Here is a 126,061-nt window from a genome sequence, read left to right as displayed (position 1 = left end):
TATTTATTTTATAACTGGAGGATTGTACCTTTTGATGCCCTTCACCCATTTCACCCCTACCCTCCCAACTCTGGCAACCACCAATCTATTCTCTATATCTGTGAGTTTGGTTTGTTCTTGTTGTTTTAGAGTCCACATATAAGTGAGATCGTATGGTATTTGTCTTTCTCTGACTTATTTCACTCAGCATAATGTCCTCAAGTTGTTGCAAATGGCAAGATTTCCTTTTTTATGGCTGAACTGTATACACACACACACAACATTTTCTTTATCCATTCATCTATTGATGGACACTTAAGTTGCTTTCATGTGTTGGCTATGGTAAATAATGCTGCAGTGAACAGGGGCGGGAGGGGCATTGCGGACTGGTGCAGATATCTTTTTGAGTTCGTGTTTTTGTTCCCTTTGGTTAAATACCAAGGAATGGAATTGCTGGATCATGTTCTAGTTTTTGAGGAATCTCAATACTGTTTTCCATAGTGGCTGCACCTATTTACATTCCCACCAACAGTGTACAAGCATTCCCTTTTCACCACATCCTTACCAACACTTTCTTCTTGTCTTTTTGATAATTGCCATTCTAACATGTATGAGGTAATATCTCCTTGTGGTTTTAATTTGCATTTCCCTGATGATTGGTGACATAGAGCTCCTTTTCATGTACCTATTGACCATCTGTATGTCTTCTTTGGAAAAATGTCTATGCAGATCCTCTGCCCATTTTTTAATCTTTTTCTTTTTTTTCCTTTTGAGTTGTATAAGTTGTTTATACATCTTGGATATTAACCCTCTATCAGATATGTGATTTTGCAGATATTTTCTCCCATTTGGTAGTTAGGTTGCCTTTTCATTTTGTTGATGGTTTCCTTTGCTGTGCAGAAGCTTTTTAATTTAATGTAGTCTCACTTTTTTTTTTCTTTTGCATTTGTTGCCTCTGCTTTTGGTGTCAAATCCAAAAAATCATCACCAACACCAGTGTCAAGGAGATTACCCCCTATGTTTTTTCTAGGAGTCTTATGGTTTCAGGTGTTATATTCAAGCCTTTAATCCATTTTGACTTAATTTTTGTGTATGGTGTAAGATAGTGGCCCAGTTTCATTCTTTTGCATGTGATGGTCCAGTTTCCTTAACACTATTTATTGAAGGGACTGTCTTTCCCCATTGTATATTCTTGGCTCCTTTGTTGTAACTTAATTGACCATATATGCATGGGTTTATTTTTGGACTCTGTTCTGTCCCATTGATCTGTGTGTCTGTTGTATGCCAGTACTATACTGTTTTGATTATTATAGTTTTGTAATATAGTTTGAAATCAGGAAGTGTGTTGCTTCCAGCTTCATTCTTCTTTCTCAACATTGCTTTCACTATTTGGCGTCTTTTGTGGTTCCATATGAATTTTAGGATTGTTTGTTCTATTTCTGTGAAAAATACCATTGGAATTTTGATAGGGATTGCACTGAATCTGTAGATTGCTCTGGATTGTATGGCACAGTGTCAAAGTTTAAAGTAACTTCTTATAAGGGGTTCTTATCTCAGTGAAAATATTGGTTCCCAGCCTTCAGCACTGGGTTATCAACCAAAACAAGTCCTTTATAAGGCACAGCCTTACCCACAGACAGTAAAATCTTGTAAGGGATTCTGAAGACCCTCAATAAGGACAACTAGTCACTTCCTGAAAATGGAAAGAGGTTTTATTGGGATTCTATTCTTTAACTCTAGGAACATGAGAGCTTTGTATTCTCTTAAAAGTGATGTTAAAGGTAGAATTTCAGGAATGTTTATAATTTCTTTTTAAAATAAGAAATATCCATTTAAAAAATAAGTGTAGGGAAGAAAACAACTGAGTAGTATTGATTCATCAGAGACTGTGGGAAAGTAAGCCTACCATATGACCCAGCAATTCCACTCCTGCGTATATACCTGAAAAAAATTAAAACACTAAATCGAAAGGATACCATGCACCCCAGTGTTCATAGCTGCATTATTTACAGTTGCCAAGATATGGAAGCAACCTAAGTATCCATCAACAGATGAATGGATAAAGAAGATGTGGTATATATATACAATGGAATATTATTCAGCCATAAAAAACAATGAAATAATGCCACTTGCAGCAATATGGATGGACTTGGAAGGGTATTATGCTAAGTGAAATAAATCAGAGAAAGACACTGTATATCACTTATATGTGGAATCTAAAAAATAAACTAGTGAATATAACAAAAGGAACACAGATACAGAGAACAAACTAGTGGTCACCAGTGGGGAGAGTACAGGGAGGAGGGGTAATGTAGGGGTAGAGGATTAAGAGGTACAAACTATCATGTAAAAAAGAAGTTACAATGATATATTGTGCAACACAGGGAATATAGTCAATATTTTATAATAACTATAAATGGAGTATAACCTTTAAAAATTTTGAATCACTATATTGTACCCCTGTAACTTACATAATATTGTACATCAACTATACTTAAATTTAAAAAACAAACAAGTGAGCACTGATTCATCAGAGACTCTGGGAAAGCAATTCCTTCAACTACAGGGAAGGTCTCACTTGGCAGAAAGATAGGGGTCTTAATCTCAAGGTCCAAGCAATACACAGGGAGTGCTCCTGCACTGGACAAATTTCCACGAAGCTCTTCCTGCATCCAGCTCATTAGCATTCCCAGGTAAGAAGACAAGTCAGCCACGCTCCCCACCAGATTTTCCCTATATCTGGTCTCCTGGAAACAGGGAAGGAGGGCAATTTGAAAGAAAGGTCTGTGGTCTTGGGAACCTCCGAAAGCTAGTTGGGTGGATGAATGGCCCTGCTAGGATCCAGATGTTAGCATGGGAAATTGTTGGATCCTTTGCCTGGTCATTATCCACCCTATCGTCCCCTATGTCCCGGCTTTGACTATTTTGAAATTCCAAGATCCTCTATTAACACTTTACGTACAGAAAGAACGGGAGGGATACAGCCAAAGGGAGGGATCGGGCTGCTTTCCTGGGATTTCACAACCTACACTGATTTCAGAAGCTCAAGTGCCTATCCCAGCGGGAGCGAGAAAGGCTGCAATCACGTCACCGCCGCCGAAATTCCCTACAATTGACGTTATCCTCCTTGACTTTTCTTCTCCGTGCGCCTGGGGTCACATACTTCTCGGAGAGGGTGGTCAGTACCTGGTCCCCAGTTCCCTTCAGGATGCAAAGAGGCTCAGTTTTTGAAATATTAGCTAAGATTCTCCTTCAGATGGGAAAGGTTCAGCTCTAGGCAACTGATCTGAATAGAAGTGGGGATTGTGACCAGGGCAAGAAGAGCCAAGCGGAGCGCGTTGTAGAGCTAGTTACAATCACAGCTTTCTCCGTCTAGAGAACCGAAGCCCAGAGCAATATCCTTCAAAAATCTCCAGAAAAATCGAGGGAAGCCTTCACCTCCGCACTGAGCAGATTTTGTCTCCCGGCTTTTGGTTTGTTATTTGACAAATTAAGTCCTAAGAATGGCTTCTGGTTTTCCCAGTGTTCTGTTTCTCTTTAAGACTTTTGACACCACTGGTTTCCCCTTCTCCCTTCCCTCTCAAGCCTAAAACAAACCACTCAATCAAACATGATCGCGTCTCCATTGAATTTTAGGGGAAAATAATTTGACATTTTCGCGTTTGAAATACTGCGTGGTAGTTAACAGCATGGGCTATGGAGACAGACTGCCCCGTTTAAACCGCATCCCGGCAACTCTGCGTGAGGACCTCGGCAGGCACCCACCTTACCAGGACGGTGTTGGGATTGCCTTAAATTTTTTAAATTTATTTTATTGAAGTACAGTTGATTTACAATGTTGTGTTAATTTCTGCTGTACAGCAAAGTGATACAGCTACACACACACACACACACACACACACACACATATACACACTTTTTTTCCATTATGGTTTATCACAGGATATTGAATATAGTTTCTTATGCTATACAGTAGGACCTTGTTGTTTACCCATTCTATATAAAATAGTTTGCGTCTCCTATGGGATTCCCTTAATTAATGCGTGTAAAGCACTTAGGAGTGGACTAGGCAAAGTGGGCTCTGTGTAGGAGTTTGCCATTATTATTATTACCCAGCTATGAAAGACGTTAGAAGACAGAAACCAGGAATTTTGTAAACCTCCAGAGAGGTCCCCACCTCCCCCAACAAGGAGCATGTCCGGTTTAGCAGCGTCGCCACCAGCTTGTGCTCCACAACCGTCTGCGCTTTCCAGGGAATAAAGTAAAAGCTAAAGCTTAGAGCGCGGGGGCGTTGCTGGCGAGGGGTCTTCACCGTCGGGTGGAAAGGTTTGGGGCCTGCGGGCGGGTGAGCACTTCTCATGCAGCTGTCAACCCGTGGACGGCGACGCTCTTCAATTTTGCAGTTTTACCTGCATGCCTTTAGGTTCTCGATAAGGAGTTTCCGACAAATAGGATATTAACCCCTCCCTCACCTTTTCTTGTCAGCAGTTATATATGTCTTTGCTTATTTACTTGTACTCTCCCTGACCACTGCATTAATTCTTCCTTGCAGGGACCATGACATCGGGCATATTTATGCAATAAAGTGAAGTTAAACATATTATAACTTTTATTATGGACATTTAAATACACAAAATAACGAAAATGATATGACGTAGCCTAATATATTCATCACCTAACTGCAAGAATTAGCAATATTTTTGCCAATCTCTCTCCCTATATATATGTATATGTATATATTTTATTTATTTATTTATTCATTTATTTATTTATATTTCCCGACCTTTTTCTCCTGTATTTTAAAGAAAATCCAGGCATCATATAATTTTATCCATAAGGACTTCAGTATGTAAGAGAGAGAGAATTTCTAAATATATGCCCTGCTTATTTAGTGGGGATGGCTAGCAGGAGGGAAATGGCTTCTTCAGATTCCTTTGTTTTGTCCAATTGTATTTTGATCAGTGTGTTAATTTTCTTAGAATGATCTTAAAGGCTCAAGAGAACAATTCCATTGCACAAAGTTGGTGGGGTGAGTTTTGCTTTACATGGTCAGCAAAATAATTTTCCTTCTAAGGATCAATGTTAAATATTTATTTTATCCTTATTAATTTGCACTTAATCAGCAACATTGTTTAAGAACCGAGTCACCTAAATATTCATGTTCTTGGCAGTGTGGCGTATCTTCCCTCACTTCTCAGCTCTCCTTGAATGCCTTGCTATTGTCTCCTAAAAGTCTCCTTTCCTTAGGTTTTATATTTCTCCTTATTTTTAACCTAAGACATTGTTTTAGTCAAAACACACTCTCTTTATAGAAGTTTGCACTTAGGATCTTCAGTTTTCAAGACTGACCTTAAGTCTTTCACTTTTGCTAAGAATTTCACTTTTGCTAAGAAGACATCAACTAAACAATTATTTTTATTCCAATTAATGTGGATTCAAACAAATTGGCTGTCAAAGCTTTTGCAAGATTGGAGGTTTTCTTAAAAGTTTTTTCTCTTCTTTTCTTTTTTTTTAGGGTTTTTTTCTTTTGGAGGAATTTTTTGTTTGTTTGTTTGGAGGCTTCCCTTTTCTTTTGAATAAATTAATCTGTACAAGTTAACCTTGCAGTATTTAAATAAATGGACAGGGCTTCCCTGGTGGTCCAGTGATTAAGACTTCACCTTCCAATGTAGGTGTTGCAGGTTTGATCCCTGATCTGGGAGCTAAGATCCCACAGGCCTCGTGGCCAAAAAACCAAAACATAAAACAGAAGCAATATTGTAACAAAGATTCAATAAAGACTTAAAAAAAATGGTCCACATCAAAAAAAAAATCTTTAAATAAATGGATAAAGGAAAGAATAGAATCATTTAAAAATCGGAAATAAACCAAGGAATCACCAAATAATTTCCTGTGAATTAGTTTTATAGCAAGAAAGAAAAAATTCCAGAATCTTTACCATTTGTAGTTAAAATCTTGAAAGAGGAAAGAAGTTACTCATTATGGATATAAATCCGATTTTTTTTTTTTACAGTCCTTTAAAAATCAAAATTCATCAGCTGACTCTAATATGAAGGAAAAAATATTCTACCTCAGACATCTGGCTTAATGAGGTTATGTCCAGTCTTAACATACAAAAGCTAAATTGTCATTCCCACAATACCTGTTACTCCCCCAATCCTCCCAATTTCAATAAACGCTTTCTCCATTTGCTCCATCACTCAAGTCAGAAGCATGAGAATCATCGTTTGTCCTTCCCTGTTACCAGATGTTTGGGTTTGCTGGGGACTGAGGGTGCTACCAGAGAGGCAGGGCTTTCAGTGATGAAACAAAAAAGTTCCAGAATCCAGCAGTGGTTAGTCACCCTACCTGTCCCTCACAGTGTGTATCCATCCAAATCATCACCAGGTCCCGACAATTTTATCTCCAAAATATATCTTGGATTCATCTACCTCTCTCCATTCCTGTAGTCATTCTTTTAGCCCAAGCCACCAACCATCTTTCATGCTGACTGCTGCCATGGCTGCCCAATGGATCTGCTCAAATCTATTCAACCTGTTCTCTCCAGAGCATCCAGAATGATCTTTCAAAAATATTAAACCGATCACATTCTTTCTCTACTTTTAAGCTCCAATATGTTCCCATTGCAATTTGGGTAAAAATTTCAAATCCTAAACATGGTGTTCAAGGCCTGTATTGATTTGGCCAACTTCTCCAGTGCCATTTCCCCACTGTCTCCTTTGCTCGCTTCTGTTCAGGTCACACTGGGCTTCTCTCAATTTTCCTAATTTTCCCAGTTCTTCCTGTTTTGGGAACTTCACACATGTTTTTCACTCTGCCTGGAATACCCTTTGCTTCACTTTCTGCCTCCTTGTCCCCTACATTTCTCTTGGATTTTATCCTAAATATCACCTATTTATCTAAAGGATATCTATTTAAGAGACACATTTCCTAATTTCCCAGTTAATGTTAATTCTCCCCCCATGGTTTTTCTCATGACACTCTTATGTTTTCATATCCTTTAACAAAATTTGTGATCATATACCTTTTTGTGTTCTTTTTTGTCTAAATATCTGTCTTCCCCCATAGACAGTGCACACTGTGCATGGCACAGTGCCTGGAATAGAAAAGACATTTGTTAAATAATTGTTGAGAGAATGGGTACATAGATGGTGGATGGTGTGATTTTATCATGCTTAAAGTACAAATTTGTTTCCTGGCAGACTTGCTGCTACTATAGATTATTAGAAATGATCTAAACAGAGAGGTTCCAAGCTTCAACAGTAAGTCCCCAGACCACTCAGTGATTTGGCCCCATCTGTACATGTAGGGAAGGAGAGAAAAAATAGAATAACAGGCACAGAGGACAATGAGATCTGAAGGTCCTCAGAGCTGAAGGATCAGGAGGATAAGCAGGTTATGAGGGAAAGGGGCTAATGCAGGGCACCAAGTGGGAATTCTGCTCAGACTCTGCTTCAGAGAGCTTTGTAGTCAAATATATTTTTCTGGAAATTGTATGCTCTACCTGTGGAAATGGAAAGTGAAACCAGATCCCTCTGAGAAAAGGTGGGGACATAAAGCTCCAATCCTCTGTAGTTCGGTGAGAAGTAAGACGTGAGATTATGAAGCTTTGGTAGGAGGAAAGCCCAGGAAGGAGATTGAGGTACAAAAACAGCTATTACAATCACTACGCTATAGAACACAATGAAAAGGATGCTTTCATTGTGCTGTGCTGAAGTAGTCTGTGGAATCAGACCTCTTACAAGTAGTGTAACCTTGACCTGTAAGATATTATGATGACACTCTACCTTATCATATGTAAAAATTGTTGTTGTTAAATCTAGTGGTCATTTCTTTTTTTTTTTTTAATTTATTTATTTATTTTTGGTTGCGTTGTGTCTTCGTTGCTGCACGCGAGCTTTCTCTAGTTGTGGTGAGCGGGGCTACTCTTCGTTACGGTGCGCGGGCTTCTCATCGTGGTGGCTTCTCTTGTTAGGGAGCACGGGCTCTAGGCACGTGGGCTTCAGTAGTTGTGGCACGTGGGCTCTAGTTGTGGCTCACAGGCTCAGAGCGCAGGCTCAGTAGTTGTGGTACACGGGCTTAGTTGCTCCACGGCATGTGGGATCTTCCCGGACCAGGGCTCGAACCCGTGTCCCCTGCACTAGCAGGCGGATTCTTAACCACTGCACCACCAGGGAAGTCCCTAGTGGTCATTTCTTAATTAATATCTCCATTTATGAGTAGGATTTGGCTCTGTTCACCACTCTCCTGTCTTTAAAAAAAAACTTGTTTAAATTTTTCTTTACTTAAAAAAGTAAATTACTAAATAACATGTACTCGTGGTAAAGAAAAAAATCTTGAAAAATGTTTTAACATAGAAAAGTTTAAAGTTTCGATACTAGCTGTTTACAATTTGTATACATCCTTCAAGATATTTTAGTTTTATATCAATCAGAGCCTTCCAGAATTTGCAAAAGGTTCATGTCATCTTCATTACCAGTATATAAAAAATAAAGAAATGCCAAATAAGGTTGGAAGATATCGAGATATGTTTAAGACCCTTCAGTTAACTCAAAAAAGAAACAAACAATTGTTTATATAATATGTGTATAGATATACACATACATACATAATACTCCTTTGAAGACAACATGAAAAGTCTAAGTTGGGGGGCTTCATAAAATTGAGGTTAAAGCTAAATGGCCTTCACTGATATTAAATATCTACTCTCTCAGTCTATCGTCTAAAATAAACAAAAATACTATACATACTGTTCTGCAACTTGCCTTTAAAAAAAAAACCTAACAGTGGGAAAATATTTATTTGTAAGTTACTACATGTAGTTATGTATTAGTCTTATTAATGAACACATACTGCTCTAACGTTTTGCTTAATCATAAGTTATTTAACTCAATATTACATTTGGTGGACATTGGATAGTTTTTAATAGTTTAACTAAAAAGTAGTGCTCCACTGTATATATATAATGTGTGTGTATACATACTTTTCACACTAGTGTTGGCATTTCTCCAGCATAATTCTCTGCTAGTAGGTTGACTATTGGGTTTCAGGAAGGGAGGGAGGGAGGGAGGGAGGAAGGAAGGAAGGAAGGAAGGAAGGAAGGAAGGAAGGAAGGAAGGAAGGGAGGAAGAAAGGAAGGAAGGAAGGAAGGAAGGAAGGGAGGGAGGAAGGGAGGGAAAGAAGAAAGGAAGGATATGAACTTCATAAATTTTAATAGTTCTTATGCAATTGTCCTTCAGTCTGATTGGGCCGATTTACGCTCGCGTGGACAATATTTCAGAAATCTAAAGTGGGAGTAGGAGAAGGAGAATGATATATTATTGCTTTAAATGTCACGTCCTTACATGAGTTAGGTGGAGCATCCTCAGTCACGTTTATTAACCATTTGATTTTCTTTTGTGAATTGACCATAAGTGTTTTGGGTTTTGTTTGTTTGTTTGTTCGTTTGTTTTGCCGCGCCGCGGCTTGCGGGATGGGACCCTGGCCATGGCAGTGAAAGCGCCGAGTCCTAACCACTGGACCGCCACGGAATTCCGACCATACATGGGTTTGTTTGTTTTTTGTTTTGTTTTGTTTTGTTTTTTCCCCCTACTGGGTTTTCTTTTCGTGTTGAATACAATTTCAGGTAATTAATTATTAGTGTCTTATTTATTTTGTTAGTAATAAAAACAACTACCATAATATCAAATGATTTACACAGCAATTACTATTTGCAAGACAATTTTCTTAATCTTTTTTTTGAATTTTTGAATTTTATTTATTTTTTTATACAGCAGGTTCTTATTAGTCATCCATTTTATACACATCACTGTATACATGTCAATCCCAATCTCCCAGTTCATCACACCCCCCGCCCGCCCCCCCCTACCCCCCCCCCCCCCCCCCCCGCCGCTTTCCCCCTTTGGTGTCCATACGTTTGTTCTCTACATCTGTGTCTCTATTTCTGCCCTTCAGACCGGTTCATCTGTACCATTTTTCTAGGTTCCACATATATGCGTTAATATACGATATTTGTTTTTCTCTTTCTGACTTACTTCACTCTGTATGACAGTCTCTAGATCCATCCACGTGCAAGACAATTTTCTAAGCATTTCACTGATGTTAACTAATTTAATACTCATCGTAACCTTATGGTTTTTTAAAAAATAGTATTATTAACCCAAAAGTTTTAATTAATTGAAAATATCCTTTCTAGGAGCCTTAATTCTAAGGCTTAGATTTGGTATTAAATCTGTTAACAATAGTTATCGTTTGCTTACACGGACACTGGTGTATTAAGACCAAAACAAATACATTCCCTGCCCTCTTGCTGTAGCGAGAGTGGTCTAAGTCCAACTTCACCGAAGCTCTTAGTTGACTGCAGAAACCCACCCCCGCCCCCCTCCCCCCCCCCGCCCCCGCTCGAGGCTTCCACTAGGAACAGTTCTGAAGTCACTGGTGTGAAATGAGCTTGCCTTTGAGTCTCTGAAAGGTAAGTGTGAGTGGTAGCGGATGACTCAAAGTGTAACAATACTCAAAGGAACAAATATTGTTTCATTCAGTATTGCGGATGAAGTACCTCTAAAGGTTTTGTGCTGATCGAAGATATTTTGAAATTCGGTGAACTGGGGTGAGAGAGAAGAGTCGCTCCCAACAAAGCTGAGAACAGAGCTAAGAGATTTCGTAGAGAGGAAAAAGGCAACAACATTTTTGTAGAAAAGAACAATTCAACCTCCAAAATTCTGCACTAAATATTTAAAAGTACACAAACTCTCACGAGTGGAAGAGGTTTTTTGTTTTTGTTTTTTTGCCGCGCCGTGCGGCTTGTGGGATCTTATTTCCCCCACCAGGGATCGAACCTGGGCCCCCGGGATTCTTGATGGTTATTTTATCACAGAGGTTGTCAGAGCTGCAGGGGACGTTAGGGGTTACTCAGTCCGGCCTCCCTAGTGGGGCTTAGGAAAGAGCCACAACCAGCACCTGCACCCTGCCTCCTGCATCAGGGATTACCCGCCCCACCGGCCCTTCCCAGCGTTAATAGTAGTCAAGCTAAGCCGCTCTTGCGCTATGATACAAGTATCTTCCCATTGGGGCTCTTTCTCTTGTCTACATTTTTCCAAAACACGTTCTCATGCGTTGCTGATTTTTCATAGACTGATCAATGCCAAGTCCTAAAGTGGATAACAAAAGACAAATGAGGGCGTCTCCAGGCTGGCGGGCGTATCACAAAAGCAAATGGAAAGGAATCGCAGAGCCGGGATTCTTGTACCACTCAGAAAACGGGAATCCGGGGATTTCTGATCAGGAGGTGGGGAAATCAGTCCCTCGAATGCAGAATGCAGCGGCGGAGGGACCCTGTGAACGTCCGGGTGTGTGTCTCCCCGGCACGCAGAGCTGAGTCGGCCAGCCAGGGTTGGCTTGTGTCCAACAACGTGTGTCAGGCCTGGTTCCACCTGTTATCAGGTATTTGCCAAGTAAATTCACCACTCCAAGTGTTGTGCATCAGTTTTGTGGTGGCTGTGAAATATACTTTGACACCTGACTCACACTGTGGTTGTGACGATTAATCCAGGAAAAGAGCGATTAGATGCATTGCTATAAAACGCCTGGAAGTACTGCAGGAAGAAGTTGAATAAAAAAAGTCTCGTGTGTGACGAGGTGGCCGAGTGGTTAAGGCGATGGACTGCTAATCCATTGTGCTCTGCACGCGTGGGTTCGAATCCCATCCTCGTCGGTGTGCTGCGCATATGAAGAGTAAATGTTCTTTTTTGGTGAGTTAATTCTTTACTCATCACTCAGTTGAGTAATTCCTTCTAATCCCCCCTGTTCTCCGCTTCCTCAGTAGCATTTTCCTGGCTGTGAACTTTGTTAACTGATATGCTTGATTCATGTTTCATTCTCCCACAAAATGTTCATTCCATTACAAGTTTTGCTTAGCAGGGATTCCCCACTGAGGAAATAATTGAAGAATTAATTGAGGACCATAGAAAAACAATGCCTAATAAATTTAGAGGAGCTGATAAAATTGTCTATAGAGTAATGTACACAAAATTATGGGTTATTTAAGGCATTATTGGGCTGATTTTATCTCTATGCAATTTTTGTCTATTATCTTTTAACTTTAAAAGCAACCATTCTTGTCTAAGGATCCCAGTCTTTGACAAGGAAGAGTATGTATCTCTTAGAGATATGACAAAACTAAAAGGTACACGCTATACAACATTCTCAGTTAGGGCTAAATATTTCTTCTTGAGAAAAGGTAATAAAAATATAGGACTCCCCTGGTGGTCCAGCGGTTAAGACTGCACTTCCCCTGCAGGGGGCAGGGGTTTGATCCCTGGTAGGGGAAGTAAGATCCCGCCCGCATGCCGCGCGCAATGCACAACCCCGCCCCCCAAAAATGTTAGTAAAGTGTAGTTTCTACATGTGACTTCCATATTAGACCTTGGGAGGAAAAAGAAAAGAATAATGTATTTCTTCATTTTTTAATTTATTTATTGCCATTTTGGAGTAAGTACTACATTCACATGATTCAAAAACTATAAAAATCTACACACCAAAGTTTTGTCACCAATACTGGCCTTCATGTGTCATTCCAGAAACAAAAAATGCACGTATAATATTAAGCTCTCCAAGATATATTATTTTTTAATTGAAGTATAGTTGAGTTACAATATTGTGTTAATTTCTGCTGTACAGCAAAGTGATTCAGATATATAATATATATATATATATATATATATATATATATATATATATATATACACACACACACACATTCTTTATATATGTATGTTCTTTTCCATTGTGATTTATCACGGGATTTGAAATATAGTTCCCTGTGCTATACAGTAGGACCTTGTTGTCATCCATTCTATATATAATAGTTTGCATCTGTTACCCCCAAACTCCCAATCCTTCCCTCCCCAACCACCCCTCCCCTTGGCAACCACAAGTCTGTTCTCTATGTCTGTGAGCCCATTTCTGTTTCATAGATAAGTTCATTTGTGTCATATTTTAGATTCCACGTATAAGGGATATCATATGGTATTTGTCTTTCTCTTTCTGACTTACTTCACTTAGTATGATAATCTCTAGTTCCATCCATGTTGCTGCAAATGGCATTATTTCATTCTTTTTTATGGCTGAGCAATATTCATTGTGTATATGTACCACATCTTCTTTATCTATTCATCTGTCGATGGACATTTAGGTTGTTTCCATGTCTTGGCTATTGTGAATAGTGCTGCTTTGAACATAGGGGTGCATGTAACCAAGATATATTGTTAAATGAAAAAAAGCGTAGTGCAAGACAATGTGTATAATGCTACTTATTAAAAAAACGTAAATATATCTATATCTGAATATATACAACATTTTGCATGTGTGTGTCTATAGCTGTAATATAAATGTCTAGAAGGAGATAAGCTGTGTTCTAGGGTGTATTCATTTGTAAGATGTTGCCACATTTCCTCCATAAGGATTGTACTGATTTGCACCCCCAACCAAGTAAGTAGAAAGGAGACCAGACCACACCTGCTTCTGCAGCCCTGTAAGAGGGATTATTATTTCAACTAGCATCGTCACAGATCATCTAAATGGAAGCACAAGCACCCACAGTGGAAGGAAATAGGAATCCTGATTTCTCATAAGCTTGGTGACTTTGGTTTATTACAGACTTTCTGGATAATCAGTGGCAGTTTATAGACTGAACTGATTAAAGATTCAAGATTTAATGGATTTGGGATATTGGTGAGATTGAGCCTCTGTGTGGTTTTAAGGTAGAACTCATTTGATTGTTTTATTAGAATGAAAATTTTAAATGTCTAAATCAGAGATCTGAAATTGGATCACTGGATTCGAGGCATTAGATCATATGCAACTGATGAGATTACTCTAGTTCAGTCGTTCTCTAAAGTGCAGTTCTCCCAAGCAACAGCATTATCATCACTTGGAAACTTGTTAGAAGTACAAACTCCAGGGCTGGGGCCCAACAATTTGTGCTTGAACAAGCTCTTAGGATAATCCTGATTTATGCTAAAGTTTGAAACTCTAGTTTTGTTTTGTTTTATTTCAAAACATGGTTAACCTAGTTTCTGTCCATCTTGGTAATATCTTTTCTCCCCAGGATGCACATTTCTCCCATCATTCCAACATCAACATGAGTGTCTATCTTGATTTTTCCCTGCTCTGCCAGGATTAATCGTTCTAACCCCTACTCTGCCCACAGAGCTAGGACCCACAGAGCAAGCTAATGTGGTGTAAAGACACCAGCCAGAGACCACCAGGAGCAAACCTGACAAAATCAGTGTAATGAATTAATGCAGCGACAGGATACTCCAAGGTAACCGGGAAATACCTCTCAACAAGAGAAATGAGAGAAACCTCGTTTATTAATAATTGAGTTACTTTAGACGACTCTGAAGAGGCTCTAAGGGGAGCGGGTCTGGATTGGTGGCTATTTCTGAAGCGGGATTATAAGAAGCGCGGATTAGCTAGGGATTGGGTATTGTCATGAAGAGAGGGCTGTTTTAGGTATCCCAGTAATAGGTGGACGTAGCCGACCGGGTCTGGGGCGTCGTAAGAAGGCAGTTATCACTCAAAGAGGGGGCCGTAGTGGCATTTTACAGCTGCTGCATGATCTTGGGGAAAACATTGTTTCCTGTTTACTTTGCAGCTGGCATTACCTGTATCTGTCCTCCCAGCCCGATAACAGCAGCTTCACTTTTTTCTTTTTCAATTGGAGTAGGTTTTCTTCCTTTTCATCTAGACAGGTTCCTGAGCCTCGGCTTCAAGGAACTACTCCCCGGTTGCTTCGACTTTGGTTGTTCAGGAGACTTTGGAGAGGAAGGAGGCCGAGGTTTCCTCCTTTTCACCCCAATCCAAGGGGCCTAAGAGACGAGGCGCGGGAGAACGGCCCGCAGAGGGAACTTGCGCTCTCGCGTTCTCTGCCTGCTGCTGGGTTTTGAGGCCTTTCCAGGCTAGGGTTGGGGTCGGGGTGGGTGGTGAGGAAGGCAGAACAGAAGGCCAACTCGCGTGAATTATCCAGGCGAATTGCCAAGTCTCCTCCCGCGGACGCCCAGCAGCGAAGAAAGCGCCCCCCGCTGGAGGTCGGCGGTAGGGTTGCCGGGTAAAACAACTCCCAGTTAATTTGAATTTCAGATAAAGAACGAACAATTTTTTACATACAAATGTGGCAAACCTAGTTGGTGGCTGCGCGTCCGTGAGCGGCCTTCAGGGCAGGGCGGGCGGCAGGGAGGGTTACGTCCCTCGACGATTCAGAGGCCAGAGGGCGTCTCCATCTCAGGAAATGTCGCTCTCCCGCCCTTCCCACCGGCTCCCGAGGGTTTGTAAACTTCCAAGAGAAAATGCCCATTTCTGACCTCTCCAGGGCTCAGCCCACTTGGGAATCTCAGAAAGAGGCATTAAATGATGGCTTGAGAACTCCTTCGCTTTGAAATATAACTCTCACTCCTTGAAGCTGAACGAATGTATCATTACGTCGGAAAGGAGTGTTATTCAAAAAAAGGGGAGAAATGAGCTCCTTCAAGTCACTTACCCGAGAGGCAAATGCAAAACTAGACCCAAAGGTCGCATCGAGATATGAACTCCGACCATCAGATTCAAAGCCCATAATGCTAACCGTTACAGAGCAGGACAGTTACCGGGCGGTGTTTACGGTGATGTTTAAGTGAAATGAACTAGCGGCCTCGGCTGCGGCGGACCTGGCGGCTCCTGAGCTCCCACTGCCCCGGAGGAATCCCCCGGCCTCCGCCTTCCGCTCTCTCAGTCCACTTTTTTGCTCCAAGTCCAATTCTTTGGTTTCTTCATTCTCTTGCACCTCCAGTTCCCGCGAGTCTTCAAATACCCTGGCTGGAAGAGCGCGCCGGTCGAAATGGTGTGTTATGAGCCAATGCGGTGCCCGCTCCCGCTCCAGTTTCAATCCTGAGGTTCGCGGTTCTCTCTGGCGTGAGTTCCTGAAACGCTCTCGGTCGCCGGGCACAGCCTGTGGTGGCCGGAATGTTCGTAACCGCAAATGCAGGTAAAACTAAAAGGTACTACCCTAATCAACGCTATGCAGAATAGTTTTAAGAACCTGGTTGCAATGTATATGTATTTCTAGAAAATATAATATACCGAAACAACTTTAGAAGAAATAGAAAATCCGAGCAGACCAGTTACAGTTGAAGACATAAAGTTGTCAACAAACTACCCCCGAAAAAATATCAGACATAAGTTTCACAGGTGAATTTTAATAAACTAGTTACAGAACAGATAATTCTAATGCATTTAAAACTGTTCCAGAATATAGATAAAGAAGAGACTTTTCGGTCTTGGAAGGCGGGGGTGGGGGGGGATGTGGGGGGCTGGAGAACAGTCCAAATAATGATCTTGAAACCAAAACTGATTACCAATAAGAAAACCACGTATTCTTATTCTTATTTATGCTGAATCCTAAATAAGATAGGAGCAGAATCCAGCAGCACGTTAGAGTAAATCATTTACTATGGCAAAATGGAGATGAGCATGAACATTGTTTAAAATTTTCAGAGCTTTAAACACAATTCACCATATTAGCATATCTAAGGAGAAACAGCATATATGCATTTAATAGATGTGGGGATGGCATTTTATTATGTTAACATCCATTTTGATATATTAAAAATTTTAAATAAAAAGAATTGATAGTTCCTTACTTAACGTGATAAACATATCTCACTTACATCAACATCATCCTGCTTTTCAGAGGAAACATTTTATGCCTTCTCTTTGAAGCTAGCAACATGTTAGAAAAATGTCCGTTCTCACTACTATTATTTTATATTGTTCTGGAGGAACTAGACAATGCATTTAACAAGAGAAATAAATGAATTTGAAAGAAAGAGTTAAAGTTATATGAAGGTATCCAAGGATTTGTTTATAAAATTAAATATATTTATAAAAATAAATGAGAAATCAATTGCCTTCACACACACACACACACACACAACATGAAAGACCCCCACTTACAATAGCAACAAAAGAGATAAAACGTTGAGAAATAAACTTTCTTCTGTTTTGTTTATTCATTTGTTTTTTTTAAGATTCCACATATAAGTGATAATATTATAAATTTAAATATAATATAATATTCCATTGTGTATATATACCACATCTTCCTTATCCATTCATCTGTTGATTGACACTTAGATTGCTTTCACATCGTGGCTATTATAAATAATGCTGCTATGAACATTGGTGTGCATGTATATTTTTGAATTAGTGTTTTCATTTTCTTTGGACACATACCCAGGAATGGAATTCCTAGATCATATGGTAGTTCTATTTTTATTTTTTTGAGGAACCTCCATACTGTTTTTCATAGTGGCTGCACCAATGTACATTCCCACCAACAGTGCATGAGGGTTCCCCTTTCTCCACGTCCTCTCCAACATTTGTTATTTACAGACTTTTTGATGATTGTCATTCTGACAGGTGTGAGGTGATATTTCATTGTGGTTTTGATTTGCATTTCTCTGATGATTAGAGATGTTGAGCATATTTTCATGTGCCTGTTGGCTATCTGTATGTCTTCTTTGGAAAAATGTCTATTCTGGTCTTCTGCTCATTTTTAAATCAGGTTGTTTGTTTGTTTTTTGATATTGAGTTGTATGAGCTGTTTATACATTTTGGGTATTAACCCATTATCAGTCATATCATTTGCAAATGCTTTCTCTCATTCAGTATGTTGTCTTTTTGTTTTGTTGAGAAATAAATTTAAGAGCAAATTACAAGATCAATAGTAAGAAAACTTTAAATATTGTTGACTGAATCAAGATATGGAGAAGAAGGCATATCAATTTTCTCTACATGTTAGTCTAGGTGTTTAGTGTAATACCAATAAAAATTAACATAGAATTTTGTTTTCAGACTGGATAAACAGCTTCTAAAGTTTATGTGAAAAGTAAACAAGCATTAGTAGTCAGGAAAATTCAGAAAAGAATAGCAAAAAAGACACAGACCTTTTGGGTTTTAAAACATATTACAAGCTATAATGAATAAAACATTGTAGTATAAACAGGGTAGAAAATCCAAGAGTAGGCACAAATATTTAAGAATTTGATAAAAATGGCATTTCAAGTCAGTGGAGAAAAGATAGATTATTCAGTAAATGGTACTGGGACATCTGGGTAGACATCTAAAAAAAGTTAAGTGTAATCCACACCTCACATTTTACAACTGAATAGTTTCTAGGTGGTTCAAAAATTTAAAAAGGAAAAAAATAAAACCATAAAATTCCTAGAAGAAACCACATGAGAATTTTCCTTTATAGTCTTGGCACAAGGGAGGCCTTTCATGAAATCACAGGAAACATAAAGGATTAGTAAATTTACTTAAAAATTTAAAATTTCTGTGTAACTAAAATGACCATAAACTAGAGTGGAAAAATTCCAAATTACCACAACGGGCTAATTTCCCTAATATAAAATGATCATGCAAATCAGTATAAAGACCATCACAAAAGGAAAAAGGGAAAGGGTATGAACAAAAACTTCACAGAAAGAAAATGTACATGAATACTAATTTATTCAATTTTGTTCATATTTAAAGAAATGATAATTAATACTACAATAATATACCATTTTTTCTTATTTTGGCAAAGATCAAAAAGTTTGATGAAGATTGGGGGTGGTATCACTTTCAGATATTATTAGAGAGCTGCAAATTTTCATAACTATTAATACTTTTGAGGGCAATTTAGTAGTCTATATTCATAACTGCATATATTCTTTGACTCAGAAATTCTACATCTCGGAATTTGCCCTAGAGATATATTCATACATGGGTAAGATGATGTATGTATGAAACTATTTAATTTAGTATGGTTTATAAATAGAAAATAATTGGAAATAACCTAGTTGCTCATCCATAGAGGACTGCCTAAAAAAAATCTATATCATGAAATATTATACAACTGTCAAAAATAAAGAGGTAAATCTATGTCTATGGCTATGGGAAAAACTCCAAGATATATTATGAAATTAAACAAGCAAAATAGGGAGCTGTATGCATAATATTCTACTATTTGTGTAAAATAATGGAGATAAATTATAAATAAATATTTGCTTCTATATGTATAAAATATCTCTGAAAACCTACAGAAGAAATCAAAGGTTTTGGCTGTTTCTAGGGGATGAAATTAGGTGATGGGGGGTAGGAGTAGGATGGAAATTTTTATTAAATAGTTCTTAAATTTGAAAATGTTTAAATAGATGGGGGGGGGGGAGGGAAAGAGGGAGACTAGTACATATCCAGGATCCCTTATCCACAGTTCCAAACTCTATAAAATTCTGAAAACTCTTTCTCCCCCCCATGAATTTGGCACTAAAACTCATCTGAGGCAAATCTCGAAGTGAATTGAACTGGGATTTTTTTTTTTTATAGTCTTAAAAAATCTGAATTCTGAAACACAGTTACTCCCAAAGGTTTATGTGTAACGAACACCATATACTCACCTACATTTATAAGTATTCATTTTGCCATATTTGCCCTCTCTCTCACATACTCTCTGCTGAAGTATTTGATAGCAAATTATAGACATCATGACATACCACCCTTGAACACTTCAGTTCCCATCTCTAAAAAATAAGGACATTTTCCGGGACTTCCCTGGTGGTCCAATGGTTAGGACTCTGTGCTCTCAATGCAGGGGGCACAGGTTGAATCCCTGGTTGGGGAAATAAGACCCCGCATGACACACAGTGCAGCCAAAAACAATATCTTAAAAAATAAGGACATTTTCCTACAGAACTGCAATACCATTGTCAAGCTCAACAGAAGAGAAAAGTCAAAGGGAGATGTTTCAGTGTATTCCCTTTTGTACTTTTTGTATTTTGAATCTGTGGCTCTATAACTTATTCAATAGATAATACAATTTTAAATTAGAAACAAATTGGATGAGACCTTTAATACATAAAATTGACCAGAAAGCTATGGGATCTGTCAAGGCATCATTAAAGGACAGGAAAGGATTCACAAGTACCCAATTAATATTAGAGATTGAGGGAAAAATCATTTCATTTTAATGCCCAACTAATTTGGGGCTGGTGTGCGTAGAGCTTTCATAAAGTCAGTACTGACAGAAGCAGGGTAGGCACAGAAAGCCAACCCAAATCCAACACAAGTGTCTATTGCTTTGAAGTAAGATTTTGATCTCTCTGTCATAGAGAGTCCAATGTAGTCAACTTGCCATTAGGTGACTGGCTGTTCCCACTGTGATGTTATACCATATCTAGGGTTTCGGATTGGTTGTATCTCAGCAGTGGTGGTGTCTTGATTAGCTTTAGTGAAAGAAAGCCTTTTTTTTTTTTTTTTTTTGAGGCTATGCACATCCTTTATCATGGTAGTCATGGTCACCATGTTCAAAAGTTCCTTGATCAAACACTGAGCTGAAAAAACAGTTGCTGACATCCATAGGGCAGATCAGCTTGCCCACTTGCTTACTGAAACCTCTTACATGGTGGGTTAGTGAAGATTTGTATGGGACACAAATATTTTTACACTTGAAGCTAACCACATACCAGCTAGTTACCTCAATCTCTGTGTTACCAATCCTCCAGAACATTTTCTCCTCCTTCTCTTTTTGAGCTTACGACATAACACACATTAGAGTCAGTATCCCAATATACCTGTTTCCAGATTCAGGTGACCCTCAATCTTTTTAGTAAGCCATGTAGTCAGCATTTCTTCTTGTCTCTGAGCTAATGGCATTTTAAGTATTTTGAGTAGAAAGTCCCAATTCTAAGTTAAAAATAATCCCTTCTGTACCAAGACACTCATCAAGGCACTGCTATAGGGGAATCTTCCTCCAAACAGACAAGTGGGAGCCAGTCTTTCTCTGGACCACAAGGAAGTCCAATGTGCTGTCCACTTGACCCTAGAGTCTAACCGGCCTGAGTCCTATAGTTGACCTACTTAACAAGCACACATAAACCAGTTAAAGAGCCTAATTAACAGTTAGTGAGATATTTGAGAGCATGAAAACTGTGTTTACTTGTCACAGATAGGCATCAAAAATGGAAGAGAATAACACATTTAAAGCCCAAGTGAAGTTGAGCATTTACTCCCATTTTATAGTTTTTAGGAAAGTTGTACTGAGGGCTTTGCAAGTGAGGTATGCTGGAGAAAGTGATCAGGATTGGGGGCAAGTTTTCTTCATGCTGGTGCTCTTAATACACAGTTATTGGATATTTGGAAGAAGCTGAAGTAAAGGATGAAGCTTGAGTTTATTTAATGACCTCAGATGGCTAGGTTGCGTAAAACAACTAAAGAAATTTACACAGCTACAGTTTTGGAGTTAAAATGCATCATGGAACCTCCATTAACATGCAAGATGCTTTTTTATTACTGTGATAAAATAAATAAACAACGAGGTTCCATTAAGACAAAGCAAAACATAGTTTAATCTATGAAATACCACCATTCTGTTTGGCATAATAAAATTAATGAATGACAAACAGTACTTATAATTATGCTCTTTGGTACTAATAAAGGTAATTTAATAGGTTTTGGACTGATTTTATATTACTACTAAGAATCCAGACAACTTTGTAGCAAACAAACAAACAAATAAAACCCAAACCAAAACAAACAAACAAAAAAACAAAAAACAAATAAAAGGAAGGAGGGAAGAAAGGTAGGAAGGAAAGAAGACATCTATCAATATGTAGGGGCCTGGTCAAATAAATTGCCAGGCATGTACTTGATGTACTATGATTATGCAGCCACTAAATGAGTTAGACCTGCCTGACTGATAAAGATGTCTGGGATACATGACGTGAAAACGTTAAAATAAGTGATGGGGGAAAAGCTAAATGTAAAATAGCTCAATGCCTGTCTATCCATCTATCTATCTAACGTGTGTGAGAGAGAGAGACAGAGACAGAGATGAGAATTATACATGCAAATTCCAAGCTAACGGTGACAGCGGTTATCTCAGGGAAGTGAGGCTTAGGAGGGACAGGATGGGATTTCACCTTTTATTTTATTAATTTTGGCATTGTCTGAGCCTTTTAAAAAGTCATAGGTAATGTATTAATTTTTTAAATGTGTTAAAAATAAGCATTTTCAGTAATTAACGGTTTGTGCTTCATCTGTGTTTTCAGTTTAAAACCTATCTGGGGCCCACACACGTAACGAATTTTAATTACGTGATTCACCGTTGAAATCGAACCGGACGCCCAGGAAATTGGCGGCTGGTTCCAGGTGAGGCACGCGCAGGAGGTAGGAAACGAGACACTGAATCCTAGACCGGCCGGAAGTGCCCGTGCGCGGTGGGCCCCGCGGTGGGCTGGCGTCTTCCCCGCAGGGCCATTGTTCCCGGCGCGCTCCTCCCAATGTCGGGGCGGGAGCCCCCAACCTCCTCACCTTTTCCAGGTCCGGTGAGTCGGCCCGGGAACCGGGGTGGGGTGGGTGTGGCTGAGAAAGGGGTGTGGAAAGTGAGCCTCGGCCCCGGGGAGGGCGGAGTGGGGGGAGGGGGCGGTGGTCGTGCCCCGCGATCCTGGAGCCGATCCGTCACCCGGGCTGGGGGGACGTTACGCGGGAGAGGTCTCGGGGAGGGTCACCGCGGTGAATAACGGCAGCAGGATTAGGACTCAGGGCAGGAAACGCCTGGAGTCTGGGGAAATATCCTCGGGGACAAGGAAGTTAAGGACAAATTTTGTAAAGACTTTTTGCAGCCTTCCTCGTGGAGAGCCAGTGTCTATACACTCTCACTCTTTGGTTCTAAAAGCAGATGAAGGGGCGTTGAATGGACTGCTTGTCAAGTGCAGAATGTGACATTTTCCGATTCCCTTTCCCTTAGTTCATTGATTCTCAAACCTTGGAGTGCATACAAATCCCTGGGGAGCCTAGAAATTAAAGGTACATAATCAGGCCTCCCTGCTCTTCCCCTCCCACCCCTAAGCCCCGGATTCCGATTCCCTAGCTGTCTGCCACAGGGCCTGTCAAGCTGGAATTCAGCTTCTGGTCTGCACTCCTGACAGTTTGGAGACGCTCAGTCCTCCAGGGTCTCAGGCGCTGCCTGGATATGAGCACACTTTTCTCTTGGGCTTCTGTGGATTCTTAGGACTGTCCGCAAAAAGAATTTGACCTTAAGAAACTTACTTAACTTCCCCTGGCCCCCATTTCTTATCTAGTGAAATAGTGATTGTAATCAAACCTCAGAGGGTAATTGTGAGGATTAAATATGGCCTTGTATCTGAAAGCATGTTGTAGACTGTTGTGCAGTGTTGGCTGTTACTCTCTGGAAGCAGCAGAGCAGTGTGGAAAGCTCACAGGACTTGCAGTCGACCTAAGCTTTCTTTTCTGTAAAGTTAGTAAAAATGAAACCAGCCTTAATGGTTGTTTTGAAGATTAATTTTAAAAACTCAAGTAAAGATTTCAATAACAGTTCATTTAGTCAAAGATGAGAACAGCAGGGACTTCCCTGGTGGTCCAGTGGGTAAGACTCCACGCTCCCAATGCAAGGGGCCCGGGTTCTATCCCTGATCAGGCAACTAGATCCCGCCCCCCCCCCCCAACTAAATCATCCCCCGTGCCGCAAATAAGACCCGGCGCAGCCAAATAAATAAATAAAAAAAAATTATTTTTAAAGGCAAGAGCAATATTTCCATTTATTCTTTCTCTAATTTGATTTTTATACAGTGAGTCTGAACTTTTTAACCATTCTGAGTGATCTGTATGGCCCTTAATTCCTCCGTGAACTCCGTATGGTATTATTGCTATTTCTTTTTCACATTAAAAAACTGAGATTGAAACAAGATAAGAAATTGGCACAAGATTGAACAATTAGTAAAAGTTAGAACTGGAATAAAACCTAGGTCTGGGTAACTTGAAAATCTATGCTTTTTGTACATTATGACCTTATATTTTCCACTATTCTCATCTTTGGTCACCAAGTCACTTTACTTTCAGTGAAGAGCTTTAGGTGTATGACAGTTGCTTATATTATCCGTTTTTTTATCATTAACTATTGCCATTTTTCTACCTAAACAATGATTTTTACTGCTTAGGGGGGAACTTCCAAAGGTGTTTCTAAAACATAGCTCCAGCTAGAGGGTGCCTTTTAAGCTGTTCAAGGTCAAAATGAATACAGACTCCAAGGAGGTTATATCCCTGGATGTTCAAGCTCGTGATGTTTGGGAAGAACTGACAGTGAAAGCAGAGGCAGAAAGTCACCTCCAAATGCAGGAATCCGGACTGAAACGCAATAATCCACTGGCAAGGGAGATCTTCCGAAGGCGCTTTCGACAGCTCTGCTACCAAGAGACCCCTGGACCAAGGGAGGCTCTCACCCGACTCCGGGATCTTTGCTACCAGTGGTTGAGGCCGCATGTGAGCACGAAGGAGCAGATTCTGGACCTGCTGGTGCTGGAGCAGTTCCTGTGTATCCTGCCCAAGGAGGTGCAGGGCTGGGTGCAGGAGCAATGTCCAGAGAGTGGGGAAGAGGCAGTGATTTTGCTGGAGGATCTGGAGAGAGAGCTCGATGAACCACAGCACGAGGTAGGAAGGGAGATTCGCCAGGGAAAGAGTATATGTAGGTCACCAAGGACCCTTGTGTCCTCTGCTTTGTATCCTCTTGACTTTGCTGATTAAATAAGACCCAGCTTTCTGCTTCTCTCTGGGAAATGTTTCTTTAGACAATTAATTTCTTCAGAAGTCAAATCTTGTCTCTTTATTTCTAGATGGTAGCCTACAGACACCGACGAGAAGTCCTCTCTAAAGGGACAGTGTCTCTAGGAGAGCAGATGTCACTGGGCCTTCAGTCCCAGCCTAAGGAGCCCCAGCTCACATGTGACCCTGCTCAGGAGCCCCACCGTATCGGAAAGACAGGTGAGGGACAGGATTTATCTGGTGTTGAACATATCCCACCTGGTCAAGTACAAACCAACAAAAAACCAGAGCTGGGAAACCAGGGGGTCAGAAGATGCTTTACCGGCAATGTTCAGTGCTTCCGAGTGCCTAGTGTGCTTGTCTTTGTCCCGATCCCCTGCATGCAGTCTTCCCCTGGGTACCATCCTGGAAGGTCTCTTGTCTCCTGGCACATGGTACATTAGGAAGACTTTTAGGAAGACATTAGGAATCACTGTGGAGCACAGCTTTAGAGAATGGGCTTCAAGGTTTGACAGACAGGTTCATATCATGGCTTTGCCTCTTGGAAGCTGCTTGTACCTGGGCAGGTTACTTAACCGATTGATCAAGGTTTCTTCATCTGCAAAATGGGGTTAATAATAGTATTGTCTTAGTCTGCTCAGGCTGCTGTAACAGAATATCACAGACTGGGTGGCTTAAACAACAGAAGTTTTTTTTTCTCATAGTTCTGGAGGCTAGAAATTGAAGATCAGAGTGCCATCAGAGTTGGTTTCTGGTGAGACCTGTCTTCCTGGATTGTAGAGAGGGACCTTCTTGCTGTGTCCTCACATGGGCATTCCTCTCTTCGTGTGCCTGTGGAGAGAGGGAGAGAGAGAGTCAGAGAGTGCTCTGGTAGTTCTTCCTCTTCTTCTAAGGACATCAGTCCTGTTGGATTATGGCCCCACCTTTAATTACCTTAATTATATCCCTAAAGACCTTATCTCCAAAAACAAGGCTTCAGGGCTTCCCTGGTGGTGCAGTGGTTAAGAATCCGCCTGCCAATGCAGGAGACACGGGTTCGAGCCCTGGTCTGGGAAGATCCCACATGCCGCGGAGCAACTAAGCCCGTGTGCCATAACTACTGAGCCTGCACTCTAGAGCCCGCAAGCCACAACTACTGAGCCCACGCACCTAGAGCCCGTGCTCCACAACAAGAGAAGCCACCGCAATGAGAAGCCCGTGCACCGCAACGAAGAGTAGGCCCCGCTCGCCGCAACTAGAGAAACCCGAATGCAGCATCGAACACCCAATGCAGCCAAAATTAAATAAATAAATAAACAAAAAAGGGCTTCAACATATGAATTTGGGGTGGGGATGACACAGTTCAGTCTATAACAAAGATGTACCTCAGAAGGTTGTTGTGAGCATTGAATACAAACAATATGTGAAAAACACTTAGCACGCATTATTCTTAATATATAGTAACTGTTCTTATCAGAAATTACCAGTGCCACCCTTGTCAATTTGGGTTTACATTTGCAGTCAGAAGATATGAGATATGCTTACTAGGTGGCAGACTGGATGAGAAAATCCAATGGAATAGACTTTGCCATTTCCTTGTATGCAATCTCCTTAGTGGTGTCAGTACTGGGCACCAGTGGGTATAGTAGTGGGCACTTGGGGCTGAGTCAGCTGCCTTCCCATTCTAGCTCTCCCTGCAGCAGTTGGCTCCAAATTCTGTCTAATTTCCCACACATAACATCACAGCCTCTTTCTGACTTTTTGTTACCCTTCTGGTAACCCATCTACAGCAGACGTTTCCTGTTTTCATTTTCACATTACCTCCATATGTATCAAAGTCACAGCTTTTCTTGCCGCTCTGCCTCCTGCTTCTATTTATTTCATTTGTCCTACCAATCATACAGTTATCATTGGTTTTGGAACACATCTCTTGATTTAAATTAAAATTATATTGATGAGTAAATTCTGTGCACACTGCAGACCTTCCTCTGACTCCCATGACTTCATCTTATTAAAATTCTTTCTGTTTTCATTTTCCTCCTTTATGAGCATCTTTCCAGTCAGTTCCTTTGCTACTTTCTTCCTCCTCTCCCCATGAACTTGGATTTTTCATTTTCCATCTATTTTCTCCCTTCTTCTACTTTCTAAACTGCACCTAGAACCCTGCTGAGAACACTTCTTCCAGGGTACATCTGAGTACGTCTATTCCCCCATCCATCCATCTAGTCATTCATTCATTCATTCAACAAATATTTATTAAGCATCTACAGTGGCTACAGGAGAGTATCCAGAGGGCACCTACAGATCAGAGAATTCTCCCTATAGGACTATCAATGCAGGTGTGTGTTACACATTTAGGACAAGCTTATTTTGTAAAGCAACATAGTAAGTGTTTGGGATTAAAAGGACCAAATCCAAGTTCCAGCTGTTTTGTTTTTTAGCCAAGCAACATTTAATGTTACTTTATATCACCGAGTTTGAATTTCGTTTAGAATTCATAGTGATAGTAAAAAAAATCCAAATAATGCATAAGTTTACATAGTAAAAAGTAAAAGTTCTCTAAGTCCAACTCCCCAGGAGTAACCACTCTTGTCAAATTGCTGTATATTTTCCAGACTTTTTTCTAAATATAGAGTCTGTCTAGCTATATGTCTGTCTTCCTTTTTATTTTTTTCCTATTTCTTTTTTTTTTTTTTCCCTAGTTCTTTAAAGAAGTGGGATAATAGCATCGGGGGGTTTGTGGTGAATTAGTTTGATAATGTATGTGAAAGTGCTTTGTAAGTCATGGAAGGCTGTATAAATGATAATTATTAAAAGGTGAGAAATGTCTTCGTTTTTATATTCTACTCAGTTCCTTTGTGCATTTCAGATGTAAATGTGAAGTTTGGGCAGCAGTACTGATCTCACTTGTGGCCCATTTCTTCTCTGCAGGCACATTTCTGTTTTGCAAACCTGTTGTCATCTCCCAGCTAAAAGGAGGAGAAGAACCATGGTCTCACCCCAGAGGAGTCCTAAGAGGTACCTGTTCAGGTGTGTGAGGGACAGTGCACTTAGATGGAGAAGAAGCCAGATGTTGGCTAAAGGAGGGGGTTGGGGGCAATTTTCCTTGGGCTTTTCTGGGTTGCAAGGTGGGAATCACACCTGGGGAACCCTAAGAATTCCACAGCAGCTGCTCTCTAGCATTTAGACAGTTTGGGTCTGTTTGTCTCCATTCTCACCTTCAACTCCTCCAAGCAGAGAGGGTCTAATTGGGTTGGTTGGACACTGTCCAACATGAACCAGTCCTACAGGCAGCCTTTGCCTCAGCGCTGGTCCCTGGGCCAGTCAATTGAGGCCATAGTAGTAGCACTGATTTCAGTCCTTTCTCTTTTATTCATTCAGCAAATATTTATTGAGCAGCCACTATGTGCCAAGCTTGCTTCTCAGGGAATAAACCAGAAAGATCCTGTTTCCGTGGAGATGAGACTGTAGCAAGGGGGAGACAATAAGCATATAAATAAGGAGATGATATGTTAGGAGGTGGTGTTATGGAATGAAGCACAAATAGAACTGCCTAAGGGGGATTATGACTGCTATGGATGGGGCACACAGATTGTAGTTTTAAATAGAAGAATTAAGGTGAGAATTGAGCAAAAACTTGAAGGAAGTGAGAGAGTGAGGCTTGCTGTTATCTGAGGTCCGAGCTTTCCAGAAAGAGAGAGGCGCTAGAGCAAAGGCTTTGTGCTGGGGATGAACCCGGGATGGTTATGGATTAGAAACATAAAATACTGCCTGAAGCACCTAGAACAGGAGAAGGTCAGCGCTTGTTCCATAAATGACTGAATGAATGAATGTATACCTGAGGTCAGTTTCCTTGGAAAGGGTCACTTGGAGGCTCCCTACCTCACAGAGGGGAGGGAATTCTCAGGGAAGACTCCAAAGAAGCCACTCTGATCCTGACCCTTCTCTTCCCATGAAGAAGTATAAAAAAAATTCTCTCCAGGCCCCGTCCATGTTGGGGTGGACCGAGCTGCATTTCGCCAAAGAGGGCAAACCTCCCTCATTACCTAGAGGAAGGTGTTAACACACTGGCCCTTCTGCTTCTAACCTCCTCCTACTCTATGACATAGAGTGACATCAGGATAGAAGCACCTTGCATTTCTGTGCACATAGTGACCCTCCTGTCACTAGGCTCAGGGAACAAGTGACATTTACCTGGTCTTTTTTGTTTCAGATGGAATGACCAAGACTGAGGACAGAGAGTTGATGCTAAGGAAGGACTGTCCTGAGAGAGTGGAACCACATGGGAAAATGTCTTACGGACAGACCTGGGAGATATCACAGCAGGATCCGCGACACAGAGAAGTTGATGACCGCAAGGGTGGGGTAGAGAGGCACTGGGGAAACCCCTTAGGAGCCGGACCACACAGATGTGAAGAATGTGGGAAGAGCTTTGCTCAGAGCTCAGGTCTCGTTCGACATCAAAGAGTTCACACTGGAGAAAGACCCTACGAATGTAATGAGTGTGGGAAAACCTTCAGTCGGAGTTCGGGTCTTTTTAATCACCGAGGAATCCACAATATACAGAAACGGTACCACTGCAAGGAGTGTGGGAAGGCCTTCAGTCAGAGTGCCGGTCTCATCCAGCATCAGAGAATCCACAAGGGAGAAAAGCCCTATCAGTGCAGCCAGTGCAGCAAGAGCTATGGTCGGCGTTCATTTCTCATCGAGCATCAGAGAAGCCACACAGGGGAACGACCTCACCATTGCAACAAATGTGGGAAAAGCTTTAATCGCCACTGCAACCTTATCCGCCATCAGAAGATCCATGTGGTGGCTGAGCTGGTCTAATCCAACCTGTGTGCAAGTTTTCCAGATCACTGGCCAAGTCGTGCAGGGTAGGTTGAGACTAGAAAACACCTTTCTTCCTGTCTCCACTAAATGTATTTTGGTCTGGGGACATTCAAAGAGGCAGGTTTGGGTTTTTGAAGCTGCTACTTTCCCTTTGGTTCCTTTGCGCCTTCCTGTTTCTTACTACCCCCATCTCTCTTATTTATTCTCTTTGAGATGGCTGCTAAACTTTTCTAATAATGTAATAAATGGCACTGCTATAGCCAACATGCCAGGAAGATCTGTATCTGTGTTTAATCCCTAAAGATCACGTAGAGCTCTGCTGATGTTTTACAGTAAATGGGTCTTTGGTGTTCCCCGTGACTAGTACCTGCATAGTAAACACCTTTTGTGCCTACTGCTTCCCTCTGACACCTGCGTGATGCTCCCCTGGGGTAGTGACCAGCATTGGCTGGGTGCGTCGCTGTTTTTCAGAGTGCTTCCATTTACTTAACCACAGTTGGTCCTCACAACAACTACACAGGGAAATGAGTATTATCATTATCCTGTTTTACAGATGAGGAATTGAAGATTCACAAAACCCAAGCCTCAGCACCAAGGCTTAAACCCTGGACTTTTATTTTTAGTAACTGTAAATTATGGAATAATTTTAGACTTATAACAAAGTTGCAAAGATAGAGTGCTCGTATACCATTCACCCAGCTTCCTCTAATGTTAACATCTCACATCGGGTCTTCTTAGTTAAACCCTTGGCTTTTGACTCCAAATTCCAATCTGTTTACAGTGTCATGCTTCATACTGGTATTCTCAGATTTCCTCATTTAAGCTTAGTCACCTGAAATTCCCTTAGTGCTTTCCCATCACATCTTCAGTGTTACAAAAAGTCATCAGTATTCTGAGTACAAGACATCAGAACATTGGATCATCATCCATAAGATGCTTTAAAAACTACCATATTAAATCTCCTGAGTTTTTCCCTTCTGTTGCTTTGCTTAGGTCTGGAGTTGTCTGCTGATGTTCTGATCTGATCTCATGTCCATTGTTTTTTTCACATTTAGGATCCTGGTGAATGCTCCCACTCAGTGTTCTACATACCTTCCCGTATAACTCTGTATTTTCTTTGGAACTGCTATCCTTTATCAGTCCTGACCTTTCCATCTGAAACAATAATCCAGTGAAAAGAAGGGACCTGTTGTAAGGGAGAAAATCTTCCAAATGAAATGCAAGAGTAGGAAGTTTGTGTATATCTGAAAAGTATATGAAGAGGGAATAATATGAGAAGGGCATGAGAAAGATAAAATCTGTGGTGCCAGGGGCCAAAAGAAGAAACAGTGGCCAGAAAGACAGAGAACATGTACGTGGGATGAAGAAAGGAAGGAAAAGTTCAGACAGTGGACATCAGTTGGTAAAAGGACTGAAGATGGGCATAGGAACTTATCCAGAATGGTACAGAATGGTTATGGATGTGTCAAGATTTGACTGTGCAGGGAAAATATGCAACAAACTGTCAACATGGTAACTAGGGTGGATGGGGGATTATACGGCCCTTTCACATTCTGTTACATATCTTTGAACTGTGAATGCGATGATCCTACAGAGGTGGTATGGACCCCCCTTCCCAGTTACTAGGGATGATGCCATGCACACACACAAGAATGTATGAAAAATTTATTACTCTCATCATGGAACTCTCTGGGGATAGCAGGGAAGCACCCAAGCTGGTCCAGAACTGGCTTGAGTAGCATAAGGAGAGTGAGAGCTAGTGGCCCTGGTTTTTATTGTGGTTAGGGGATGGGTCCAGGAAATAGTTCTCATTGCACAAATAGATAAGGACTTGCATAGCTTGAACTTCCTTCAGGTGCCAAGTGAGGAGGCACTGGGATTTCTTATAAATTTGCCCAAATGTGGGGCAGAAGGGAAGGGGAAGATGGAGGTTGAAAGCTGTCAGTGATCAAACATCAAAAATGGAGTCAAGATTTTTTTTAAATTACAGTTTAAAGAGAATCAATTCAGGAGATGCTTTTATTTACCATGTGATTCTGGTCTCTCTGTCCTTATAAACTAAGGAGTAATTACAAATTTAGCATTCAATCAATTTTTTTTAAAATGTGTGTAACCAGAAAAAACATGTGTTAAAAAACCAAAAATCCATACTTGTCCATTTGACTACCTGAAACTCTCACTTCTGCAGAGTGGCTCACCTCCCACTGAAGTCAGCTGAGGCTTTCTAGAAAAGGTGAGCCCCCAGAGGCAGCCTTTCCCCTCACCAGCCTCTTAAAGGGGATGTGGCTTATGGGACCAGAGGTGAAGTTTCAGGGATTCCTGATCTGTTTGGAGACATAACAATTCCTTTCCCACTTCCTTCCCGAGAGGATCAGCTGGGACCTATGAGTAATTAAGAACATTTAGATTCAAACGGGCATTACTATGGTAGTGGTTAATTTTAATACACTGAGGACCTATAGTGTCCATCATATTTTCAGAAGGGTTGGAGAAATAAATGAAGTTAAGAACCACTTCTGGAAGGGTGGTGGAATGACAAGAAATAGGTGTGGTGGAGCCTATTCAGAAAGAGCCCTGATTCACCCACTTTCGTTTTGTGTCATACACACACACACACACACACACACAGTCCCACATCAACCTTTTCATCTGCTCTCCTGGTTCACCAAGTTCTCTCTCCAGATCCTCCAGCACAGTCACCACCTCCTCTTCACATTCTGGATGACATCCTCACACTCGGACCAGTTGCTGGTCATCCTACCCTTGAATATTTAACAAGATGATACCCAATGCATCAGAGGCCAATGCTTTGGGGGCACTTTTAAGGTATAGAACTAATGGTTGAACAGAAAGGTATTACTATCAGGTGAGCTAGATGAAGGCTGTAACCAGGAGATTCTCTGAAGCTCATATAGCAAGAAGTTAACTCAGAACTCAACTCACAATTTGGGAAATTCTAGATGTCTTCTACATTCTGTTCACCCTTAGGAAACTTTCTTTGACTCATAGAGAAAATGCAGGTATCTAGGGCACTGTTTCCAGGTTTCCCCAATCCCCTTGGGAGCAAGGTAGAGAAATGGAGAGAGAAGGAATATACTAGACTTCTCTTTGAGATCACATCAAAGGCTGGCTTTCATCACAGCTCATGCTGTAGCCTTTCACAGTGACAGTACCTAACCAACTGCTTGGTGTCATTTGCCACTTTCCAACTTCCTCCACTTCTATTATTTACTTTCCTGAATCTGTTTCCTTAGGTATGACTGAAATTCCAGTCTTATTCATGGGACTGTGGACTACCCAAGCCAGGAGAGTCACCACTGTTACCTGTACAACAGCTGATGAATAATGTAGGTGAGGGGTACTGTTCATGAGAAATAATATAGGTGGGTAGAAATCTTACTGGATAACTGAAGCTCTGGGTAACAAATCTTCTAGTGCTAATTTTGCTACTAATTAGATGGGGAACTTGAGCAGTCCCTAAATTTCTCTGTGTTTCAGCAGAGAAGTGAATCTTTTAGTTTCTAGGGGGTCTTTAAAAGTGACCATAGGGAGGAGTTAAACCAAAATATTTTTAAAGAGTCTACAAATTAGCCATAATACCTTTAATTTTGTCTGGCAGCAAGGTGACTGTTCCTCAAGAGGTAAAAGCAGTGCAAGAGTTAAAATGTGTCTAGAGTGAGTGCTGGCCTCCTATACCAATATATGTATATATCTTGAGGGAATTAGAATTATTAAAAAAATCATTATGCATGTAAAGCTTTATCACTATAATACTGAAAGGGAATATATGTCTAAGGAAAATTCATAAGTAATGCTCCAAATCATGAGATAGATGTGTATGCATAACCAGAGTCTTTGACCCAAGAACAAATACGTGCAAAAGGACATCGACAAAGACTGTTGGACATATTTCCTCAGATTTTAGGGGTCTGGGATTTCATTTTACTCTAGTAACAAGCTAATTAACTTAGCCTGTGATTGTTTCATGGAATCTGGCATAAAATACGAGTTCCTGGGTCAGAAACAAAGGATTTTATATGATTCCAAGGAGGCCCAATGCCTTTCACATTTTGCCTTCAGAGTTTCATTGTGTTTCTCCAATGCATCGATGCCCGCCCACCTCCCCACCCCCCAAATAGCCATACTATTTCAAAGTCCTTGTAATTGTTATTCTTCTCCAATTCTCAAAAACCTTAGGCATGACAGTCCTCCTTGGGCCTTTTGTGCTCCTACATGTCTTGTTGCATGGGTCCAGGATATAAGGCCCTGATCTTTTTTTTACTTTTTTTCTTTTTTTCCCAGCCCATTTCTTATAGATAGCAAGCCTAACACTTGTTATTCATAGATAGCAAACAGCATGAGATCATCGTATTTGCATCAGTTGCCCTTGCCCCCAAGTCCCAAGGAGGTGACATGATGGGCTCAGGTGGATGCTATACACACAACATGCCTATGTTGCATCCAGGGAAGCCTGAATTTAGGAAATCCTCAGCTTTTATAACAAGCAGTAAGTAAGCCTGGTAATTGACCACTGGGATATGTTATCTCATCTTTCAAGATTACCAGCTACGTAAACAATCTTGAGGAATAGACTGGTAAAATGACCAGGGTCTTGTCCTAATTCTGTTTTGTTCTTTTATTCCTTTTTTTAAAACATTGTGCTCGTGATGTCCTATTAAAATTTATGTATTTATTCTTCTCATAGTTTATTTTTTTGTCAATCCCCACTGGAATATAAACTCCATGAGGGCAGAAATCTTTGTCCTTTTATTGTTACTGTTGTATCCTGAATATCTAAAACAGTGTCTGGCTCAGAAAAGTGACTCATTAACATTGAGTCATTAACATTAATTAACATTATTGTTCATATACAAGACTCCTACAGGTTAAATAATTTAAAGCTGTTAAATCCATGTGTATATCATTTTCAACTTTACTATACAGTATATACTAACATTGCTTTTTTTTTTGGCTGTGCATTGTGGGATCTTAGTTCCCTGATCAGGGATCAAACCCATGCCCCCCGGCATAGGGAGCACAGAGTCTTAACCACTGGACCACCAGGGAAGTCCCTGACATTGCTTTTTAAGATGAGCATACCAGCTTACACACCCATCAGCTGTGTACAGGGTTCAAAATTTTTCACATTCTTACTAGCAAATATTATTGAAGCTCTGCAAAATTTTGCTGAGATATGGGTATGAAATGGCTTAAAATTTGTTTTCTCTTAGTAAATAATGAGGTTAAGGTTCTTTGCTTATGTTTGTTGGTCATTCCAGATTCCACATCTATGAATTGCCTGTGTATAGTTCTTGTCAATTATTCTGTTTGATTGTTGGCTTTTTTCTTGTTTATTTGTTAATGCTCTCTGTATGGTCTGGATATTGATCCTTGTTGATCATATGGCTTGCAAATATCTTCTGTCAGTCTTCTGTTTGTAGTTTCTACTTGTTTCCGGTATCTTTTGATGTAGTTTTAAATTTTAATGATGTCAAATTTACTAAATTTTTCCTTCACATTTTGTGCAGTTTGTGTATTTTAAAAGAAATCTTGCTTTATTCAAGAGCATAAAAAAATGCTTCCAATTTTTTTCTAAAAGTGAAAGTTTTGCTTTTTGACTTTTAAGTCTTTAAACAACTGGAAGTAATTTGTTATTTGTCAACCAAATTTTATTTTTTTTCCATTTATATCAAAACATTGCAGTGCTATTTATCAAATACTGTATGTACACATATACACCTACATGCCTACATCTATATTTATTTCTATAAGTAACTGTAGATATTGGGACTTGAGTTCACACTAATACCTTCAGTTCCAATCCAACACCACAGGATTCATTTCGGCCTTTCTCTTTTTCAGGTTTGTAACTCCTTTTCTGACATGAGGAATCTGGCTCCCAATATCTTGTATATTTACTTAATTGATTAATCCTTCCTGTGTGTAATCAATTTCCCCATGTCGTCTTGCTCCTCTCATGGGCTCAGACCTCAGATCTTACGTTGGTGAAACGTGAATGGTGTCTGTGGAGTAGGTAGTTGTAATATTTCAGTGTAAATTCTCCTGCTGTAGCTTCCTCCCTTCACCCCTCTGAACACTCTTCTCACTCACTGGGGCTCCGAACTCACCCTGGGCTGGGCTGCCACCTCCTCTCCCACTTCCTTTGGCCCTACCTAAAGGCTTTTGGATGGAATTATTCAGGAAGGAAGGTAGGATTTTGTTTAATTTAAAAGAAAATTACTATGGAAAATTTCAAACATATATAAGTGTAAAGAGAATATTACAATGAACCCCCCTCTGGCTGTCACGCAACTTCAACAAGTCTCATCTTTGCACCATTTTCTTTCTTTCTCTGTTTCTTTCTGAGTATTTCAAAGCAAATCTAGACAGTCTATCAGTTCACCCACAAGTACAAATTTCAGTATGAATTTCTAACAAATGAGGACTTTTTCCTTAACATAAACATAGTATCATTATGGCAACTAAATTGGTAGTGATTCCTTAATGTCATTGTGTTATAGTTTTCCCAGTTGTCTCAAATATGCCATTTTACAGTTGTTTTGGTCTGATTAGGGCCCAAATAAGGTTTACCGTTGCATTTGGTTGGTATATCTATTCAGTCTCTTTTAATCTATGACAGCTCCCCTTTCTCCCCTGCCTTTTTGAAAGATGCCATTTATTTGTTGAAGAACCTGAATCTTCTGTTCTATAGAATATAGAATGTCCCACATTCTGGATTTGGTTGATTACTTCTTTTAAGTATCATTTAACTCATTAATTCTCAAACTCAACTGCATACTGGAATCACCTAGGAAATATTTAAAGTCATTCATGCCTGAGTCCCACTCTCTGACATTCTGATTTAATTGATTTCGGTTTCAGCCAAGGTATCAGGGTGTTTTGAAAGCTCTCCAATAATCCTAATGTTCTGAGGTGTTTGAAAACTGCTTAACTTGCTTCTGTATCTCACCTATACAAAGGCATTAGGATCTAGAAACTAGATTCAGTTTCACTTATTTTGCCAGTACTTCATGGCAGTGCCCTGTACCTCCTGTGGCAGCTCATCAAGAGAAGAATATTTTCTAGTAGTTTTCCTTTGTAACAGCCTTGACATCTCTCATTTTCTTAAGTTTTATCTCTTTGTTATCCTGTGAACTGCAGAGGGAATAAAAACTAAGGAATAAAAACTCAGGAAGGGGGCTTCCCTGGTGGCGCAGTGGTTGAGAGTCTGCCTGCCGAGGCAGGGGACACGGGTTCGAGCCCTGGTCTGGGAGGATCCCACATGCCGTGGAGCAACTGGGCCCGTGAGCCACAATTACTGAGCCTGCGCGTCTGGAGCCTGTGCTCCGCAACAAGAGAGGCCGTGACAGTGAGAAGCCTGTGCACCGCGATGAGGAGTGGCCCCCGCTTGCCACAACTAGAGAAAGCCCTCGCACAGAAACGAAGACCCAACACAGCCAAAAATAAATAAATAAATTTATTTAAAAAAACCAAAAAAACTCAGGAAGGTATCAGCATGGTATTCTTCCATTTAATAAACTTCTATCAAACTAGTATTCCATGGGTAGAAAGGGGACTTACTGACATCTTGGTCCACCAAAATAACTTTGCAGTCATTTCTGGCTTAAAATCTAATCCTGCCTGGTTCAAAGGAATCTCGGGGCTTCCATTTTAGGGTAGGCCTAATTTATTATAGGCCAGGCATTGTTCTAAGCACTTTACACAAAAACTCACCTTAATGCTCACAACATCCCTTTCATCAATGCAATAATCAATAAACAGTCTATAATAATAATTGAAAAGAGTTTCATTCGAGCCAAACTGAGGACTGTAACCCAAGAGACATGGATTCAAGAAGCACTTGAATTGTGTTCTGTCAGACTACAAAATGGGGGGCGGGGGCTTAGGTAGGCAAAAAACAATTTGTACACAAATTGTCAAGAATTAGGATTGGAGGGGACTTCCCTGGTGGTCCAGTGTTTAAGAATCTGCCTTCCAATGCAGGGGACATGGGTTCGATCCCTGGTTGGGGAACTAAGATTCCCACATGCCACAGGGCAACTAAGCCCACGTGCTCTAGAGCCCATGCGCCACAACTAGAGAGCCTGTGTGCTGCAACTACTGAGCCTGCACGTGCGCCACAACGAAAGATCCCACATGCCACAACTAAGACCTGACACAGCCAAATAAATAAATAAAAGAATTAGGATTGGAGCTGGCAAGAAGTAAGGGTGCTTGCTAAGCAAGGGTTGGTTGGGGTCCAAAATGGGTTACATAGTTACAAGGGGAGACCTTGAGACCGTAAGGTTGCAGCTGGCAGCTACTAGCAGATATTGTTTTGAGAATAGCTGGTAGTGTCCTTGAGTTTGATACAGTTCAGAAAATTCAGGTTCTCAGTGACGCAGGAACATTTCTGAAACCACATGCACAATGGCTACCCGGTTCCGTTTTGGATGCCTGAACCACAGTTTCATATCTTGTCAGAACAAAGAACAAATATCAAACATGACAGGGGTGCATTCCTTCAAGGTTTCAAAAGAGACAGATTAGCACATACACAGCGAGTCAGCATGACCTTGGTGTCTGGGAAGGGACCCTCATCTTCGAAGGAGTAATAGCATTGGCATCATGGGCGGGGTGGGGGGGCATTTATCTCTATCTTCAAAGTGGACATTGTGAACAATATGGTAAATGCATTCTTTTTTAATGGTTAGAACAGATGTACATCATATAAATCAGAATGACTTCCCCATACCTCAACAGGTGAAAATTTCCTCCATCACTATCTACTGTTACTATCCCCATTTATAGATTGGGAAAGTCAGGCACAGAGAGGATAAGTAATTTACCAAGGTCACCCAGCTAGTACGTGTTACAGCCAGGATTACATACCCAGGTATCTTGGCTTGAGAGTCGGTGGATCTAACCACTATGCAAGACCATAAATGAGGGCTGGAAAGAAACAAGAAGAATGAAAGCCCAAGATAATATGGTCCCTGATGCCAGGGACTAGAGAGTTTCTGGAAGTGGGAAGCCTGGAAATCCTGGTTGCCTGAGAGGAAGCCATGGGAAATAGAAAGTGGTAACTGTTGTGTGTGGAGGGGAAGAGGGACAGAATCTCTAGTTACTTTTGCAGGAGCAATTTCAATGGCTTTGTTGGCAGTTTGCCGCCTACAGTGTGTTAAGGTGAGGACTAGAGTCAGAGATAGGAGGGCTTTATTCCAAGTAGTTTAGCCTTGAAAGGGAGGGAAGAACGGCAGCTGGAGTGGAGCAAGAGCCAGGGGCAGCCACTGCTTCTCCAAGCAAGTGCCTGGTGATGTGTTTTTCGATGTTTCTGAGAGAAAGGGCATGTCCTCCTGCCTGGTGCTCTGAGCAAGCCCTGCTTTCTTCTGAATTTTAGTGTCAATTTTATGCCAGCTCTGTAATCAAGCTTTACATCAGAGCATGGGGTGGGGGGCACAACAGCATCCTTACAGGACTGTAAGATCTAGTCTTATTTCTTATGATACAGAGCCTGTCATCCTTTTTTTCTCCTTCCCCTAACTGCTTCCCTTGAGTGGAGGTAAGGGCATGGTTGCTAACGGGTTAACTCGGGGACAACCACCGAGAGGTGCTTCCTAGAGAGCCCGGGAAGTGGCATTGATTCCCACCGAGGCTTCCTGTGCCCCAGCCTCAATTTTTCTCCAGCATCTGGAATCTGTTCATTCCACCAAGACATCCTTTGGGGTTACTTATTGTGGGATTCGGGGTGGGGTGCAGAGGAGGACGCTGCAAAGGCACGGACTACAGCGGGCAATCTGTGAAGTTGCGCCCCAGGGGTGTCCTGGGTCCCTGGACACGCGGAAGGGGACCACTGCAGTTTTACAGTAAAATTGTGATTTCCCACCTTTCAAGAATTTTTCGAAGAAATACAGCTCCCAGCTAGAGTGAGGCCCAAGTACTGCCTTGGTCCAGGATGGCTAGAGAATCGAAGGAAAGCGCAGCCTTGGACGCCCAGTCTGCAGAGGACCGGACCGGGATCCTGACCGTGAAGGTGGAGAAGGAGGAAGCCTCCGCCTTGGCTGCTGAGGCGGGCGCCCCAGTCAGCCCAGCTCCGGGCTCCGAGCACTCCCGCCAGCGCTTCCGAGGCTTCCGCTACCCGGAGGCTGAGGGGCCCCGCGAGGCTCTGAGCCGGCTCCGGGAGCTCTGCCGACTGTGGCTGCGGCCTGAGGTGCACACTAAGGAGCAGATCCTGGAGCTGCTGGTGCTGGAGCAGTTCCTGACCATCCTGCCGGGGGACCTGCAGAGCTGGGTGCGGAAGCAGCATCCCGAGAGCGGGGAGGAGGTGGTGGTGCTCTTGGAGTATTTGGAGAAGCAGTTGGATGAGCCGATGCCGCAGGTAGAGAGAACAGGTTTAGCCTCTGAAAGCTGTGGTCTGTTTCTTCCTGAAATCTCCAGGTCAGAGTGAGGGGCTTTTCTTTAAGATCCAGAAGTTCTCAGTCTCTTTTTGTACCATGAACCTCTTTGCCAGTAAGGTGAAGTCCCTGGACTCCTTCACATAATAGTATTTTTTAAATACATAAAGGAAAATATAAAGGATTAAAAAGAACTCAATTATATTGAAATACAGTTAGCAAAGCATTAAATGTATGATAAAGTTATATATGTGCTTTTTAAAATTAATGCACTAAATAGTAACATCTAGGGACAGGCCTAATAACTAGTATAATTTCAAAGTGGTGATGAATGACTTTGACATTTACCTGGTTGTAATGTGATATGAGAACATCTGCAGTTTCAGTTGGTGACAGATTCCTGTGTACTGCTTATAACACCTTGGTTTGTGGCTTCCATTCATAATTGAAGGAAATGCTAAATTTTGCTTAGAAGCTAGTAAAAATAAAGTTATTTTTCCTATTCACATTCATGGAATACGTGGGAGGGAGTCGGTGGACCACAAGTTAGAAACCCCAGGGTTCATTTTTACTTGCATCTTCCTGAATGTTGTATGAGTCTATTTTCCCATTGCAGCATTCTGTGTCCTTGTGTGTTCCTTTCAGCGTGTACATAACCAGACCAAAGACTTCTAACCTGTGACCCAGAGACCAAGGTTCTTGAGTTGGCATTAGTGCCCCTTAGCCCTGTAACAGAAGAATCATTTCAAGTCTCAGCTTCAGGCTCTTCATATATTCTTTACAGAAGATATGGGAAATTCTAAGCTGCACATGAGCTAATTATTATGAAAGTGACTTGAAAATTAATTAATGACAAATGTCTGGAAGGAAACCTTCATTTAATGAGGATATACCATGTACCAGGCCCTGTGTTAGGTGATTTCACACACTGCAATCTTATTTGCTGGTCTCTAAAACCCTGTAAGCTAGAAATTATTATTTTCATTTTTTAGATAAGAAAACATATTAGTATTCTCTGAGAACTTAGCCCCAATTCCCAAAGAGTTTTCATAAAAGCACAAATATATATAATGAGGGAGCACAGAGTAACGCTTAAGAGCGTGGGCGCTGGATTCATTCTGCCTGAGCTCCCATCCTAACATTTCTGCTTTTAGCTGGGTGACCTTGGGCAAGTTGCTTAAACATTGTGCCTCAGTTTCCCCATTACAAAAATACAGATAATAAAAGTACCTAGCTCATAAGGTTGTTGCGCTCTGCATCAAGTGAGTTAATATTCATAAAGCTCTTAGAAATAGTGCCTGGGAAATAGAAAGTACTAGCACATAGAGAGTGTGATAGAAGTGTCTGATGAATAAATAAATGAATGACTTCTAGGTCCCAGGTGGTGACCAGGAGCAAGAACTGCTCTGTTGCAAGATGGCAGTGTTGACACCAGCTCAGAGGTCACGAAATACCCAGTTCCAGCCAAGAAAGGCTCCACTCAAGCATGAATCTTTGGGATCCCAGTCCTTACCAGACAGAGGTGAGTATTATCTTCTGGGCAGTATGAATTCTGCAGACTCCAACCAATTTCATTTAAGGATCACCTGAAAGATCTGTTGATAGGTGTCTTATATGCCCCTTGCAGATCTACTTTACTTTGAGACTGAGACTAATAGGGAAATTTCAAACAATAGTGGAAAGCTTTCCTAACCAAACCTGGACATGGTAAATAAGACTTTATTAAAATTGGTGTTTGGAAAGAGTTGATTTTTGTAGCAACACAGTGATCTCCATTCATTCAACATATATTTCTGGAGGCTCCCTACGTGGTAGCCAGTGTTATAGGTACCAGGGATAGCATTGTCAGTAGGACAGATTTCTTCCTCCAATGGAGCTTACATTCTAGTAAGGAGAATAGCAAATAAATTAATATGATTTCAGATATTGGTGAGTGCTATGAGGAATATAAGGCAGAATATGTAAAGCCAGTCAGAACATTCCAGAATTGTAGGATTTCTACAAACCAAAGAGTATAAATCTTCTAAACCTGTCACTTAGAACAGGGTGAAAATCACTCAGTAGGAAACTGTTATATGTTCCCGAGTGTTCCCCATGTACTGTGAACATCTGGGCAGATTTCCAAGACAAACAACACTAGGATACACCAGCCAACAGGAAATCTTTATTTCTGAACAGAGGTCCTAGCCTAACCTAACTTGTTTCCTGCCTCCAGCAAAGTTCACCTTTTATAGGAAAACCTAAACTTCCCCTTTACTTCTCTCAAATCTGAGCAAGTTCTATATAAGCAGACTCCCATTTCCTCCTTTCTGGGCCCAGCCTTATCTGACTCCTCTTAGTCTTTCAGAACTAAAGAATAAAGCACCCAGGGCTTCCCTGGTGGCGCAGTGGTTAAGAATCTACCTGCCGATGCTAGGGGACACGGGTTCGAGTCCTGCTCCGGGAAGATCCCACATGCTGTGGAGCAGCTGAGCCTGTGTGCCACAACTACTGAGCCTGCGCTCTAGAGCCCACAAGCCACAACTACTGAGCCTGCGTGCCACAACTACTGAAGCCCATGTGCCTAGAGCCCGTGCTCTGCAACAAGAGAAGCTACCGCAATGAGAAGCCTGTGCACCGCAACGAAGAGTAGCCCCCACTCGCCACAACTAGAGAAAGCCTGCTCACAGCAACGAAGACCCAATGCAGCCAAAAATTTTTAAAAAGAATTAAAAAAAAAAAGAATAAAGCACCCAAAGAGCTACTAAAGAAATTTTAACAACAACAAAAATCCTTGGGACTTCCCTGATGGTCCAGTGCTTAAGACTCCGTGCTTCCACTGCAGGGTGCGTGGGTTCAATCCCTGGTCAGGGAAGTTCCTCATGCCGCGTGGTGCGGCCAAAAAAAGAAACCACAGAAATCCTCTTATTCCCTCTCTCAGAAAAATTCAAGATTAAAGACTCTTCAGATGGAATGCTTTGTTTTGTTTTTATGTTGCTACCATTTCTTACCAAGGATCCAGCCCATCGTTTTGTGCATCTGTGGAGTACACCACATCTCTTCAGGCCCTAGGATTTGAGCTGGCAGGGATCAGGAATTTTGGAAAGACACACTCTATAAGCTTCTTTATGGGAATTTATGCAGTTTTTGAACTTGGACTTCACGGCTCAGGGAGGCTGAATGCCAGGGAGGTTGAATGTCAGGGTCAATCTCATCCAGAGCTTCTTTCCTTCTTAGTTCTCCAGGTTCCTAGGCTTGCCTCTGGAGGGCGCTGCAGAGAAGATGCAGTGGTAGCCACCAGGCTTGCTCCAGAGTCCCAGGTGAGGTGGAGCCCCTGTCCCTCCCCCAGCACCCAGCACCCTTCACTGCTGATGGGCTTCCCATCAGATCCCTTTCTCTCCATGCCTCCTCCACCCTCATCCTGGATCTACATGGAGTTTGAGTATTCTCATTTATCCCAAGGTTGCTAATCATCATCTGTCATTATTTTGGTGTTCACTTAAGAGGATTTTCCTGTTTCACTCCTAGCTTGGAGACTGTGCTTCCCTGCTTTTCCTAGCCATCTGTTTGGTCAGCTCCTTCATCAAGGAGATTTTCTTCTTCAGCAAGGGAAATTTAGCAAATACAAACTGAAGATTTTGTTGTGATGGTGATTTAGTTTTGTTTTTTTAAGTATCATAAACTATGCTGCTAGTGAGGGATATAAAGTCATGCCCGCTGCCCTCTAGGAACTTAAACTTGAAGGAACAGATAGGGCATGTGCTTTTAGTCTAAGATTTAATATTACAATTTGAATAGTCTTTACTTAACCTGGATTTTAATTTCTTACCCAGTCTTTCATGTCCTGCTTGAAGATCTCAGTATTTGAGGCTCTGTAGAACCTATTTTCCCTGGTTTTTCCTCACCTCAGACCTAGATTTCATTGTATTTTAAAATCATTAATACAAATAAGCCCCCATCCCCACTTTGCCAAAGCACACCACAAATATTTTGAAAAGTTTGGATATGGTTCCACTCCTTTCACTGCACTGGCCCTTGTTTTTCCAAACCTTTCACCTTCTGGACTGTTTAGATGTTTATATGAAAGTACTGATAATGTGTGTATTTCTTTCCTTTAATGGTTATTTTTTTGACAGAGATGTTATTAGAGATAGGGTTAAGTAGGCATAAGTATGCCATACTTGCTTTTTTGTAAAGAGCTCCTGTAAAGGGGACACTCCTTCATTGCATGTACCCAGCTTTGGGAGTGATTTTGGGCAAGAGGAATTACATGGAATTCCTCACTGTTTCAGGGGCTGCTGAAAATGGAAGATGTGGCCCTGACCCTCGCTCCTGGATGGACACAGCTGGATTCATCTCAGGTGAACTTCTACAGAGATGAAAGGCAGGAGAACTATGGCAGCCTGATCTCCTTGGGTAAGACTAATGGGCACTGATTTCTTATAAGGTTTCCTGGCTTCCTTTGTGTATTAGAATCTACTAGGCTGTTAGAAACTGTTTGAATTATGTTTGGAATTAGAACAACCATTTCTGAATCCCAACTACTAACCAGCTGTGTGACTAGTTTATTAACCCTTCTGAGCCTTGCTTTTTTATCTGTCCTGCCAGTGTCCTGGTCAGTTCAGTTTAAGTGGGATGAAGGAGGTACAGTCCTTAGTACAGGTCCAGCTCATAGTAGATGCTCAGTAAATGCTCATTTCTTCCCCTTCCCTTCCTGTTGCTAGCCCTGATAGTGCAGGAGAGCTGAGGGGTCTCTTCAGGAAGTGGGCCATGGGACCATAGAGTGAGAGCTAGAAGTGAGCCAGAGATTGACTGCAGAGCCTGGCCTTAGAGATGAGCGTGCAGTGCAGAGGCACACAAGATTGCCTGGCTTGTCTGAGTTCACATAGCTCACTACAGCACAGTGCGGGCTCCAGCTCAGATCTCCCAGCACTGATGCCAGTTTTATTTGGCAGACCCTGCCTCTGCCTGGGGTGCAGCCAGAGATGACTGCACCTTCCAGTGGTCAGTGAGTTCTGAGTTCCTACTTTCCCTGTTTCTCATAGAATATTTCAGAAATCCTTTCACTTGCCTTGTTTACTGTCACCTTCTGCTCAGCCCTTTTAGTATCTAACCCTAAGCACATGGCCCTGCCTTACTTTCTTAGAACTTAGAGCATCTGCATTTATCCCCAGCACAGTCTTCAGGCCTCACCACCTTCTCTCCAATCTCTCCATTCCCAGATTGTACCCTTCTTCCAATGGCCCCATTCTCATTCTCATTCCCTCCCCAGCACCCCTGTTCTCCCCCTTTATTCCCATCTTTATTCTAGTACTTAAATCTTCATCCATGGCATATATACACCTCTATAATTCTTGCCTCCCTGGGACTCATCACAAAGCTTTCCTCTGTGGTAGAGCATAATTGACAGTTGCTGGCCATTTGTTGTTCAGGTGGTGCAGTGCAGACGAAGATCAGGGACCTGCCTCCAGACGAGGACCATCCAGGACAAGAGTCTGGTCAGATACCATGCCACTTGGGTGAAGCCATTGGCCAGATTCCTGCACGTGCAGAAGCTGGTGATCAGGAGGGCAGGTTACGAAGAAAGCAGAAAAGTTCTGCAGGGCATAGGCGGCATTACTGTCATGAATGTGGAAAGACTTTTGCTCAGAGTTCAGGCCTGACTAAGCACAGGAGAATCCACACTGGGGAGAAACCCTATGAATGCGAGGAGTGTGGCAAGACCTTCATCGGGAGCTCTGCCCTCGTCATTCATCAGAGAGTCCACACTGGGGAGAAACCTTATGAGTGTGAGGAATGTGGCAAGGTCTTCAGTCACAGTTCAAACCTTATCAAACACCAGAGAACTCACACCGGGGAGAAGCCCTACGAGTGTGATGACTGTGGGAAAACCTTTAGCCAGAGCTGCAGCCTCCTTGAACATCACAAAATCCACACTGGGGAGAAGCCATACCAGTGCAATGTGTGCGGCAAAGCCTTTAGGCGCAATTCACATCTCCTGAGACATCAGAGGATCCACGGCAATAAAAACGTTCAGAATCCTGACCGTGGAGAGACCTGGGAGAGTCAGGGGAGGATGGAAAGCCAGTGGGAAAATGTTGAGGCTCCCGTGTCTTATAAATGTAATGAGTGTGAGAGAAGTTTCACTAGGAATAGAAGCCTTATTGAGCATCAAAAAATCCACACTGGTGAGAAACCCTATCAGTGTGATACATGTGGAAAAGGCTTCACCCGAACTTCATACCTTATTCAACATCAGAGAAGCCACGTTGGGAAAAAAATTCTGTCTCCATGACCCATGTCTTATATGCCAGAGTTGGTGCTCACTCCTCGTTGAACTGAAGCCACCCTGGAGCCCTTGCTGACTAGAAAATTGTGAGCTGGGCTTTATTTACTCCCACATGTCATCAGGTGTTTGTTAGAAAATAGAGACTGGCTGAGATGAATTATCTTCTACATCTTAGAAGGTGATTGAAAAAAGAAAAACAACTTGTTTGATAAGAGGCTATGGGAGAGTTGTCTGGAAGAGGTCAGACCTGAAATGATTCTCACCTTTTAGGCTTAATTGGGCTTCTAGACTGGCTAATTAATCACCCTCGGCCAGCACTTTATGACGTCTCCTGGGTGGATGGCTCTGATTTGGGGCGCTGCTGCTCTGACTGTTCATTTTGCCTATAATGAATTCCTCACCAGTTGGTTGGATCAGTGATGTCTTATACCCCCATTGTGCCTTGCATACAGGTGCTATAAACATTTATTAAATATACCAGTGAAACGACCTTCATAGCTCTGAAAATCTAATGTTGTCTAGATTTCTGAGGACTATCTAAGGCCATTTGTGTTCATCTAATTCTCTGAGGTTCTAGATTCTGGCTCTAGAATATTTATCTAGATTCCGATTCTAGTATATTTATTGTCAAATACGTAAGATTGTCAGAGTTGGGGTGGAGGAATCCATATTTCTTCACCAGCATAGTAGTTATAGTAAGAATGCCTTAAACAGCTTGTTTATCATTAAGACATTGTGAGACTGGTCCATCTGTACAATTCCAGTCTATAGTCAACATTAACTACATTAGTTCATATTAATTTTGCTACTCTTTAGGGGGAAACCTTTCACATTCAGGTAAATAAAAATCAGTTTATCAAGTCAGATCAAAACTATTATGACTCTTGACGAAAATCCTATGATGTGAGAATTCCCTGGCTGTCCAGTGGTTAGGACTTCACACTGTCACTGCTGAGGGCCCAGGTTCGATTCTTAGTTGGGGAACTAAAATCCCACAGGCTGCACAGCCAAAAAAATTTAAAAATTAAAAAAAAAAAATCCTATGATCCTCAACAGCTTGTTTCTCACCTTTTGGTTATCTTGGGCCTAACCAAGTGCCCAGACACCATCCATATCCCTCTCTCCCAACTTAAAGCCAACTGTGCATGAAAGCTCATGCCAGCTAAGCTTAAACTCCCTCCAAGTCAGAGGATTCACACCAAACACTTATAACAAGTATTGTTCATGTTTTCAAAACTGCCCTGTGGTTGGGGAGAGGAAGATTGGGTCAGAGGCAGCCAGTGTTGATAGAGACCCGAGTATGGGCAGTAGGAGAAAATGTATCTTTTCAGAAACACATTGGGAGTCCTGGGTATCTGACCAAAACGATTCCACGACATTCAAAGTATCAACCTGTGAAGTCAAGACTCTCAATAAGAATTTCATGATATCTCCTGTTTTCACCCAGATCACCTTCTGCTAAGTTCTTCAAAGACTGCTACCTTCTTCGTAGGTACCTGAGTGCCCGTCCCCAGCTTCCAGCTTTAACAAGAATGGGTTCTGCCTCTGAGGAAATCCCGGACCACGTTTTGTTCAGTCCCCAGCATAGCGTTTTCTTCTGTTCTCAAGTACCCTTGCTGGATTCCTGCTCTGAAGTACCCCTGGCTGACTAGGGACTTTGCAAACTGTGGGGCTCTTCCTTTATCACTTTCCTACAATCTTTCATTGCCTTCATTATCCCCTTGTTGCAGTATAATTTAAAACTTTGGTGTTCTAAAATCCTGTAGACATCCTCCAGTTAATCTTTTCTAGCCTTTTTAAATTTCCTTTTAAATTAACCATATTTTTGTTACCTCCGCAAAGCTAGCCATTTCCTCTTGTCTCCTTATCTTTATTTTTCCTAAATATTTGCTAATAGCCCTGATCTTAAACACTGTTCATTTTTCTTTGGTGTTTGTTTCTTATGTCATGTGAAGAGAGACATATAAAGCCTTTTACAAACCAGAAAACATTATACACATAATAAGTATAATTTATGGAGATTAACAATGGACCACTGCGCCTCCTTTCGCTCTTTCTACTCCTTCCGAACCTAAAAGACTTCTCCATAGAGGAGGGAAAGATTATAGAAAAATACTTTTGAGTGCCTACTATGCCTGACAATGAAAGCGATAAAGCATACGCACACACCATGCATACATACTTGGGCTTAGGCTTTCAGTATAGTAACATTGATAAGACTTGCACATAAAAATAAGACAGTGCCGTGGTAAATAACTTGTGAGTGGTGAACTGAATGCTGTGGAAGTTAAGAGGAGGGAAAGGTTACTTCTGGCTGTGTGCTATTATTGCATGGACAGAGTGACATGTTAGCTGAAAAGACTAAAGCAGTTTGTCAAATTTAGTAACTAAGGCAAGTTTGAAGACGTACATACATTGTAGCGGCCTTCAGTGCCAGAGCAAGGGGTTGAAATTTTATTCAGTAACACTGGGGAGCCACTGACATTTTATGATAAAAATATTATTTAGGAAACTGTCTGGCATTATTGTATAATTTCAGATTGAAAAGTTACTTTGCTGATAGGCTTTTAGGCACCCCACTTTTCTATATAACAAATGTGTGTTTATAAGTAAGTGAATTATAAAATGGGTTTAACTCTAGCCTATTAAAAAGGATGGTCAAAAAATTATTTTCAGACGAAATTAGACCCCATAAAATAAGCTGCTTAGTTAGATATAAGCAGTATATAAAGTGGAATAAAATGTCACTTTTCATGCTTTTAAAAATTGTTTTCAGGAATTTTAGTGTCAATTAGCCATTCTGTTGGATTGGCCAAAAAGTTCATTCGGGTTTGGGAAGTTTTTGGCCAACCCAATACTTCACTTCTCCAACTGAAACAATGCTGAAATCCCCCATTTTCTTTCTTCTTCCTTTTCATTAATAAGTAACTAATTATAGCTATTTTTTCTACTTGGGTAGAATGAATAGTTACAATGAAAAGAGATTTTTGATGAATAGCCCTCCTAGATGGGTTCTTAATTTTGGTAAAGATGTGTGTATTCCTGCAAAAGATTCTGTTTCTTTTCCTTCTCCGGCTGCGTTGGGTCTTCGTTGCTGCGCACGGGCTTACTCTAGTTGCGGGTGAGCGGGGGCTACTCTTTGTTGCGGTGCATGGGCTTCTCATCGTGGTGGCTTCTCTTGTAGAGCATGGGCTCTAGGCGCCCGGGCTTCAGTTATGGTGCAGGGGCTCAGTAGTAGTGGCTTACGGGCTCTAGAGCTCAGGCTCAGTAGTTGTAGCGCACGGGCTTAGTTGCTCCGGGGTACGTGGGATCTTCCCTGTGTCCCCTGCATTGGCAGGCGGATTCTTAACCACTGCGCCACCAGGGAAGCCCCTCTTCCTCCTCCTTTAGTGGGAAAAAAATAGTAGGAGTGCCAACTTACCTCACAGGATTGTGAGGATCTGCTCATAAATAATCTGAAAACGTTAATATTGGGCTTCCCTGGTGGCGCAGTGGTTGAGAGTCTGCCTGCCAATGCAGGGGACGCGGGTTCGAGCCCTGGTCTGGGAGGATCCCACATGCCGCGGAGCAAGTGGGCCCATGAGCCACAACTACTGAGCCTGTGCGTCTGGAGCCTGTGCCCCGCAACAAGAGAGGCTGCGACAGTGAGAAGTCCGCGCACTGCGATGAGGAGTGGCCCCCGCTTGCCACAACTAGAGAAAGCCCTCGCATAGAAAGGCAGACCCAACACAGCCAAAAAAAAAAAAAAAAATTCCCCCAAATTCTGGCAATCTTTAAGCAAAAAGAACTTCCCAAATTTAAAAAAAAAAAAAAAAAAAGTTAATATTGATAGAGAAATGGAGGTTAAACACTTTGTTAGCCAAAACCTCTATGTATTGGAATGACAATTGTTTAATAGTAAAGGCTCTCTAAAAAAAGTGTCCTGACACAAGCGTGTGACAGTGTTGATCTTATCTTGTAATGATGTCCCAAATCATCTGTGTGGTTCCATCTCAGTTATTCATAATGAGAACTTCACTCAGTAAACTTAATTTATCTACTTTTCTCTAAACACACTTTTTAGTCTATCTTTTGTTACTCCTTGTGATAGCTAAAATTGGGTCTGATGAATTCAAATGCGGGAACTTTTTTTCGGTCAGCTCTGTAGATGTGGTACCTATTTCGTACGTTTCAAATGGAGTTGCTGCTACAGAAATATTTGGGGATGACTACTTTCCTGTGGACTTTTTTTTGTTAACATAACATTTTATTGTAGAAATATCCTTTTATTTCTGCATCTACCCACATTTCTCACTTTGTACCATTAGCAATTCCTTTCTATTTACTACATCAATCTAAGCTAAGACCTTGGAATTTGAACATAGCAAGTGCTCCTGGTCTCCTTTCCCAATTAATGGCTGAATACTATGATATATTCCTGCCTGTTCCATGTATTTTGTTTATTAGGAATTGGGTTTTCATCCAAAATCCTCTGCACAACTTTCCAAATTCCCATTTTTTTTCAAATTCCTAAGCTACTTCAAGATTTTTAAGGGTCTAGAAAAAAAAAAAAATCTGAACAACCCTAATGTAACTTATTTGTATAATAGTAATAAACCATGTGATTATTCTTTTCATCTGAGTGAATTCTTAAACAGCTAACACATTGCATAATTTCCAAGCTGTCAGAAAATAACTATAGTTTCAGGTATTAACTAAAGTGTTAAAACTTTTAACCATTTTCTTCCCTCTGTTCCTCACCAATTCTGCCCATCAGCATTGGGATCCTCGGAAATGAAGTTTGTAGCCTTTCAGACCTGCTACAGCAGGGCATATAGAAGCGCTGAGGCATATGTGTGAGATAAATGACAGGCTTACCAGAGCATCCTTAGCCCCTAGCAGAGTTCCTATTAAATGAGTGAATCTGGAAATTGATCCAGCTTGTTCTTTTGTATTATTTGTGAAATAAAATTCATATTTTATGGCAAGACAAGGAAAATTTAAACATAAAAAATTTTCTCTGGGGACTTCCCTGGCGGTCCAGTGGTTAAGACTCTGTGTTTCCACTGCAGGGGGCTTGGGTTCAATCCCTGGTCGGGGAACTAAGACCCCGCATGCCGCGTGGTGTGGCCAAAAAAAAAAAAAATTTTTTTTCTCTGCCCTTTGGCCTCCTCTCTTTCCTCTACTGTGCATTGTGTATCTGCATTATGCATCAACCAAACCTCCCCATCAGCAGAAATACCTGTTCAACCATATAGAGCAACATTCTAGCACCAACAAGATACTCCTTAAAAGATAACATTCCTTCTTAATGGGAAAAAGGCCCCTTAAAATGAAATGTAGAGAAAAGCTCTCTCTCCATGTTTGGGCCTCTGTCATCATTAGAAAAACTCACTCTGGAGTTAGTTTATAAATGTGATCATATTGTCTATGGCGCTTCTTTTGCTCTACAATGGCAGCACCCCAATTAAGCAAAATGTTATTTTCTCAAAAAATTGTTTTCATTCTTCCCATCAGAAGACCTGTATTATGAAAATTTGTACTCAATTATTATAGTTTAAATAAGATAATTATATTTCATTAATAAATATGTGTGGAAATTTGTTTTTTGTCTTATTATATAAGTGCATACATAATATCCTCAATTTTGTCTCTTGGCCCACATAGTCTAAAATATTTACTATTGGCCTTTTACAGAAAAAGTTTGCTAATCCCTGTTCTAGATAATAGTTTTCTTAAGGAACAAAACTATATTCTAAAACTAATTTCCTATATATTATCTGAAAGAGATATTCCATCAATCAGTCAATATTTGAAAACCCCATCTAATACAAAGTGGCTTATTTTATCCAAAAGAATTTTTTTTTACATAAAGTATGACATTTTTACTTACAGAGAATCTGTAATACTTTATCTATTGTGATATTTTCACCATACATGTGACCATTCATTGTCTGTTTGTTTGTTATTCATTCATTCATTCATTCATTCATTTATTTATTTATTTATGGTTGTGTTGGGTCTTCGTTTCTGTGCGAGGGCTTTCTCTAGTAGCGGCAAGCGGGGGCCACTTTTCATCGCGGTGCGTGGGCCTCTCACTGTCGTGGCCGCTCTTGTTGCGGAGCACAGGCTCCAGACGCGCAGGCTCAGTAGTTGTGGCTCACGGGCCTAGTTGCTCCGCGGCATGTGGGATCTTCCCAGACCAGGGCTCGAACCCGTGTCCCCTGCATTAGCAGGCAGGTTCTCAACCACTGCGCCACCAGGGAAGCCCCGTGACCATTCATTTTTAATACTCCCTCCTATTTGCCAGTTCCTAAGGTAGCATAGTTTATGGCAGGACACCATGCCAGTCCTTGTTTCCTTCAATCACATTACTAAAATTCTACTTAGATCAAATGACCTCATTTGATTCTATTTAATTTAATTTCTCCATTTTATTCATTTAGACTCCTAGCACCAGGAAAGCACCATTCCTAAGTTCTGACTTAACTTTTCTGTCACTTTCCAAGTCTGTCAACTAACTGAGCAGGTCAACTTAACTGTAGAGAACCAAGATGACGGTAATGTCTATGCACATTTTAAGATCCGGGGGAAGTAATCTTGCATGAAATGTTTGCCATTTTAGAGAGTGAACAAAGTGTGTGCAGAACGTGGTTCCCAAACAACAGTTTCTGAAAAGCTCAACTAGATAAGGAGACATCTACAAACCTGGGTTAGATGCTTCCCTGTGTTTCTGCGAATTTAAGAATACAAATCATGACTCCGGTCCTCACTTAACTCAGGCTGAGCTCAAACTTTGATTTTAAAATAAGTTCTGGTTCTTGCTTCCAAGTGGGATTTGGTAGTCATTAATAAACGTAAACGTATCTCTGCCATGAAGATGGTGGACAAGGTCCTTTTTAAGGAGTTAACAAGAGGAGCGTGAGAAGTAGGGAAACTTCACCAAGCGGTAAAGATAAAGAGGGCGGAAGTGAGAATGATAGGAGAGAGGGTATCAAGATGCTTAAAGGCAAGTAACCAGGTAGAGAAGGGAGTGTTGAACAGTAGAGGGATTCATTGATGCGAATTCCTCTTTTTACGTTCCCACGGGGCTCAGGATGGGGAATGTAAATTCTGACAACAGGCGCGGCCACGCCCCCTTTATCCGCTCTTTTGAAGAGGCCACCACACAGCCTCAGCCAAAGCAGGGGCCTCACAGTCCACATGCTGATTGGGTTTTCTTCTGGCAAGCGCCAGAAGCGGAAGTCGTGCGTCGGACCGTTGCTAGAGCGCTTGCGTGGCCGGGAATCGCCGTCAGTCCCGGTCTTCGTAGTAACTGCCCTTGTGAAAGCGCAGCTCGTGGCTCCAGTGTACCGGTCGCGCTACCCCGAGGACACCCCAGGCTCTAGGAGACGGCGACGCAGCTCGTCGGGGAGCCTGCCTCCCGCGCAGGCCAGACCATCCCCGTGGGGCAGCCGTTCCCACTCCCACTCGCACTCCCGCGGCCGCGAGGGCCTCAGGCCTCAGTGGGGTGGGTCGGGCTTCGGCGCTCCTTGTACCTTTAGCCGCTCTGGATCTCGAGAGTGGCCCACCGGGCTCCGCAACTACGCTTTCTCGTCCTCTTCTGTCTACTATGGCGGATACCGCTACCATCACCACCACTATGCGGGCGACAGGCAGTGGGCGGAAGACTATGAGAAGGAGAAGGAGGAGAGCTATCACCAGGGTAGGCTGAAAGAGAGAAAGGACTGGGGAGTCGGGAGCCCCTGAGGTGTGGGGGCTGTCTCCAGAGTTTCCTGAGCCAGATTCTGGTGAACACACCCCGGTTGAGGATGAAGAGGTAAAGACTAAGAAGAGCAGCAGTTCACAATCCAGCTCCAAAGAAAAAAGGAAAAAGAAGACCAGTCATTCAAAAAATAAGAAAAGAAAGAAAAAGTCCAAAGGAAAACACAGGAAATATTCTGATAATAGTGACAGTAATTCAAACTACAACACTAGCTCTGATGATGATGAAAAGAGAGCAACAAAAGCCAAGAAGAAAAAGAAACACAGAGCTAAAAAACCCAAGAAAAACACGAAGAAGACTAAAAAAGAATCCAGTGACAAAAGCTGTAAGGATTCAGAAGGGGAGTTGCCAGAAGATATCTGGATTGAGCAGTCAAAGATTGAAGATAACATGGCTCTAATAGGTCCAGAGGCACCTATAATACACACCTCTCAAGATGAGAAACCTTTGAACTACGGCCATGCTCTGCTTCCAGGTGAAGGTGCAGCTATGGCTGAGTATGTAAAAGCTGGAAAGCGTATCCCACGAAGAGGTGAAATTGGGCTGAGAAGTGAAGAGATTGCTTCTTTTGAATGCTTAGGTTATGTTATGAGTGGTAGCAGGCATCGCAGAATGGAAGCTGTGCGACTGCGTAAAGAGAACCAGATCTATAGTGCTGATGAGAAGAGAGCCCTTGCATCCTTTAACCAAGAAGAGAGACGGAAGAGAGAATAAGATTCTAGTTAGTTTCAGAGAGATGGTGTACTGAAAGACAAAAGGGAAAGAGGACAAATAAGAACTTTTGTTCTATAGCCGGACTTTTAAGAATTTTATATGACCAAAATTAAAAGGCTTTATGGGGGCTTCCCTGGTGGCGCAGTGGTTGAGAATCCGCCTGCCAATGCAGGGGATACAGGTTCGAGCCCTGGTCTGGGAGGATCCCACATGCCGCGGAGCAACTGGGCCTGTGAGCCACAATTACTGAGCCTGCGCGTCTGGAGCCTGTGCTCCGCAACAAGAGAGGCCGCGACAGTGAGAAGCCCGCGCACCGCGATGAGGAGTGGCCCCCGCTTGCCACAACTAGAGAAAGCCCTCGCACAGAAACGAAGACCCAATACAGCCGTAAATAAATAAATAAATAAAATTTAAAAGGCTTTATGGTGCTGCTGTACCTACTGTAAGTTCCTCAAGAAAAAACTGCTTTTTGAGATCTCTTTAGTAATTTATTTTTTATTTTTAATTTTAAAAGTAAAATGTGCACGTTTTTTAAAATATTCGAACACTACAGGAGGGAAGTCAGTAAAATGTAAGTCTTTTACCCCAGCCCCTGATCCTTCTCCCCAAAGAAATCTCTTTTTGGAATCTTCTATATCTGTCCATAAGTTCCGTGTATATACAAGCATGTATGTTGCAGGCTAAAGATTGAATCTATTAACCTGAAGGGTTTTTTTGTTTTTGTTTTTTTCCCTGTTGCTCTGACTTTTCTCTCTTTGAGGGCTTCATTGCCTCATGGAGCCGTTCATTTACCCCAGGGAGAACCAGAAGAACCCCAGAAAGAACAAAGGATTCAATTGAGTGTATACTTCTGGTTTCCATTTAACACTGAGTTAAAAAGTAGAGGTTTATTGGCTCATTTTCCTCTTCAGGCTGGTTTCCCTTAAATAATGAAAAGGCTGCCAAAGCTCCTGAGTTTGGTTATATATTTTCCTGGTCCACCTATGAAGAGAGAACATTTTTGTCCTGGCATTCCAAACAAGAATACTGAGATGCAGCCTAATTAGATTAGCTTAGGTCACATGCCCTTCCTCAGAAAAGGAATTGTTGCAAGGGAAATAGAATGGCCTACTCCTGAATCTGCAGGTTTTGTCACCCTAATGGGCTACATGGGCAAGGAATGGATACCTGAGTGAAAATCAGAGTAATGTTGGGAAGAGGGGGGCGTAGGCAACCAACAAATGCCCACTACAGTCTTGAATGATTTTTTAAAAAATATAGAATAGAGAGTACAGGTGCTGAAAGCCAAAGTTTTCTTGAAGAAAATCTTGGCTTTGACTTAGAAGCCGAGTACCTGATTGAAGGGGTGATAGGATTTATCCATAAAAATAGACATAAAAAAGATAACGATCCAGAGTGCTTGAGTATTCCAAAGAGTAGATTAGGCACCAGCTAGACTAGGAGGAGAAAGAACAAAATGAGAATAAAGGAGGAGCTCATGAAAAGGAGATCACATCAGGAGGGACCAGGTGGACAAGAGAGTTAGCATTGAGAGGCTGGCTAGCACCAATGCTGGAAAAGACTTTTAGAGTGAGCTCCACTGATGTTCTGTGTAAGGCTTTTGTTGTCATCCAGTGACATCTTCCTGAACTCTGAGACTTCAGCGCTAACCAGACTAATTTGGATAAGCCCCTTTTCAAGGCTCAAGACCCTGGTAACCCCACAGAGCTGAAGGTGAAGGAGTGCAGTTCTAGAATCTGGCAGGGCAGAGTGATGTAGAAGGGCACTTTTACCCCAGTATGTGACTTGATTGACACTGGACCACACTAGCTTGAGATTTTCCCCAAAGAGAGTTGGGTGAAAGCCACCTTGTTACATATGTATATTTCCGTTTTTAGAAACAAACCATACCACACTATACAGATGGATCTATACCTTGCTTTTTTCACTGAACAATATATATTGGAGATATTTTATATCAATGCATGTAAATCTATCTCATTCTTTTCAATGACTTTATAATATTCTATTGTATGAAAGAACCATGTTTTATCCAATGTTTAAGATGTTTTCTGTATTTTGCTATTATACAATACTTGCAGTGAAAATCTTTGTGGGTGTATGAGAGTATTATCTGTAGCATACTCATCTAGAAATAGAATTAATTATTGGGTCAAAAGTCCTTTGGGTCATCTAAAAATGGCCATCTAGAAGTGGAATTATTAAATCAAATGGAAGGTATTTATAAGTGCTTTCTATGTGCTAGGCACTATAGCAGATATTAGGGATAAACCAAAGAGCAAGTTAGGCTTGATCCCTGCCATCAAAGAATTTTACATGCTACTGGGATACTTGTAACTCATGGCTGTAATGCAATAGTGCCTCTGATCATATAGAAAAGGAAGCTTTTATTTTAAATATCCTATGAATGGACCTGATGGAAACATATAGACAACTGTTTTGTTTACAAAAATGAGGATAATCCTGGAAAATGAAAATCTCAAGTTCGAAAATTAACTTGTATTACTAGTGAAATGTAGCTCTGTCCTGGTAAAAATTGCATTTTGATTTGTTCTCACCTTATCTACCTCTACCCCTTCCAAAAGATACAAACAGACTACATAAAAATGCACACCTTGAATTTTTGTTGAAAAACTCTTGTTTGTAAGTGTATTTATTTTCATGGGATAAACAACGCAATGCCAATAATCTCAGCCTTGATAATATGAGTGATATTTAAGAAGCCAGCCATGGTAGGGAGTTTGAAAGGGGGTAAATGAATTAGAATACATTTACTTCCTTTTAAAATTAAAATTTATGTTTACTCCTTGCATAATTTTTTTGGGGGAAAGCCTTTCTTTGTAAATTTGAAAAATCAGATGTATGTTTTTTCTCCAGGACAGAATATTAACTTCTAATTAGTAAAATATTTGCATTGACTGGATTTGTTAGCCTAAGGAAAAGTTTTTAAGTAAATATATTTTACTTTAACTTTTTTTTTTTTTTTAATTATTTATTTATTTATTTATGGCTGTGTTGGGTCTTCGTTTCTGTGCGAGGGCTTTCTCTCTAGTTGCGGCGAGTGGGGGCCACTCTTCATCGCGATGCGCAGGCCTCTCACTATCGCGGCCTCTCTTGTTGCAGAGGCTCCAGACGCACAGGCTCAGTAATTGCGGCTCACGGGCCCAGTTGCTCCGCGGCATGTGGGATCTTCCCAGACCAGGGCTTGAACCCATGTCCCCTGCATTGGCAGGCAGGTTCTCAACCACTGCGCCACCATGGAAGCCCCTACTTTAACTTTTAAAAGATATTTTCGAGCTCTGACCTTCAAGGAGAAGATAACTCTCCTGATGATAGAATTTTTTTTTCTTTCCTGTTATGATAATTTCAGGCTTGAAACAATATGAATTATGTCATAAAACCATGGTTAGTATGATATTTGTTTCAAAATTATCAATGATTAAACCAAAGTTTGTTCAGGTGTTTTAAAGGGTTTATTTTGTTCACAGACTGTAAAAATACAGTTTGTGATGAGGTGGACAAGAGAGGGAATATTTGTTTTCTTCTGCATAATTTAGTTTTGTAGTGATATGATCCCCTGCACCACCCCCTCACCCCCATACATTGCAGAGAATAATTGTTGATTATTCTCTCCCATAGTAATAGACAGACTGTAACTGAGCAGGACCCTATGGGGCCTTCCCAGGACAGACACCTCCCCCATATCCTCTGCTGTAGCTCCTCTCTGAAGTAGAGATACATAGATAATAGTACCTGATGCATTATTCCTGAGTTGTTTTACAGATGCTAAAATTACCACCAAATGGAAGAAATTAACTACTTGATGATCATGAGCCCCCAGACCTACAGGCTCCTAAGAACTGATAATGTTAACCGCCCTGTTACGCAACACCAACCAATCAGAGAAGTGCGCAGGAGCTTGATCACCGTCACCTGGCTTTTTAAAAAATGCTTTGCTGAAAACCTTTGGGGAGTTGGAGGTTTTCTGAGCACTGACCACGCGTTCTCCTTGCTTGGTCCTGCAATAAACCTTTCTCTGTTCCAGACTCCGACGTTTTGGTTTGTTTGGCCTCACTGTGCGTCCAGCTCACGAACTTGCGTTTTGTAACAATTCTTAATTTTTTATTACCTTAAACCCTTCAATCTAAATATACGTTCATTGTTCAATTTAATCTTCAAAATACTTTGACGTTTATTTTTTCCACTGTATTTGATGACTTTTTAAATTGGGGAGAAATGGTAATATATGTGTCCGTGTTTTAATTACGTGAGTAAGCAAAGTGGAATGCCAGCTGTTTGTGATAACAGTAAAGTGAGCTGGCCTGTTTTTTACATGAGTAAAATAAATTTCGGCTTAAAAAATGAAAAAACTGTAAGCGCACACCGGGACGCCCCTCTCAGCCGCGGGACTTGGAGAACGTTCAGCCAACCGTTGGGAGCTTGGCCTCCTCCTGCGAGGCGGGAGCAGAAGGCCATCGAGCCGCGGTCCTCCCGCAGTCCTAGAGCGACGCTAGAGTGAGCTGCGGAGCGAGAGCCGGAGATTAGCGAAGAGCTAAGACGGGGCTTGAGAGTGTTTGGCCCTTCCTGCCGGTCGTTGGAGCGGTGAGTGGTGACTGTGCCCCAGCTTGGGGAGGAACTGCAGCCCGTGGGCTGGGGATTAGCTGATTCCCTGAGGGTGGAAGCGCAGGGAAGCCTTACCCGACAGAGGGGCCGTGTGGACTTGGGGCGGGGGCGGGCGAGAGGTGTCAATCCTGGGCCCTAGGAGGGGAATGATGCTGTGGATCTAGTTATTGGGGCACAACCTTCTGCTGCATATTTTTCAACCACTGCGCTCAATTTTAAATACCTATTAAAGGTAAGCCTCAGAAGGTAACATGTGAGCAGAAACCTGAGGAAGGTTAAAAGATCTGTGTGGCCTTTGGGGGTACGAATTTTCTAAGCAGGGGGGAACAGCAAGTTCAAAGCCCCTAAAGCGGGAGCTTGCTTAACATATTCGAGGAATAGCAGGGAGACCAGTGGTTGGAGCGCAGTGACCAAGGGGGAAGTGTGTAGAAGATGATACCAGAAAGATTGGGGGGTGGGAGGAGGCCTGTAGAAAAAGTGGGCATTGTATTGTGTAAGGAATTTGGTCATTTCTTGGCGTGAAGAGTTGTCGGAAAATTTTAAGCAAAGGAAAAACATCTGACATGTTTTAAAGCATCTACAGCTGGGAACTCATGATGAGAACAGACTGTAGGAAGGCAGGAAAAAAGCCGGTCCCAGTTTGAAGGCTGTCAGGCAGGGAGAATTCTCTCTTACTTGGGGAAAGTCAGCCTTTTTTTTTTTTTTTCTATTCTGGCCTTCAACTGATTGGATGAAGCCCACTCACATTAATGAGAGCGATCTGCTTTACTCAGTCGAGTGATTTAAATGTTAATCTCATCCAAAAACACCCTCACAGAAACACGAGAGTAATGTTTGGCCAAATATCTGGGTACTCGGTGGCCCAGTCAAGTTGTCACATAAAATTAACCATTTTTATTTTCTGTCTAAGAATCATTACTTTCGCAGGCTTTTTTTTTCACTTTCATTAAGAGTTCCGTTGCCCCTTGAACAATGCCGGGGTTAAGGGCTCCTACCCCCAGTGCAGTCGAAAATCTGAGTATAACTTTACAGTCAGTCCTTTGTATTCACAAGGCCGCATCGCAGATTCAGCCAACTGCGGATTCAGCCTATTTATTGAAAAAAAAAAAAAATCCATGTATCAGTATAAGTGGACCTGCGCAGTTCAAACTTGTGTTGTTCAGGGGTCAACTGCAGCAGGATTGGCTTTTTGAATTATGAGTCCATTTTTGACGGAGAAAAATATCAGCTGGGAGTGCTACTCTAATACACATCCAGGAATATATAACAGCTAGCTGAATTTGGAACCTAACTGGCCGCAGCCACTAACTGAGTGAGCCTCACGCATATTGGTTCAGAAGTGTGAGCCAGCAGTTGGCAGATGCTATTCACTGATTTCTAGAGTCACTCAAGAGTCATCAGAATCAAGAATGCTCACTCTCCACATACCAAGAGCCTGTTTCAAAGGACAATGATGGAATTCTCTGAGTTCATTTTTGACATGTTGGGTTTGAAAGGCTTTTGTAAGGTATCCAGAAACCAGATAGCCAGAAGGAAATATAGATCTGGCACTCTTGAGGTATCTGGGCTGAAAAATAAGGAAGTCATCAGCATAAAGATAGTAATTGCACTTACAGACATACTTGTCCTCTACATTACCCCCTCCTATCTTATGTCCTAGTTCTCTCCTTCCTTTCAATGTCCTATTTTTTGAAAGTAATTTTTGCTTACTCTTGCCATTTTCTCATTCTCCTGTGGCAAGATGACTGTCCTCCCTATCCCATGACCAGAATTGCCTTCACAGAGGTCACAATGACCTCTTTGTTTTTTAATTAAGTGCATATGTCAGTTCGTAGGTGAACGCACCTTCCTAAAACATTTCACTCTTGAACACTGCCTCTTTATAATTCCAATTATAAATCAATCAGTTGCTATTCTTTTTCTGGGGGTGGGGGGATGTTCCAGTGCGGACCAGAAAACCTGCTAAACAAATTCTAAAAGAGCTGTACCACTATTTAGTTACTATTCTTTACAATTATTATCTCATGTACCTCAAAACATCTCTGTGAATTAGGTATTACCTTCATTTTACAAATGAGTAAACAGTGTAAGTGACAGAGCTAGACTAGAACCCAGGCCTGTCTGAGGCCCAGGCTCTTTCCATCACTCCACACTTACAGAAACAGATCCCCTTGGCCTTCTAGATACTACTATCCTTGTTTTCCTACCTCTGCAGTTGTTCCTTCTTACTTCTCTTCCTTACATGTCGGTGTTTCCCAGGGTTCCAGCCCCACTTAGCCTTTTCCCAGCCATAACTAACAACTACCCTGAAGATGTGAGGTTTTCCAACAGTTCTGTGCTCAGACTTTTCTCTGTCTGAAAAACCCTTTCCCGATTTTCTAGCCTAACTTTCACTTGTCTTGTAAGAGTCAGAAGGACTCACCTCCAGAAAGCCTTTTCTTTCTTTCCTTTTTTTTTTTTTTTTTTTGCTATTTAATTGCTTTATTAGCTTTACATTTTTCCATGCAAATGGGTGAAACTCTACTGTTGACAGAAACTTAGATTGGGTGCCAAGGCAACCTCCAATGAGAAGCTGGTAACACAGAACCCACCTGACACATGGAAATTACATAAGGTTCACAGCAAATGGATCAGTAAAGGCATATCAGGAAAATGCAAGGAAAAGGAGAATGACAGTGGGAATCACAGTATTAATCTCGTGGAAAATGGCAGGAGTCAAGGCATAAGGCAGAATTCATCATGATGGTCATGGTGATTAGAGAGCTCCCCCATAAGGATACACAGACAGTTCCTCAACTGCAGCTCCCTAAGTTTTCTCCTGATTTCTCTCATCTCCTCCATGAACATTTCCATATCATCTCCATCTCCACCCATCCCATCGCTGACCTGCCTCTTGGGTATGGCCCATCGGAAATTAGGGGCAAGTCGGCGAGCCTGTCCCTGTCTATTATTTCCTGCTGGCTGGTGGCCTTCGCCCCCTCCCAAAGGGCGGTCTACCTCTCCATTCTGCACAGGCTGCTCTATTTCTTCGTTTTCCTGGACCTATCCTTGCTGCCTCCTGCTCGTGATTCTCGCCACGAGTGCGCCGCCTAGATGCTTAGTCCCGAAGACCTGCAAAGGGCCAGGGTGGGGGCAGGGGGCTTCAGAAAGCCTTTTCTGACCTGCTAATTCACTTGAGATTTCTTACGGAGCAGAGAGCTGTAAAGGCCAAGGAGTTCTTTTATCTCTGTATCTCAGCAACTAAGAGAGTCTGGCACATTGTAGACAATCTGTAAATGAGATGAGTTATGAATATCCGTATATTCTTTTAGTTAATTCTGATACTGGCTTTAATTAATGAACCTACAAGCAGTTTTACTCATTTTGTGTCTTTTTTCTCCTCTCAACATTTGGAGAATTTTCAAATCTACCGAAAATTTGAAAGCGTAGTACAATTAATACGATATACCCCTCATATAGCAGCAGCTGTGAACTTCCTGCTACACTGTGTTCTCTCTCTCTCTCCACTTACCGCCCCCCGTAATCCCCCCTCCCCAAAACATTTGAAAATAAGTTTTAGTACCATCTCCTGAGAATAAGGATATTCTCTTACGTGACCACCTGAGAAAACTCTTAAGATCTACACACTTTTTCTGTAAAGGGCCAGATAGTAAATGTTTTGAGCTTTGCAGGTGATACGATCTCTATGGCAACTACAGTTGACCCTTGAACAGAAGGGTTTGAACTGCATAGGTCCACTTATGTGCGGATTTTTTCAATAAATATATCAATAGTATCAATACCTGTGTTTTCATTTTACAGACCTTTAAGTGTGGGGAAAAGTTTGTGTTTGATTAGAGATCACAATATGTGGAGTCAAAAGAACTAGAGTTTGAATCCTAATCCTATCCAAGCTGTTTCAGCTTCCTACCCTTGGTCATCTACCAGTTCCTTTGTGTTTGAGGCAGAAATAGTAAGTAGTACACGGATTTTTGACGACACAGGGGTCAGTGTGCCATTGTTCAAGTACTCAGTCCTGCCAGTGTATTGTGAAAGCAGATGTAAACACTATCTAAACAAATGGGTTTGGCTGTATTCCAGTAAAGATTTATGTACGAAAACAGCCTTTGGGCTCTATTTGGTCTGCTGGGCCATAGTTTGCATATATATATTATTCATATTCAGATTTCTGAATTCTTCAAAACATACTTGTATCTTTTTTTTTTAACTCAAGAGCAAATTTCACACATTGCATTTTGCTGTAGCTCTTTAATCTAGAAAAATACCTTCCCCACACCTTCTTTTTATTTTCACGAAATTGATTGTTTGGAAGAGTACCTGCCTATTGTAGAGAAGCTGCATTCTGGACATTCTGGATTTATCTGAAAGTTTCCTCATTGTTAGATTCATGTTAAACACTTTTAGTAAAAATGCTACATAAGTGGTAAGGCACAAGGTCAGTTGTCTTGCTGTTGGTGTTACTAGGTTTCATTTGATTAAGTTTGTGACTGCCAGATAGCTCCATTCTTCCCCTTGTAATTCATAAGCAATCAGTGTGGTGATTCTCTGAGACTATGAGATTGTCCTTTTCCCCTACTCCTTTCACCCAATGATTTCACCCATTTGTGGTCCTTGATTGAAACAGTTATTTCCTCAAAGGCTACAAAATGGTGATTTTTTTCAAATCTGTTATTCCTGCTATGTTAGCTGGCAGTCTTCTGTAAAACAGTCTTCTCATTTTGTATGGTTGTTTCAGAGAGAAAAAAAAAATGGATAGTAATTATTGGAAATGTATAAACCCAACAAAGGGGTATTGCTATTGTTGTTATTATCATTATTATTACTATAATATTACTGTTTCTGTGATTCTTGTTATTACATTTTCAGGGGTATCCCTGAGGAGGCAGTCAAAAGAAAGTTCTCCAGAACAGCGAGAGCAGTCTGAAGCTGGGGATGGCGACAGCATTGGTAACCACTCCTTCCCCGGCTCCTCTGAATCTGAAGAAGGAGGGACTTCACTTAGTGAAGGAGGGTCACCACTGTACTCGGGAACAGGGGGTCAAGCTGCAAGGAAACGGCGCAGGCCTCGGGCAGGAGCCATTGTGCAAACAGTTCAGGCAGTTGCGCTATGAAGAGACCACAGGACCTCGAGAAGCACTGAGCCGGCTCCGGGAACTTTGCCGACAGTGGCTGCAGCCCGAGGCCCACACCAAGGAGCAGATCCTGGAGCTGCTGGTGCTGGAGCAGTTCCTGACCATCCTGCCCGAGGAGCTGCAGGCCCGGGTGCGGGAGCATCACCCAGAGAGTGGGGAAGATGTGGTTGTTGTACTGGAGCATTTGCAGCCAGAACTGGGAGGAACAGAACAACAGGTGGTAAGGGTCAGATGTGCTCTTTTGCAGGAAAGCAGGAGTTGAGACCTCTGGCCAGAGCGGTGGCCATGAGCTCACCAGTGGGAGAATCGCTAAGCTTTGGTTCAGTTTCTTTTCAGTCTGGCTGTTCATTGCTGAAGGTCTTACCTCAGCCTTACCTGTCTCTGCTGGGAGGAAACTGAATGTGCTCCAGGTTCTCCAGCCTCTTTTCTTTGCCCTTCTGTCGTTTCTCTTCGCTCTCTTTTCTAACATTGAAGTGCTTTTCTGAACAGCAGTTTCCTCCTAAACCCACGTGTACCTAATCATCCCTAGGACCCAAACCAGGCAAAGAAACAGAAAATGCTCGTGGAGGAGACGGCCCTTCTGAAAGCAGTGCCGAAGCAGCAGGTCCAGCCTGAGGGTGCAATTCCCAAGCCCAAGAGACAGAAGGGTAAGAAGTAGACTGCATCTTCCTGCATGTGAGATGTGGTGGGCTTCGTGGTGCCCCCCCACCCGAGGCCCTGCTCAGCACCCTTGGCATTTTGCGTCTTGTTCTTGTTTTGAGTCAGGTTTACTGAGGTATAAATTACACGCAGTAAAATTCACTCTTTGTAAGTGTACAGGCCAATGACTTTTCACAAACATGAAATAATTGTAGTTGTCTAATGATCACCACAATCAAGATATAAAAGTTTCCATCACCCCAGACATTTCCTTTTTCCCTAATCCTTGTTTCTGTTTTTGGATGTTTCTAGTTGGGGGGTTTTTTTTGTTCAGTTAAAACTGAATGCTTCTCCTGTGTAGACCTTCACCTTCCTCTTCTCCCCATTACTGTAGAGGTGAATTAAAAAAGGAGTGCTAGTTTCTTACCCAAGGCAAAGAATTCCAGCCACATGATTCATTACTCATTTCTTCTTACCACATTCAAATTATTGTAAATGACTACTGTCTTTTACTTCTGAATGTTGCCTGAATTATTTTTTTTTTTGCTCTACCATATTTTCTTTGACTCTGAATTTCTCTTTCGAATTTCTATCCCTTTCATTTTCTCCTCTTTCCAGTCTGATACAAGCCCTGCTTCTCTTTTTGTTTTACTGTCTGTCATTGTAGTGCTTCCACTGAGGTTAAATTACCTCCTGTTCATTCTCTGTCATTTAAACATATTCATTAATGTTGCTCTCCTCGTTAAAGCCCTTCAGTGAGCTAAGTAATTGTTATTCTTTCAACTTTTTTTTTTGATGTTTGAAAAATTCCATAATAAAAAGTAAAAAATAAAAACCAACCCACCACCTTCAGTGACTCCCAGTAACCTTTAACAAAGGCCTCACATGGCATGTTCTGGCATTTGCAGACCTTGCAGCCCCATGTCCACTAACATCACCAACTTGCTCCGATTTGCTTGAGACTTTTAGCTCCAGCTGTTGCATGTGCTGGGAAACCCCTCAGTCCCAGACACATTGGGACAATTAATCGCCCTTTGTCCCACCTGCTCACACTGTGTGTTCCCCTCATGCTGAGTTGCATTCCATTTCCCATTTGCTCCTCTTCTGTCTAGAATACTTTTTCCTCACTCTTCCTGGCTAATTCCTACTCATCCTTCAGGACCTAGCTTAGATATCACTTTCTTTGTCCTTCCCTAATTTCTCCAAGTCTGGATCAGTTTTCCCACCTCTGCTGCTAGAGCTCCAAGTTTTCTCCTACCATGGAACTGATCATATTATATTAGAGTTGCTGGTTTACTTCTCTTTTTCTCCCACCAGACCAAAAGGGCAGGGGCTTTGTTTTGTTTCCTGAGTCTGCTACTGTCCTTGGACTAGAGTAGACCTTCAGTAAATGTCTATTTGATGAATGGCTGATTTCAATTCTAAAGGCTTCTTTTAGCTGCTACCTACTCCCCCTGCTCAAGTTCTGAGTCTGCTTCAAAAGTCCTCTTCTTCTGGAAGCTTTCTGAGTAAAGTCGCTGAAAGAGAGAGGCCTACCTTTTCTAAACAACCTTGCAGAAATTAATTTATGCCGTGTAATCAGTGATGGGTGTTTATTTTAAGTATGAAAAGTAGATTTAGCAATAGTAGATTCTTGAAACTGTTCCTTAACCCTCTAGATCTGTTGAAAATGTTATTTTATATTCTTCTTTTATTTATTTATTTATTTACTTTTGGCTGCATTGGGTCTTCGTTGCTGCGCACGGGCTTTCTCTAGTTGTGGCGAGTGGGGGCTACTCTTTGTTGCGGTGCGTGGGCTTCTCATTGCGGTGGCTTCTCTTGTTGCGGAGCACGGGCTCTAGGTGTGCGGGCTTCAGTAGTTGTGGCGTTCAGGCTCAGTAGTTGTGGCTCATGGGCTCTAGAGCGCAGGCTCAGTAGTTGTGGTGCACGGGCTTAGTTGCTCCGCGGCAAGTGGGATCTTCCCAGACCAGGGCTCGAACCTGTGTCCCCTGCATTGGCAGGCGGATTCTTAACCACTGCACCACTAGGGAAGCCCTGTTATTTTATATTCGAGTTCAGGTTGTTTTTCAGTTTTGGAGGCCCCTGCCTCCCCTTTTAGTTGTGTATGTCATTATAAAATCACTGGAAAAGAACCTCTCTTGTTCTCATCCCTTAACTCTCACTCCCTCCCCCATGGAGGCTACTTCATCCTCTTGAAAAGGCCTTTACACACAGTACATGTTTTTAATCTTCCCTCTCCCACATGTGCTTTTACTTTCCCTGATGTCTCCTTCCCACACCCTTCACTTTCTCATCTACTCTCACTCTTTAAATGATCTGCTGCCTTTATCTTGCTTACACGGGGTAACCCTCATTTGTTTGTTATGAGGGCTGCTTAGATGCTCCCTCTTCTATTTTCTCCATCCATCTCCCCTTTTACTCTCTCATTCTGACTTTGCATCCCCTTTCAGGCTCCGGGACGTAAAAGACTTATCCTATCTACTGTTCCCTCTCACCCTCTTCCCTGTGTGTCTGAGCTAAGGTTTTATTCAGCATACATTGTTATAATTTGCTTATATGTCTTATGTTCCAGACATATAAGCAAATTATTACAGCACTGAGATATAATAGCTCCATTGAACCACACAGGAAAGCAGTTACTGCTGTCCAAGGAGATCAGGAAAGGCTAAGACATTTTTGTGGACTTCATGTTACCCTCAGGGCCTTGTGGCCCAGTGTTTTTGATTTATTGGTGAGGACACTGAGCCCCGAGGAATTACCTAAGATTACACAGTTAATCATGATAAAATTGGCACCACGTCTGCATGTCTTCATTTCCAGTTTATTTCTTCATTTCTGGTGCTAGCCCTTTCTTATTGGCCCCAGGGTACTCAGTTGACCTAGCTTTCTAATTTTCCACATGAGGCCATTATCAAGAACATACAGCCATGCCCTTTATGACAGTTTGCTTGCTTGCTAACTTCTGTGTGTGTGTATGTATGTATAGATGTGTGTATCACATGATAAACCTCAAACCATTTAAAATAAGTTGCCTCTCACCATAATCCCCCAAAGGCAGCCACTGTTAAACAGTTTCTTATGTATCATTCCATGTATGTTCTATGCAAACACCAGCACCCACAACATTTCCACTTTGCACACATGGCTTGATTCAATTTTTTTTCCTCCTAATTGTAGATTCCTTTCCCTAAGCCCCAAAAAACAAGTAACTGGTGGTATATATTTAATGTTTCAGGTGAGGAGACAAGGATTGAGAACGGGAAGCTGGTTGTAGAGACAGACTCCTGTGGAGGAGTGGAATCATCTGGGAAAATATCTGAACCCAAAGAGGCTCATTATGAGGACTCTAACTTGGATAGGCAGCAGGCCAAGGAGAAGACTGACTATAAATGCTCAGAATGTGGGAAGGGGTTCATCCAGCACTCAGACCTGATTAAGCATGAAGGTTCACACACGGGAGAAAAGCTCTGTGAATCTGAAGTGTGTCAGAGTTCTAGTCTTACCGGACATCAGAAAATCCACTCTAGAGAGAAAGGTCATCAGTGTCATGAGTGTGGGAAAACCTTTCAGAGAAGTTCACACCTTGTCAGACATCAGAAAATCCATCTTGGCGAGAAGCCTTATCAGTGCAAGGAGTGTGGAAAAGTCTTTAGCCAGAATGCAGGCCTTTTGGAACATCTCAGAATCCATACTGGAGAGAAACCTTACCTGTGTATCCACTGTGGAAAGAACTTTCGGCGCAGCTCTCACCTTAATCGACACCAGAGAATTCACAGTCAGGAGGAGCCCTGTGAGTGCAAGGAGTGTGGGAAAACCTTTAGTCAGGCCCTGCTCCTCACCCACCATCAGAGAATCCACAGCCACTCCAAAAGCCATCAGTGTAACGAGTGTGGGAAAGCCTTCAGTTTGACCTCAGACCTTATTCGACACCACAGGATTCACACTGGAGAAAAACCTTTCAAGTGTACTGTATGCCAGAAAGCCTTCCGACTAAACTCACACCTTACTCAGCACGTGAGAATCCACAACGAGGAGAAACCGTACGAGTGTAATGAATGTGGAGAAGCCTTCAGGCAGAGGTCAGGTCTTTTTCAACATCAGAGATATCACCACAAAGACAAACTGGCTTGATGAGGTGTCCTCTCCTTATGGACCATCAGAGACAGTACACTAACAAGCAAGCTGGCACTTTAGGAAAAGTCACTCTAGCCAACTCTGGCAGAGAACTCTTGGGCACCAAGTTGGAGGCTATCTGCCTCCTCTCTCTTTCCTTCATTTTCCTTGTAGTCAGCTTTGGGCCACAGTAATTTGACCCTAGACCCTGGGGGATCAAAGGTAAATAGCATTCTTTACTGCAGGACTTCTCAGAGCCTTTAGCATGCTAAATGCATAGCTATGCATCTCCAAGTAGTAGAGAGCCTCACGATTGAGTGAGGGCTTTAAGTCAGCAATGAATCAAGTGTCCACAGGTTTACAGGCTTAAACAGAACAAGAGCAGGTTGATATTTTTGTATATGCTACAGCAGCAGACTCCTATACAATAAAACCAATGATGTTTGGAAATATATCACACTCACAGGTATCTTAAAGCACAGGTTAATGGTGAACATTTTCGCCCACTGGTTTTACTACCCTGCCTGCCCCTAGCATTATCCCCTCCTTCCCCACCCCCAATCAGCATTTTGGAAAGCAAAGATGATCTAATTTTACCATTTCGCAGCCCCATGCCTGCCATAATACCTCATTGATTCAAGTTAGAAAGTAAGGTTTTATTTAGACTATGGAAGAGATTTCATAAGCCATTTGAATGAACTGGGCTGAATTAATCCAAGTAGCAACTATCTTACTTCATAACTCCAGTGTCAGTATAGTGGCTGCTGCATAGAAACTTCAATAAATGGGGAAAGAAATTGGACTTTTTTTCCTTTAATACTGAGGACAGAATTTTAAAATGCTGCTTGTTCTGGAGTTTTGAAAGTCAAATCAGAAAATCAGCTTGGAAGAGATCATGATCTTCATGTTGTGAATGCCAAAATGTCATGGTAATTATGAAGAATATTAAGCTTAGGGAAGTCCACTTCTGAATATATCACCAGGATGATAAACATCACTTGCTGATTGGTGGTAGCTGCTTGGGGTACTTCTCTGTCACGTGAGTGGGAAGACTGGTGAGCCCTCATGTTTTGCTGAGGTTTTTGTTGAGCTGCATATAGTTTAAAAACGACAACAAAAAGTGGGAATGATGTAATAAAAGTTCGTTTTTCTCTTAAATAGAAAAGGCCAGAGACAGCAGTCCAGCACTGGTAAGGTGGTTTCATGACATCACTAGGGAACCCAGCCTCTGCCTTTCATGCCATCATTCCTTAAGGTCATCATATGATCCTTGATGGCTGCTGAAGCTCCAGCCATCACATGCAAAATGTGGACAAAAGGCAGAAGGACAAAAGATACTCCTCCTGGTCAGTCAGCTCCCTTTAAGCAGCCTTCCCGTAAATCACTTCAGCGGGTGTATCATCGGCCAAATCTTAGAAAAGGGAAGCTGGAAAGTGTGTCTTATTCTGGGTTGCAGAATGCCCAGCTGAAAATCAGGCTTCTGTCACTAAGAGTAAAGGAGAGAATGAAGGCTGAAATAGGCACTTAGGGGTCTTTTATATAGATGTAGATATATTTATTTATTTTTATTTTTGGCTGTGTCGGGTCTTCCATTGCTGCGTGCGGGCTTTCTCTAGTTGAGGAGAGGGGGCTACTCTTTGTTGCGGTGGTGGGCTTCTCATTGTGGTGGCTTCTCTTGCTGCGGAAAACAGGCTCTAGGCGTGGGCTTAGTTGCTCCATGGCATGTGGGATCTTCCTGGACCAGGGATCAAACCCGGGTCCCCTGCATTGACAGGCAGATTCTTAACCACTGCGCCACCAGGGAGGTGCCTGGCACTTAGGAGTCTTTGACCCACTTCCCACTCGGATCTGAGTGGGTGCAAGCTGACCAGAAGCAACAGTTAATACCATTATCTGGAGGAGGACAAAATCAGCAGGAGAAGCAGCTGTAATTTTTTGAGAAATTAAAGAATTTTATGGAAAGTCAGTCATATTCCATTGCTTAGGAAACCGTAAAGGTATGTGTCTTTATTCTGCCTTTATGAGTAAAATTAAGTTGATAACAGGGATCTTTCCAAGAGTTTTGAGGGGTGTGCTGAGGTTAGTACCTAAACATTTAGCTCCATGTCGTAGTTTAAATCTATTTGATTCTGTTCAGTTTAAGGAAAGAACATGGAATATCTTTATTATTCTCATTAAAAAGCAAAGATAATTAAAAGATTCAAAGTATGAAGAATCGATATATACCTTAAATATCTGGAAAATTTATTTTGGCTTTCTCTTTTCATGATGATTCCATAGTATAGGTATTAGAAGCAATCTAAGTTCATTGACACCTTAACCTAATTCTTCCTTACAGTTCCAAAGGAAATGGTGTTCTCATCTGTACCCTGGGGCAGATCCATAACCACCTGGGCAAAATTTTGGATACAGATATATTTAAATAACGTGTTTTCCTTATTTATTCCTGAAAATTATAGAAACATTGAACAAAGGGCAAATGTTATAACAGATCTTGATTGGGGTTTTGCTTGCAATGTAAGACATCCTAGACACCCTAAAAGGAAGTTAAAAATCTTTTCAGAGAGCAGAAGTCCAGAAAGACTAACTGTATTGCAGCAGTATCTTCTACTGATCAGCCATTTCTGTTTGGGTCTGCGTTTGTGGTTTTTTTTTTTTTAATTAATTAATTAATTTTTGTCTGCGTTGGTCTTCGTTGCTGCGCGTGGGCTTTCTCTAGTTGTGGCGAGCGGGGGCTACTCTTCGTTGCCCTTGTGGTGCGCAGGCTTCTCATTGCGGTGGCTTCTCTGGTTGCGGAGCATGGGCTCTAGGCACACGGGCTTCAGTAGTTGTGGCACGTGGGCTCAGTAGTTGCGGCTCACAGGCTCTAGAGCGCAGGCTCAGCAGTTGTGGAGCACGGGCTTAGTTGCTTCGCGGCATGTGGGATCTAACGGGTCCCCTGCATTGGCAGGCAGATTCTTAACCACTGCGCCACCAGGGAAGTCCCTGGGTCTGCTTTTTAAAGAGCTTTTAAAGAATAGTTTTACTGTCAAAATTGAAAGTCTTTTCACATGTTAATTGGTTGGTAAGTAACATGTTAATTCTGATTTTGAACCGCTGTGTTCACCTTGGCTGAATTATTCTATTAGATTCTCCTTTTACTCTTAAACAGCAGTGCCCTTAAAAATTAAATAAGGGAGCTGTATATCAAAATTTAAATGCACATGCCCTTTGACAAATAAATTTCAGTGTGTGTAGTATTTTTATCTAGAAATATACTCATAAAACCATGTAAAGATATTCAATGGTGTTCTCTACTTAACAAAGAAAAAATATAGTAGGAATAGTTAAGTAAATTAACCCGTACAATCGAATACTAGTTAGCTGTTAAAAGATAAAGTGGTATGGAAAGATCTCCAAGCTTTCTTAACTGAAAAAGATAAGGTGCAAAATTATATTGTGATGCCAGAGGTGGTTTAAAATACATACTTATTAAACAGATGTTTAATGAGTGCTACTATGTGGCTGTTAGCGTCCTGGGAAGATATACACAAAATATTAACAATGGTTAACTCTGGGGAGTGGGATACTTTTCATTTTATAGTTTCTATGCAACTTGTGTTTTAATTGTACATATATGATCTGTATATTTAAGCTTTTAAAATGTGTGCTGCTTGCTGTATTGTAATCTTTATTCATCTGTTCCCCCAGCAGCCTGTGAGGACTCTAGAGACAGAAACTCACTTTTGTCTTCATCATCTAGTTGTTTTTTAATTGAAATGATTGCAAAAATGAGGGGCAGATTGGGAACGTCCCCATGGCCTGGTGGGGACTCAGCAACTGAGCAGGGCGGGCGGTGGCTGCGGGGGTCCGCCAGGCGTACCAGTGAGACATGCGGCCGCATTCCTAGAGAGGCATGGAGCCGGCCGGGCTGAGGTTAGGCTGCCGCACGGCGGGAGGGGAAGTCTGACCCCGAGTCCCGACGGCAGGAAGCGGCACACGCCCGGGCCCTGCGGGGATAGGCGGCTGGCTCTTACCGACTGTGGAGAGCCGGGCCTCCGCCCTCCGGTGGGGCTTTTCACTGGGTCGGCCACGTCTTCGTTGTGCATGTTCCTTGAACTTTTGGTCCGTTAACCAGCAATTAGACACTCACCGAGTGCCCGCTATATGCCAAGCGCTAGGAGCTGGGGGGCAATCGCAGTAAGATGCGTTCTGGGCCCGCCGCAGGTCCCGGCTACCAACATCCCAGTACATCTACGTGCCTCCGGCAAGACGTCCGCCAGTATTTGTTGAATACCAGGTAAGCCCGGGCTCGCTGAGGTCATGCAAAGGTAAACCCCTGTCCTCAAGGGGCAGGGGTGGTGGTGGTGATGCGGGGTGTGATCTGTAATGCGGGTTGGAGAGGGAAACGGGTTGGTGAGGCAGGTTTGGGCTCACTTTTCCATGGGAACACCCTCCACCTGAGTGGCTCAGAGGACAGAAGACTGTACATTAGGTTTGGGGGTGGCATTTGCACGGGGCCTTGGGAATATACCGTTAGAAGACTGGTCTTGGCCATAAAGTACAAGGTTGGTGGAACAAATCTGAGTATCAGCTGGCAGTGATACGAGGCATTTGGGAAGACGATGGCTTTCTTGGAGGTAGGGTCTATGTCTTTTATTATGGGGTTAGCGTTATGCTTGGAAAATGACGTGCTCGATAAATGTTTATCGAGTGACAAACACACAAGTCAAACTCAGTTAAGATCAGATCCTGGGGAGTTTGAATTTAGTTCAACAAGGAGCAGTTGAAACCCGCTTTTTGGTGGGACAGGTGTGTCGAATATGTTTCGAATTGTGCTTTAGGAAATATCGATCCAGTGATGATGGAGTGTGTGGTGCGGCAGGAATACCACACAGAAAATGATTGTAATAGCGAATGCAAATCGTAAAGCAGGAGTAAAAAGGAAGGAATGGCTGCAAGAGGCGTTGTGGAGGAAGAACTGACTGGACTCAGGGTGATTATATATATGTAAGCTGGTTTTGAGCCTGAATGCATGGAAGGTGGTGGTGATGCCAAAGAGACTGAAAAATACAGAGTGAGTGCAGCTTTGAGGGGACTCTGATTTCAGTTTGGGATGTGTTGAAATTACAGTGCAGGAGATGCCCAAGATGTGAGTTTGGAATATGAAAGGCAAGTCAGAGCCAGACAGAGATTTAAGTGTTCTTAGAATAGAGACATATTGAATTTTGATTAATTGAGATCACAAAAGGAACGGGTGAGAAGAGAAACAGAAGTTGAAGTATTTCTACTGTTTGTTATCTATTGTTACATAAAAAAATAAAGCCCCAAACTTAGTGGCTTAAAACAACCTCAGCTTATTCTTACGATTCCATGGATTGACTGGGCAGTATTACTGGAGTTACTCATGTGGCTGCTGGTCAGTTAGCTGGGGACTAGGCCCAGCTGGGCTCCAGCTGGGGCTCCGTGGTTCTCTGGCACGTGACCTCTGCATGGCTACCTTGGGCTTTCTCACAGCATGGAAGTCTCATGGCTGTGTGTCTGGCACTACAAGAGCACTTCCTCTTACATTGTCATTTCTGCCATATTCTATTGGTTAAAACAAGTCACAGGTCAGCACAGACTCAAGGGAAGGAAAAGTAGACTCTACCTCATGATGAGAAAAGTGACAAAATCTCATCATAACAGGTTTTAGGGGATGGAGGCTTTGGAAACAGTCTACCTCACCTACATTTAAGGTGGAGTATTCTGTGAGAAATATGCAGAAATAGATGAACTTTAAGAGTATATTAATCTGTCCATAAAGGCAGCCGTCTGGCTCCTCCATGGATCAAATTATCCCTTCCCTCCATCTAAAGTATAAGCTGCTCAAGCATTCTTATTGTTAACCCTTCTTCCCTGGTATCCCTACCTTACATCCCTTACCTCTGGGCTCAACTCCCTTAGGATTCAAGGTAGACTTCTGATTAATTTCACTGATATTGGCAAGCAGGCTGTTTTTGAGCATCACTTAGAGTGGGGACAAAAATATAAGTATGTTACATAGAGTTTTGAAGCTCTTATAATTTTTATGTTACTGATCAATTCTTATGCTTCAGATGTACATTTGGAAAAACATTTCTGGAACATAGACCTCAGCTAAGTGAACCTTTTTCTAGCCTTTAAGGTCAACATGGATGAAGCTTCGCCAGGCCCCGCTCCTGAGAATGGAGACAGCCTTGTGAAAGTGAAGGAGGAAGATCCCACATGGGAGCAGATGTGCAGCTCACAGGAGAGCAGCTCCCACACTCTGGAGCTTTGCCGCCTGCGCTTCCGGCAGTTCTGCTACCAGGAGGTAACCGGGCCCCGGGAGGCTCTGGCCCAGCTCCAAGAACTTTGCCATCAATGGCTGCGGCCGGAGACCCACACCAAGGAGCGGATCCTGGAGCTGCTGGTGCTGGAGCAGTTCCTGACCATCCTGCCTGAGGAGCTCCAGGCCTGGGTGCAGGCGTATCCTCTGGAGAGCGGGGAGGATGCAGTGACAGTGCTGGAGAATCTAGAGAAAGACACAGGAGACTCAGGACAGCAGGTGGGAAGAGAATGTGCGTGGTGGCCTGGGAGAAGTAATGGCGAACATTTGTCTGTTAAGTTTTAACTTTTTACTTTGAAGTAATTTACAATTTATAGAAGTTTTGGGAGAGTAGTACAGAGAACTACTGTGTACTCTTCACCCAGATTCACCAGTTGTTAACATTTGTTACAGGATGTGCCCCTCTCGTGTGTGAGCACGTGCTCCCTCTCTCACTCTCTGTATACGTACATATATGTGTGTACACACACACACACACACACACAGGCTCACACATTTTTTTTCTTGAACCATTTGAGATTGGAGTTAGTTGGGGATACCATACCCCTTTATCTCTAAACACTTCAGTGTGTATTTCTGAAGAAGAAAGATATTCTCTTGTATAACCAGAATACATATTATCAAGTTTTGGGAAATTAAAATTTTTATGATACTATCACCTCAACAGTAGTACTTGTTTAGATACATCCATGATAACCCAGTAGTATTCTTTATCACAGTTTTGCCCCAATCCAGGATACAGTCCAGCATCACACATTACATTTAGTTGCCATCTCTTCAGTCTTCTTAGATCTGGAAAGGTTGTTCAGTCTTCCTTTGTCATAACAATGACATTTTTGAAGAGTACAGACCAGTTATTTTTTGGAATGCCCCTCAATTTGGGTTTGCCTTGTATTTTCTCATGATAAGACCCAGGTTGTGCATTCTGGCTAGAATACCACGGAAGTGACATTGTGGTCTCCTCAGTGCATCACATCAGGAGGCACATGGTGATGGATTGTCCCATTACTGATGAGGTTAAGGTGGTATCTGTCAGATTTCTCTACTATAAAGTTACCATTTTCCCCTTTGTAATTAATAAGAAATTTGTGGGAGGCATTTTGAGACAGTGTACATATCCTATTTCTCATTGAACTTCCACCCACTAGTTAAGCATCCATCTGGGTTTTTGTTTTGTTTTTCTAGGCAGGGATCTTTGCCTGTCTTGTGTCTCTTCTTTGCCACTATATCCCCAGCATGTAGAACAGAGCCTGGCTTTTAGTAGGCATTCAGTCCATATTTGCCAAATGAGTGAATGTCTCTGTCTTGCTACTCTGTCTTACTTGCTGCTGCTTAAGGATTAAATGGGGCTTGTCTAGTGTTCCCTTGAGGATATCCCTAACTGTTGTTCGGTCCAGTTCCCACCAGGATGCCTTTTTTCTTTTCTTTTTTAACATCTTTATTGGAGTATAATTGCTTTTCAATGTTGGGTTAGTTGCTGCTGTATAACAAAGTGAATCAGCTATATGTATACATATATCCCCACATCTCCTCTCTCTTGCGTCTCCCTCCCACCCCAGGATGCCTTTTCAAAGTGAACCTTTTGTCCCCAGGTTTCTGTCTACAGTCAGGGACAGGACATGCACCTACCGGTGACAGAATATCAAGGAACCTCTTTGGAGTGTCAGAGGCCCCAGCTACTGCCTGGGGTAACCACCTTGAAGTGTGAGCCCCCAGAGCCCCGCCAAGAGGTCGCCCAAGAAGTGAGGGGTGAGTGCCGGAGGGTGAGTTTAGTAAGGACACTGGGAGCAGGCCGCTGGCAGGTGCATGGCCTTCTAAGTAAAAGCTTGTTTATCTGTGGGGTTTTTTTTTGTTTGTTTGTTTTTTTGTTAGCCCTATACCTAAGCAAACTTTTAAAAACATTTGGAATTGTAAAATGTTAGAAGTCTAAGATCTCGTCCAACACCCTTAATAGTTAGGAAAACCAAAACTCAGAGTTTAAGTGACTTGACCAGGGTCAACAGAGGCAGAGTTAAGTCACGTGACCTTCTGACCAAGATTCTCTCTTTACTATATATCTCTATTCCTCATTTCTAATTCTACATTTGTGAATATTTTAAATATTTACTTGGTAGCTTTCCATAAATTTGTCTTTTTCCCATGGTAACATTTTCTTCAGTAGCCTCCCTGCCTCTAATCTTTCAGTAATTTACATACAGCTTTAGGTTTAAACAGGTTCTCTCCTTCCTGCACTTGGAGTGTACCCTCCTGTGTGCACGGCTCTCTCACTTTCCGTATCCATCCCAGCTACTGGTTACATTTCAGCTGTGTGCAGTAGGATAGGCCATGCAAAGAAGGCAAAGTCTGCAGCCTGCAGTTTGCAGATGGCTTGAGAACACACAGAAGCATACAGATCGTTCAAAAAGGAGACCTCAGAACTCCGTAGTGCAATGTTTTTTAACCTTTGTGGTGAGGGATGCTATCATTTTCCCCCAGAATTTATTGAAAAGGATTAACTCTCTTCCCTGGAAAAGGCATACAAAATGACGCACACAACTTCATGATTTACCACATTGGTTTACAGTCACCACATTGGTGATCTGTGAATATTGATATTTTGATATTAAGTACAGAATAAATGGTTCATATAATAAATGATATGAGAACATTCAAGGGAGATAAAAGAAAATGTATGAGGCTCAGATTACTTGTGATATTTACCCATTGGAGCATAAATAGAACTTGATATTTCCCTACTTACTTGACTGATAGTTCTTATTTCTTTGCTTATTAAAAACCACCATGACGTGAAGCCCAAATGTTTTACGTGAAGAAGTTTAGAGGTGGTAGGGAGCCTTACGGCCCTGGGGTTGGGAAAGCTTTCCTGGAGGCATGAGCCTGCATTGAGCCTTGATAGATGAGAGGATTTGCAGTGGAGCAGGCATAGGGTGAGCATTCCCATCTACCTGTGAGATGATGAACATGCATCTGCTGAAATCAGTTTCATCGCATTTTGACTGTGGAGGGGGAGGGGTAATGAAGAATGGAGGTATTTGTCAGAATGGTGATGGTAATTGACAGAAAGATAGCAGCGGTCATAGGATATAAGATTCTTTTGTGTGAGCATGAGCTGGCTCACAGAACTGGACTCCAGCAGCATCTACTGGGCGGAGGGGGGGCTTCTTCGGTTCTCTAGGTCCCCGTGCGATGCGCCACTGCTGTGGTGTGTGTAATCAGGATGCTCTGTGGTCCTTTAGGAAGCACACCCTGTCATTCTCAAGGGCTTTTTATACCCTCTTAGGCCCTCCCAAATATTCTAGAGACTCTGGCTAAGGGCCTCCCTGCCTACTAGTCATAACCCAAGCACATTTCTCCAGGATACCTGCGGCCAAATGAACTGAAGATCAATTTCCCAGGCTACCTGCATTCCCTCCTCTCCTGCTAGTATTTTCAATGGGGTAATAAGTCAACCAGCATGACAGGAGGGTGGGGTTTGTTTAGGGGAAAGAGTGGGTGGGGGGAATGGGAAGGTCAGTTGGGGCCATTTTATGGGGTGTTTAAATTCAAACCAGGAGGTTTGGACTTTATCATTAAAAAGTTGGGTGCCATTGAAGCCTTTTTTTAAAGTCAAAAATATGATTTATAGTGACTGTGTTATTTGTGTGTATATAGTATTTCATTCTCACCTGTCATGGAACACTAGATTTAAAATGAAAACTATTGAGTACTTTATTTTTGCCAGTCTCTTAGTGCTCAAATGTGATTGATTTTTAGGGTCAGACACATTGTTAAATTTTCGATATGTTGATGGAGAAGTAGAAAAGACCTTGAGATCATTTTATTCATTGCAGCTTAAGCCCATTTTCTCTTGTTCTGTCTTTGGCAGAGATATAGAGCAACAGATCAGTGTGGTATTTGTAGTGAACTTTAATATGTTTGAAAACATTCCTCCGCCTTCTTCCCAGGCTTAACCCTAATGCTTTTGCACTTCAGGAGGATTATAAGAGGCAAACACAGAGTCTGATCTGACCTTTGCTCTCTCAAATTTCCCATTGCTGTTGATCTCTTTCCTCACTGCATTATACCTTTGCCCCCTTCCATTCTCTCTTGCCATCCTGCCCCTCCTCAGCTTAGCCCTTTCTCTGACAGCAGACCTGCTTTACACTGTGCTTTTTAAGCTGTTGGTTGTTTGGCGTATATGCATTGTGGGGAGGTAAGTTAGTAACAGTGAATCAGGGGCAAGGCTATTTTATTTTCCTAGCAAGGCTTATTTGCTCTAGATATGAAACAACAGCAACAAAAAGATTCCACAGTGATCCACTGTGTCTGGAGCAAGGAAGAGGGGTACTATTATGTTCTATGTTATATTTTGGGTTAGAATTATCCCCTGTGCTCTTCATTTAGTGATTCTGGGCTCCTTATATTGTTGCCATCTTGAAAAATAATGATACATTACCTTGTGTGGGGTCTTACAATTTACAGAGGGCTTTTACAGAGAGTTTTTATGTTACCTCAATCTTCATTAACCTTGTAAAGTAGACTGTGTTCTCCCCATTGTACAGATAAGGAATTGGAAAGAATCTTTTTAAGTAACAGTGCAGTGCCTGGCACCTTGCAATCATTATGACTGTCTGAATTATTGTTACAGTTTCCAGTGTGGCAGATTCTCAAATGTTCTCCTAGCTCACGGTTAGCATCTCTTCTATGTATGTATGTATGACTATTTTTGTGTGTGTGTGACTTTTTTTACTGATGTACAGTTGATTTACAATGTTGTGTTAGTTTCAGGTGTACATGTATGACTATTTTTTTAGAGCAGTTTTATGTTAAGCAAAATTGGAAGAAAGGCACAGAGATTTCTCATCTACCCCCTGCCTCCCCCCATACGTTGCCTCCCCCATTATCAACTCTATTTTTTGTATCTTTATTTTCTCTTTTCATCTTCCTCTTATCTGCTTTCCTGTTTCCCCTTTGCCTTATCTCTCTGTTCTCCACTTCTTTTCTTTCTTCTTTGTTCTCTGGTTAATGTTTCCTTTATCACCAAGTTCTGCCTTCCCTCTCCTTATTTTCATCAATAATTTCTAATTTTTCTTTATGAATGTGAAAGTGCATCACTGTAGAGCACCCCATGAGTTCATAAACACCACTTATTTTGTGGGTAGGGACCCTAAAGTTTTAGAATTTTAGAATTCTGACAGAATGAAAGCAGATATGATGTTCTAGCGTAAGATCTGTATCTTAGTTCCTGGATGTTTAACAAACATAAGAAGATTTGGGGCCTGGGTCCCCCACAAAGGGCTCTCTCCTAAAAGCCACTGTGTCTCATTCAGGACTCTTGTCTCCTCCTTCCACAGGGCCCGCTCCCCAGGGACCAGCCCCTCCCCAGGAAGAGAATCCCAGAGACCAGGCAGCAGTACCGGGGTCTAACTCAGCGAGGTCCCAGGTGAGCAGGCTGCCCGGGCTATGCGAACCTCAGTAGCAGCCCTCCTTCCCTCGACCACCTATCCCTTGCCCTTCTCTTGGCTCACACTGCTCACCCTGGGAGCCTTTCAGGTGGCACAGTCCCTCTGCCTTCACCTTGTCACAGAATATCACAGACCATTTGTGCCTCATCCAGGGAGCTCACATAGATTACATGCAGTGGCCTCATTCCATACCGTATGCAGGAGGCACATCCAAATCTCAAGGTATGAGAATAAGGGGCAGAGTTAGGCCCTTGGTTTCAGAAAGTGCCTCTACTCATTTGATGCTCAGTGACTGATGTGTTATCTTTTGAGGGGGTCTCTGGTTTCTCTCCCCAGTCTGAGAAGCAGTACTCTTCCTCATATTACTTTATAGTCCCAGTGTTCTGCACATACCCAATTAATATTTGGTGATGATAATGGAAATTCTGTGTATCCAAGGCAAAACTTCACATCTTCTTCACAGAATAGACTCTTGGTTTTTTTCCCCCCTTATGCTCTTAGTGGTCCAATCATTTTCCTAGTCATTTAGTTAAAACATATTTAAGTCTCCTATTTAAGTCCTCTGCTGCTGAGTCAGTTTCCTCAAGAACAGGGTCTTCATGGAGTCCTTTCCTCATTCTGTGACTTTTAATTCATTCTTAGTCCTATCAGACCTAGTGCCTCCTGTTCTTAACAAATACTTCACCTTCCTGAAAAGAAATGTATAGCAAGTAAAACTTACCTATATGTATATTTAAATCAATATAATTATCTAAAATGCTATATAATGGAGAAACAAAAAGCAATTTATTAAAAAAAAAGTATTTCAAAAATGCAAATGTCTGGACATGATCACACCAAGAAATAACAAAGTAGTTAAACGTTTGCACTGATGTGTAATCATTAGGTTTGAATTAAGGAGGAATAAGAAGATCAAAAGGCTAGGAAAACGAAAGGGCAGAGATGTGGGTGGACAGTAGAATGAAACTAGCATTGAGTCAAATAATGAAAGACCAGCCAGAGAAAGAGAAAAATAACATTAATTGAAGTAGAGCTAAGATGAAGTTATGGCTTGTATCGTGTCCCGAAAAGATATATTGAAGTCCTAACCCCAGGTACCTATGACTGTGATCTGATTTGGAAATAGATTCTTTGTAGATGTAATCAAGTTAAGATGAGGTCCTACTGGAGGAGGGTGGGCCCAGCATCCAACGGTCGATGTCCTTATAAGAAGGCCTTGTGAAGACAGGGAGACACACAGGGAGAAGGCCATGTGAGGGCAGAGGCAGAGACTGGAGTGATGCATCTACCAGCCAAGGAAAACTCAGGATTGCTGACAACCCCCAGAAGCTGGGAGAGAGGCAGGACAGTCGTCCCTTAGACCTTCGGAGAGAGCAGGGCCCTGCTGGTTGGCTTGGTACGACTGGTCTGCAGTGTGGTATTCAACACCCTTCACACCTGGACCCCTTATCCTTACCACAGTGAAGACTGAGAGGCCATTTTTTGCCTTTTTAGACATCAGTGAAGACTGAGGAAGCAGCAGCCCAGGCCCTTGTCCCAGAGGAGTGGCCACATCTGAGTCTGGCCCAGAGGAACATCTATGGAAACTCGGCTCAGGAGAAGGTTACAAACATCAGTCTGATGGGTAAGGACAGGCCTCTGGCTGGTCCCCAGCTGTGCTCACCTTTCCCATCATTAACCCTGACTCGGCCCTTGTGAACCCACATTTCCTACATGCCCTCACCCTTCCTTCCCCTTCTTCGGGCCTCTGCCTCCACACTTCTCTCAGCCCCTGCCAGTTTGAATCCCTCCCAATCCCCTTATCATCTTCTGTTGCTAATCACTACTGATTCTTGCTGTTATCTTCTCTGATCATGATTCCCTCAACATCTCCTCCTCTGCTCCCTTTTTTCTTCCCTTTTCAAGGGTCCCATATAATTTGTCATCTTCAGACATCCCTTAATATCTGAAAGTTCCACAAACACCCTGCCTCATCTCTTCTTTACCTCAGAGGACGTTCTCTTCACTCTCTGTGAACACTACTGTCTATGTGTAATTTTCTTTAAATATGCTTTGCCCTGTTAGATACTCTCCCCTGCAAATTGACCTTTCTTATTATCTTCCTATACTCTGCCACATTTTTAGGACCGTTGTGACTGCACTCCTGGTACACCTGTTGATTTTTTGTTTGTTTTAATTTGGAACATCCTATTCCTTACCCTAGAGATTGTTTTTTCTAGATTCAGGCAACAAATGACATTTAAATCATTCACATATTATTTCAGCTGAAGAAGTTGTAACTAAAGATGGATTGTTTAACACAAAGCAAGAAACTTCTGAAGAAATGGAACGAGGTGCTGAGGTCTCAGGAATACCCAACAGGTGAGTGTCCATGGTCCTAAGTAGAACAAATCCTACAGATGTAAGAAGAAATTGAAATGAAACCGGAGAAACAAGTTGGTAAAAGCCTGCTTCCCTGGAATAATACAGAAAGAGTAACACTCACTTCTGTGATCATAGGGGGTCCCATGCCAAGGAGGTGACCTGCCAGTATATCATAATTATACAAAACTTTCAGTTGGTACACAGTTGCCTCCAAGAATCCTCTGACTCAGTTTACCTTGCCTGATCACTCTTCCCCTGGCTCCCTTATGTTGTGGGGCTACAGATACTGAAGCCAGAAAGAGAAGAAGATAGAGAAGCAGAGGATTTAGACAAGAGAGTGAGGGCTGCAGGTAAGGTTTGTTGCCATGATGGTTAAGAAAGAAATATCATCAGACCTGGAAGAGGACTTAGGGAAGACAGGTAGGGTATCTTCGACCTCCATTAGGAGAATCCTGAGCAAGAATTAAAAGGAGAGTAGCTGATGACGAAGGGACAAATTAAGGATAGTAGTGGGTGCTTAATGAGTGGTGGTTGTGGAATGAATGTCTAGCATAGGTGCTCCTAAAGCAGAAAGAGAGGGACCGGATCATGAGCAAAGGTTGGGTTCTGGTGAGGCCATTAACTCCGTGGAGACGTGAGAAGAGAAGAAAAAGGAAACAGCGTGCGATAATTACACTGAAGAGTAGGGCCGGGGATGAGGATTCTCCTTATTGACATTTGTTCATCTTAGGGAAACAGGGAGCTAAATCTCAGTTAAAAGAGAAATGTCCTGAAGCCTAAGAAGAGAAGTAAGATCTTTCATAAAGCTGGTAAAGTCCGACCCAAGCTGCACTAAAGTAAGAGAGAGAACACTCTGACTTAGCTCAGAGTTATAACTGGAGAATAGGAACCTGCTGTTGTGTCTGTCAGGTACGTTTACATCAGGTAACTGAAACCATCACTCACAGTGCCTCCGAGAATCAAGATAGCTTACTGTTTCACGTGACAAGAAGTCTGAAGGGGTAGGATGTTCTAGGTTTGGTGCTCCATCATGATGTCAAAGACTGAGTGTACCCGCCCGCATGCCCCCAGCAACCTCCCCACTCATTCAGCAAGCATTTTATCACTCATATTTAGTCATGTGTAATACAGAGACCCTACCTTCAATAAGTCACATGAGGGTACAGTAGATGAGAAAACACAGAACACAATGCAGTATGATGACGTGCCCTGTAGCTATGATAGAGCATGCAGGAGAGGACTCAACAGAGATCTGGATACTGGAGAAGACCTCCCAGAAGAGGTAACATTTGAAACAAGCCCTGATGAGTAAGCAGGAATTTACCAGCTAAAGAGGAGGTGGATCAGAGAGAGGCAGAGAAAGAAAATGCAAATGCCTAGAGAGGATAGGAGAAGAACTAGGAGAGAAGAGTCACAGGAGCCATAGAAGATCATTTTATTATTTTATTTATTTATTATTTACTTATTTAGCTGCGCTGGGTCTTAGCTGCGGCATGCAGGATCTTTTAATTACGGCATGCGGGATCTAGATCCCTGACCAGCGATCGAACCCGGGCCCCCTGCGCTGGGACCGCAGAGTCTTAACCGCTGGACCACTAGGGACGTCCCAGAGGATCATTTTAAAGAGCAAGTTTCTGCTTGAAAAATTCTGGGTCCTCTTTGGAGTAGGAAAAGAAGTCATGTTTGGAGATAGACTGGTAGATTTGAGAAGCGTGATGAAGAGTGATGAAACACCTGCTGTGGGGAAAAGGGAAGAAAGGAACGAGAGGACATGAGAAGGATTTCTGGGCAGTGTTGAGTAACTAGCTGAGTTTTGGAGACCATCATATTTAGCAGTGTCAGTCTACCTAGTTGTTTGATTTCTCTGGCACTATTCACTCCTGGGTTAGGAACAGAGAAGACTAAGGATAGGGTTGATCTGGTGCTGAATTTTGCTGGTCCACCACTACAGAAGGACACTGGGGCAGGGTGACTGATTGGTGATCCTGGCAAGAGAAGGACTAAGGTGATGATGGATCACGAGGTCTAGACAGAATAGGAAGGTAGGTAAACGCAGGAGGAAATGGAGGAGTCAGAGTGAGAAGGAAGAACAGGTATTGTGGGACAAGAGTGTGAGGAGGCTAGAGTGAAAAGAAATTGGGGCTACAGAGTGAACTCTTGGAGTTTAGTTTTCACCAGTGGAAAGTTCAGTGTAGTGACAGGATTCAAGGAGGGTCCCTGAAGTTGAAGATGTCAGGGAACTCTAAGATGGATCTACCGAATGGATCATACACGCAGACATTAAAGACACCCAGGATGATAAATGCTCTAAGCAAACAAATAAATATATATAGTGTAAATTATATTACAACATACTCTTTTCACTGCTGTTTCCTCCCTTATGTCTTCTTAAATTAGTCTAATTTAATGTACCAACAGGACATTTGTAAATGAAATGCACATTTCTAGAATTAAAGAAGTTTGTGTAAAATAATACTTTCCATCTTAGTAACTTTAGCCTAGTTCCTTGAAAACTGCATAAAAATCAGTCCAAGGGCAATAAGTTTGAGTTTCTCTTTTGTTTCACCCCAGAAACAGTGCGTCCACCAGATGAATGCAGAACAAGGGGAGGCTAAATTGTTCCATGTTCAGAAATTCTGTGAGAGGTGAGGGGGCTCAGTAAATAACAACCCATTTCCTTGTCCAAATTCAGAACCAACTGATAGAGACACAGGAGTAAAACAGATGATTCTGGAAACCTCTGCTTTATGACTGACAGAAGCTAGACTGATAAAGCCGCTCAGAGGCAGAGCTAAGTGGCCGCATAGTGACAGCAGACCCTCCCCCCCTCATAGGCCTTCCTGATCCATCTTGGGAGAAAAAGGAATATGGAATGTCTGCAACTTCCTTCTAAAGAGGACAGCCCAGTTCTTTCTCCCAGATTCAACAATTAGTTAAGTCATGAGGAGTGAGTGGGAAGTGGGAAGAGGCCAGAAATGTTCAGTCTGGCCAAAGCCCTCCCCATGGAAACATGAGGAGTGAGAAGGAAGTATTCCCCACAAAAGAATCCTTAGGTGTCATGGATTTATCCTGTACCAGTGAATAAGACTGAGAATTTTTATAGCATACGTTCTTTTTTCTTTCCCAGAGATTGTGTACCCCAGGCCCCTTGTAGTACCCCTGTACCTGCTGAAAGGACAGTTGCACATTGGAACACTCTGAAGGACCGTCACCCTGCTGACATGTGGACTCGGATGCACATCTCATCCCTGGAATACGCTGCAGGAGACATTACCCGAAAAGGGAGAAAAAAAGACAAAGCTCGAGTGAGTGAACTGCTCCAAGGACTCACATTTTCTGGTGATTCAGATGTGGAAGAGGATGACCAGCCTGAGACTCAGCCTGCTCCAAAAAGACCAAAGGTGTCAAGCGTCCCAGAGAAGCACTGGACCAAAAGAGACATTAAACCCAACTTTCCAAGCTGGTCAGCACTGGATTCTGGACTTTTGAATCTCAAGAGTGAAAAGTTGAACCCAGTGGAGCTCTTTGAGTTATTTTTTGATGATGAAACATTCAACTTGATTGTCAGTGAAACCAATAATTATGCTTCTCAGAAAAATGTCAACTTGGAAGTCACAGTTCAGGAAATGAGGTGTGTGCTTGGTGTCCTGCTTTTGAGTGGCCTTGTGAGGCGTCCCAGAAGGGGAATGTATTGGGAAATGTCTGATGCCGATCAGAACCTGGTTAGAGATGCAATCAGAAGGGACAGATTTGAATTGATTTTCTCATACCTGCATTTTGCAGATAATAGCCACCTAGATCAAAATGATAAGTTTACAAAATTGAGGCCTCTCATAAAGCAAATGAATAAAAATTTTCTCCTGTATGCTCCCCTCGAAGAATACTATTGTTTTGATAAGACAATGTGTGAGTGCTTTGATAGTGACCAATTCCTGAATGGGAAACCTATTAGAATTGGCTATAAAGTCTGGTGTGGTACAACCACACAGGGTTATCTGGTTTGGTTTGAGCCCTATCAAGAAGAGTCAACTATGATGGCAGGTAAAGATCTTGATCTTGGTTTAGGTGGAAATCTAGTGATGAATTTTGCTGATGTTCTTTTAGAGAGAGGTCAATATCCCTACCATCTGTGTTTTGATAGCTTCTTTACAAGTGTCAAATTGATGTCAGCCTTGAAGAAGAAAGGGGTGAGGGCAACAGGAACAATTCGTGAGAACAGGACTGAAAAATGTCCCCTGATGAGTGCAGAACATACGAAAAAAATGAAGAAGGGGTATTTCGATTTCCGAGTAGAAGAAAATGATGAGATAATTTTGTGTCGTTGGCATGGTGATGGTATTATCAGTCTGTGCTCCAATGCTGTTGGCATAGAGCCAGTCAATGAGATATGTTGTTTTGCTGATGACAAGGCGATCCCTCAGATAAGTCAACCTTCCATAGTGAAACTGTATGATGAATGCAGGGAAGGCGTAGCTAAAATGGAACAGATCATTTCCAAATATAGGGTGAGAATAAGAGGCAAGAAATGGTACTCAGTTTTGGTGAGCTACATGATTGATGTAGCCATGAGCAACGCATGGCACCTGCACAGAGCCTGTAATCCAGGTGCTTCTCTAGAACTCGGGGATTTTCGGAGAGATGTTGCCCATTTCTACTTGGCGCATAATGCAAATATGTCAGATTAAGGCAGGTAAAACAGGTACAATGTAGACATTAGTAAGACACAGAAAAATCACAACTACACATCAGATTGTACCCAAAGCAAACCTGATGTATGTATACAATGAAATTATTAATTAAATGACTAATATTTCTTTTAAAAAATCTATGTAGAGTTTCAAAAACTGTTATAACAATGTTAAAAATGATCTGTAAAAATGTTGAAATCTATTGGTATCTTTTTCTATGTCTAATTTTGATATCAAACGTGGGAAATCCTTTATTAGTTGAATTGATTAATTTGTGCATTTAAAGAATGAAATCCTGCCTCCTTTTCTTTTTTTCCTGGTAGTTTTCTCTGGGGAATGCCATTTTTTTTTCTTTTTTTGGCTGCATTGGGTCTTCGTTGCTGCGCAGGGGCTTTCTCTAGTTGCGGCGAGTGGGAGCTACTCTTCATTATGGTGTGTGGGCTTCTCATTGCGGTGGCTTCTCTTGTTGTGGAGCACAGGCTCTAGGCACACGGGCTTCATTAGTTGTTGTGGCACATGGGCTCAGTAGTTGTGGCTTGCGGGCTCTAGAGCACAGGTTCAGTAGTTGTGGCGCATGGGCTTAGTTGCTCCGCAGCATGTGGGATCTTCCCGGACCAGGGCTCGAAACTGTCCCCTGCATTGGCACGTGGATTCTTAACCACCGGGAAGCCCCAGGAATGCCGTTTTAAAATGCAGGCAGAATTTAATGCAGTCCCTATCAAATTACCCATTAACATTTTTCACAGAACTAGAATAAATAAACCTAAAATTTATATGGAATCATAAAAGACTCAGAATTGCCAAAGCAATGCTGAGGAATAAAAACAAAGCTGGAGGCATAACCCTCCCAGACTTCAGACAATATTACAAAGCTACAATAATCAAAACAGTGTCATTCTGGCACAGAAACAGACACATGGATCAATGGAACAGAACAGAGAGCCCAGAAATAAACCTACACCTACGGTCAGTTAATCTTCGACAAAGGAGGCAAGAATATACAATGGAGAAAAGACGGTCTCTCCAGCAAGTGGTGGTGGGAAAGTTGGACAACCGCATGTAAATCAGTGAAGGTAGAACACACCCTCACACCATACACAAAAATAAACTCAAAATGGCTTAAAGACTTAAATATAAGGCATGACACCATAAAACTTCTAGAAGAGGACCTAGGCAGAACATTCTCTGACATAAATTGTAGCCATGGTTTCTTAGGTCAGTTTTCCAAGGCAATAGAAATAAAAGCAAAAATAAACACATGGGACCTAATCAAACTTACAAGCTTTTGCACAGCAAAGGGAACAATAAGGTGAAAAGACAACTTATGGACAGGGAGAAAATATTTCCAAATGATGTGACTGACAAGGGCTTAATTTCCAAAATAGACAAACAGCTCATACAACTCAATAACAACAACAAAAAACCCAATCAAAAAATGAGAAGACCTAAATAGACATTTCTCCAAAGAAGACATACAGATGGCCAAAAAGCACATGAAAAGATGCTCAACATTGCTAATTATTAGAGAAATGCAAATCAAAACTACAATGAGGTATCACCTCACACTAGTCAGAATGGCCATCATTAAAAAGTCTACAAATAACAAATGTTGGAGAGGATGTGGGGAAAAGGGAGCCCTCCTGCACTGTTGGTGGGAATGTAAATTGGTGCAGCCACTGTGGAGAACAGTATGGAGATTCCTTAAAAAAACTAAAAATAGAGTTACCATATAATCAAGCAATCCCACTCTTGGGCATATATCTGGAGAAAAAACTAATTTGAAAAGATACATGCACCCAGTATTCATAGCAGCACTATTTATAATAGCCAAGACACAGAAGCAACCTAAATGTCTATTGACAAATGAATGGGTGAAGAAGATGTGGTACATATATACAATGAAATACTACTCAACCATAAAAAAGAATGAAATAATGCCATTTGCAGCAACATGGATGGACCTAGAGATTATCATACTAAGTGAAGTAAGTCACACAGAAAAAGACAAATATGATATCACTTATAAGTGGAATCTAAAATAGGATACAAATGAACTTATTTACAAAACAGAAACAAACACATAGACATAGAAAACTTATGGTTACCAAAGGGGAGAGGGTGAGGGAGGGGTAAATTAGGAGTTTGGGATTAGCAGATACACACTACTATATATAAAGTAGGTAAACAAGGTCCTACTGTATAGCACAGGGGAGTATATTCAATATCTTGTAATAAATTATATGGAAAATAAAAATAACCATAGAATGGCACTGAATCCATAGTTGAAAATCAAAACAGAGCCCATGATGTCAGGATGATATAAACAAAATGTAGGTGTCAAAGGCTGAAGACCTGAGCATTGGTGTAACCGCATCCGATTGTGTGTAGGCCGGAATGCTGAAGGAGAGTTCTGTAAAGGGAAAACCGGGGCTGAAGCAGTCTCTTTGAATACTGAAATGAAAGGCGTGTCCTATTGTGACTGTGGACGTTGGCAGTAGAAGCCAAAAGAAAACTGAGGAAACTGAGGCAATCTGGAGCAAATCAGGGTAACAATAGAATCATTATGAGAAGAAAGGGAAGGATAGCAGTAAAGTTGACGTAAAGCCCATGTTGAAAACTACTAAGGAGATTAGATGAGTCCAGGATTCAAGTCATAAGGATAGATAACCAAAGGAGAAATACTTGAAAAAAGTGGATGATGTGAACTCTTTCGTGTTGAAGTCTAGTATTGATGCATTAGTCTAGAGGGTAAAGAGAAGATGGACCCCACCTCATTTCTGTGGGTCTTACCTTGCATTCCTTTCACACCCGAACATTTACTGTCCCAATTCTGGCTGAATGGCAGGTAATCAGGCTTGAATTCTTTCAAAAGGCGTGAAATTGTGCACATGCTGAGGTGCAAGTGTAAGCCATGCATAACAGTAACAGATTCACTTACTTCACACACAGATGCTCAAATATGTTCATTATTTCCTTTAATTAATCTTTAATTTAATAATCTTTAATTATTTAATTAATTTAATTAATAATCTTTATTCCTTGTGAAATACCAATACATCACTAAGGTGGGTTAGTTTCTGCTTTCAAGCAACGGAATGTCTGGTATCTATAAATACCCACTTACAAGAGTATTAATAGAATGCAGGTTTAAATTAAATGATAAATGAATAGTACAGATACTGATTGCTAATGTGGGCAGGAATTATTTACAGAATAAACTCTTATTTCACTTTCTTTTCTATCTTGATCTTTAGAGCCCTCTGGCCATCCCCTACTTGGCAGTTATCAAAGGCTGTGCTTAATATCTCCCCCTTCTAAATGTGTTCTTCTCTTCTCTAGGGTTCAATAATTAAATAAATGACTTCAATACCTGCCCCCCAGGTAACGTAGATGTCATCTGTGATCCCTTCCTTCTACCACCCACCTCTAATCTCTCTTGAATCTGTTGTACGTCTCCACCCCCTGCCATTACTATCATTTAGATCACAGTTCTGTGATGTTGCCTGGCTGCCCACCACAGCCTCCCTCCACGACCCCCCACCATTCCCTTCTCCAAATCACATCCACAGTGAGAGTTCAAAAGAGCAAGTCAGCACTGGCCATGCAGAAGGCAGAGACAGTATCTTATAAGGCAGCATAAATAATATTTATAAAGCAGCATAAATGTGGGTCTTGGCACCAGAAAGTCTTTGAATTCCAACTGTATGACCTTGGGCAGATTACCTCTCTGAGCCTGGCCTACACTCTCACCATGACCCTCAATGCCACCCCACAGTTGAGAAGAAACAGTGAGCCCAAGGGATACGGTGAGTGACTCTAGTCCTAAGACTAGAGCAGAACTGGTCCAGGCGCTCTATACACACCAGTATCTGCTCAGGAAGTGATGGAGAAATAAGCTAGAAGGAACCTGGTTCCCTAAAGGCTGGAATAGAGCCCTGGAAATTGCCTCCTTCCAAAATTTACATGTGAGGACATAAACATATCTTGGTGAAGTCACTGCTACTGTGGGAAAATATATCTTGGTGAAGTCACTGCTACTGGGGGGAGGGAGGGGTTGGGTCTTTGTTACTTCCAGATCTCCCAGAGATGGCTCAGAGCCAAGGCCCAAGGAAATCCTGGTAGCAGAAGTGCTATCTGCAGATTTCCTGGTGTAAAGAACTCTTTCCTAGCAGGCTAGATTCCTGATTCTATGTGAAGCTGTTTTTCTCCACCTTGATTCGTGTAGCCCTTTTTTGTTCTGGAGGGAACTGGCATGGCCACAACTGGGATTTCTCTTGCTTCTCCAGATAGTCCAGATAATTTAGTAGCAGGTTCACTCTGCCTGGAGCCTAGGATTCAGGAGGACTCCAATTTAGCATCTTGTCTTCAGAGGTAGTCCTTTTTTTTTAATGACACATATGTGTGTGTGTGTGTGTGTGTGTGTGTGTGTGTATACACACATAACTGTGCACACATATTAATATGGATCAATTAATCCGTATTAATTAAGGGGTTAATATACAGACTATAAAGAATTTCTGTCAATCAATAAGGAAAAGTTAAAAAGCCCAAAAAGAAGCTGGACAAAGGATATGAATAAGGAATTCACAAAGGAAGAAATGCAAATGGCCAATAAGCATATAAAAAAATCATAGTTCTATTAGGATTTGGAGATTAAAAATAAAAACAAGACACCATTACACACCTAAGAGATTGGCAACTATTTAAAAGTTTGATTAATATTGGCAAGGATATGGGATATGGGATGTAAACTGGCAAAGCCAATTTGGAGTTACTTTAGTATCTATTAAAATTTTAAATGCATAAATGATGTGATATTTTAATTTTATCATCCCACTGTCCTTGATAACTAGAATTCTTGACATGGGAGAAAAGTGTGGCAGGCAGGCTGTAAGATGTCCTCCAATGATCGCAGTTCCCAGTATTCAAAGCCTTATATAATCCCTCACCCCCTTTAAATAGCTTGCTTCTAACCAATAGAATACAGTAATGTTGAGGGGATGTAACCTCTGTGAATAGGCTAAAAAATTTTTTTTTTTAAACTGTGATTTCTGCTTGATAGCTGATGCTCTCCTCCTTAAACAGATAAACAACAATGTCCTCAAAACTCTGCAACTCAGTCGTGGGGAAAACCTAATCTTGATTGGGAGACAAGATGGCAGAATAGAAGGACGTGAGCTCACCTCTTCTTACATAAACACCAAAATTACAACTAACTGCTGAACAACCATCAACAAAAAAATGCTGGAACCTACAACAAAGATACCCTACATCCAAAGATAAAGAAGAAGCCACAACAAGACAGTAGGAGGGGTACAATCATGATAAAATCAAGTCCCATACATGCCAGGTAGGCGACCCACAAACTGGAAACTAATTATACCACAGAAGTTCTCCCATAGGAGTGAAACTTCTGAGCCTCACATCAGGCTCCCCAGCCTGGGGTCTGGCAATGGGAGGAGGAGCCGCCAGAGAATCTGGCTTTGAAGGCCAGTGGGGTTTGATCATAGGAATTCCACAGGACTGGGGGAAACAGAAAGTCCACTCTTAGAGGGCACACACAGGGTCTTCTGTGCACCAGGATCCAGGGGAAAAAGTGGTGACCTCATAAAAGACTGGGCCAGACTTAACCTGCTAGTATTGGAGGGTCTCCTGCAGAGGCAGGGGGTAGCTGTGGCTCACTGCAGGGACACTGGTGGCAGCAGTTCTAGGGAGTATTCATTGGTATGAGCCCACCTGGAGGGCACCATCTTCTCACCAAGACCTGGCCCCACCCAACAGCCTGTAGGCTCCAGTGATGGGATGCCTCAGGCCAGACAACCAACAGGGCGAGAACACAGCCCCACCCATCAGCAGATGAGCTGCTTAAAGTCTTCCTGAGCACACAGCTTCCTGATAAACACACTCCCTGGCAGGGCCCTGCCCACCAGAGGTACAAGACCCAGCTACACACACCAGTGGGCAGGAACCAGTCCCTCCCACCAGGAAGCCTGCACAAGCCTCTTAGCCTCATCCACCAGGGAGCAGACAGCAGAAGCAAGAAGAACTACAACCCTGCAGAATGGAAATCACAATCACAGAAAGTTAAGACAAAATGAGATGGCAGAGGAATATGTCCCAGATGAAGGACCAAGATAAAAACCCAAGAAGAAAAGCTAAGTGAATTGGAGATAGGCAATCTACCTGAAAAAGAATTCAGAATAATGACAGTAAAGATGATCCAAGGTCTCAAAACAGAATGGAGGCACAGATCAAGAAGATACAAGAAATGTTTAACAAAGACATATAAGAACTAAAGAATGAACAAACAGAGGTGAACAATACAATAACTGAAATGAAAGGAATACACTAGAAGGAATCAATAGCAGGATAATGAGGCAGAAGAACAGATAAGTGAGATGGAAGACAGAATGGTGGAAATCACTTCCGTGGAACAGAATAAAGAAAAAAGAATGAAAAGAAATGAGGACAGTATGAGAGAACTCTGGGACAACATTAAATGCACCAACATTTGCATACAGGGGTCCCAGAGGGAGAAGAGAGAGAGAAAGGATCTGAGAAAGTATTTGAAGAGATAATAGCTGAAAACTTCCTCAACATGGAAAAGGAAACAGTCACCCAAGTCCAGGAAGTGCAGAGAGTCCCAGGCAGGATAAATCCAAGGAGGAACATGCTGAGACACATAGTAATCAAACTGACAAAAATTAAAGACTAAGAAAAAATATTAAAAGCAACAAGGGAGAAGAAACAAATAACACACAAGGGAATTCCCATAAGGTTATCAGCTGATTTCTCAGCAGTAACTCTGCAGGCCAGAAGGGAATGGCACAATATATTTAAAGTGATGAAAGGGAAGAAGAACCTACAACCAATAATACTGTACCCAGAAAGGCTCTCATTCAGATTTGACAGAGAAATCAAAAGATTTACAGACAAGCAAAAGCTAAGAGAATTCAGCACCACCAGACCAGATTTGCAGCAAATGCTAAAGGAACTTCTCTAGGCAGAAAAGAAAAGGCCACCACTAAAAACAAGAAAATTATGAATAGAAAAGCTCACTGGTAAAGGCAAACATACAGTAAAGGTGGAAATCATCTGCACACAAATATGATATCAAAACCAGCAACTGTGAGAAGAGGAGAGCACAAATGCAGGATATTGGAAATGCATTTGAAATTAAAAGACCAGCAACTTAAAACAATCTTGTTTATATATAGTCTGCTATACCAAAACCTCATTGTAACCATGAACAAAAATCTACTATAGATACACACACAAAAAGAAAAAGGAATCCAAACACAACACTAAAGTTAGTCATCAAATCACAAGAGAACAAAAGAGGAAGGGAAAAAAAACCACCTATAAAAGCAAATCCAAAATAATTAACAAAACGGCAATACGAACATACACATTGATAATTACCTTAAATGCAAATGGATTAAATGTTCCAACCAAAAGAAACAGACTCACTGAATGGATAAAAAAAACAAGACCCATATATATGTTCTCTATAAGAGACACACTTCAGATCTAGCCACACATACAGACTGAAAGTGAGCAGATGGAAAAAGGAATTCCATACAAATGGAAATCAAAAGAAAGCTGGAGTAACTATACTCATATCAGACAAAACTGACTTTTTATTTTTTTTGGCCACACCATGCAGCATGCGGGATCTTAGTTCCCCAACCAGGGACTAAACCCGTGACCCCTGCAATGGAAGTGTGGAGTCTTAACCATTGGACCTCCAGGGAAGTCCCCAAAATAGACTTTAAAATAAAGACTGTTACAAGAGACAAAGAAGGACACTACATAATGATCAAGGGAGCAATCCAAGAAGAAGATGTAACAACTGTAAATATATATGCACCCAACATAGGAGCACCTCAATATATAAGGCAAATACCAACAGCCATAAAAGGAGAAATAGACAGAAACACAATAACAGTGGGGAGTTTAACACCCCACTTTCATCATGGACAGATCATCCAGACAGAAAATCAATAAGGAAACACAGGCCTTAAATAACACATTAGGTCAGATGGACTTAATAGATATTTATAGAGCATTCCATCCAAAAGCAGCAGAATACACATTCTTCTCAAGTGCACCTAAACATTCTCCAGGATTGATCACATGCTGGGCCACAAAGAGAGCCTCAGTAAATTTAAGAAAACTGAAATCATATCAAGCAACTTTTCTGACTGCAACACCATGAGACTAGAAATCAACTATTGGAAAATAACTAAAAAACACAAACATGTGGGGGCTAAACAATATGCTACTAACCAACCAATGGATCACTGAAGAAATCAAAGAGGAAATAAAAAAATACCTAGAGATAAATGAAAATGAAAGCATGATGATCCAAAACCTATGGGATGCAGCAAAAGCAGTTCTAAAAGGGAAATATATAGCAATACAATCTTACCTCAAGAAACAAGAAAAATCTCAAATAAAAAACCTAACCTTACACCTAAAGGAACTAGAGAAAGAAGAACAAGCAAAACCCAAAGTTAGTAGAAGGAAAGAAACCATAAAGCTCAGAGCAGAAATAAATGAAACAGAGCTGAAGAAAACAACACAAAAGATCAATGACACTAAAAGCTGGTTCTTTGAAAAGATAAACAAAATTGATAAACCTTTAGCCAGACTCAACAAGAAAAAGAGAGAGAGGGCTCAAATCAATAAAATTAGAAATGAAAAAGGAGAAGTTACAACAACGGACACCACAGAAATACAAAGGATCACAAGAGACTACTACAAGCAACTGTATGCTGATAAAATGGACAATGTAGAAGAAATGAACAATTTTTTAGAAAGGTACAATCTCCCAAGACTGAACCAGGAAAAAACAGAAAATACGAACAGAAGAAATAGAAAATATGAACAGACCAATCACAAGTACTGAAGTTGAAAATATGATTTAAAAACTCCTAACAGGGGTTTCCCTGGTGGCGCAGTGGTTGGGGTTCTGCCTGCCAATCCAGGGGACATGGGTTCGAGCCCTGGTCCAGGAAGATCCCACATGCCGTGGAGCAACTAACCCTGTGCACCACAACTACTGAGCCTGCGCTCTAGAGCCCACAAGCCACAACTACTGAGCCCACATGCTACAACTACTGAAGCCCGCACACCTAGACCCCATGCTCCACAAGAGAAGCCACCACAACTAGAAGCCTGTGCACCACAAGGAAGAGTAGCCCCCGCTCACCACAACTAGATAAAGCCCATGCACAGCAGCGAAGACCCAATGCAGCCAAAAATAAATTTTAAAAAAAAAACCTCCTTTTGTTTAAAAAACAAAAGTCCAGGACCAGATGTCTTCACAGGTGAATCCTATCAAACATTTAGAGAAGAGTTAACACCTATCTTTCTGAAACTATTCCCAAAAATTGCAGAGGAAGGAACACTCCCAAACTCATTCTATGAGGCCACCATCACCCTGATATCAAAACCAGAAAACGACACCACAGGAAGGAAGGAAGGAAGGAAGGAAGGAAGGAAGGAAGGAAGGAAGGAAGGAAGGAAGGAAGGAAGGAAGGAAGGAAGGAAGGAAAGAAAATTACAGGCTAATATCACTGATTTACATAGATGCAAAAATCCTCAACAAAATACTAGCAAACTGAATCCAACAATACATCAAATGGATCATACGCCATGATCAACTGGGATATATCCCAGGGATGCAAGGATTTTTCAGTATCTGCAAATCAATCAGTGTGATACACCACATCAACAAATTGAAGAATAAAAACTATATGATCATTTCAATAGATGCAGAAAAAGCTTTTGACAAAATTCAACACCCAATTATGATAAAATACTCTCCAGAAAGTGGGCATACAGGGAACATACCTCAACATAATTAAGGCCATATATGACAAACCTACAGCTACATCATACTCAACAGTGAAAAGCTGAAAGCATTTCCTTTAAGATCAGGAACAAGACAAGGATGTCCATTCTCAACACTACTATGCAACATAGTTTTGGCAGTCCTAGCCATGGCAATCAGAGAAGAAAAATAAATAAAGGGAATTCCAATTTGGAAAAGAATAAATAAAACTGTCACTATTTGGGACTTCCCTGGTGGTCCCGTGGTTAAGAATCTGCCTTCCAATGCAGGAGACGCAGGTTCAATCCCTGATCAGGGAACTAAGATCTCACATGCTGCGGGGCAACTAAGCCCACGTGCTGTAGAGCCCACGTGCCACAATTAGTGAGTCCGTGCACTGCAACTACTGAGCCTGCACGCTCTGAAGCCCGCATGCCACAACTAGAGAGAAGCCCGCATGCTGCAACTAGAGAGCCCATGCACCACAACTACTGAGCCTGTGCACCACAACCAGAGAGAAGCCTGCGCACCACAACTAGAGAAGCCCACGCGCCACAACAATAGATCCCGCATACCGCAACAAAGATCTCGCATGCTGCAACAAAGATCCCACATGCCACAACTAGACCCGACGCAGCCAAATAATAATAAAATTAAAAAGAAAAAACAAAAACTGTCACTGTTTGCAGATGACATGATACTATACATGGAAAATCCTAAAGATGCTACCAGAAAACTGCTAGAGCTCATCAATGAATTCAGTAAAGTTGCAGGATACAAAATTAATACACAGAAATCTGTTGCGTTTCTATACACTAACAATGAAAGTTCAGAAAAAGAAATTAAAGAAGCAATCCCATTTGCCATCGCATCAAAAAGAATAAAATACCTAGGAATAAACGTACCTAAGGAGGCAAAAGACCTGTACTCCAAAAACTATAAGACGCTGATGAAAGAAATGGAAGATGACACAAATAGATGGAAAGATATACCATGTTCTTGGATTGGAAGAATCAGTATTATTGAAATGACTTTACTATCCAAGGCAATCTACAGATTCAGTGCAATCCCTATCAAACTACCAAAATGGCATTTTTCACAAAACTAGAACAAAAAAATCTTAAATATCTATGGAGACACAAAAGACCCTGAATAGTCAAAGCAATATTGAGAAAGAAAAACGAAGCTGGAGGAAGCAAGCTGCTGGACTTCAGACTATACTAAAAAGCCACAGTAATCACAACAGTATGGTACTGGCACAAAAACAGAAATATAGATCACCGGAACAGGATAGAAAGCCCAGAAATAAACCCATGCACCTATGGTCAATTAATCTATGACAAAGGAGGCAAGACTATACAATGGAGAAATGTCAGTCTCTTCAATAAATGGCTCTGGGAAAACTGGACAGCTATATGTAAAAAAATAAAATTAGAACATTCTTAAACACCATACACAAAAATCAACTCAAAATGGGTTAAAGACCTAAATGTAAGACTGGATACTGTAAAACTCTTAGAGGAAAACATAAGCAGAGCACTCTTACACATAAATCACAGCAATATCTTTTTTGATCCATCTCCTAGAGTAATGGAAATAAAAACAAAAATAAACAAATGGGACCTAATTAAACTCAAAAGCTTGTGTATAGCAAGGGAAATCATAAACAAAATGAAAAGACAACCCACAGAATGGGAGAAAATATTTGCAAACAATGTGACAGACAAGGGATTAATCTCCGAAATTTACAAACAGCTCATGTGGCTCAATATGAAAAAATAAACAACAACCCAATCAAAAAATGGCAGACCTAAATAGACATTTCTCCAAAGAAGACATACAAATGGCCAAGAGGTACATGAAAAGATGCTCAACATCGCTAATTATTAGAGAAATGCAAATCAAAACTACAACGAGGGAATTCCCTGGTGGTCCAGTGGTTAGGACTCCACGCTTTCACTGCTGAGGGCCCAGGTTCAATCCCTGGTTGGGGAACTAAGATCCTGCAGGCTACACGGCAAAACAAAACAAAATAAACAAAAAACTACAATGAGAGGGACTTCCCTGTGGTCCAGTGGCTGGGACTCCATACTCCCAATGCAGGGGGCCTGGGTTCGATCCCTGGTCAGGGAACTAGATCCCACATGCTGCAACTAAGAGTTTGCATGCTGCAGCTAAAGATCCCACATGCCACAACTGAAAAAGATCCCATATACCGCAACTAAGACCCAGCATAGCCAAATAAATAAATAAATATTAAAAAAAAAAAGAAAGAAACTACAATGAGAGGGAATTCCCTGGTGGTCCAGTGGTTAGGACTCCGTGCTTCCACTGCTGGGGGCCCAGGTTCCATCCCTGGTTGGGGAACTAAGATCCTGCAAGCTGCACAGCATGGCCAGAAAAAAAACCCAAAAAAACTACAATGAGATATCACCTCACACCAGTCAGAATGGCCATCAACAAAAAGTCTACAAACAATAAATGCTGGAGAGGGTGTGGAGAAAAGGGAACCCTCCTACGCTGTTGGTGGGAATGTAAATTGGTACAGCTACTGTGGAGAACAGTATAGAGGTTCCTTAAGAAACTAAAAATAGAACTATCATACGATCCTGCAATCCCAATCCTGGGCATATATCTGGAGAAAAACATGGTTCAAAAGGATACATGCACCACAGTGTTCATTGCAGCACTATTTACAATAGTCAGGTCATGGAAGCAACCTAAATGTCCATCAACAGATGAATGGATAAACAAGATGTGGTACATATATACAATGGAATATTACTCAGCCATTAAAGAGAATGAAATAATGCCATTTGCAGCAACATGGTTAGACTTGTAGATTATCATACTAATTGAAGTAAGTCAGAGAAAGACAAACATCATATGATATCACTGATATGCAGAATCTAAAAAAAATTGATACAAATGAACTTATTTATAAAACGGAAATAGAGTCACAGACTTAGAGAATGAACTTATGGTTACTGGGGGGATAGGTGGGGGGGAAGGATAGATTGGGAGTTTGGAAATTTACATGTACACACTGCTATATTTAAAATAGATAACCAACAAGGACCTACCGTATAGCACAAGGAACTCTGCTCAATACTCTGTAATAAACTAAATGGGAAAAGAATTTGAAAAAGAATAGATACATGTATATGTATAACTGAATAACTTTGCTGTACACTTAAAACCAACACACATTGTTAATCAACTATACTCCAATATAAAATAAAATTTTTTTAAAAAATCCATAGGAACTGAAATCTAAAAATAAATAAATAAATAAATAAAAATAAAATAATAAACAACAACAACCCAAAAACAAAGTCCTATTTATAGCACAGGGAACTATATTCAATATCCTCTGATAAACCATAATGGAAAAGAATATGAAAAAGAATATATATATATATGTATAACTGAATCACTTTGCTGTAAAGCAAAAATTAACATATTATAAATCAACTATACTTCAATAAAAATTTAAAAGTATATAAAGGCAGCCATGTTAAAGAGACCTACATGGCTCTCTTGTCAACAGCCAGCAAGTAACTGAGTAATTAAGGCCCTCAGTCCAAGAACCCTCAAGGAACAGAATCCTGTCAACAACCACGTGAACTTGGAAGCAGATCCTTCCCCAGTCAAGCTTTCTGATGAGACACCAGCCCTGTTTAACACCTTGATTTCAGTCTTGAGAGACTCTGAAGCAGAGGACCCAGTTGAGCCATACCTGGATTCCTGACACATGAAAACTATGAGATAATGTTTTAAACTACTAAGTTTTGAAATAGAAATAACTAATACAAAAGGAGATACAAATGTAAGAGAAGTAAATACCCTATAGTCCTGAATTTGAATTGGAAGTATCAATAAAATATAGATGCCCTAGGTCTTTCTACTAAAACGGCTTAGAAACAGTGGACATCCCCTGGCATCCAATTTGTGGTCTTGAAATTCTGTTTCCCCAAGAAGAAACCAAGGCTCCATGGAGAAATGGCTGAATCCAGATCTGAGGCAGGAATTATATGACTTAAGCCTGAAACATCTTGTCACCATAAAGCAAGGAAGTTCCTGACTATGAGGGTCTAATGTCAGAAGCCAACCTGAAGAACTTCCCACTTGAAGATGGGAAAATTTGAGCATCAATAAAGATAATGACAGCAGTGGACTGAAACACTTTAAGGATGTTTACATCCATGAATTCATAATTACTCTTATTTTTAAAAACTGGATTGGTCACCACTAGAGAATGCTAGAGAACCAACTAACTATTCTGAAAACTGGTAAATAAAAGGAAACAATCAAGGATTTATCCTGCCTTTTCCATGTGAATTATAACACTTGGTAACCAAATAGATGATAAGAAAAAGTTTCTTTTAATAAACGTATTCTTCTAGGGAATTCCCTGACGGTCCGGTGGTTAGGACTCCGTGCTTTCCCTGCCAAGGTCCCGGGTTCGATCACTGGTCGGGGAACTGAAAAATCCCGCAAGCCGTGCTGCGCGGCCAAAAAAAAAAAAAAGTATTCTTCTAGTGAATAAAGAAGGAATGATATAATTAGAATATTGTGATTTTGCCACCAATTATGAATTAGTGGATAGAGACACTATTCATCAATGGCTGCTAACATCACAAAGAGAAACCAGACATTCCTTCCTGATGGAAGAAAGCGACACCATGATTAAGTGGTCTTGCCAGAAAGGCTGAACCTGAATATGTTCAAGCCTCCAGACTGAACTACCAATTTCCAGGAAACAGAAACAGAGAAAGATGTGAAAGTACACTACAGGGAAGCATTTGTCAAAATGCATACTGGGGGCAACTACAGGATAAACAACCCCCACCCCCAGCAAATACAATGCAATGGGAAGAAAGAAATGGAGCGGAAATCCAATTAAAAGAGACAAGAGGGACTTCCCTGATGGCGCAGTGGTTAAGAATCTGCCTGCCAATGCAGGGGACACGGGTTCGAGCCCTGATGCGGGAAGATCCCACATGCCGCGGAGCAACAACAAGAGAAGCCACCGCAATAAGCCCGCCCACCGCAACGAAGAGTAGCCCCGCTCGCCGCAGCTAGAGAAAGCCCGCTGGTAGCAACCAAGACCCAACGCAGCCAAAAACAAACAAAAAAATAGACAACACCTATCAGTCAAACACATGTTGTAGACATAATGGGGATCCTGATTCAACTAAACATTTATATATATAGATATGATATATGATATACATATTCAACTAAACATATATATACATATAAGAATTGGAATGTAAGCACTTACTGGATATGTAATGACATAAGGAATAACTATTAAGTTTTTATGAGATAAAGGTATTATGCCTATGTTTTAAAAAGTATTTGTTAGAGATACATACTGGAATATTTACAGGTAAAACAGTATATGTTTTTGCTTCAAAATAACAAGGGAAGGGAGTGGGTGGATGGGGACATACATGATACAAGACTGGTCAAGAGTTGCTAACTGTTGAAGGTGGATGAGCATGTAAGGGTTCATTATATTATTCTTTCAGTCTTTGTCAACGTTTTAAATTCTTTGTAATTAAAAAAAAAGCTTTTAAAAAATGTGCATATGCTATGGTGCTGCAAGTGTTAACACTTGTGCTCAAGGAGGCAAGTACACGACCTGGCACTGCAGTGTTGTTCCTAATAGTGAAAACAGGACACAACCTCAATGTCTATCAGTAGAACTGCTAAAGAAACGGTGCTCTCAATTCTAACTAGGGTAGCAGTTAAAACGGAATCCAGTACAGCCTTGACAGCACTGATGTAATACTTTGTAGCTTCTTACTGAAATGGGGTCAAGAGCACAAAGGGGGCCTTCAAGCTGTGTGACCTTGAGCGAGTGACTTAACCTCTCCGTGCCTCAGTTTCACCCTCTTTAACATGGAATTGATAATAATCATATTGATTTTTTTTGGCCACTCCCCTCGGCTTGCGGGATTTTAGTTCCCCGACCCTCGGTAATGAAAGTGCGGAGTCCTAACCACTGGACCGCCAGGGAATTCCCGTATACAGACCATTTTTTGACGATTAAATGAGTTAATTCCTGTTAAGCGATTAGAACAGTGCCAGGCTCGTGGTGAGCGCTACAGAAGTATCTATTAGTAGTAGTCGTGGTATATCTATTCCTGGAAGGCCGGCCTTGGTTCTTGGCCCACCCCGTACTGCGCGCCCTATTTCCTGGACTTTAGCCTGGAGCCCGATGCACCGCCCCCGCCCGCCCCGCTCGCCCGGGGACTCACCTGAGCCGGGCCGACCCGCGACCGAGACTCTTGAAACGCCGGTGGGGCCTTGGGACCTGGGCCGAAGGAGCACCGCGGACCCTCTCTCCGCTCCGCTAGGCTGACACTTCCCGCTGTCTCTTTAGGCCGCTCGGAAGCTGTTTCATGTCGTCGGCCTCCTCGCTTTGGGCCCATCCAGTGCAAAGAGGCAAATAGGAAACTGTCCCCCTTCCCCCGCTCCCCCCAAATCCTGGGACCTCCTGTTCCATACAAGCCTGGCTCTTCCCTTCCATTTCCTAGCCCCACCCCATCCTGCCCCCGACTTGCCCCACAAGTGGATTTCATTTGGTGATCAGAGGAGCAGCACCGCGAGACCCAGAGAAGGGGTCGCCTGCATTGCCTCACCCCTGAGAGCCCCACACACCCGTCTAGCCTTCTTGTCTTCCCACTTGGGCACAGAGAGGTGAAGTAACTCGTCCACAGCAACACTAGTGGACAGGGACAAACCACAGCAGCGCCCTGCTACCAAGACACTCATTCTCCCACCCCGCGGCTTTCCCCGCCCTTCCTTCCCATCAGGCTCTGGCTGCCTGCAGAGTCCCTGCACCTGGCCACTCTCCATGAGGATCATCTGAGAAACCCCATGGGAAAGCTTTTTAGTCTATACCTTAAGGCCTTTTCATCAGCTGATCCCACTTCCTGGATTACCCTCCCAGGTAGCACTGAGCTGATTCCCTCATCTGCTCTGTATCTTAGCTCAAATGCCTCTTTCTTAACGAAGCCTCCCCTGACCACCCTAGATAATGAAACCTCACTCCTTTATCCTACTCCACTTTCTTCTGTTTCCAAAGCACTGTATCACCTATATATTGCACTATATCGTTTATTTATTATACTTATTGTTTTTCTCAGGCAGGGTTCTCTGCTGTGTCCCAAATCCCTGCAACAGCGTCCGCTAGCCCATAGCAGTGCTCGGCGGATGCTGCTGACTGGTTGAGTGCCCTGTTCACTGCCTGAACTTCCCTTCTTCTCTAGGTGCTCCGCTGATCACAGGCACTGAAAATCCTTGATGACACTGTCAATGAGGCTGAAAGCAGGGGAGTGGTATCAGCGACATTTTGGACTAGATTGGTGAAAGAGAAACTGAAAAAAACCTGCAACATTCCCAAATTCTCCCTTCAACTTTCTCTTTGCTGCAGGCTTACCCTATCAGGCCCTCTCTTCTCCCCCTGTCTCTCCCTTCCTGTCTCTCATTCATTGGGAGGCCTCTCCTCCCCTTTGCTTTTCTCCTTTACTCCTTGGGCCTCTTTTGTGACTGCTTTCTCCTCTGTGAGCTTTTCTTTGCCTTTCTGGGTAGGTGAGAGAGGAAGGGGCTGTCTGAGCAGTGGGGTTGGAGTCTCAGAGAGACCAAACTGAAATTCAGTGTTGAAGGTTAAGTGTGGTCTGTAGTAGCAGCCTAGATAAGAACACGGCAGCTGAGACTTTGTCCCTGTGTCCTGAGATGCTCAGGGAGCACAGGAAGGACTGCAGGTCTGCACTGTGCTCTTAAACATGCAACAGCTGCTTTCCCTTCACCCTGGGAGCCCACGGGAAGGGGAGGGAGGAGGCAGAGCGGAAGCTCTGTAGCAGCGGCTTTTTCCTAAAGCAAACATTTATAGGAACTGCTTAGGCTTCCCAGGTAAAGATTTGGCTTAATCTGCCTGTGCTAGAGCAGAGAACACTGCCTGGTTTCCCAAACCCAACTCAGCCCACCTGCCCATTGCACTTCTGGGGCATCTCACTCCTCTGAGGGTGGGGTGGGCAGTGGGGAGCACAGGTATAGGAGCAACATGCTGATGTAGAGGTTGCAGGTGGAAGAAGGATGGGAAGGAAATGGATTTGCTGGCACCTCTAGCTGATTAGAAGGACCATCAGGACTGTCTGGGGCCTTGATACTCAAAGTGTGTTCCATGAACCAGCAGCATCAGCATCACTGGAAGTGTACTGAAAATGCAGATTCCTGGGCCACACTGTGACCTTCTGAATTAGAATCTGTATTTTAACAAGATCTCGGGTGATTTGTAGATACTCTAAAATTCAGTAAGCACTATTCTAGGGACTTCCCTGGCGGTCCAGTGGTTAAGACTCCATACTTCCACTGCAGGGTGCATGGGTTCGATTCCTGGTTGGGGACCTAAGATCCCACATGTCACGCAGTGCAGCCAAAAAAAAAAAAAAAAAAAATTCAATAAGCACTATTCTAGGTAGTCTGCATTTAGCCACTGTTCTATTTACAAATGAAACAGTCAAGGAATTTTAGAGTTTTTTGGTTGTTGTTATGGTCCCTAAGCTATAAGGAAAACCAAATGTATATACATATGCATATACATATATACACACATATATAGACTTCTTTAACTTTTTAAAAATAGACTTTGAAGACATATTTAGTACAGTATACTCTTAGGTTGAACTTTTATTTCCCTTCTTTTGAAATTCTGATTCCGATTTTGACTGTGGAGAAAAGTATAATGAGACTGTCAGCAGAGCCATTTAACATTCTATTTAGTTCAAACATGCTACTTACAATTCCACCTACATTCATTAGATGGTATTATTTCTTTATGTAAATCATAGTGCACGTTTATTGAGAGTTATGTTTTCAGTGCTTTACAAGTTTGTATTAATTTATTCTTATGTTCCCTATGAGAAAGGTCCTCTTATCCCCTATTTTATAGACAGGGAGACTGTAGCATAGGGGCATTTAATTAAACTGCCCAAAGTCACACAGCTCACAGATGCAGAGGCAGGTATTGAACCTAGACAGTGTGGTGCCAGACTTGTGTGTTTAACCCTGACAGTAAATGGCCTGAGAACGCTGGACTCCCCAGTTAAGCAGCAAGCTGCCCGAGGTCAGAGGCTCCCTTTCTTGATAGAGTCACAATGATGCTGCTCGCAATGGCCCTCCCAAGTTGCTGACTCGCCTTCAAAAGGTAGTGGCAGAAAAGGCTATGAATAAAACAGGCACACTGAAAAGGTTTTAAAGTATCATCTTATTCGTTATTTATAACAAAAGTGGAAACCTTAATATGGTAATGACCTGCACTGGGAATTTGGAGTTAGATATCAAAATGGGACATGGATTTCTAAACCATCAAATCTATAGGTTTCACACCATGGGTAATGCTGCTTAATAAATGAGTTTGCCACCCATTCTGATGAAAGCAACAAAGAAATCATCCATTAAATTCCTGGGGAGACTGTGGCAATGATATCCTATGGGAATGGGAATGATTCTTATCCCCCCAAATCTTAATTGTGTTTAAAATGTCACTTTTACAAAAAAAAGACTCATCTCTGAATATCTTTTGAATGTACCCAATCTTAAAAAAAAGTATACACAACTGCTAGTCATTTAGAGTTATTCAATATTAAATATTACTCAATAATGGCCCCTCCATACCAATTTATCTCCAGGTAAGATTTGGTCCCTTTAAGAGCAATCGTTAGAAATGAACCAAGGGATAGGGAAGAAGGAGGTTGCCAAGCAACTGCCAACAGTCATCCACCCAGGAGACAGCAGCACCTGGTCTGCAGAAAAGCCACACATTCCAAAGCAAAATAAATTTCATAAGAGCAAAATAAGCCACTTGAAAATCCTACTTTCCAAGTTCACCTCATTTAGGGGCCCTGGTGGTCCATGGGATTAGTCCAGTTTGGCAACAGTATGCATTCTAAAATGCCTAATGAGGTTGCAATGATGACTGAAGGCTTTCCCACACTCATCACACTCATATGGTCTCTCTCCAGTGTGGCTTCTCTGATGCTTTATAAGGAGTGTTCGCCTACTAAAGCTTTTACTGCACTGACTGCATTGATAGGGTTTCTCACCAGTGTGGATTCGGAGATGCTGGAAAAGCCCCGCATTCTGACTGAAGGCTTTACCACACTCGTTACAGCGATAGCGCTTCTCTCCAGTGTGTATCCTCTGATGCTGAACAAGGTATGAGCTCAGGCGGAAGGCTTTCCCACACTCTTCACATTCATATGGTTTTTCCCCTGTGTGGATCCTTCTGTGTCTGATGAGGCCATTGCTGGCACTGAAGGCTTTCCCACAATCCTTACATTGATAGGGTTTCTCTCCAGTGTGGCTCCTCTGATGTTCAACTAGGCCTGACCTCTGGCTGAAGGTCTTTCCACATTCTTCACATTCATATGGCTTCTCCCCAGTGTGGATTCTCTGGTGCTGAATGAGAACTGAACTCTGGGTAAAGCTTTTCCCACATTCGTTGCACCTGTGACGTCTCTCTCCAGTGGGGTGTCCCCTCTGCTTTTCTACCCTGCTCTCATGTTTACAAGTTTCTCTGTACTTAGAATCTAAAGGAACATCTCTTTGGGGTCTGTTATTCTCAAAATGTCCCATTTCTTTTAAGACTTCTTGTTTTGATGCCAAGTCCTGGTTTTCAAGTACAGTTTCACCATCTAGAATAATAAATAGATCAAACGTCATCTCTTTCCTTCATGAAAGAGTATAACCACAGGATGGGGAACAGGAAGATCCATATCAAGCACACACATTCTAGGAATCCAAAACTGGCAGTGTAATGTAAAGAAGACCTAAATGGAGATATTGAGACCAACAGAGTAAGGGGTCATCAGCACCTGCTGAAATGGCTGGAGGGGGTCACCCAGAGAAGGAGAGGCTTCCAGAGAGGATGTAGGCAAGCAGGCACTGTGGAATGCTTACTAGGAAGCAGGAACTGTTCTAAGTGTTTTACGTGTATTAATTTATTAAATCTTCAAATGACTCTCTGACTCCATACTATGATTATCTCCGTTTTTACAGTTGCATAAACTGAAGGCACAGGAAGGTTACTTGACCTGCCCAATGTCACACAGCTTCTAAGTAGCACTGCTTAAATTCCAACCCAGGCAATTTGGTGCCAGAGTCCACAGTCTTTACTACCCTATACTGAACCACCAGAGATCCCCTGAATGGACCTGTGAAATCCTTACCTTGTTCTCCAAATTTGTGGCGCCCAAAAGATTCACATTTGAGCTGTGTCACCATGGACTGAACCTGGAGAGCTGTTGATTCCTGCTTGGCCTTCAAATGCACTGCATCCCCTGAGAGCACTTCAGAATGTCCGTGTTCACAGTCTGGGGCCTGAAGGCAGGTAGGTATATTTGGGTTCATAAGAGGAGGACTACAGGAATCCAGGCTAATACTCAATGAAAGAGATCATATGGAACCATATGAGACATTTTGTAGAGCAATGGCACAGTGGAAGACCCAGAGTTTAAGTCCACACCCAAAAGCAGAAGGGGGAGAACAAGAGTGGCCCAACGTGATATGGTGGTTTAAAATATGTTCATAAGTTCTTTGATGCTCCTTCCATTAATTCCTCTCCCCTTGAGTGACAGCTATACTTAAAATGGCTCATTTCTACTGAATAGAATATATGGCAGAAGTGATGGTATATAATTCCTGAGACTAAGTAGTAAAAAGGATGTGGCTTCATCCTTATTCTTTCTCTATTTCTCTGTCTGTCTCTTGGGGAAGCCAACTGACATGTTGTGAGGACACTCAATGAGCCCTAAGGAGTAACCCACATGGTAAAGACCTCCCACCAACAGCCAGTGAAGAACCGAGGCCCCCTACCAACAACAATGGGAGTGAGCCATCTTGGAAGTGGGTCCACCAGCCGCAGTCAGGTCTTCAGAGGACTATAGTCTTGGTTGACATCTTCACAGCAACCTCATGAGAGATCCTCCTAAGTGGCTCCCAAAACCCTGACTCAGAAACTGGGAGATAATATTTGTTGTTTCAAGCCATTAAAGCTTAGGGAGGGGGGTAATTTGTTACCCAGCAACAGAGAACTAATACATGAGGCTATAGCCAACCAACCTGGGTCACTGAACTTCACCCTTCATTTAATATTCTGTGTCCAGGAGCCTATCTTCCTCCTCTCACCTGGTTCTCTGGCTCACTTAGCTCTCGCTCCAGATCTTCAACTGCAGCCACCGCCTCCTCCCCACTCTCGGGATGGTGTTTCTGCACCCAGGCCTGGAGCTCCTCGGGCAGGATAGTCAGGAACTGCTCCAGCACCAGGAGCTCCAGGATTTGCTCCTTGGTATGTGTGTCTGGCCTCAGCCACTGATGACAGAGTTCCCGGAGCCGGCTCAGTGCTTCTCGGGGACCAGGAGTCTCTTGGTAACAAAAGTGCCTAAAAAGTTGGCGGGAGGCCTCCTGGCCAGAAAAGCTGCTCTCCTGAAGGTAGGTTCCTTGGTCCCAGATAGGGTCTTCCTCCACCTTCACAATCTTAAGTCCATCCTGTTCCCCTGTTGAAGCCATTCTGGGATTAACTTAGAAGGGCTCACTCCAGCCTGAGGCAGAGGGGTAACTGATTTAAGATCCCCTGATTTAACCTTCTTTAGGAGGATGTACCTGATGAGAAAAATTATGTCTTAATGGAAATTAAAAAGTAATGGGGAAAAAAAACAAAGTATAAGAACAATAAGTATTATGCTATCATTTATGTTAATAAAAGGTATATATAGTATTTTACTTCTGTACGTTTAGAAATTGGAAAAAAAGGCATATGGCAGAATACATTACTGACCCCAATTCTTCACCCTTCCCTGTAGACATGTACTTTGTTGTGCCCTCCCACTGTGATTCTGGGCTCAGCCATGTGACTTGACTTGGCCAGTGTGATACTAGCAAGTGTGATACAAGCTAGACTTGAAAAGTACTTATGTGATTGGGCTTGCTTGCCCTTGCCTGCTACAATTGCTAGGAGGATATGCTGGCTTTCAGATGATAAGAAACATGCAGGACAGAGCCAAATCACCCCAGAGGGGCAGATGAGACCATCCTAGGTCAGCTAACAGCCAGCTAATCCCCAGACATGTAAGTGAGCCTAGCTGAGATTTGCAGAGCTGCCTGGAGGACTCACAGCTGACTGCAGATATACAAGTAAGCCCTGTCCCTATCAGCTGAACCCCAGACTCATGTGCTAAATAAATGTTTATTGCTGTATGCTGCCAAAGATTTGTAATTGTTACACCACATTATTATAGCAATGAAAAACTAATACAGAGGGGTGGCCTCTGGGGAGGGAACTAGGTAACTCAGAATAAGAGAGGAAGGAAAATAATACCTTCTGTATTTTTTCTGATTGTTGAGCCATTTCAAATAAAGTACTTATTCCAAGAAAATAAATAAATAAATTTTAGTGATTTAAAAGCCTCATAGTCAATATATGGTAGCTTTAGGGGAAGAACAGGACATATAAAACTAGCCATAATACCAAATGATGAGTGGTATATAGAGGCTTCAACAGAATACCTAGGGAGTGATGAGCAGGAAAAACATAATTCTGACAGGGTATGGAGCAGTGAAAGAATGTGGCTTAGGGGCAAGTACATTTGAATTAGGTCTAAAATAACGAACAGAAATTTGTCAGGCAGAGAAAGGGTGATGGGAGGAGATTCAACATCACAGGCCAAGCAAACAACAGAATCAAAGGTATTTAAGGTTACACTGCACAGTGACTCTAAGGACAGGCAATGGGTCCTGGTGGCTGAACTACAGAGTATAGGGTGTGGGGAGAAAATGCATGACAAGAGATGAGGTTGGAAAGATGCATTTCATCGGAATAGAGAACAACACTGAACTCTAGGCTAAGATGTTTAGACTTTACGATACGGAAAACTGAGGGTCATCAAGGTTTTTATTTCACTGTCATAGAGTTAGACCTGTATTTTAAAGGAATACTGAGTAAGATTCAGGAGGGAAATGGTAAGAATATGCTGTAGGATTGTGGCAGTTTAAGTTAGGAGGTTTAATGGTGGTTACACTGATACAATGTTTACTTTAGCAGTGGAATTTAAGTTTTATATATAACTTTAGTCCTGTTTTAATAGAATCATTAAGGTCTGAGAGAACTGAGAAAGAGTTTCTCAGTTATACTTTATTGGGGGAAAATGTATTTATTCCATTCATTCAAATATCATGTGCCTACCAGATGCCTGGCATAGTGTGGGCGCTTAGGTCAAAGTGGTGAAAGGGAACAGACCTGGTCCTTGCCTTTATGGGATTTGCAGTGGGAGAGACAGACTTTAGTACAATATTCATATCAACTTATGTTGTAGTGTTAAGAATAGAGAGCATTACAAAGATTGTGGGTCTTATTCTTTGTCCATGTCCAGCATCAATTCTATTTTTTTACTCCTTACTGCAGCATCTGGGTATCAGGTTTGTTGAGTCTTCAGTCCAGGAAGACTGTAAGCCTGAGAATTCTTATGAATTTACATCGGATTCCACTATTATTAAAAATGTGGCAAAAATTGTTCTGTGACTATAGGTTCTGCACCTGAACGCTACTGAGAAACCATGGTGATCAGGTTTTTCTCTTGAGCACCACAGGCAACCCCTCACAGACCCAAAGCCCCAGGTGGGGCAGCCTCTGCATTTGCTGTGCTGCTCTCCCCACAGTTGGTGGACTTAGGATTTACCTCCTGATCTTGTGCCACCATGAACTCTGTCTTTATCCCTGTTTTCTGGATAAATAAATGAATTCTCCCTATCTATGTCCCTTTTCCTTTCATCAAGCCATGGCAAGGGCAGGGAAGGGAGAAGGCAGAGAAAATGCACTCTTCCTATTCTCCCCTATGCCACCTCTGCTCCCAGGATCTGTATGTGTTACCCTATGTTCCCAGCTAGTCCTCCCTTGTCTCCTGTCTCCTCTCCCAGCCATGTCCCAACCTGCTACAGATCCCAGACACCTCTTGTACCTGATACACATCTGATAAACTGAATGGACTGAGTTCTTTAAAATCATCTTTAGAGAAGCACTGCAAGGTAGAGACTAATGTTCAAATCATGTGGCCTTTCTAAAATGGGACTGACCAAAGCACCCCTCTCACAGAACTGTGATAATTATATAAGGTAATGCATATGAAAAACTTAGCACGGTACCTGGCCCATAGCAATTGCTAAACATTAAAAAATTACCAGGTATTATTAGCAAAGCAGTATTAATAAGTTGAATATCCTCTTTTTATAGAGGAAATAGACCCAACAAAATAAACCATTGAATTCACAGGCCAAATGCAGTAGACTGTTGAAAATCTTGGAAGAAATATTTTCTGATGCTAGAGGCTTCAGTGGACTTCCACACTCATGAAAGGGGGTAGGAAAAAAAAAAAGACTGTAGGCTACTGACTCAGGCTACGGCTTTATCAGAAACTATGGACCCAGTGGCCAAGGGACAGGACCAGTCTCATCTTCAGTAACTAAGCCCTGAAGCTGCTGGCCCCATACTAGATCTGCCCACCCTAAGAACTTCTTGGGGCAGCAACACTCAAACACTGGGTGTAAGTTCCAGAAAGGGTCTTAAATATAATGCTGAATGAAGAGAGAGAAATCTAAGACAGAAAGCTGCCCACACAAAATAAACCTACAAACTAAATTCTAAAACGCATGAATAACTCTAACCCTAAGAAAAATAATCAACAAATCAGAATAGAAATTCACTTGATATGAAATTTATTTTATAGTCCAAGGAATTTTTTAAATAAGTGATTTTGAGAAATACATGAGATAATGAAACCAAAACAGGCAAAATTGCAACATCGGGTAGATATAAAAAAGGACTAATGAGAAATCTTAGGATTTAGAAGAAACTTTGACATTTAAAATGCATTAGAGGATAAACAACAGAACGGACACAGCTGAAGAACAACAGTGATTTTTAAGACAATACTGAAGGCTTTACTCTGAATGCAGCAGATGAAAAATATGAAAGAGCAGTTAAGAAGAAAGAGAGAATATTTCATATATATATCTTCTTAACTGCTCTTTCATATATATACACATATATAATACATAAATATATATACATACTGTATATATAAAATGTTAAGAAAATACAACATTAATATACAGGAGCTTCAGAAGATGAGAATGTAGTGAATGACTGAGAAATAATAGTTGAGAAAAAAAATTAAGAATTTTCCAGAAATGAAGGCCTGACTTCTCAGATCAAGAGTGCACACCTAGACATAATATAGTGAAACTGCAGCCTATTGAGGATAAAGAGACAATCTTAAAAGCTACCAGAGGAAAAGAGACAGATTACCTACAAAGGAAACACAGCAAAGTGCTCATTAATGGATTTCAGAAGGCAGAGTGGGGAAATGACTGTTGACACACAGAATTTACCCCCAGCCAAAAATAAATAAATAGAGCAAAATGAAGCCATTTACAACCCATGAACCTTCCTAAGAGAGTAACTAAAGGATGTAGTTCAGCAACAAAAGTGAACTCAGAGAGAAGGTATGAAACAGAGAAAACAACATAAGTCCAAAAACTGACAAAATATGGCAATAAATTTAAATGATTATGGAAAAAAAAAAAACCTCCTGTAAATATATTCATTCACATGTAAAATGATGTACACAAAAGGTTATTTACTGTAGCACTGTTTGTGAGGCAAAAGGTTGGAAACAACCTAAATGTCCACCAATATAGGACTGGTTAAATAAATTAGAGTAATCCATATATTGGACTACTACTATGCAGTTTTTAAAAATGAGGAAACTCTTTATGTACAGATATGAAAGGACTGACTATTTTTCACTAAATGCAAGATACATTTAGTGAAAAAAGCAAGGTGAAGAACCACTGTGAAAATATTATCAGTTGTATTTTAAAAAGGAAAAAATATATATATATATTGGATACCCAAGCAACATTACCTATCTCTGGGAATGGGAAATGAGTGGTTGGGAGCAGGCATGATGTGGAATTTTTCAATGGATAACCCTTATTACATTTTTTTACATGAGAATGTTTTACTACGCAAAAGGGGAAGAATATAAAACTAAAATTCTTTATAATAACAAGATGTGGTAGATGGTCAATTCAGTAGAAAGAGTGTATTAAGGTTTGTCAGGAGAATAGAAATACTGAACAACAGACCTCATTAAAAAAAATTCTAAAAGTAAATACAAGTCTTATAATTTAAGGGTAAATCAGCAAGGAATTGGAGCAAATGGAACTCTCATACATTAATATGATAGTTTAATGGGTACAACCACTTTGGAAAATTCTTTAGAACTATCTCTTAAAGCTTGAGAATAAAAAAAGTTCTGCAGCTGTGGTATCAAGTAGCCCAGAACTGACCTAAATGGGAAGGAAATCCAAAAAAAAGGGGATATATGTATACGTACAGCTGATTCACTTTGCTGCACAGGAGAAACTAACACAACATTGTAAAGCAACTATACTCCAATAAAAATGAATTAAAAAAAAATGTAGCCCTGAACTGGTCTGTTCAATCAATCAACAATTCACTTCAGAGAACATGTTTTTGTAAGTCCATCAATTAGTGGTAACCCATAGCTTTTGAAAATCAGCCAATCCGTAATGACTCGTTCCAATAAACACAGCTCTGAGAGCCAACTAATCAACAACAGTTTGTCCCATGAAACCAAGCCCCCAGAGATGATGTCAGCCCACCGAACTCCATGCTTCTCAAAACGCCTGTGTAAGAGCAGCAATCTCTTCTGTACCTAGTGAGGACTGTTCCTAGTCAGGATATCTCTCCAGCTGTCTTTTCATTTCAGATATTGAGTGATGGTCTCATCATTCTTTGACAAGCTGAACATATGTGTACGCCATGACCTAGTAATTCCACTCTCGGATATATACCCCAAGGAAACAAGTGCTTACGTACACTAAAAGCTAAAACTACAGGAATGTTCAGAGCAGCTTTATTCAAAATAGCTCCAAATTAGAAACAACCCAAATGTCCATCAACTGCAGGATAAACAAACAGTGGAACTGTGGTAGGCAGAATTCTAAGATCGTCACATGATCTCCGTCCTCTATGACTGTCATCATGTCACTTAAGATTATTAGTTTACATGATAAAAGGTGTAATTAAGATGTAATTAAGGGGCTTCTCTGGTGGCGCAGTGGTTGAGACTCTGCCTGCCAATGCAGGGGACACGGGTTCAAGCCCTGGTCTGGGAGGATCCCACATGCCGCGGAGCAACTGGGCCCGTGAGCCACAGCTACTGAGCCTGTGCGTCTGGGGCCTGTGCTCCGCAACAAGAGAGGCCGCGATAGTGGGAGGCCCACGCACCGCGATGAGGAGTGGCCCCCGCTTGCCGCAACTGGAGAAAGCCCTCGCACAGAAACGAAGACCCAACACAGCCAAAAATAAATAAATAAATAAATAATTTAATAAAATAATAACAATAAAAATAAATAAATTTAAATTTCCATCTTCCCTAATGTCAATTAGTGGTTCTTACAAAACAATCAAAAGACTAATTAAAAAAAAAAAAAAAGATGTAATTAAGGTACCAATCAGTTGACCTTAGGAGACCTCTAGGTGGGCCTAACCTACTACATAACTCCTTTAACAGCAGAGTTTTCTCTGGCTGGTAGCAGAAGACGAAGTCAGAGATTTGAAGCATGAGGATTAGATACACAATTGCTGACTTGCTGATGGAGGGAGCCACCAGTAAAGGAATGCAGGCAGCCTCAAGAAGCTGAGACCAGTCCCACAGTGGCAGCCAGCAAGGAAAGGGAGACCTTGGTCCTACCAGGGACTTCAGTTCTACAACTGAAAGAAATTAAATTCTATAAATGGTTTAAGACTCTTGTATTTTTAAAACATAGTCAATAAATTTATTGCCATTTACATTAACCAAAGTTTTCCTATTTGATTTCCTCTGCTGTCCTGCTTCCTGGCTGTGTTCCAGAGAGAACCAGTCTCTGTGTTGCTAGAGCTTTCATTCTAATGGGGAAGACACTGAGTTATCAAATAAATGGAGGACCTATTAAGATAGGATGGTGAGAGGTGAGCCCTTAAGAACAAAAAGGAGTGAGCCCTGCAGCGTAGAGGTGGGGGACAGGGGGGAGAACTGTTCAAAAGCCCTGAGGCAGGGCATGGTGTGGTCAAAACAATGAAAGGAGGCAGAGTGCCTACAGCCACGTGAGAGGAGAGTGGCAAAAATTAGGCTGATAAGACAAGCCAGATCATGCAGGGCACAGGAGTTTATTTTTTAATTCTAATTACACTGAAAAGCCACTGAAGGCTTTTAGGAAGGTAAGTGACAAGACCGGGTTTACGTTTTAAGAAGCTCTGCTACTGGATGGTAGGCGAGCTGAGGGAATGAAGGCGGAGGCAAGAGAGTGGAGGCAGAAAAGGCAAAAGTTGAAAGCGTAGTGGTGGAGGCTATTGCAATGGATCCAAAAGACTACCACTTAGGTATAATGTTAATGTATTCATCAAATTAATTTAACTTTGAAAAATACAACTGAAAGGCAAAACAGCTTAACTTTTGTTTGAAAAAAGTGCTTCGGTCTTTGGACAGATATTTATGGAGCTGTGCTAAGAGCTGGGTATACACAGGAGTTTAATACTCATGGAGATAAAATTATAATAGAATGAAATAAAAGCCATAATCTCGAAGATGTGTATAAGGTACACTCCTGGAGGAAGTAGGACAACTCATCCTAAATTCCGTGCATTACCTGTAACCCACAAAGGAATTCACTTCAAAAATATTTACTAAGTGCCTATTACGTGTCAGGCAACAAACACATGATAAAAGAGTGATACAATTGCAGAATTTGATGTGTCCTCATCTCCCTTAATTGAACTAAAAAAATTAAAACATGACGTGGCGTAAAGAGCGTAAAAGAGCGTTTTCCTTTCTTTCCTTTTTTTCCCCGGCAGCGCCCCGCGGTTTCGGGATCTTAGTTCCCTAACCAGGGATCGAACCCGCGACCCCTGCAATGGAAGCGCGGAGTCCTAAACACTGACTGCCAGGGAATTCCCGCGCGTTTTTCTTATTAGCTTCAGCATACTAGCACATCAGCACAACGAAGAGATAATGAAAATCATAAACCGCCTGTGTTGCAAAATAAATTCCAAAGGAAAACTGATGACAAAGGCAAGGAAAAGAGGAACAACTTAAATACCACAAGGAAACAGGCAAATCCGGAAATGAAGATACTCTACGGGACGACTGGCAAGTCCTTCAACCAGGCAATAGGATGGGAAGAAGGGAGGGGAAGGATAGGGCTGTTTTAAATTAAGAGACTTAACTACATGCAACGAATGGTCTTTAATTGGATCCTAGTTGGTACAAACCAACTGCAAAAAACATTTGTAGGACAACGAGGGGAAATCTGAATATGAAGCAGGTGTCAGGCAATACTAGGGAATGCGCTTAGGCTTAGTTTGGTGTGTTGATATTGGGGTTATGATTTGTGTATGTAAAATGTCCTTAATTTTCAGAGATGCACATACGAAACTATTTAGGGGTGACAAGTCATGATGCTTGTAATTTATTTCGAAACACTTAAAGAAAAAATAGATGCGATAAATACTGTATAATGTTAACACTTGTTAAATAAAAGTGCTGGGTATATACGGAGTCGGGCTTTTGACAGGGAGCGAGACTCCCAGTCGGACGCTCCTCCTCCACCTCCCCACCTCCGCTCAAGACCACAAAGCCCCGCCTGGGCAGGGGCGGGACCTCCTTCTACTCCACTGGGGCTTCAGCCCTGTGTCGAGGCGACGGCGAGAGGATGGCGAGGCCACGCCCGCGCAGACGTCCCCTCCCTGTCTACCCCAAGTCACTGACTTTAATCTTCCCGGGGCGGGAGGGTCGGGACGAGGGGCCTGGGACTCACCTTCGGGGTCCCGGGAACTTCGGATCCGTGGCGCGGGCGGCAGCGCCCGTACAACCGACAAACAACAAAGGCCGGAAATGCGTCATCGTTCCGAGCCCCGTCGCTGAAGCCGAGCAGCCCTTTCCGCGATCTTGTTCTCTCTAGGAGCTCCGGAGGTTGATGCACTTTATGACTGCCTCATTACAAGGCTCGGAACCAGAAATTAAGCCAGAGGCGGGGAAACCCAGCGAGATTTCTGTACGGAGTGGCTCCCGGCATCTGGGAATCAGATGGTCATAGCAATGAAAAATGTTAGGGCCGAAAGGGACTTCATAGTTCCTCCAGTCTGGTACTTAACCGCCCATTGCTTCCTAACTTTGGTCCCATTGACACCACAAAGGAGAGATGGTAGTTGTTGGGGTTTTTTGTTTGTTCATTTTTAACTCTCAACCTCTGTTTTCTAGAATCGCAGTCTAGAAGGAGACACGGGGACAGAAACAAGTAACTACATACAGCTGATTTGTATGTGAAATGAAATAAAAATGAAGTAAATGTTTGTAAATCGATTAGGATAGTCCCTGGACCATAGTAAATGCCGTGGAAGTATTTAGAAGATAAATGTATGTATTAGGCCAAAGAGGAAAACTAATGGAGCAGATCAGGAAACTGTAGGAGTTTGCCCTCGTATTTAATACAAGGGGAATAGAACAAGAGAAAGGAATGTCCGGAGATGGAATAAAAGAATAAAATCAGGAATGGGGTGAGATACTTTGGTCATCCAGAAAATTGGGCAAATCACAATGGCTGGAGAACGGAATATACAGCAGGGGGCACCTGCAGTTACTGTTCCTGGATCCCTAACCAGAGAGTTTGGGCAGATATGATCAGATTTGCCCCTAGAAATGTTACCATGGCAGCAGTGTGTAGGGTAGACTGGAAGGATTTGAGATTACAGGCAGGTAGACCAGTTAGGAGACAACTGCAAGAATCCAGGGTAGGTATAGTGAGGGCCTGAATCAAGGCAGTAGCCACAGTAGTGGAGAGAAGGGGATAGATAATATATGTTAAGAGGTTGAATTTATTTTTTTATCCATTCATTTAACAAATTCTCTTTAAATGCATTCTTTGTGCCAAGGGTTTCCTCTAAGGACTGGATATAATAATAATGAACACAGATCTTGACCCTCAAGAAGCTTAAAAGAGAAATATAGACAGTGCAAGATCTAATATATATAATTTGGGTGAAACATAGGTATGAAAATGGAGATTTGGAATGGAAAATCACATATTACAAATTCTAAAGTCTTAAAAGCATCGCAAACATGAAAGTCAGAAAAATAATAAAATATTTTTATTAATTAACTGCCTGGTGCACTTCTATAATAATTTTTTCCTAAATTGTTGGCTTTATATTCTTGGACTGTCTTTTAATGTTAATTTTGTAATTTAAATTTTTCTAGAAAGAATGAAAAGATAATGTAGCAAAATCTATCCTCTGGCATAACTCATCAAAAAATTTTAGGGCTTCCCTGGTGGCTCAGTGCTTGAGAATCCGCCTGCCAATGCAGGGGACACGGGTTCGAGCCCTGGCCCGGGAAGATCCCACATGCCGAGGAGCAACTAAGCCTGCGAGCCACAACTACTGAAGCCCGCGCGCCTAGAGCCTGTGCGCCACAACAAGAGAAGCCACCACGATGAGAAGCCCGCCACCGCAATGAGAAGCCCGCGCACCGCAACGAAGAGTAGCCCCCGCCAGCCACAACTAGAGAAAAGCCCGCATGTAGCAACAAAGACCCAACGCAGCCAAAACTTAATTAATTAATTAATTTTTTTAAAAAAACATTTTAAATTGTTGATATTTGGGTAAACCTCTATCAAGTTTCTTTCAATTATGAGCTACAAGATTTTAGGATGTTTTAAGTTTTTTGTATGAGGACTAATCTGAGAATCTCATATCGATGACACATTAACTAGATTGTTTTGATGTCCTCATTGTCAGTAGCAGACATCGTCAGTGTCAGTATTTTATGTCAAATGTGCAAGAAATTTAAATCTCTTTTCACTGTGTTGAGTGATACACTGCTCTTCATTAATTAGATTATTGAACAATCCAAGAGCCGATTTATTATTTCATTCAATATTTAGCTTTCCTCTTATTGAATTACTGTTTTCATGTTATCTGAAATTTGTTTTGTTATAACTTGATTCTTTATATCAGAACAAAAATCTGTTTATTTCATTCAATATCTTTATTGCTTTTGTTTCTCACATTACATCCTTTTAATTTGAATTTTCTCTGTTCTTTAATAAATTATCTTTATTTCAAAATTTATCATTTGTTCCTTAAATCATACCAAAGTGTCTTTCCAAATTGTAGATAAAATGACTTATTTCTAACCTCGATAGAGGTTTGGATTACACAGGGGCATGCATTTATGAAAACTCAAAGAATGTACAATTAAGGTAATACATTTTATTATACATAATTTTACCTCAGAAGAAAAGAGCTATGAACAAATATTGAAATCTAGCTAATGACATGCACACTGAAGTATTATATTTAGGGGGAAGTATACTGCTTGATGTTTGCAATTTACTTTGATATATTAAGAAAATATAGGTGCTGGGAAAATTGGACAGGTACATGTAAAAGTATGAAATTAGAACACTCCCTGACACCATACACAAAAATAAACTCAAAATGGATTAAAGACCTAAGTGTAAAGCCAGACACTATCAAACTCTTAGAGGAAAACATAGGCAGAACACTCTATGACATACATCACAGCAAGATCCTTTTTGACCCACCTCCTAGAGAAATGGAAATAAGAACACAAATAAACAAATGGGACCTAATGAAACTTAAAAGCTTTTGCACAGCAAAGGAAATCATAAACAAGACCAAAAGACAACCCTCAGAATGGGAGAAAATATTTGCAAATGAAGCAACTGACAAAGGATTAATCTCCAAGATTTACAAGCAGCTCATGCAGCTCAATAACAAAAAAAAACAAACAACCCAATCCAAAAATGGGCAGAAGACCTAAATAGACATTTCTCCAAAGAAGATATACAGATGGCCAACAGACACATGAAAGAATGCTCAACATCATTAATCATAAGAGAAATGCAAATCAAAACTACAATGAGGTATCATCTTACACCGGTCAGAATGGCCATCATCAAAAAATCTACAAACAATAAATGCTGGAGAGGGTGTGGAGAAAAGGGAACCCTCTTGCACTGTTGGTGGGAATGTAAATTGATACAGCCACTATGGAGAACAGTATGGAGGTTCCTTAAAAAACTAAAAATAGAACTACCATACGACCCAGCAATCCCACTACTGGGCATATACCTTGAGAAAACCATAATTCAAAAAGAGTCATGTACCAAAATGTTCATTGCAGCTCTATTTACAATAGCCAGGACATGGAAGCAACCTAAGTGTCCATCATCGGATGAATGGATAAAGAAGTTGTGGCACATATATACAATGGAATATTACTCAGCGATAAAAGGGAACGAAACTGAGTTATTTGTAGTGAGGTGTATGGACCTAGAGACTGTCATACAGAGAGAAGTAAGTCAGAAAGAGAAAAACAAATACTGTATACTAACACATATATATGGAATCTAAAAAAAAAAAAAAAGGTCATGAAAAACCTAGGGGCAAGAAGGGAATAAAGATTCAGACCTACTAGAGAATGGACTTGAGGATACGAGGAGGGGGAAGGGTAAGCTGGGAGAAAGTGAGAGAGTGGCATGGACATATATACACTACCAAACGTAAAATAGATAGCTAGTGGGAAGCAGCCGCATAGCACAGGGAGATCAGCTCGGTGCTTTGTGACCACCTAGAGGGGTGGGATAATGAGGGTGGGAGGGAGGGAGATGCAAGAGGGAAGAGATCTGGGGACATATGTATATGTATAACTGATTCACTTTGTTATAAAGCAGAAACTAACACACCATTGTAAAGCAATTATACTCCAATAAAAACGTTTAAAAAAATTACAGTAAACGTTGTGATATTTTTCAATGAAAAAAAAAGTATCTGGGTATCCTGTGGCTCAGTCAAGTTGACACAAAATTAACCATCACAATACTGTAGATTCAGGTATTAGCTAAGTATTACAACTCTTAACCATGCTCCCCCACTGTTGATCTCTATTTCTTACAAGTGACAGTAGGAGCCTAGGAAATAATGTTTGTAGCCTCCTTACCCTGCTTACAGATCGGGATAAAGAAGGGCTGGTATGAGGCTGAACGACAAGAGATAATGACTGGCTTACTACTGTATCCTCAGCACCTAGCAGAGTTCCTGATGAATGAATGATTCTGAAGATTGGTTGATTCTACTTGCTCTTTCACTGCAACATAAAATCCCCCCGGCACCTACTGCTTGAGACCAAAGTGTTCACATACCTATTTCCAGAAATAACAGTTTTTCTGTTGTAACTATACCACATTGGCTGAGATACAGGATATAAAAAGATTCTCTGAGACTCAATAGCATATGCTACATGCTGATGAATGTTTAGGAGTTAAGTCCCTAAAGGTAGGATTGAATCCAGCTGCCTAATGCCTTAGTTATTAAAAGTTTGTTTCTTGAGGCTGAGTAGACGGCCTCTTAAAAACGAAAGTCAGTGCAAATCTACGCTTACTGGTGTGGAGCTGATCTTTCTGTGCCTCCTGATCTTTTCCCAACTTCAGTTACTTTAAGGAAAAAAGGGTCCCCAATGCTCCAGCCACCTCTGCAGGATGGACTCCACGTTACTCCCTGAGCTCCCAGTCAAGCAGACAATACTCTCCTGGTAGTTGGTGTTGTAACCCTTGAAGTGTCTGTATTAAACTTCTTTCTCCACATTTTTGTTTAAAAAAAAAAAGTGTCTAAATTCAACTGATGGAATTTAAGAAAATCTACAATGAAGAGAACAAGGTTAAAGTAACCTTGGGAGTGAGGGTGACTGGGAGGTGATATGGGGGCATGAAATGGTGAATTACACAGTGCCTCCATTGTTGGGTACTCTTCAGTAAAATGTCTGTTCATGAGTTTTGCCCATAGCTAATTGAATTGTTTGTTTAACTGTTGCAACTAGGTGAGTTCTTTTTATATTTTAGATACAAGTCCTCTGTCAGATATATGTTATAAAAATATTTCCCCTGTCTGTAGCTTGTCTTTTAATCCTCTTAATAGAGTCCATCACAGAGCAAAAATTTTAAATTTTGATGAAGACCAAATTATTAATTTTTCCTTTAATGAATCATGCTTTTGATGTCAATTCTCAGAATCTTTGCCTAACTCTAGGTCCTGATGATTTCCTCTTATGTTTTCTTTGAAGTTTTAAGTTATGTCTTATGTTTTAGCCCCATGATCTGTTTTCAGCTGATTTTTGTATAAGGTGTGTGGTTTAGGCTGAGTTGTTTTTCTTTTTGTTTTTTGCCTATGGATGTCCAATTGCACCAGCACCTTTTTCTGAAAAGGCTATCCTTCCTTCATTGAATTGTTTCTGTAACTTTGTGAAGAATCAGTTGGGCATTTTTGTGTGGATCTACTTATGTGTTCTCCAACCTGTTCCATTGAACTATATATGTCTACAATACCACACTCTTGATCACTGCAGTAAGACTTAACATCAGGGATAGTGATTTCTCCCACTTTATTCTTTTCCAAAATTTAGTTATTCTAGGTCCTTTGCCTTTCCACATCAATTTTAGAACAAGCTTATCGATGTCTTCCAAAAAATCTTGCTGGGATTTTGACAGGATTTATATTAAGCCTATAAATCAGTGTAGGGAGAATTGATAACCTTGCTATGTGTGTCTTCTAGTCGATGAACACGGTATGTCTCTTCATTTATTTAGATCTTCTTTGATTTCTCTCAACAGCTTTTTGTCATTTTCCCAGTACAGATGCAGATCCTGTACATTTTTGTTAGATTTATACCCAAGTATTTAATTTTCTTTGGAGCAACTACAAATGGCATTGCATTTTAAATTTCAATTTCCAAATATTCATTATTAGTATATAGAAAGAGGATTGATTTTTGCATATTGATTTTGTATCTTTCAGCCTTGCTGAATTTGCTTACTAGTCCTAGAAGTTTTTTGTAGATTCCTTGAAATTTTGTGTGCGCACAATTATATTACCTGCAAATATGCAGTTTTATTTTTTCACTTCATGTCATTTTTGGCTTTATTGCACTGGCTTGTACTTCCAGTTTTTTTTTAAAATAAATTTATTTATTTATTTTTGACTGCATTGGGTCTTTGTTGCTGCTCTCGTCGTGGTGCACGGGCTTCTCATTGCGGTGGCAGAGCGTGGGCTCTAGGCACGCAGGCTCAGTAGTTGTGGCGCACGGGCTTAGTTGCTCCACAGCACGTGGGATCTTCCCAGACCAGGGCTTGAACCCGTGCCCCTTGCACTGGCAGGCGGATTCTCAACCACTGTGCCACCAGGGAAGTCCCTGTACTTCCAATATTATGTTGAATAAGAATGATGAGAGTGAACATTCTTGTCTTGATCCCAATCTTATGGGGAAAGAATTGCATTTCACCATTAAGTATGAAATTAGCTGTAGGTGTTCTGTAGATGTTTTTTATGAAGTTGGAGAAGTTCCCCTCTAGGGTGCTGAAAGTTTTTATTATGAATGAGTATTGGATTTTGTCAAATTCTTTTTCTGTGTCAATTGTATGATCATATGTTTTAGTCTGTTGATATGATGGAATACATTAATTTTTTAAGATTGAAACAGCCTTACATGTTGGAATAAATCCCACTTAATTATGGTATATAACTTTTTATAAATACCTTGATTTGATTTGTTAATATTTCATTGCATCTAATTTCATGAGAGATACTGGATTCTGGGTTTTTTTTGTTTTGTTTGTTTTTCCATTCTGTCTTTGTCTCATTATGGTATCAGAGTAATCTTAGCAACATGAAAAGAGTTGGAAGAGTGGCATGGACTTATATATACTACCAAGTGTAAAATAGATAGCTAGTGGGAAACAGCTGCATAGCACAGGGAGATCAGCTCGGTGCTTTGTGACCACCTAGAGGGGTGGGATAGGGAGGCTGGGAGGGAGATGCAAGAGGGAGGAGATACTGGGATATATGTATATGTATAGCTCATTCACTTTGTTATAAAGCAGAAACTAACACACCATTGTAAAGCAATTATACTCCAATAAAGATGTTTAAAAAAAAAGAGTTGGAAAATATAACCTCTTCTATTTTCTGGAAGAAATTATGTAAAATTGTTGATAATCCTTCCTCTAATGTTTAGTAGAATTCTCCAGTGAAGCCCTCTAGACCTGAAGATCTGGGAACTTTTAAATTATGAATTCAATTTCTTAAATGGCTAAAGGACTATTCAGATTATCTATTTCATCTTGGTTGGATTTTGGTTGCCTG

At 41.6% G+C, this 126,061-nt stretch overlaps 7 protein-coding genes and 2 non-coding genes across 13 annotated transcripts; 6 read left to right on the top strand and 3 right to left on the bottom strand.

Annotated features, from left to right (window-relative positions):
* Window positions 1-11,610: 11,610 nt before the first annotated feature.
* TRNAS-GCU (transfer RNA serine (anticodon GCU)) lies at window positions 11,611-11,692 on the top strand. Its single transcript has one exon. It is a non-coding gene; the product is annotated as a tRNA-Ser (tRNA).
* A 12,392-nt stretch (window positions 11,693-24,084) lies between these two features.
* On the top strand, window positions 24,085-29,546 carry ZSCAN9 (zinc finger and SCAN domain containing 9). Of its 2 annotated transcripts, XM_068557050.1 has the most exons (4): window positions 24,085-24,501; window positions 24,684-24,831; window positions 27,523-27,621; window positions 28,805-29,546. In XM_068557050.1, exons 1-4 carry the CDS (start codon window positions 24,085-24,087, stop codon window positions 29,419-29,421), a joined length of 1,281 nt encoding a protein of 426 aa, XP_068413151.1. In that variant the 3' UTR covers window positions 29,422-29,546. The 2 variants fall into 2 exon arrangements, with proteins under 2 accessions (XP_068413151.1, XP_068413152.1); XM_068557051.1 differs by lacking the exon at window positions 27,523-27,621.
* A 9,572-nt stretch (window positions 29,547-39,118) lies between these two features.
* On the top strand, window positions 39,119-47,818 carry ZKSCAN4 (zinc finger with KRAB and SCAN domains 4). The gene is made up of 5 exons (XM_068557035.1): window positions 39,119-39,802; window positions 41,193-41,340; window positions 43,035-43,117; window positions 44,090-44,213; window positions 45,230-47,818. The coding sequence occupies exons 1-5, from the start codon at window positions 39,380-39,382 to the stop codon at window positions 46,090-46,092; spliced, it is 1,641 nt and encodes a 546-aa protein (XP_068413136.1). The 5' UTR covers window positions 39,119-39,379; the 3' UTR covers window positions 46,093-47,818.
* A 5,450-nt stretch (window positions 47,819-53,268) lies between these two features.
* NKAPL (NFKB activating protein like) lies at window positions 53,269-54,605 on the top strand. The gene is given in 3 exon segments (XM_068559216.1): window positions 53,269-53,780; window positions 53,782-54,540; window positions 54,542-54,605. Coding segments are annotated over 3 exon segments (1,335 nt in total).
* A 4,454-nt stretch (window positions 54,606-59,059) lies between these two features.
* Window positions 59,060-72,243, top strand: ZSCAN26 (zinc finger and SCAN domain containing 26). The gene is made up of 4 exons (XM_068557045.1): window positions 59,060-59,146; window positions 64,034-64,519; window positions 64,829-64,946; window positions 68,174-72,243. Exons 2-4 carry the CDS (start codon window positions 64,100-64,102, stop codon window positions 69,067-69,069), a joined length of 1,434 nt encoding a protein of 477 aa, XP_068413146.1. The 5' UTR covers window positions 59,060-59,146; window positions 64,034-64,099; the 3' UTR covers window positions 69,070-72,243.
* On the bottom strand, window positions 61,099-61,160 carry LOC137774300 (U7 small nuclear RNA). Its single transcript, XR_011075828.1, has one exon. It is a non-coding gene; the product is annotated as a U7 small nuclear RNA (small nuclear RNA).
* Window positions 61,883-63,544, bottom strand: LOC137774101 (protein BEX3-like). Its single transcript, XM_068559215.1, has 2 exons — window positions 63,485-63,544; window positions 61,883-62,209 (listed from the first exon to the last, which is right to left on the bottom strand). The coding sequence occupies exons 1-2, from the start codon at window positions 63,542-63,544 to the stop codon at window positions 61,883-61,885; spliced, it is 387 nt and encodes a 128-aa protein (XP_068415316.1).
* Window positions 72,244-73,168: 925 nt separating the features above from the next.
* PGBD1 (piggyBac transposable element derived 1) lies at window positions 73,169-88,085 on the top strand. Of its 3 annotated transcripts, none has more exons than XM_068557020.1 (7): window positions 73,169-73,330; window positions 75,189-75,598; window positions 76,972-77,128; window positions 80,713-80,801; window positions 82,318-82,447; window positions 83,088-83,184; window positions 86,315-88,016. In XM_068557020.1, the coding sequence occupies exons 2-7, from the start codon at window positions 75,203-75,205 to the stop codon at window positions 87,870-87,872; spliced, it is 2,427 nt and encodes an 808-aa protein (XP_068413121.1). In that variant the 5' UTR covers window positions 73,169-73,330; window positions 75,189-75,202; the 3' UTR covers window positions 87,873-88,016. The 3 variants fall into 3 exon arrangements, with proteins under 3 accessions (XP_068413121.1, XP_068413122.1, XP_068413123.1); XM_068557021.1 differs by lacking the exon at window positions 73,169-73,330 and adding an exon at window positions 73,938-74,026; XM_068557022.1 differs by lacking the exon at window positions 73,169-73,330 and having other exon boundaries at window positions 75,537-75,611; window positions 86,315-88,085.
* Window positions 88,086-106,510: 18,425 nt separating this feature from the next.
* ZSCAN31 (zinc finger and SCAN domain containing 31) lies at window positions 106,511-118,734 on the bottom strand. 2 transcript variants are annotated; one of them, XM_068557047.1, is made up of 4 exons: window positions 118,663-118,734; window positions 109,915-110,388; window positions 108,957-109,107; window positions 106,511-108,422 (listed from the first exon to the last, which is right to left on the bottom strand). In XM_068557047.1, exons 2-4 carry the CDS (start codon window positions 110,293-110,295, stop codon window positions 107,647-107,649), a joined length of 1,308 nt encoding a protein of 435 aa, XP_068413148.1. In that variant the 5' UTR covers window positions 110,296-110,388; window positions 118,663-118,734; the 3' UTR covers window positions 106,511-107,646. The 2 variants fall into 2 exon arrangements, with proteins under 2 accessions (XP_068413148.1, XP_068413149.1); XM_068557048.1 differs by lacking the exons at window positions 109,915-110,388; window positions 118,663-118,734 and adding an exon at window positions 109,603-109,892.
* Between the last annotated feature and the right edge of the window lie 7,327 nt (window positions 118,735-126,061).

This window comes from Eschrichtius robustus, chromosome 12 (assembly GCF_028021215.1).
Source record: "Eschrichtius robustus isolate mEscRob2 chromosome 12, mEscRob2.pri, whole genome shotgun sequence".
Classification (NCBI taxonomy): domain Eukaryota; kingdom Metazoa; phylum Chordata; class Mammalia; order Artiodactyla; family Eschrichtiidae; genus Eschrichtius; species Eschrichtius robustus.
Note: the sequence above shows the minus strand (reverse complement) of the source record. Positions and strands in the feature narration are given on the sequence as shown.

What these genes read in the sequence shown, in the direction of transcription:
- ZSCAN9 (XM_068557050.1), top strand. Translation starts at nt 24,085, where the DNA reads ATGAATACAGACTCCAAGGAGGTTATATCCCTGGATGTTCAAGCTCGT. An exon ending in TCGATGAACCACAGCACGAG is followed by an intron (nt 24,502 to 24,683) that starts GTAGGAAGGGAG and finishes CTTTATTTCTAG; the next exon opens with ATGGTAGCCTACAGACACCG. An exon ending in CCTAAGAGGTACCTGTTCAG is followed by an intron (nt 27,622 to 28,804) that starts GTGTGTGAGGGA and finishes TTTTTGTTTCAG; the next exon opens with ATGGAATGACCAAGACTGAG.
- ZKSCAN4 (XM_068557035.1), top strand. Translation starts at nt 39,380, where the DNA reads ATGGCTAGAGAATCGAAGGAAAGCGCAGCCTTGGACGCCCAGTCTGCA. An exon ending in GGCTTGCTCCAGAGTCCCAG is followed by an intron (nt 43,118 to 44,089) that starts GTGAGGTGGAGC and finishes TCACTGTTTCAG; the next exon opens with GGGCTGCTGAAAATGGAAGA. An exon ending in TGGCAGCCTGATCTCCTTGG is followed by an intron (nt 44,214 to 45,229) that starts GTAAGACTAATG and finishes TTTGTTGTTCAG; the next exon opens with GTGGTGCAGTGCAGACGAAG.
- LOC137774101 (XM_068559215.1), bottom strand. Translation starts at nt 63,544, where the DNA reads ATGAGGAAACTTTCAGATAAATCCAGAATGTCCAGAATGCAGCTTCTC. An exon ending in AGCTTCTCTACAATAGGCAG is followed by an intron (nt 62,210 to 63,484) that starts GTACTCTTCCAA and finishes CAGCAAGGATAG; the next exon opens with GTCCAGGAAAACGAAGAAAT.
- ZSCAN26 (XM_068557045.1), top strand. Translation starts at nt 64,100, where the DNA reads ATGGCGACAGCATTGGTAACCACTCCTTCCCCGGCTCCTCTGAATCTG. An exon ending in GAGGAACAGAACAACAGGTG is followed by an intron (nt 64,520 to 64,828) that starts GTAAGGGTCAGA and finishes AATCATCCCTAG; the next exon opens with GACCCAAACCAGGCAAAGAA. An exon ending in CAAGCCCAAGAGACAGAAGG is followed by an intron (nt 64,947 to 68,173) that starts GTAAGAAGTAGA and finishes TTAATGTTTCAG; the next exon opens with GTGAGGAGACAAGGATTGAG.
- PGBD1 (XM_068557020.1), top strand. Translation starts at nt 75,203, where the DNA reads ATGGATGAAGCTTCGCCAGGCCCCGCTCCTGAGAATGGAGACAGCCTT. An exon ending in CTAACTCAGCGAGGTCCCAG is followed by an intron (nt 80,802 to 82,317) that starts GTGAGCAGGCTG and finishes TTGCCTTTTTAG; the next exon opens with ACATCAGTGAAGACTGAGGA. An exon ending in TACAAACATCAGTCTGATGG is followed by an intron (nt 82,448 to 83,087) that starts GTAAGGACAGGC and finishes ATATTATTTCAG; the next exon opens with CTGAAGAAGTTGTAACTAAA.
- ZSCAN31 (XM_068557047.1), bottom strand. Translation starts at nt 110,295, where the DNA reads ATGGCTTCAACAGGGGAACAGGATGGACTTAAGATTGTGAAGGTGGAG. An exon ending in TAAGTGAGCCAGAGAACCAG is followed by an intron (nt 109,108 to 109,914) that starts GTGAGAGGAGGA and finishes ACCTGCCTTCAG; the next exon opens with GCCCCAGACTGTGAACACGG. An exon ending in CCACAAATTTGGAGAACAAG is followed by an intron (nt 108,423 to 108,956) that starts GTAAGGATTTCA and finishes TTATTATTCTAG; the next exon opens with ATGGTGAAACTGTACTTGAA.